The sequence below is a fragment of the Moschus berezovskii genome, chromosome 22 (assembly GCF_049115385.1).
Source record: "Moschus berezovskii isolate FMDL1 chromosome 22, NW_MosBer_1.0, whole genome shotgun sequence".
NCBI classification, from domain to species: domain Eukaryota; kingdom Metazoa; phylum Chordata; class Mammalia; order Artiodactyla; family Moschidae; genus Moschus; species Moschus berezovskii.
The window spans coordinates 10,595,967-10,734,532 of NC_142481.1; the positions used below are offsets into that span (position 1 = coordinate 10,595,967).

The window sequence follows — 138,566 nt, forward strand, 5'->3', positions numbered from 1 at the left end:
CAAGCCCGAGGAGAGCTGTCACTTTCCCCCACACACACACACTGTGCCAGGTCTTAGTTGTTGAGTATGGGATCTAGTTCCCTGACCAGAGATCGAACCCAGGCTCCCTTCATTGGGAGCTCAGCGTCTTAGCCACTGGACCACCAAGGAAGTCCTAGCTGTCACTTTTTCTAAAAAAATTTTATTTTATTTTTTATTAGTTGTCACTTTTGAGTGTTACATCCCAGGTCTGTCCAAAGTGCTTTGCCTAAGAATGGATCAGTGTATGAAGGACATGATGATAACATAAAAATCAGCAAATATTTTTGCAGCACTTAACATTCATGTATTTACTCCTTGAAAACAATGTGTATTGCACATGTATCGTGTAGTAAAGTAACCAAACAGAAAAATGACACTCCTCCTAGTGGAAAGGCAGATATTTAGAAAAACAACCCAAAAAAGTGGAATACACAGACTGTTAGGACACTTTCTATGGGGAAAAGCAAATAAAGCAGGGAGAAAGGAGATTGTGGGTGGGGGGATCATGTTTTACAGACTTTATAGTATGACATCCTCATGATAAAAGGACTATGAGAGACCACACGATCAGAAGAGGAACCAGAGGCACACAGAGGTCACCAGCCTAAGTCTGGCCAAGAGGCAGGTCTGGAGCTGGAAACCCCAAGAGACATTCCTTCCAGGGGTGGCTCTGACCATAGGCATGGGGAACTAACAGACCCCTCATTCTCTCCCTTGGGGAAGTGGGAGTGCAATGGCCAAAAATGACCTGGGTCTGGGGTCTCCCTAAACCCCCGTCCCCCACCTCCCCATAACCTAAGGCTTGATCTAGTTGGAGTGCGGAGTTGGAGGTAGGGTAAGCAGAGGAACTTATGAGATGGAGGCTTCCAGGCTGGGGACGTTGAAGGACTCGAGGGTGTTTCACCAGCAGGTGAGGTTTCTCCAGAGCTGGAAGGCGTTAGTGGGGTGAAGGGGTTAAGGGGGAGCGACAATGGAGGGGTTAACGGGGGCGGGCCCGGTCGGGGCGGGGCGGGGCCTCGGCTGGTGGCTCTGGCCCGGGGCCGGGAGGAGTCGCCGCCGGGTCCCTGCGCCGCCGCGGAGCCCGGATCCCCCAGCCGCAGGGAGAGGCGCCTCCCGCCCCGTCCAGCCGCCACGCGCAGGTAGGCGCCGGTTCCTCCCCGGTCCGCGCAGGCCCCCGCGCCCCTCGCGGGCTTTGCGTCCCCGCGTCCGTCCGCTGCCTCGGTCTCCCGCGTGGCCTCGGTCCCCGCCCCTCTCTGGGGCTGGCTCTCCCTGCGTCTCCGCGACTGACTTTGTCTCTGGGTCTGTCTCCACCTCTCCGCCGGTCTCCGATGTCTCTGGGTCTGCGGTCCCCCTCCCTCTGCTCGTGTCCCTCCTTCGCCGTCTCGATGTCTCTGTGTGATATCTTCTATCTCTGCTTCTCCGTCTCTCTCTCACTCCGTTTGCCTGTACCCCTGGGTCTTGATGAACTTTCAGTCCATACAGATCTCTCTGCCTCCGTCTCCCCGTTTCAGGGCATCTCTTTGCCTTTTTTCTTCCTGTCTCTCTTTCTGTATGCCTCTGTCTCTGTCTCCACGTATCTTAGACCCGGTTCTGGCAACTTCACTCCGTCGTCATCCTTCTCCAACTTTCTCCTGGGCTGAGGGTCTTCTTGGGAGTCGGGTAGGGGGCAATAGGATTACCACCTGGGGCAGGTGGACTTTGAGTACCCCTGTGACCTGAGCTCCCCCTTAACAGAGTCACCCCACTGCTCTGGAGGTCGCACCCACCCCACCCTCCAATTTCAGGAATTCCTGCCTGGGGGAAGGGGTGAACTTCCTCCCCAACTTCCTCCAGTCCAGGATTTGGCTGGGTCACCCATTAACTCCTTCCTGCCTCGGCTTCATCCCCGCCCCCCACCGCCACCCGCCTTCAACCACCCTGAAGGACAGCTCTGGAATTTCTGAGGCATCGATTGAAGATGATGGGGGCCACACCCCTCCTCACCCCCCACCAGGGCCCTCCACCAGCCACTCTTCTCCTGAACTCACCAATGTGTCCCTGCCTGCTCAGTTGTGTCCAACTCTGCGACCCCATGGACTGTCGCCCGCCAGGCTCCACTGTTCATGGGATTTTCCAAGCAAGAATACTGGAGTGGGTTGCCATTTTCTTCTCCAGGAGATCCTCCCCTCCAGGGATCAAATCCACACCTCTTGCTTCTCCTGTACGCAGGCAGATTCTTTACCACTAAACCACTGGGGAAGAATTCACCAAGGGCCCCCCAACTCCGTCTCTGTGGATGAGCTTGACTTCAGGTTTGGGGTGAGATGGGGAGGTTGTCTTCTCTGGGCGGGGTTTCAGTAGGAGAAAATGAGAGAGATTGATGGGTTTTTTTTGTGGGGGGAGAGCTGCAAAATGGAATCATAGCATCAAGAAGTTTTGAATGTGAACTCTCTTTTTTTTAATTAATTTTTTAATTAGAGTATTGTCAGTTTTGAATGTGAAGTCTTTGCATGAAAGGATCCAAGTATGTGAGAATGATCCGAAAGGAGGATTGGGAGAGCTCAAACCTTCAAGTTAGAGGTCTTGGGGTATTTGAATCCTTCAGTCCAAAAAGATGGGCTTTGGAATATTGGTAGTTTTCAGTGGTCGCAGTCGAGAGCTCAAAAGTGCTGTCACAGTCAGCTAGACCAAATCCCCCATTTCAGAGATGGGGAAACTGAGGCCCAAGTGTAGAAGTCCCCAAGGTGAGTCAGTTTCAGGCTGGGTTGGGACTCCGGTTCCACTGAAGCCCAAATCCAAAGTACTGGCTTCTTTTGCTGCCACTACCTCAGACTAATGTGGGGAAGGAGGTCTTCACAGGGAAGAGGGAAGAATGCCAGGGTGAGTGTGAATGGCTGGAACCCAGGAGGGAGCATTTTTAGAAGCAGAGGAGAGAAAATATTTCTAAAGCCACGGTGGTGGAGAGGGAGAGGGGAGAAGAGTTGGTTGGAGTGGAAGGGGTGGAATTTCAGAGAGGGAGGGAAGAGAAGAGGGGAAGTGGGAGAGGGGCTGAGATTAACTCCCGCCTGACTCTGTCTCCTGACCCTCCCCGTGAAGCCCACTGCTCCTGCAGGACAGGGCCTATAATTTGGTTTGTGTCTAGACAAATAATAACTCAGCCTCAGCCAGTATGTGATCCAGTGGGGTGGGATGAGACAAAGTTTCTGGGCCAGGTATAGAGAGACAGCCTGGGCTCTTAGTGTTCCCACCAGGAGGAGAGAATTTAGGGGCCAGGTAAATGTGGTGACTACCCACCCCCCGCCAAAATTGAATTCTTAGTATTTTACAATTCTGCACAATTTTAGAACTTCAGGCTGCTGGAATGTTAAAAAAAAAACACCACACAAACCCAGAAGAGATAAAGGGAGAAAAAAGAAGTGGGGTTCACCATATCTGTAAAAAAGAAAGGGGAAATACAGATTCGTGTTTCCTGGGCAAAGATAATGATCACCGAGAGTTGAATAATGGATTATGAAAGTTGTACAATTTTTTTTAAAAATCATAGAGCGTTCTAACAATAGAACTTGAGAATTCTGGAATGTGAATTTCCTGGGATATTGGAAACCTAGAAGGGTAGGGGTGTGGAAAGCCGCCATAATAATAATAATAGAATGGAAGGAAGGTAAAGCTCTAAAAGGTTATAATAATAGAACAGTAAACCATGGCCTGGACTAACAATAGAATCTGAGGATCTGAGAGCCTTGGGAATCTAGAACATCAGAGGAGTAGAGTCAAGGACCCTCCCTGGTGTCCCTTCTGGGTGGTGTGGAGGACATGTGGGGGGGATGGGGATCCCTTCGGTAGGAATGGGGAAACTGAGGCCAGTGGAGTGGTCACGGTGGCCTGACTGTCCCCGGTTTCCGCCGGCCAGCCGCCAAGGCGCCAGGTGGGGAGCGAGGCTCTGTGATCACATTTCGTTCCCCTAATGAGCAGACCGACCGGAGCTGACTGGTCCCCAGGGGGCTGACAGGGGAGCAGGAGCCTTCAGAGGAGGGAAGTGGGGAATGAGAGAGGTGACCTGGAGGCTTCTAGGACAAGGCTGGTGAGTGACGGGGGTGTGGGGGCTGTATTACCTCTCCCTCCTGCCCTTTCCACCCCCCACCCCCAAGCCTTCAGCCTTGCTGGACTGAGAAGTCGCTCCTGGGGCCTGGCTTGGGCAGCTGAGACTGCACAAAGTGGGGTCAGGGGTCTGACAGTCCTTTCTGTCACCCCACTATCGCTCCACATTCCCAACTTATCTCTCTTCCCTGGACCTCTGGGAGGGACCGGCAGGGACCAGGAGGGAGCGGGGGTGTGGGGTTGGGGGAGAGAGTGCTGGGCAAAGAAGTCAGGTGATGGAGGGGCACGCAAGACCCCCGAGGTCACTTGCCTTCTGGTGGTGAGAGAGTCTGTGGGTTTTTCAGCAGAGTCTCAAAGAGGGCTGAGAACCCCAGAAAGACTTGAGAAAAAATTACAAGAGTGCAGGGAGGGAAGAGAGAAAACATTCTTTTTCGTTAAGAGCGACTGATCTAGGCAGCCTTGACACATCATGTGACTTAGACAGCTAACTGACTTGTGGCCCTGGGCCTCAGTTTCCCCGTCTGTATCAGGTAGGAGTCAAATAATCTTGTGCCCCCAGTTGTGGCATATAGGCTTATTGCATTGTGGAGTTCTAAGAGTCTGCCATTCCACGCCATCTTTGTATGTGGCTGTATGTGGCGGGGTTGATGTTGGGCATATCTCAGGTCGGGGAGAAGAGAGGGCTGAGTGCCCCTCCCCCCAGGCCTAGCACCCCGCCAAGAAGCAGGTGGGTTGTTGAAGAAGACTGGCCAGAGGAGGGAGGGGCGAGTGTCCTACTGGTTCCCCCTGGAGGAAATTAGCAATGGGAAGTGCATTTCCTTTGTCTGCAGGAAATCAGTCTCAGGCCTGGGTACCCACCCCAGCCTCAGCAGAATGGGGGGTTCTTGAGAGGGTGGGACAAAGGGGATTTCTCCGCTCTCAGTGCCTCCTTCCATTATGAACTGCTTCATCTCTCGTGTCAGCTCCCCAGAGCCTGTGGAATAGTAATAATTGTTCAAACACTGCACAGTTTATAGATGATATCACCTCTTCCAAGGATTTTGTTTCTTTCTTTAAAATTAATTTTATTTTTTAAATTGAAGTATAGTTGATATGGGCGCTGTTAGACAGCATCACTGACTCAATGGCCATGAATGTGAGCAAACTCCAGGAGATGGTAGAGGACAGAGGAGCCTGGCCTGCTGCAGTCCACGGGGTCACAAAGGGCCAGACACGACTTAGCAACTGAACAACAACAGTAGTTGATTGACAGGGTTGTGCCAATCTCTGCTGTATGGCAGAGTGACTCGGTTGTACACATTCTTGTTTTTTAAATATTCTTTCCATTATGGTGTGTCACGGATGTGGAGTTAAGAAAATATTCACACACAAAAAATTATTCATAACCTAAAAGTTGAGAGTTACATTTTATTGGGTGGGAATTTTTAGGACTTCAAGCCTGGGAGATGGCATCTCAAGTCACCCTGAGAAAACATGCTCCAAGGAGCCAGGTTATATAGATGTTTTGCAACAAAGGGCAGGTAGTCTGAACATCAGAAGATTATTGTCAATTAAAGAAAACCAGATATCCCAAGTTGAGGGATTTAGCGCTTTTCTATGTATTATGGGAAGATGCAAGAGTCTGGGCTCAGTGAAGTCATTCCTTTGATAGGCACCTCAGCTATCTGGGGCCAGTATCCTGTGTTTTCACATCCTGAGCTTCCAGGGGGTGGGGGGGACTCACCACGGGGAGTGGTTGCAGTCTGATGGCTGCTAGATGGCAGGTATTCTTTCCTTCCTGAGTTCCCTCAAGGCTCACCAGCTCACCATCCATTGTGGCCGCAGTTGCTGGTGACTGTGACATCCTTGTTTACTGATACGGCAGGAAATATTTCATTTCTCACAGGATATTGAATATAGTTCCCTGTGAATAAGTTGGGAGATGTTTCATCCTCTTCCATTTTCTGTAAGAGTTTGTATGGAATTGATATTTTCTTCTATTTTTTTTGGGTGGGAGAGGGGCCATGCCATGCAGCATGCAGGATCCTAGTTCCCCAGATCAGGAATCAAACCCACACCCCCTGCAGTGGAAGCCAGGAGCCTTAACCACTGGACAACCAGGAAGTCCCAAAGATTTTTGTATCTGTGACATGACTGATATGAATGTGCCCCACCTTCCCTTCGTGCAGAAGGGGAAACTGAGGCTCCTGAAGGAGAAGTAATTCCCTTGGTCTTACAGGCTGAAGGAGAGACCCAGGGCAGAGAGAGAGAGGTGTTTTGAGTGATTTGTTCTGGGCTGGAGGAGGGGTGGTTCAGTTCAAAGGGAGGGAATGGATTGCACTGTTCCAGTCAGGAGCAAGCCCCCTCCCTCCCATCTCCACAGGATCCAGGAGTGTCTGTGAGTCTGAGGTGGGGGCAGCCCTTCCTTCACGAAGGACCCCACAGGGGGTAGGACTCACTGAGCCGGACTCAGCCCTGACCTTTCAAAGTCAATTATGCAGCAGAGAGAGCCTGCCCTTTTCACTTTTTCCTTCCTCATCTCTTTATCTCTGGGACCCTGCAGGGACTCGCTGGAGCTTGAAGTGGGGGGTGGTGCTGCCTCAAGGGAGAGAGGGAGCCTGTATTGGAGCAGGGGCTGACCAAATGCCTGTTCCCTCAGTCCAGAGGCATTTATTGAGTGCCTGCCTGCCGTATGCTGGGCCTGTCCTGGGTGCTGGTGATAGCTACAGCAGTCAATATCCCGTCCCTGCTCTCCCGAAATGTCCATTCAAGACAGACAGGCAGACACAAACAAGACGCAAGGTGATGTGAAGAGAGTTGTTTAGTCTCTCAGTCATGTCTGACTCTTTTGTGACTGTAGCCCGCCAGGCTCCTCTGTCCATGGGTTTTCCCCTGGGCAAGAATAGTGGAGTGGGTTGCTATTTCCTTTCCCAGGGGATCTTCCCAACCCAGGGATGGAACCCGTGTCTCCTATGTTGGCAGGCAGATTTTTTTTTTTTTAACCACTGAGCCACCAAAGAAGCCCTGGGACAATGTATTTTCATTTTGGATTTATGCATTTTCTAACTTTCCTTCAATAATGACAGATTTCCCTCACTTCTTGAACTTCCAAGTACCCAATCTATTCAGTCTGTCCCTTTAATGTCAACTTCATAGCCATTGACTCTGTCCTGACTCAGTCCTCTTTCTTGCCTTGACTTTTACAACAACCTTTTCTAGCTGTGAATAAACTAACAAAAAGCACCTCACAGGCATGTGTACCTCTCTCCCACCAGCCATCTACGATGGCAGAAATCATGTCTTATTTATATTTATCTCCAGTGTCCAGTCCCATGCAGGGCACAGAGGAGGCACTCAGATGTTGGATGAACTGAAGTTCTCCTCAAATAGGATGTAACCTCCTGGAAAAGAAGAGCCCTATCTTAAGGTTCTGTGATTCCTGTAATTCCACCATACAGAGTGTGTGGGTGTGGGTGGGCAGGACTGTGGGTACAGAGGGCCTCCCTGAGGAATTGATGGAGGTATGGGAGCTAGTCCTAAGTAGATCCGAAGGAAGGACAGAGGTGGTGAGGCCAGAAGGAAGGTCCAGCCTTGAGCCTGCTGAGGTGGGGGAGGGAGAGGTGGGCACAAAAGTCAGGTCGGCTGCGAAGGCTGGACAGGCAGTGCCTTGTCACCTAGGGGGAAGACTTGGGATTTTGTCCCAAGTCCATGGGGAAGTTATTGGAGGATTTCAAGCAGAGAAGGATTAATAACAAGAGCAGACTGACATGTTAGAGAGACCTGTCTGGCCACCACGTGGGGAGTGAGTGGAGGGAAGCCAGAGTGGCAGGCAGGAAAGCCTTGGGGAGGCTCAACAGCAAGGTCCAAGCCAGCGGTCATGGTGAAGCAGAACAGGCAGTGGCCAGGGTTTTAGAGACATGCGCGGGCTCAGAATTTAGTTTGGAGGTTAGGGAGAGTCCAGAGCACTCTCCCATGGGAAGATGCTGCCCAGGCACCTGGGAGGTTCCCATGGGCCTGCTGGATGCCTTGGTTCTCATCCCTTCCCCTCTATGGCCCCTCGGTTTCCTCATCTGTCCTACTGACTCAACCAGTGGTTTTCAAAATGTGTCCCGGGGACTCTTCAGAGGTGAACTTCCTCCCACCCCCTTCTTTTATCTAGAGCACAAAGTAGCTTCCCCTTTTCACTGTCTTAGATAAGGTTTCCTGTTGAGATATGTTTTTTTGTAAAGTGGTTCCACAGCCTACAAACTGATGCAAACCGCTGGATGGAATGGCCTCGAAAGATGCCTCTACTTCAGCACTTCACTCCCCTCCCTCGGGGGCTGACAGTGGTCCAGTGCTTGGTCCAGCACTGTCTTTTGCCCTGTGCTTAAAGATCTCCCCAGGACCAGGGGATGACAGGCCCAAGACTCTCACTCGGGGAAGTCGGAGGGAAGCGGAAAGAGACAATGAAGGGGGTGGTCTCTGAGGGAGGGGACTCCTGGCACTGCCTCCAGGGCTCCCCCTTGGTCTGTTGAGTTCTCATAACTTCCCTGCCCCAGCCTCCTGCAGCTATACGTCCATGGGCTGTCAGCCCAGGGCCCCTTTCTGTCCGATTATTCTTGGGTGAAAACTGACGTTCTGGCTGGAGAAAGGAGGTGAGAGCCAAGATTTTCCCCATTCCCGTTATCAGGACCTTGGACAGGTCTCTGAACCTCTCTGTGCCTCAGTTTGTCAAATAGGGGGAATAACAGTACTTTCCTCATTAGGTTCTTGAAAATTTAAAATTCACATCCATAAAGTGCTAAAGACAAGGCCTGCTATGTAATAGGACTCAAAAAAACTTTAGTTGTTATTATCACCACCATCATCATCATTGTCAAGAATTCAGTGCCCTGGGTTAAGAGTAGGAAGCTGGTGCTAGCCTGGTTCCATCACTGCCTTGCTGTATACGTCCTTGAGGGGAGTGACCCAGCCTCTCTGGGCCCTGTCTCTATGCCTATAATATGATAGGTGAGACTAGTTCAGCATTTCCCAAAGCATGATGTGAGACTTGTGCCAGTTTTATACAGTTTCTGGAAGAAAGTTTTAAAGAAACGATTAGGGGAAAGAATATAATTGACATCTCAAATCTGTGTTTTCAGTGATCTGTTGCTTAGATTAAGCATCATTAAGGTGCCCACCCTCTGTAGCTCACTAGAGTCAATGACTAAAGGGTGTGGGGAGCAGAGGGAAGTCCCTGACACCTCTCACGGCAGTTCTCTTCCCCACAGGTACTGCAGAGTCAGCTTTGAACTGTGAAGCAGGGCCACCTCATCCAGGACCAAGCTGGAGCCCCGCCCGTGTCCCCTTTAAATTTCCTATATTGGTAACCCTGTGCTGATAGAGCCCTTACTCACCACCTTCCTATTTCTGTAAAACCCTTCCCACATTCCCCAGACTGAGTCTTCCCTCTCTTTCATCCCTCATAGGACACCCCCCTTTTTTTGTAGTCTTTTCCTCTTTGGTTACCTCCCTTATTTCCTTATTTCTTATTGTGGTCCTAGGAGGTGTCAGCACCCCCATCCATCTGGCCTGGTCTTCTCCACTCCCAAAGTGTGAACTGCCCTATCTCAACACTGTCCCGTACATTTCCTGCGTCTTCTAGTACATTTCACCTCACTGTTACTTCAGTATAGCCACGCGTACTTTCTACATCCTCCATAAATCTCTGTCTCTCACCACTGCCCACTGATGCCTTTATCTCCCGTAATCGTGTGTTACCCCAGTACTCTCCCATTTATGCTCTGGTTGGGTCTGTAAAACCTCTTTGACAAAGCTCTTTGTTAATCCTGCCACCCCCCCGACACACACACATCTCCCTCCTGTTGTAATTCTAACCCTTCTCCAACTTTTCTCTCTGAAGCCTCTGTCCTTCTCTGCCCAGTCTGGCCCACAATTCGCAGTCCACCTCATTCTCTAACCCTGTGAACTGCCTCCCACCATGTTCCCCTGAGCCTCCAAGGAGGGGGCTCGGGGGGCCTGATGGCCTCCCGCCCTCTGTGGCCCCATAGCCCCCGTGGGCCAGGGGAAGCACCCCTGAAGACCCAGTGCCAAGGATGGGCAACCGCACGTTGGAGGGCTGCCACGTGGACTCCCGCGTGGACCACCTCTTCCCGCCCTCCCTCTACATCTTCGTCATCGGCGTGGGGCTGCCCACCAACTGCCTGGCCCTGTGGGCCGCCTATCGCCAGGTGAGGCAACGCAACGAGTTGGGCGTGTACCTGATGAACCTCAGCATCGCTGACCTGCTGTACATCTGCACGCTGCCGCTGTGGGTGGACTACTTCCTGCACCATGACAACTGGATCCATGGCCCTGGCTCTTGCAAGCTCTTCGGGTTCATCTTTTACACCAACATCTACATCAGCATCGCCTTCCTGTGCTGCATCTCGGTGGACCGGTACCTGGCCGTGGCCCACCCGCTGCGGTTCACCCGCCTGCGCCGTGTCAAGACGGCCGTGGCCGTGAGCTCCGTGGTCTGGGCCACGGAGCTGGGCGCCAACTCGGCACCCCTGTTCCATGACGAGCTCTTCCGCGACCGTTATAACCACACCTTCTGCTTCGAGAAGTTCCCCATGGAGGGCTGGGTGGCCTGGATGAACCTCTACCGAGTCTTCGTGGGCTTCCTCTTCCCCTGGGCCCTCATGCTGCTGTCATACCGCGGCATCCTGCGGGCTGTGAGGGGCAGCGTGTCCACCGAGCGCCAGGAGAAGGTCAAGATCAAGAGGCTGGCCCTCAGCCTCATTGCCATCGTGCTGGTCTGCTTTGCGCCCTACCACGTGCTCCTGCTATCGCGGAGCGCGGTCTACCTGCGCCGCCCCCGGGACTGTGGCTTCGAGGAGCGTGTCTTCTCAGCATATCACAGCTCGCTGGCCTTCACCAGCCTCAACTGCGTGGCTGATCCCATCCTCTACTGCCTCGTCAATGAGGGTACCCGCAGTGACGTGGCCAAGGCCCTACACCACCTGCTCCGCTTTCTGGCCAGTGACAAGCCCCAGGAGATGGCCAATGCCTCGCTCACCCTGGAGACCCCGCTCACTTCCAAGAGGAACAGCATGGCCAAGGCCATGGCAGCTGGCTGGGTGGCAGCTCCGCCCACCCAGGGGGACCAGGTGCAGCTGAAGATGCTGCCACCGGCACAGTGAACCTCGAATCCTGCAGAGCCCCCACTCCTCCGGTCTAATCCCCCACTCCCTTCCCTTCTGGCCCAGTGTATGCAAATTGTATGTAAATGAGGCCCTGTTACTATTCATAAAACGTAAGCAAATAGGAAAATAGTGAGGCTGATGTGTCACTGATCAGCCATCATCCTCTTCCATGACCCCCTGATAACTCAGTAAAACTGTGCCAAGCCCTCTGCTGGGTGGTGCTAGCGACCTGGCAGTGACGGCAGTCCTGGCCCTGTCCTCATGGCTCCCATTTCAATGGAAGAGACAGATCTATCCTGGGAGGGTGATGATCCAGAGTGGGCAGGGCTCAGACAGGGGAGACCAGGGGCTGGGGGAACCCAAAAGGGCCTCTGTCGCAGTCTGGGGGATGGAAAGGGCTTCCCAGAGGAGGGGACCAATAGATTAAGTTTCTGGAAGATAAAGACAAAGAAGTTAGGATTATTTCCAATAAGGGAGTAAAAGTCTGTGAATCAAAGGGAAAGTGGAAGGAGAAATTCATTGAGTATTGAACAATCACTTGTGTCTTTGGGAAGACCCTGGTCATATAGAGCAGAGAGAGAGCAGGACAGAACATTTCAGAGTTTGGAGATAGATTTCTCCAAGTCAGGCCTGAGGAAGAGAAGGGAGCGTGTCAGAACCCAAATAAAGGGCCATTGGTCAAGTGTCTGGAGGAGCAGGGAGCAGGATAGGCTTGGGAATGGGGCTCAGGACAAGAGAAGGGTATTCATTCATTCAAGAGAGATTTATTTATACCTATGCTGGCCGGTATAAACAAACAGTGACCAAGACAGTCCAGGCCCCGCCATCATGGAGCTCACAATAAATGAGTAAATAAAGATAAATATTAAATTTGGAATTGAAGGACTTCCTTGACAGTCCAGTGGTTAAGACTCCACACTTCCACTGCAAGGAGCACAGGTTCAATCCCTGGTTGGTGAACTAAGATCCCATATGCTGTGTGGTGCAGCCAAAAAAAAAAAAAAGGAATTGGTAAGGGTAATGGAGCAAGATAAAGCCAATTGAGAGGACAGAGAATGATATGGAGTCTGATCTAGATCAGGAGAGTGGGGAGGGCTCACTGAGAAGGGGGCATTTGAGAAAAGATTGAAGGAGGTGAGGGGTCAGATGGGAGAGCACTGCAGGCAGAGGGAACAACAGGTGGAAAGCCCTGGAATAAGACAGTGCCTGAATTTTGAGGGCCAGCAAGTACACACAGCAGTGTGGTGGGAGCAGAGGTGTGGGAGGACATTAAAATGGAGATGAGATAGGTAGGGACAGGGGCTGATGTCCCAGAGCATTGTGAATCCATGTGAGGACCTTTCCTTTTATTCCAAGATAGATGGGAACCACAGAGGGGCTCTTAGCAAAGAACGTTTGGGATTGGCTTAAATGTTAACAGGAGTCACAGGCTGCTGAGTAGGGAACAGAATATGGGAAGTAAAGGCAGAAGCCAGAAGCCCAGGCAGGAGATGCTGACAGCTGGATCAGGGTCAGGGTGGAGCAAGCAAGGATCAGTGTCAGCTTTGGGAATTCTCTTGAAGGAATCCAATGATGGAAGAAATACAAGGCCCTGTGGGATTGTGTAACCCTAGTCCCTTGCCCATCCTGGGAAAAGGGTGACCAGAGGACCTGAATTAGAAGAACTCTGGGAATGATCCCAGACACTATTCACCAGAGAGGCCAAGTGATTAGCCCAAGGTCACACAGCCGGTGAGTCAGTGCTGAGACCATCCTGGGTTCCCTTTCCCCTCCCCGCCTCTGCCTCTGTTCCCACGCCCCAGAGTGGCCAGGGCTGCTGCCCTGGCTAATGGCGTTCCCCTCCCTCCCCTGGCCCTCAGGGGTCAACCAGGAATGGCTGTCCTTCCAGAACCAGACTGGAGAGCAGGAGGAGGAAACACCCAGCTCTGGACAGGTCTTGACTCCTCTGGGTGTATAAGAGGCTCCAGGCTAAGGAGATGTGATACCTACACACACACACACCCCTACACACACATACACACACACACACAGCCTTGCCCCGAAAGTTCCCAGAAGAGGTTCCTGAGAGAAAAAAAGAGGAGGGAGGAGGGGAATGAGGGGAAAAAAAAGAACGTAATGAGGACAACTTTTTTGCAGAAGGACAGTTGGGTCACTGAGATGCAGGAAGTTGGGGCTCTGGTGTTGTGGGAGAAAGAAAAGAGGGAAGCCTGGGATCTGGCGGTGGAGGGGGGGTATAATTTTCCCACCCTGTCTCATTGCAGCACAGCTACGAGGATGGACATGTAGGGAGCCAGAAACTTTCTGAACAGGGGTCCCTTGGGGGAATCGGATGAAAGCCTGAACACTACCCCTCCACCAAATGCTCATTCCCATTCATTCAATAAGTATTGAGCACCTACTGTATGCCAGAAATTGTTCTAGGAGCTGAGGAAACAGTAGAGAAATGCAAAAAAATCATGTACAAGTTTAAAAGTTTCCTAAATGCATCAAGTGGAACCTCAGCCCCACTCCCAAGTAGGTTCTCGGACCCCAGGCTAACACCCCCAGGGATCAGGAGAAGACTCTAGGCTGGGACTCAAGAAACCCAAGAGGTTTCTCTCCTGCTTACCCATGGAACTCTGGATAAATCCTTGTCAATTCTCTGGCCTCAGTTGGTCAGTCTGTAAAATAGAGGAGTGGTTGGTTTTGAGTGAGTGGGTGATGGATCTGGAATAGGTCCCAAGCTCCTTCACACCTTCAGTCCAACAGGGATCGTGGAGAGGAGTTGTTTTTATGGAGTCTTGGCATTCTTAGTAATTTAGAATATCAGGATTCATACATGTCAGTATCACCATTATCACAGATGGAGAAATGGGAGTCCATCAGGGCCAGGGAAGTCACAGAAGACACACAGGGAATCCGAGTGGTTGCTGAGGAAAGCCCTGATTCCGCCGACTCAGCGACCTGAACGTTTGTTTCCTCCTGTACACAACTCTGCTCCGTGGACTTTCCCTCGCCCCCTGCCTCTTCGAGAATCTCTCAATTACCCATTAGCACTCCACCACCCAGGCATTTCTCTCAGACGACCTTGTTTACATGATTTTGCTCCCCGCTGGGTAAGGGATGACAGTCTGGGACATGTTCTTTAAACTCCTTCCTGGGCCAGCTCCCTAGGGACCCTCCTCCCCAACGGAGGAAGTGGGCCTGCTTGAGAACGGGTAAGTTTATTAGCCAAGAGGTTGGGTTATCAACCTCTCCTGGCTGAGGGACCTCGTGCCACTCCCCTGGCCCCTTTTTAGGCCTATCTGTCATTTACTTGGGAAAGGGTTGAAACAGCTGTTTCTGGAGATGAAATGAACCCTCACGCTCAAGTTAGCAATAACAATGCTAATACCTGTGCAGTTATAAGGGCTGTTTGTTGGGTGATTCCCATCATTCCAAGCACTTAACATAGTTCACTCATTATGTATTTATATTCAAGATTCTCATGCAGACCTCATAACAATCTAATAAGGAATGTGCCTTCTTATGATTCCCATTCTGTAGATGGGAATGCTGATACTCAAAGAGGTTAAGTCACTCGCCATACACAGCAAGTAAACCGCGGAGCTGGGCTTTCACTACAGGTTACCTGGCTAGTTTCTTATGACCAGCGACAGCTCTAAACTGAGGGAGAAGGTGCACTTGGGACTCCTGAGCCCTAACTAGGACTAATTAAGACTGCTCCTTTGGAGCAGCCGCGCAGGTACGCGACGTCAGGAGGAAGGCGATGACGTCAACCGAAGCGGGCGTGGGAACCCATATAGGCTGCAGCGAGCCGTTTAACGGTACCACCCTCTGATAGCCTCACTTCCGCCGTATATTTGCATATTCATCGGAACGGACGCCGGAGCGTCAGCGTCGACGCCGTGACGTCATGGACCGCCCCAGCGGTTCCCCCGAGGCGTACGCACGTACGTACGGACGCACGGCGACGAGAGGGCGGGGGAGGAGGGAGCGATCTGAGGCGCCCCTCCCAGTCAGCAAGGTTGCGTGTGCCCCTTGCGACCGCCAAGATGGTGGTGGGCGCGTTCCCTATGGCGAAGCTGCTATACTTGGGCATCCGGCAAGTCAGCAAGCCGCTTGCCAACCGCATTAAGGAGGCCGCCCGCCGAAGCGAGTTCTTCAAGACCTATATCTGCCTCCCGCCGGCTCAGCGTGAGTCTGACCCCACGTCCCTCCAACCTTTCCATTCTCTAACCCTTCTCAGGTGGTTGCTCAGGAGATGGGCTTCTGTTCACAACCAATCACAGCCCGAACCGGCTAAGTCTTGAAGCCAATAGGGAGGGTTCCTTGAAGAGGGGCATACGAGTAGCCCAATAGTAAGAACGGGCATGGGGTGAAGGGCGGTACAAAGTGCCCACGCTTGATTTGGGAATATTAGCCAATAGAGGAAAAGAGCGCGAGAAGACTGGCGTCTAGACGAGCCAATAGTGTGGGCAACAGGAGTGATTTGGGCGGGGCATTCCTGGACTGAGAGGAACTGGGGAGAGCTGAGGAAAAACTTGACGGGGTCATTTGCCATGCCATCCTTGGGTGGCTTCATTTCTCAAGCTCCACCTCGCGCCTCAGTTTCCCTCCCGTCCTGGGAAGTGAGGAGTGCTTTTTTCATCTGTTTAGGTCTTTCGTTTGTCTCAGTTGTACTCCGGGGAATAGGCCTAGGTTAGGGGCTTGGCTCCGGGCAAAGTCTGGAGGCGTGACGGGAATCTGGCTAAAGGAGTCATTTTAACTGAAGTGGACATTCATCCGTCTATTTATTAATCCACACATACACCATATTTGCTCTTCCATTCATTCAGTAGACAGGCCTTGCTGGCTTTTTGCTGGGAGACACATTTATGATCCATCATTGTCACCCCAGAGCGGACAGGATGGTGCCAACTCCAGAGCTGAGACCTCCTGACCCAGGGGCGTGGGGTCGGGGAAGCTGTCTAGACTCTGGAGGAAGGCTGCCTGAGCTGAGATCCGAAGGGCATAGTAAACATTTAAAATACGGGCTACTGTGAGAAGATGATCTATGTGCTAGGGGCCTGTGGGAGCAAAGAATAAGAAAATTTAAGCTAATTTGCTGGGTCAGGGAACCACCATTAATCCAGCTGGTACTTCATTTAGTTGGTGTTTTCTGAGTGTCTGCCTTGTGGTTGGCCTTGTGCTGGGCAGTGCTGGTGAAACAGCAAGAATCAAGCCAGCCCTAGTCTGTGCCCTCAAGGAACTCACAGTTGAGTGAGGACAGGCCCATCTGTCAAGGTGATGACCCAGAGTGGGCAGAGCTTGGATAAGGGGGCCCACTGGCCACTTGACCTGATGTAGCATTCAGGGAGAGCTTCCTGGCAGAGGAGACCTCTGGGCTGGGAACTGAAGGGTGAGAAAAATGTCACCAGACAGCATGCGGACAGGGATAATGTTGAGGGAGAGGGAGGAGTGTGTTCTAAGGCCAAATGGTTAAGGGAAGCACACTTCTTTTCTTTACAAGTGTGGATGCCTACAATTTGTTTTGCAGGGCCTGGAATTCTTGATCTTTTGGTGTTTGGTCGGTTGTCTGCCAGAGTTGCAGATCTTAGAATGGAAAAGTGTTGGATTTCAGTTACCGAAGTGCTTTCCTATAAGCTTTCTCATTTGACTCTCAACACTGTTTTGTCCCCATGTCAGGGAGGGGAAATGACTTCCTGCAGTTTATCAAAGAGAAAACTAAAGTCTTGAGAGCAGAAGATAATTACTGAGGTCACACGTGGAGTCTGAGCCAGACTTAAACCCTGGCCCTTTAAGGCAGGGCTTAAACCCTGCATTCTGGATTCCCAGAGCTGGTTTCTGTTTCCTGTCACTGCCTTTCTCCCAAACACCGTGGGATATCTTAGTATTGTGGTTTAAAAAGCAGCAACTTGAGTCGCACTGATATGGGTTCCAAACTGGGTACCCCCTTCTCAGCCAGGTGGTTTTGGGCAGGTCACTAACCCCTCTGAGGTTCAGTTTCCTCCTCTGTACAGCGGGTATTATATAATAGCGACATTTAATGGGCACTCACTTTGTGCCAGGCAGTGTGCTAAGCACTTCACAGCATTAAAGCCTCACCAATTATTCTGAGTTAGACACTGTTATTATTCCTATTTTGTGTATATGCTGCATATGCATTTATGCTGTAAATAATACTTATCTCATCCTGTTGTTGTGAGGGGTAAGTGGATGTAAAATGGTAGGTCAGTGCATGGCTCTGAGTTGTGGCTGTCGTGTAGATGTTATGGATACAGCAGAGAAGAAAAAGCAAAACATTTTGTCTTCTGGAGCCCTTACATTCTCAGCTTTGGTGGGAAGCCAGACAATAAAGAAAACAGTGAAATGTGAAGTATATTCAATAGCATAAAACTTCTCTGGAGAAAACATCAGGGATGCAGAAGGAGGAGTATTGGGGGGCGGTTGTGAAGTTTAGATAGGATTATCAGGGTGGCCTCATCGACAGTATGAGGAGAGGAGGGAGCAAGCCATGCGGGTGTCTGGGGGAAGAGCTTTGTCACCCAGAGTCTCCACACCTGCCAAGGCCTTGAGGTGAGCACGTGCCTGGCATGTTTGGCGAACATCGAGGAACCCAGTGTGGCTGAACAGAGGGACGGAGTAGAGGCTGAGGGCCGAGTGGGTGGTGGGAAGGGGGCAGATTGTGCAGGGCCTGTGGGCCTCTGCAAATGCCTTGGCTTTACTTTGAATGGCTGGGACTCACTGGAGGGTCTGAGCAGAGGAGGGACGGGGTCTGAGTGCAATTTCCATGTGATCCTTTTGGCAATCATGGGGTGAGAGTGGTTGTAGGGAGGAGGTGACTACAGGAGGCCAGGTGAGTGGGGAAGTCACTGCCTCACACTCTTTCCCCAGCCACTTCTTTCTAAAATTTCACACGCCCCGAAAAGTTGAAAGAAAGACATGGTCATCGGTTATATGCCCTTCAACCCCTAGTTTGCTCTTATTAGCTTTCAGCAGATTTGTTTGGTCTTCGCCATTATACATGAATGTGTGTGTGAATGTATACACACGATCTTTTTTCTTTTTCCCTGAAAAATTCGTAAATAAGTCTTGGACATGGTTCTAAACTCCTAAATATTTCAGGCTGTATTTTCTTTTTTTTTCTGATTGATGATTTCTTTTGTGTTTAACAACTTATGTTTACTTGGGCCAGTGAGGAGTTCTGTGGTTAAGAAAACCATTATTTTGATAATTCATTTCCTTGGAATTGTTTGTTAACTGTAACTAAGCACTAGAGTCTTTGAGGATACAAAAGAAATACGATGTGTGACTCCTGCCTCAATAGTTGTGGTTTGTTAATGTCAACTGTGTGTGAAGCCAGGCTGTATTTTCTAAGAACAAAGACCTTCTATATAACACAGAACCAGTATCACACCTGAGAAATTTAGCATTGATAACAATAATAGTGGTGAAAATATTGCTTAATATACAGCTTCTATTTAATATATAGCTCATATTCTGGTCCCCAAAATGTCCTTTTTAAGCTGTTTATTATTTTTATTTTTAATCTAGAGTCAGCTCAACAACCATGCATGGCATTTGGTGATCATGCCTCTTTAGTATCCTTTAATCTACAGCAGGTTTGGCAGTCTGGCCCAGTGCCTGTCTTTGTAAATAAAGTTTTATTGGAACACGACCATGTCCATTTGTTATACATTGTCTGTGGACACAGAGATGGATTTCTATGGCCCACAAATGTAAAATGGTTACTCTGTGGCCCTTCACAGAATAAGTTTGCTGGCCCTCTTCTATAATAGTATCCCTGTCCTTGTGACGTTGACTTTGGGGTAGTTGTTCCATAGTGTCCTGCAATCTGAAGTTTTCTGATCATTTCCTCTGATTTGATTCACGTTGAGCATATTTGGCAGGAACACTACAGAACACCTAAGGACATCACCTCAGGGGGCTCCTGATGTCTGTTTGTTCCGTCATTTGTGGTGGTGACTTGGATCCCTTGGTTAAGGTGGCGACCACTAAAAGAACCTTTCTTTTTCCCCTTAGTAATGAATAAGCAGTAGATTTATTTGAAAGGTAGCTCCAGCAGGATTTCCTGTGGATGGGGTGTGACAGGCAGTCTGGTGGAGGGGCAGGCTGAACAGAAAGCACCAGGAGCTCAGTGGGGGGACAGGTTTGGTTGGAGATGCTGTTTGATGTTGGAATGCACTGACTTATCAGATTTACGCTTTTTGAATTATATTGTTGTACTGTCTTCATGATGCTAACTGCTGTTCACCATGGCCCCCGTCCCAGGCAACTGGAGTTTTCCAGAGCTATGGCTACTGTGTGTTCTCCCGGGTCAGGCCTCCCGAGGTGACCCACACATCCAGCACCTGTATCTTTGTCTAAGATTCTTTAGACACAGAGGGTGGGCCTGGCCATGTGTCTCCTCACAGTAGAAGCTGGAGGAGTAGGTGTGTCTGCCTGAGAAAGAACAGTAAATGCACGAAGCATAAATCATTGGTGACGCACTGTGTTGGGGAGGCAACACTTGGTTGAAATCTTTTCAACCAAGATTTCTTGGGGAGAGAAAATAAAAGAGGGCAGTGATGCCAGGCAGGTTGGGGCCATGCCTGGAAAGTGCACCGTGGGAAGAGCTGAGGGAGGTCTCTGGGCAGTGGGAAAATTCCAGTGTGTTTCCACTTAGGCGTTTGGAGAACACTGGTTATTCTTCCAGTTTGCTACCCTGGTGGGCAGAGTAATGAGCCCTCCCCTGCCCTGACATGCCCGCATCTTAATTCCAGGAACCTGTTGAATGTGTTACCTTACACGACAGAGGAACATTATTACGTGTATGATTGAATCAGGTATTTGGGGAACGAGAGAGCAGCCTGAATTGTTCAGGTGGGCCCAGTGTAATCATCGAGGTCCTTATAGGTGAAAGAAGGAGACAGGAAAGGCATCCATTTGAAGACGGAGGAGGGACCGTGAGCCCAGGAATGCAGGTGGCCTCTGGAAGGTGGAAAAGGCAGGAAAACAAATTCTTCCCTACAGCCTCCGGAAAGGAGCTCTCACTTACTGACACACAGTGTAGCCTAGTGAGAACCATTTCAGTCTCCTGACCTTTGAAACCGTGGATAGCAAATGCGAGTTGTTTTAAGCCACTGCTTTTGTGGTCATTTCTTACAGAAGCAATAGGAAACTAAAACGCCATGTAATTCTCTCAGGCGACTGGGAGAATTTTTTCAGAAGAGCTCAGCTCTGTGGTCATTCTTACAAGTTTTGGCTTTGGAGTTGGTTTCTGTTTTCTTTTGCTTACAAAGCAATGTGACCTACTGTTTAAGGGCTTTACACAGCGACCGTTTTATTTTTCTCTCACAGTTTTGTGCCTTGACTGGGCTCAGCTGGCTAGTTCCTCTGCCCGTCTGGCCTGGTGACCTCTCAGGGGGTTTCAGTCAGAGGGCGGCCAGGCCTGGAGTCACCCGGAGGCTCGACTGGGGTGTTGGAGTATCCTATTCCCTCTCTCCGTCTCAGTGCTGTCTACAGACCTCTCTTTTCCACATCGTCTTTCCCCTCATGGTCTCTCATTGCTTGCTGGAGCCAGATTTCCATGGGAGAGGGAGCAGAAGCTGCAGGCCCTTTAAGGGCAGGACCTGGACCCACACAGCATCACTTCCAGCACGTTCTGTTGATCCCAGCAGCTCTGGCACAGACTAGAGGGAGTGTGGGAGGGGACTATATAGGGCACATTACAGACAGTCAGTTTGCCGCAGGGGAGACACTCCTGGCTTGGCATCTTGGCGCAACTTTGGGCAAGTATCTTGACCTCTGCGAGACTCCTAAATCCATGTTTGTCAGATGAGGGTGACAATGGAACTCATCTTCCAGGATTCTCGTGCGGATCCAAGAGCTAGTGGATATCAGGGCCTAGCCCAGAACTTGTGGATCTGGTCGTTAGTGCTGGCTGTGATAATCTGTTCTTATCCTACATGGGCATTACTGTCCAGAGGCTGAACACTCTGCCTCCAGATAAAGGCTTCCCGCACTCAGCTTTCTGCTCTGCCATTCAGTGTGTGTCCTGGGCAAGTCCCTCTGCCTTTCTGTTCCTCGGTTTCCTCCTCCGCACAGTGCAGCACTCACCTCATAGGTCTGATGGGAGGATCTGTCAAGTACGCGAATACCCTCAGCACAGGCCTGGCACATTCTAAGTTCAGTGACTTAGAGTGAACTCAGTAACTTGGTTGGGTGGAATGGGCAAAAACTAACCTCTGGAGCTGAGCTGTCTGGCTGCATGTGAATCCCAGTTCTGCCATTTTCTGTGTGGCCCCAAGACAAGTTATTTTGCTTCTCTGGGTCGTACTTTTGTTGTCTATAAATTGTATCATAATTCATATTCCATGAGTTCATATATCCAGAAAGCATTAAACAATGCCTGGCTCTTAAGCACTGCATAATTCTTTGTTGAATATATGGAGATGTCAGGCACCATACTATTTTGATCATTATCATCGTCTTTGGGGGGGCTTGCAGCTATCCATTTATCATCCTAGAGCATTTTAAAAAAAATTATTTGTGTGTTTAGTCATTATTTTTGGCTGCATTGGGTCTTCATTGCCGTGCTCAGGCTTTCTCTAGTTGCAGTGCATGGGCTTCTCATTGTGGTGGCTTCTCTTGTTGCAGAGCACGGGCTCTGGGCATTCTCAGTAGTTGTGGCACAGGGATTTAGTTGCCCCAAGGCATGTGGGATCTTCCCAGACCAGGGATCACATCCATGCCCCCGGCACTGGCAGGCAGATTCTTAACCACTCTACCACCAGGGCAGTTCCATCATTCTCTCACTACTAAACTGTCTGGTGCATTCCTTCCCAGGGTACACCCCCTGGTGGCCTCTTGTCGCTGGGCAGTCAGTGCCTCGGGCCTCTAGGTGGCGCTGGCGTCTCTTCCTTAATCGCTCCTCAGCCTCGCCGCAGGCAGAGGAGCTGGGCCCTCCCCGTGAATATTTCTCCCTGGCGCAGGGCAGCTATGTTGATCTGATGGGACTGGAGGTATATCTCTGAGCAAAGAACAGTGAGAAGGTCAGAGAGAGAGCAGTCAGCGTGGCTGAGTAGAGAACCTCCTGTGACCCGATGCTCCCTAGAATACTTGAGGCACCCTTTGGAGTGAATGGTTTGTGCCTGCAAGGAAGAAGAGGGTAATGCAGCAATGAAGACCCAATGCAGCCAAAAATAATGACAAAATACACAAATAACTCCGCAGAGCAAGGAGAAGTCAAGAGCAAAGAGCCAAGGAGGGGAGCGAGCACGGAGGCTACCTGATAGTCTGGGGACATCGACAGGTTCCCATGGCCTCAGGGACAGAGGCTGTGTTGTGGGAAAGCTGGCCAGGGGACCACCTTGTGCACAACCAGCTCCCAGGGAAGGTACCCCTCAGGGGAAGAGTGGACTGAAAAGAATCCACCCTGCAAAGACACACACCCTTAGATCTAGGCGGAAATTGAAAACATCTTCCTCTGTGAATTGGCAGCCACTGACTGTCCCTGTGTGGGTTCGAGGCTTAGTTTATACTCGTTGAAAGGTCCTGGAAACAGCAGGCTGAAAATGAACCTGGGTCTCTGTGCCCCTAAGTACCTAGTCAGGACAAACATAAACCCTCCCTGGAAGAGATCTCTCCACTCTGTCTGGGTCTTGGAGAATTCCTTCAGGTAGAGTTCCTGCAAATATGAGCTCATGAGAAAAACTTGTGTGCAGTACAGAGAAGCAGGCACCATGATCAAGAGTCAGCAGATACACTGGATACAGGAATGGTCAGATGTGGATATAAAAGAGCTCTGCTTATGTATGGAAAGGGTAAAATAGGAGGGATACAAAAATACAAATGAGTACAATAAAAAATCACCAGGGAGTTGGGAAAAAAGCCAAATAGAACTGCAAGAAGTGACAGATACAATTGACATTCAGAGCTCAATAGGATTACACAAACCCCAGACTAAATACAGCTGCTGTGAAGACTGATGAGCTGAAAGTAGATGCCCTGAAGGGGAAAAAAGTGAGGTTTGTGAGGTGCTTCCTTTAGGAGCACCCAGGATCCTGACTGGGTCCATCTGGGGAAGGAAGAGCTGGGCATTTTTATTAATATTCTTCAGAAAGGATCCTCGTGTGCATGAGTGTCTGAAACTACTTCCCTGAAATCTGTTTATAATCTCCAGAGCACCGTATCAGTTGTGTTACACAGCAGCAGGCTGGTGTTGGGGACTTCCAAACAGTTTCATCATGCTCTTCTGTTAAGGAAACATTATGAGCATTCTCCCCTAGTATGAATGTATGTATGTGTGTATATGTATATATATGTGTGCGTGTGTGTGAAGTGAAAAGAAAGTGAAAGTCGCTCAGTCGCGTCCAACTCTTTTCGACCCCATGGACTACACAGTCCATGGAATTCTCTGGGCCAGAATACTGGAGTGGGTAGCCTTTCCCTTCTCCAGGGGATCGTCGCAACCCGGGGATTGAACCCAGGTCTCTCACACTTCAGGAGGATTCTTTACCAGCTGAGCCACAAGGGAAGCCCATGTGTGTATATATATTACAATATGAAGATATATATTTATATAACTATATATGTAGTTAATTAGGAGTCATGTATAGTGCTGACGTATTACTATGAATATATTATGTGCATTTAAAAACATTTAAAAATTAGGAGGGATGAAACTAATATTTAAATAAAAATTTTTTATTTTAATGTATTCCTAGCCTGCCAAATATTTTTGCTCTCACTAAAAATACTTTCCTATAGAGACATTGTTAATGCAGTTGGGAACTCTCCATGAGACCCTCTTTGAGGGTTGTGACATTCTTTGTGCACAGCTGTCAGAGCTGGCAAAGACCTCACTAAGACACAGAGATCCAAAGGAGAAGAGTGTGCCGTCAGCTGCTTTTAATCCCCCTGCTCAGTTTTCATCCCCACCCTTCATATGCAGAGGCATTTGTTGGAATTTCCTCTTGCTGGTCTTGTTAGACGTTCAGTCCTTGGTTTCTGGGCAGGAGTCTTTAAGCAGCCCCTGTGTGAGAACTTGATTTGCAACCTGAGAATGTCCCTGAGACTCGATTTGCCCAGCTGCAATGCGCTGAGTGGACAGGAGAGGGCGCCCGTGTCAGTCCTTTTGCTTTTAGGTCTGGCACCTGGGGATGCTGGCACCTGCGGTGGAGGGGCCCCAGAGGCCTTTTCTGGGTGTATCTCTATATGCCTGTGGTGGTGGTTGTTGAGTCGTTTAGTTTTGTGTCCGACCCTTTGCAACCCCATGGACTGAAGCACACCAGGCTTCCCTGTCCCTCACTGTCTCCTGGAGTTTGCTTAAATTCATGTCCATTGAGTCGGTGATGCCATCCAACCATCTCATTCTCTGCTGCCCCCTTCTCCTTTTGCCTTCAGTCTTTCCCAACATCAGGGTCTTTTCCAGTGAGTTGGCTTTTTGCATCAAGTGGCCAAAGTATTGGGGTTTCAGCTTCAGTCCTTGCAATGAATATTCAGGGTTGATTTATTATATGCCTAGTAAAGCTCCTTCACTTCTTCTTCTCTCTTTTCTTACCTTCCTTCTTCCTTTTTCAAACAAACATAACTGTGAGTTCTGACATTTTCTCCCTCTGCACCAGAGAAACTCCTTGTCTACCCCTCCTTGTTCACCTGTCCTTGAGACTCCTTGGTCAGTTCCTTAGAAACATATCCTGATAGCTTGGCCTTCCAGGGTGTGCTCCTGTCTCTAGGCTGGGGTTTTAACCCTCATTTCTAGCTAATTGGTTCCTTCTCTGTTTCTGCTGCCCTGGCTCCAGCTGACCCCACATCAGACCCCTAAGCCACTGTATTTCTTCAGATTTCTTCAGATCCCCCTACTCCCTCTCTTTCCTCAGTGATCTTCCGGCTTCCAGACCCACCTGGGTCCTGCCTTTGATGAGCACACAGCCACAGTAGCTTCCTTCTGCTGAAGGCCTAGTGTGTGCAGAATTCTATGCTGTGTTTTATCTCTTTTCCTTTTAAAATTGAATCACATTTTATTTTAAATCACATTTTATTTTATTTTGGAGTTTTAGGGTTTTTTGGGAGAAGGCAATGGCAAGCCATTCCAGTACTCTTGCCTAGAAAATCCCATGGATGGAGAAGCCTGGTAGGCTGCAGTCCGTGGGGTCGCTAAGGGTCAGACATGACTGAGCGACTTCACTTTCACTTTTCACTTTCATGCATTGGAGAAGGAAATGGCAACCCACTCCAGTGTTCTTGCCTGGAGAATCCCAGGGACGGGGGAGCCTGGTGGGCTTCCGTCTATGGGGTTGCACAGAGTCGGACACGACTGAAGTGACTTAGCAGCAGGGTTTTTTTCCCTCCGAAGTTTTTTGGGAGGACTTACTAAATCTGCGAAAGTAATATATGCTTATTGTGAAAGAAAGAACAAGACACAAATTAGTTTGTGCCCACCTGCGATGAATTGGAAACCCAGCCAATAAATCAACCAAACTTTAAGTCTAAGGGATGTTTATTGTTGATGGTAGAAGGTGGCTTGTGGTTGTTTTGGTGGCTTGGTGATGTCATTAGGGACCTGAGGACTCTTTCTATCTTTACCGTCTTGGTGTTCAGGCAGTAACTCCCCTCAAGGCCTCAAAGGAACTGCTGGAGCGCAAGGCATCACGCCTTTATACTGCTGTGTCCAAAGGGAGGAGGTGTGTGTGTATGTTCATGCGTGTGTTTATATGTGGGATGGGGGTTCTAGGGAAATGAGAGAAGGCCCTGAAAGGAGAAAAATATTTTCCGAGAAGCCCCCAGGGGACTCCCCTCACTGCTGATTGACCAGAATTGAGTCATAGTCTCTAGCTATCTGGGAAGGTCATGGTGGTCAATGGATATAGCTTCTGGACTCTAATGGCAGGAGTGTGCTTGGTTGCTCCATTGTGTCTGACTCTGCGACTCCGTGGACTGCAGCATGCCAGGCTTACCTGTCCTTCACCATCTTCTGGAGCTTGCCAGGCTCATCTGTCCTGGGGATTCTCCAGGCAAGAATACTGGAGTGGGTTTCCATGCCCTCTTCCAGGGGATCTTCCCCACCCAGGGATTGAACCCAGATCTTCTGCATTCCAGGCTCTTTACCAGCTGATCTACCAGGGAAGCCCATTGGCAGGAGAGAATGGAGTTAATAAGACAGTAAAGAATGATACAAAGTGAACACTAAAGTTGTCGTCGTCCTTCTGCATGTTAATTTATTTCACCACTCCCCATGAAGTAGATTGCCATCACTGACATACCTAAACAGATGAAGAAACTGAGCAGAGCAGTTATGTAACCTGCCCAAGGGCACATGGTGCTGAATGGTAGAGCTGGGACTGGATTGTCTGGTTCCAGTTTGCACCCAGTGTGTTCCGCCTCATTCCTAGTCCCACTGGACAGTTCATTCATGCACAAGCCTTGACTGTGCCAACATCCCCACAAGCCAGGGTTTATGATCCCCATTTTGAAAAAGAGGAAATGGACAAAGTCAAGAAGCATTAGTTCCTCCTCAAGGGCTATAGATGGTATTCTTTGCGATGTCCTGTGAGCTGTTTTGCAGGTACTGAAACCCCCACCAGGTGGGAGACGTTAACTGTATGCTGCCCACAAGCCTGCAGACCCCAGACTGGCTGGAACCAGAAGACTGATGATGTTGGCCCCAGATTACCTCACCACCAACCAATCAGAGGAAGGTCAACCAGCTGATCATGCGCCCCACCTTCCCTCTGCCTCTTTCTGTCTTTAAAAACCTTTCCTTGAAAGCCATCAGGGAGTCTGTGCCTGGACTGCTTGCTTGGTGCCCTGCAATAAACACTACGCTTTCCTTAAGGACAAAAAAAAAGAGGAAATGGAGGTGTCGAGAGGTTGAGAAATGTCCGCAAGCTCACACAGCATGCAAGTAGCAGATCCAGAACTTGAATCCGGGAACTTAGAGCCCACTAAACTCTTAGCCTCTGTTAGCTGCTTCCCTTCTGCTTCTTACATCCCCAGATGCCTTCTGTACTAAGTTAAGTTGTACCGACTCTCCAAATCTGGGCAGGGAGTAGAAGTTGAATTTAATTCTGGGACAAGGACTTGCCTCAGTCCACCAGGCATCCTTATACTTGACTCATTCCGTCTTTATCTAGTGCCAGCTGTGTGCCAGGAGCTATTCTAGGAGGTGAGACAAACAACAGAACAGACAAAAGACGCTCCTCTCACGGAGCTCACATTTGAAGTACTAGTTACCTGCCTAGTGACTCCAGGGCACAGGGAGGTCGTTCTTCCCAGGGTGAGCCTCAGTGGTGCAGCTTGGGTCACGTCTCCAGCCCTGAGCCAGTCCCTGTGGCCTGGGAATGCCGTGCTCCCATTGGTCAGCCTGAGGGCAGGGTTAACCCCTAAGAAATCTTCTAGACACAGAGTGTGGGACATGAGATTTGCCAAGGTAGCTAGAAAGCAGAACCAGTCGTGTTTCCTGTGGTGACTGGTGCATCACTGCTGTCTCCAGAGGCAGTAAAGGGGGACGGGACCAGGTTGGCCAGACGAGGTTCCCGCTTGTGGCCGCACGAGTCTGTGAACACCTGGAGTACTGTGGGGGTGCGCCTTCAACTGGCCGGGAGGCAGCCGGCGCAAGGACAGGCTCAAAGCTGAGTTTACTCTGAATAGTAATTTCTTAATGATGATAATAGTTCTCATTTGTTATGCTTTCTGTGATCTCAGCACATGATATTAACCGCCTTATTAGGGAGTTTATGTGATTGTCCTGGTTGTATGAATGATGAAATAGCCCAGAGACCGTTACGTTCCCCAAGGCAACCCTGAATAAGAAGTCAAGCCTCACGGGCTCCCAAACTCCTCCTCTCACATTTAGTTACTAATATTTGATTGTCTGTATATTACTTACTGAAGTACAACACAGTATACTGTGCAGTACGGATCTGAAGGTTAGTGAAGATGTATAGTGTAATGAGCGCTAACAAATGCACATGCCCATATAATCAGCATTCAAGGTGTAAAACATTTCCAGCATCTGGGAGAAATTCCTTTCTTTCCGGCTCTGTTGCCCTGTATGACTCCTCTCACTGTAGGTTAACTTTGTTGTAGTTTTATTAGCTAGATTGCGTCCAGCTCCTTGGACTGTAGTCTACCAGGGTCCTCTGTCTGTGGGATTTTCCAGGCAAGAATACTGGAGAGGGTTACCATTTCCTTCTCCAGGGATCTTCCTGACCCAGGGCTTAAACCCATGTCTCCTACATTGGCAGGTGGATTCTTTACCACTGAGCCATGAGGGAAACCCATAGATTAACTTTCAGTTCAGTTCAGTTCAGTTCAGTCGCTCAGTCCGACTCTCCGCGACCCCATGAATCACAGCACTCCAGGCCTCCCTGTCCATCACCAACTCCCGGAGTACACTCAAACTCATGTCCACAGAGTCGGTGATGCCATCCAGCCATCTCATTCTCCATCGTCCCCTTCTCCTCCCGCCCCCAACCTTTCCCAGCATCAGAGTCTTTTCCAGTGAGTCAACTCGTCGCATGAGGTGGCCAAAGTATTGCAGTTTCAGCTTTAGCATCAGTCCCTCCAATGAACATCCAGGATTGATCTCCCTTAGAATGGACTGGTTGGATCTCCTTGCAGTCCAAGGGACTCTCAAGAGTCTTCTCCAACACCACAGTTCAAAAGCATCGATTCTTCGGCAATCAGCTTTCTTCACAGTCCAACTCTCACATCCATACATGACCACGGGAAAAACCATTGCCTTGACTAGACGGACCTTGGTTGGCAAAGTAATGTCTCTGCTTTTTAATATACTATCAAGGTTGGTCATAACTTTCCTTCCAAGGAGCAAGCATCTTTTAATTTCATGGCTGCAATCAGCATCTGCAGTGATTTTGGAGCCCCAAAAAATAAAGTCTGACACTGTTTCCACTGTTTTTCCATCTATCTCCCATGAAGTGATGGGACCAGATGCCATGATCTTTGTTTTCTGAATGTTGAGCTTCAAGCCAACCTTTTCACTCTCCTCTTTCACTTTCATCAAGAGGCTTTTGAGTTCCTCTTCACTTTCTGCCATAAGGGTAGTGTCATCTGCATATCTGAGGTTATTGATATTTCTCCCAGCAATCTTGATTCCAGCTTGTGCTTCTTCCAGCCCAGCGTTCCTCATGATGTACTCTGCATATAAGTTAAATAAGCAAGGTGACAATATACAACCTTGACGTACACCTTTTCCTATTTGGAACCAGTCTGTTGTTCCATGTACAGTTCTAACTGTTGCTTCCTGACCTGCATACAGGTTTCTCAAGAGGCAGGTCAGGTGGTATGGGATTCCATCTCTTTCAGAATGTTCCACAGTTTATTGTGATCGACACAGTCAAAGGCTTTGGCATAGTCAGTGAAGCAGAAATAGATGTTTTTCTGAAACTCTCTTGCTTTCTCCATGATCCAGCAGATGTTGGCAATTTGATCTCTGGTGCCTCTGCCTTTTCTAAAACCTGCTTGAACATCTGGGAGTTCACGGTTTACATACTGCTGAAGCCTGGCTTGGAGAATTTTGAGCATGACTTTACTAGCATGTGAGATTAACTTTATGTATTGTTAAATGTCATGTAAATGGAATCACACAGGATGAAGCTCATGTCTAGCTTTTGTTCACAAGATGCTTTTGAGATATTTCCTGTTGCTGTATGTATTGGTTCATTTTTTAAAATTGCTTTTAGTGTATATTCTTTTATTCTAATACTTATATGAATAGCCTATGTTTTGTTTATCCACTCTCTTAGTCATTTGGGTTTCCATTGATTGATGAGAGACTTGAGTAAGGTGAGGAGATATTGATGTTTGGAGAGGAGTGTTTCAGGCATAAGGTACAGTAAGTGCAAAGGCCCTGAGGCTCAAGCATGCCTATCAAGTTCTAGAAACAGTGGCTTGTGTGGCTGGGGCAGAGGTTGATGGGAAGAGTAGGCAATCAGAGGTCAGAACCTCCAAAGGTCACTCCCCAGGCACCTTCCAGAGGTGTTCTGGGTGTGATCAGGTGTATTGTATGTATAAACTTAACTCACATAACAGATTGTGTACTATTCACATTGTTCAGTGACCTGTTTTTTTCCCTCTTAACTGCGTACCTTGAACGTTTATCCCATGTTCTTTTTCACAGCACTTGGTACTTGGTATGGTTGTACTAGGCCCCTGTTGGTGAACATTAGGTGATTTCTGGACTAGGCTCGCCCAGAGAATGCTGCCATCAGCATTGCAGTCTGTGTGGCACATGGCAGGTGGCCTTCAGGCTGCAGATATGGATTCACCCCACGCCCCGCACTCGTGCAGGGTAGTATTAAGGGAATCCTTTCCAGAGCTCCAGTTTCACCCGACTTGCCTGAGGAATCTGCTGGGCTCCCTCCCTTCCTCCCTCCCTCTTTTCCTTCCTTCCCTCCCTTTTCAATGGCTCTGCTCCCAGGAAAAGAAATTCTGGGGGAAGTATGAAAAGAGAGGCGCATCTCCTCTCCCTTCCCACTGATGCATTACCCCATATGGAAAACCAACCAGCATAACAGAGGAACAATTTAGAAGATTGATGGAAGGAGCGCTTCCCCAGTCCACCTTATTAAGACGTGCGTCTGTGGTCAGAATTTACTTTTTATCCTCAATAGCTATTAATATGTATCAAATTGTGTCATATATGATATCTTGATCAGCTGATATACTAGTAATATGGAGAGGGAAATGGCAGCCTACTCCAATATTCTTGCCTGGAGAATCCCATGGACAGAGGAGCCTGGGGGGCTATAGTTCGCAGGGTCTCAAAGAGTCGGACACGACTGAAGCGAGTTAGCGCACACACGTACTAATAATTGTAAGGGTGACTCAGTCTTAGAGAAAAATTTACCTAAGATCACAAGAAATGAAAATTTTGATCTTAATTCATAGGCACTTTTTTTTGTTCGTTTTAGAGAAATATAATAGGACATTGCGCATAAAAATATGTCATGTTAGGATAAGATTTTGTGGAGAAAGTAGAATATAGATTGAACATCAAGAGAGTAAGGAACAGTGCAAACACTGTTCGGGAGGAGCTGCTTGGTGTTTATCTTTAAAATGAATCATGCTAGAGCTTCCCTGGTGGCTCATTGGTAAAGAATCTGCCTGCCAATGCAGGAGACATGGGTTCGATCCCTAGTCTGGGAATATCCCACATGCCTCGGGACAGCTTAGCCCATATGCCACAACTACTGAGTCTGTGCTCTAGAGTCTTGAGAGCTGCAAGTGCTGAAGCCTGCAAACTCTAGAACAAGAGAAGCCTCTGCAGTGAGAAGCCTGCGCACCCCAACTAAAGAGTAGCCCCCAGTCGCCACAACTAAAGCCCATGCAACAACAAAGACCCGACACAGCCAGAAATATAATAGATAAAATACATTTAAAAAATCAGAGTAAGAAACAATGCAAAGCGCTGTTGAAGAGCTGCCTGGTGTGTATCTTTAAAATGAACCTGGAAGGTATTGCATTTCTATGGCTCTTTAGCCCTTTGCCTATGCTTAAAAGAGTGATGCAGTGGGTTTCTTTTAAAATTCATTATGTTCTTTGCAATAATTTAAACTTAGGATGGAAAAAATGGATCTGACAACTTCAAAGTGTATAAAGAGGGTACACAGTTCTTCCAGAATTTGTTGAGAATACACAGGAGCAATGTGATGCTTATTTGGCTCCCACACAAGGGTGTCTCCCTGTAATTATTCCTGAGTGCCTGTCTGTGGGTCTGGGTCTGGGTCTGCGTCTGTGGGAATGTGGGCTGTGGTTTGGGGACACCGTCCAGCAGCTTTCAGCCTCCTCCCTCTAGCATCAGGGTCCCCTCCCTCTTGGCACTGGCAGGACATGTGTCCTTCAGCCATTCCTGGAAGAGTTCTTCATCTTTCTTTAGCAGCAGAAACTGGCCAAGCACCACATGCTGCTGCTGCTGCTGCTAAGTCACTTCAGTCGTGTCCGACTCTGTGTGACCCCATAGACTGCAGCCCACCAGGTTCCCCCGTCCCTGGGATTTGCCAGGCAAGAACACTGGAGTGGTGCTCGCTTCGGCAGCACATATACTAAAATTGGAATGATACAGAGAAGATTAGCATGGCCCCTGCGCAAGGATGACACGCAAATTCGTGAAGCGTTCCATATTTTTAAGTGACCCAATCAAAAAATGGGCCAAAGAACTAAACAGACATTTCTCCAAAGAAGACATTAAGATGGCTAACAAACACATGAAAAAATGCTCAACATCCCTCATAATCAGAGAAATGCAAATCAAAACCACAATGAGATACCATTTCACACCAGTCAGAATGGCTGCTATCCAAAAGTCTACATGCAATAAATGCTGGAGAGGGTGTGGAGAGAAAGGAACCCTCTTACACTGTTGGTGGGAATGCAAACTAGTACAGCCACTTTGGAGAACAGTGTGGAGATTCCTCAAAAAACTGGAAATAGAACTGCCATATGATCCAGCAATTGCACTCCTGGGCATACACACCGAGGAAACCAGAATTGAAAGAGACACATGTACGCCAATGTTCATTGCAGCACTGTTTATAATAGCCAGGGCATGGAAGCAACCTAGATGTCCATCTGCAGATGAATGGATAAGAAAGCTTTGGTACATATACACAATGGAGTATTTTTCAGCCATCAAGAAAAATGCATTTGAATCAGTTTTAATGAGGTGGATGAAATTGGAGCCAATTATACAGAGTGAAGTAAGCCAGAAAGAAAAACATCAATATAGTATACTGACGCATATATATGGAATTTAGAAAGATGGAAACCTGAAACCTGTGTACGAGACTGCAAAAGAGACATAGACATATAGAACAGTCTTTGGGACTCTGTGGGAGAGGGTGAAGGTGGGATGATTGGGGAGAATGGCATTGTAGCATGTATATTAGCATATGTGACCAGTCCAGGTTCGACGCATGATGCAGGATGCCTGGGGCTGGTGCACAGGAATGACATGGGGGGAGGATATGGGGAGGAGGGAGGTGGGAGGGGGGTTCGGGAGGGAGAGCACATGTACACCCGGGGCGGATTCATGTCAATGTATCGCAAAACCAACCAATATATTAATGAAAGGTAATTTGCCTCCAATAAAATAAATTAAAATTTAAAAAAAAAATAAATAAATAAATAAATATACTTCCTTGTAAAAAAAAAAAAAAGAACACTGGAGTGGGTTGCCATTTCCTTCTCCAATGTGTGAAAGTGAAAGTGAAGTCGCTCAGTCATGTCTGACTCGTAGCGACCCCATGGACTGCAGCTTACTAGGCTCCTCTGTCCATGGGATTCTCTAGGCAAGAGTACTGGAGTGGCTTGCCATTGCCTTTTCTGAAGCACCACATAGGCCTTGTCAAAACCCCTTTCCTCCAGCTTGTTGCCCAGGTCTTTGCCAGCCCGGGCTAGGCTTCCCACTGACTTTTCCCCCATGGGTTCTCTCCTGAAGTCTCAGTCCTTTGGGGAGGTTGTCCTCTTCTTAATCAGGCTTTATCCCCGACTCTGGTTCCCATATCAGCTTCTCTCACCACCCAACTCCTCCCAGCAATAGTTCAGCCCACTTGGGATCCATCACTTTCTTCCCTAGTTGGCTCTCCAGTTGTCCCAACAGCATTGATTGAACGAAGCATCTTTTTCTCACCACTCTGATATGTCTTCCCACTCCAGTATTCTTGGGCTTCCTTTGTGGCTCAGCTGGTAAAGAATCTGCCCGCAATGTGGGAGACCTGGGTTCAATCCCTGGGTTGGGAAGATCCCCTGGAGAAGGGAAAGGCTACCCACTCCAGTATTCTGGCATGGAGAACCCCATGGACTGTATAAAGTCCATGGGTCGCAAACAGTTGGACACGACTGAGCAGCTCTCACTTTGCTATGTCTTCACGCCTCAGACTTTTCACTTTTGGTCGCATTCTTTTAACATATCTCCCGTTGAGCATCTTCTCCGTCCCATGGCCTGTGCTGCGTGCTGGGGACACAGGGGTGAGACAAACTCTGTCCCTGCCTGTGGTATTCACCCTTGTCTCATCCACCCAGTAACACTGCCCAGCAGCCTCTCTGTGCTGGGGACTGTGCTGAGCAGTGGTGGGGACACAGCCCTGCCTTGATGAGTCTCCAGTGCAGAGCGGCGCGCAGGCCCAGCCCTCCATGATGAGGGGTAGTTGGTGGGTCAGTGCTGGGCTGGGCAAGCCTGGAGGGGACCTTAGCCTGTCTGTGGGTTTGGGGGAGGGCTTTGGAGAGAAGGGGATGACTCAGAACTCAAGGAGGAGTGAGCCACAGAGGAAAGATGGAGGCACAGGTGCAAGGGTCAAGGTGTGAACGAGAGGAATAAGAGGCTGGGGTGGCTGACGCATAGAAAGGGTACCGGATGGCCATCCAAAGACAGATCACACAGGGCCATGTTAATACATTTGGACCTGGTCCGGGAGGTCATGGTGACAAAAGAAATGAAGGACAGCAAGGAGTCAATTAATTTGCTTTATTATTTTTCAAAGAAGTTGATTTCTGCTAATGAAAGTAACACTTGCTCAGGGCAGAAGACCTGTCTGGCCTCTTGTCTGTGATGCCAGCGTCCTGTTGTATGCTGGCACACACTTCTAGGCATGTCCCCCTCAGTGCTCCCTGAGACTCCTATCTCTCAGTATTTGCCAAGAAGGGGTGATGACCTCACTTTGAACTCCTCTCTCAACTCCTGTTTACAAGTGACGGAATCCTAAGCTAATGGGCAGGGGCATAAAAGCTCCGGAAGTGTACCACTTCAAGCTCAGGAACCCAGACAATTCCTGGAAGGCGCAGTCCCGTCCCCGGGCCCTGTGTTTCTCTGTGCTGTCTTCTTTCTCAGGCAGTCTCTTTCTTTGGGGACAAGATGGCCTCAGTTACTCTAGTTTCACATCCCACTCACCAGGCAACCCCAGAGGAAGGAGGAGGCCTCTTTCCTGAAATTCCAGGAAAAGTCCCAGGGCTGAATGCCAGCATCCGAAGATGAGGGTAGGGTCAGGTTTACCTGAACAGCATGCGGGAACAGTGGGGGAGCGGCTTCCTCACAGGAGGGTCAGGGAAAGTTTCCAGAAACAGAGGAGTGGCTGCTGGGCTGGCAAACCCAACAGATACCCACTTCAGTGGGGCTTTAGAGGGAGAGCGGGGAGGGGACTCTGGATTCCTGAAGAGAGGGGCCTGGGAGCTACTGTTATGTCACTGGCCTAGATCTTTCCTGTGGCCCTGACGGCCAAGGTCACAGCTCAGCAGAATCCCTTTCTAAAAAAAAGTGCCTCAGTGAACGATGTGGCCTCACTCCCAGCAACTCCCGCCTGGGCCGCTGGCCTTCACGCTTGACCTCTGGGTGTTGACCACCAGTCCCAGGCCAGAGGGGCAGGCCTGTAAAATTTCAGCATGGAGCCCGCTCCCTCAGCGGTTCCTGGAGTCCCCCGGTTCACCGTCTGCAGCTTCCTGTCAGCTGGGGAAGGGGTTCTGAGGGTCCTCAGCTTATCCCCACTCTCAGGGGCACCTGCCATCCTGGCCTGCTGCCCCACCTCACCCACGGGTACCCCCACTCCCTCCCTCCAGGCCACTCCGCCCTCTCCCCTCTGTTCTTGTGGCTTCTGGCTACTTTCTACCCGATCACCATCTTACTGGGACTTGAGGGAAGAGCAGAGTATTTCATCTAAACAGACTTGACCCCAAATTCTGGGTCCAGGGTGGCTTGTTTGTTGATTTTTTGGGGAAAAATTTTTAGTTATCTGTTTTGTCTTCAGTTTTTGGTTTCAAGTTCACAGAGTTTAAGGTTCAAAAGAGTTAAGTTGGGGAAAATCTCCCGCCACTTCTGTTCCCCAGGCACCCTGTTCTCCACAGAGGAAACCACGGTTATCTTGAGTATTTTCTAGAAAAAAAAAAACAAAAAACTGTGCATTTCCAAGCAGATGCTGATATGCACCCCCGCCACCCCACTTTCTTTTTCCGTGAATATTGCAAACAGTAGACACTGTGCTGGTCCTCACTGCTTTTCACTGACCGTGTTCCATGTTATCCTGGAGAGAATTATCTATCTGCAACATAAAAAACTTCCTTACTCTCAGCTACTGACAGATTCTTGTAATTTCTAAGACTGTAGATAGTCTCGTAGGGTTTTCCCTGCTTTGTTTTTTATTGTTATATCATAAACGATGCTGCAGAACTCATGTGCCAGGCAAGCCTTTCACACCTGCAGGGTGAATCTGGCCAGAAGCGGAATTACTGACTCAAAGGTGTGCAACAGGTTTACCCTGGCAGCTGTGAATGTTCCCAAGGGTTCATTTCCTCCCAGTCTCGCCACCTGGAGGCTATTTCTTTTTAAAAAAATTTATTTATTTGGCTGCACCAGGTCTTGGTTACAGCATGTGGGATCTAGTTTCCCGATCAGGGATCGAACCCAGGTCCCCTGTGTTGGGAGCATGGAGACGGCCTCTGGACCACCAGGGAAGTTCCTTCTTTTTTTTTTTAAATCCTGTTCCTTTGAGCTCAGGATAGATTTAAAGAAAAGTTGTGAAATGGTGCAGAGTTCTTGCAGACCTTTCCCTCAACTTCCCCCCATGATAGCATCTTCTCTAAACATGGTACAGGAAGCAAACCCAGGGAAGGAACACAAGTGCAGTGCTGGTAACACAACCACCCATGGCATTCCCATTTCACCAGTTTTTCCACCGAAGTCCTTATTCTGTCTCCAGATCTCATCGGGCATCCCGAATTAGTTGTCCCGTCTCTGTAGTTCCCTTTAATCTGTGCAGTTTTCCGGTTTGTCTTTGTCTTCCTCGACCCTTTCGAAGAATGCTGGCTAGTTAATTCTGTAGACTGTCCTTTGATCCGAGTTTGTGTGATGCTTTCCCATGACTGGAAAGAAGTTCCACGTTTTTGGCAAACATAACACAAAACCACCGTGTGCTTCTCAGTGCACTGTTTCAGGGAATTCAGTGTATCAGCCGGATTTCTGGTCATACTGACCTTGGTCACATGGTCGAGGTGGTGTCTGCTAGGTTTGTCCAGTGTGAAGTTAGCATTTTTCCATTTGTAGTTAATCTAGTTTTGCAGTATATACAAGTACCAGGTCATTAAGTCATTGAAATTAATGTAATACTGTGTCAGTTATACCTCAATAAATAAAATGAGGGACTTCCCAGTGGTCCAGTGGCTAAAACTCTGTGCTTCCAATGCAGGGGGCCCAGGCTCAATCTCTGGTCCAGGAACTGGATGCCCCGTGCTGCAGCTGAGACCCAGCACAGCCAAATAAATAAATAAATAAAATTTTAAAAATGAAATAAATCTCTTGGGGAGGACACTCTGAGACTATACAGATATCCTGCTTCTCCTTAGACTTCTGCCCACTAATTTTAGCGTTGTCTGTGGATCTTATCTGCGGCAGTTATTATTGTGGTATTTATCCAGTGTTGATTGTCTGTTTCCTTCTTTTCTTCTCCATATATTATTTGGAAGTCTAATGTAGGAAGAACTGTTCCTCCCTCTTGGGGGCTGTTTTACCAGTCACTGCGGTGAGGGAAAGGGGGTTCACCGAGGACATGGAGATTGGATCCAGGCCCAGCCTGCCTCCAGCCTGTGGTCTTGGCATTTGTAGGAGCAAAGAGGACCCGCTGGGTATTGCTAACAGTGACCTTGTCTCCCAAGCCTGGAGAAGCACACCCCCGAGTATTTTCTGTTATCTCCCTGCACCACACCCAGTGAAAACTTTTCAATTTTGAGATTCAGGGGCCTCAGCCCAGGCCTGGTTATAACAATGACAATAGCTGCCCAGTATGGAAACCTTCAGCTGGCGCCACAGTCTTGATGGATCTCTCACACCCTATGGGTAAGGATTATTACTAAACCCTTTTTATAAAGCAAGAGACTGAGGCTTGGACAGGGAGCATTGCTGGGCCTCCAGCCTTGGAGCTGCTGAATCCAAGGCTGGCTCTTAAAATAGCAGGTTCCCCTGCAGGAGGGAGCAGAGGGACAGTGTCCCACCTTCATCTCAGGCCAGCAGAGGGAGACGGAGACCCAGTGTCCCCTGAGGTCCCTGTTCCTGGAGAGGAGATTTCTCCGTGCTGGGCACCCGGCCAAGAACAAGACAGCTGCTCAGTTCACCTGTTATATTCAGAGCCCCTTTCCACATTGGCCGTAGACAGCTTTCATCATTTCTAAGACCATGGCATCTTTGGGGTTCACCTGCAGTAAAGAGAAGACACTCCAGCTCTTATAGAAAAAAGGATGGTTCTCAACATTTTATTATTAATATAAACATTTCCAAACATACAGCAACATTGAAAGAAGTTTACATTGAGTACTCGTATACCCACCACAAAGATTCTCTCAGTAACATCTTACTGTACTTCCTTTACCACGTTTTGACCGATTAGTCCATCCCTCTATCCATCGATTAATCTTATTTTTGACGCATTTCCAAATAAATTAGGCAGAAAGCAATTTAATACAAAGGATGAGATTTGCAGAGTCATTAGAAGAGCTAGAAGAAGTGCCTCTTGGCTGGGCTTCCAGGAACGCCACCACAGAACTGACCCACCAGGGGAGATGCTGCCTCTGACGCTGTCTGCTTGACTTTTGTATTGAAGAACATACTGATTTAATGCCATCCAGGGGCCAAGAAGCCATCACACCCCTGAAGTTGGTAATAGGACACTGGACATTTACCTTGGAAAACCTTGAGGTCCCTAACCTACCTTCACCAGCAGAACCCATGCGAAGCTGCAATTGGGGGACCTTATCTCAGTAATGTCTCCTTGCAAATCCTGGATGATGCGTCTCGTTGGCGGACTCTAACTCATATCCTGATCTCACATGGCCAGGCAGCTGGGGAAGTACCCTTCAGAGCTCTGCAGCCTGTTGGTAGAGGAAGGCCAGTCACCAGGGACTGTTGCAGCACAAACGAAATCATCTGCTTCTGGCAGCTGAGTTATTTCCCACTTTTTACCCCTCTAAACCTCACTGCCAGGAACATCCTTGAGCCACAACTAGAGAAAACCCTTGCAAAGCAATGAAGAGCCAGTGCAGCCAAAAAAAGAACATCCTGAATGCCTGTCTTTACCCCTTCTAGATCTCTTGCCTCTCTGGTGCTAGGAGGAAGATCAGCAGACTGGCCTGCAGCTCAGGAGAATTGTGAGGAAGGAGAAAGTACAGAGAGAAGTTTCTGCACCATCTTGTGGTTTGTGAACTCAGCAAACTGGGACTTTCGGCTCAGCATGTTCACTTGCTTACAGAAAGAAATCTCCCTTGCCGCCACATGCTTCATCTACCCTAGCCGTCATCCTTCACCTGCCAGCTAGAGCTGGAAACTTCTCTAATTTGGTCTGTTTTGCAGACAAGGAGCCCCAGACAAGGAATCTGTGGTCTGTAACTTAGAATCTTAGAGAGAAGAGACCACTGGTGACTCCGGGCCATGTCCTCAAAGCGAAGGTTCAGGAAGGAAGGGGAGGAGTACGGGGAGGGGACGATGCCTTCTTAGGGCTGGATGTTCTTCCTGTAGTATTTCCTGCAGTTGTCCTATTCTGACTTGGTATTGTCTTCGGAGATGACCAGGAACTCCATCTCAACTGAGCAGCTCTGATGGAAGGAGCAGCGGAGCCCACAGCCCTCTCCGTGCGCTCCCTGGGATCCAGGGCCACACTGCCTCCACCGAGTCCCCTGCATGTCGCCTGAGGGCCAGAAACAGCTTGGCCTGGGCCTGGGCAGAGCTGGGAGGCAGGGCTTCCTGCCTGGGGGCGTCGTGGGCCTCCCCTCGTCACTCTAGTTCAGCTTTCATCATCCTTTCTGGGGACTGCCCTCATCTCCTGTGGTATTTGTCGACTTCACCCAGCTAACATCCGCTCCTCTTCCTTCCTGGCTGGCTTAGTCTGTTCTATTCTATTTTGTTCTCTTCTGTTTCTGTTAGTGGTTTTCTTTTTTTTGCCACACCATGTGGCATGTGGGATCATAGTTCCCCAACCAGGGATTGAACCCACATTCCCTGCATTGGAAGGTAGATTCTTAACCACTGGACCGCCAGGGAGGTTCCCTCTTTCAATTTTTAATGACTTTATTGAGGTATAATTAACACACCATAAACTGCACGTATTTAAAATATATAACTTGATAAGTTCTGACAAATGTGTACGCCCGTGAAACCATCACCACAGCCTAGAGAGTGAACATAGCCATCACCCCAGGGTATCCCTGTGCCCCTCCCAGCCCCTGCCTGTGACTCCCCGATCCCTAGGCAACCACTGATCTGTTGGAGAGCAGCTTGCATTTTCTAGAATTTTATGTAATTACACAATGTGAATTAAAATGTTTTTACTTTAAAGAGACATTGGTTACCACATACCACATTGATTTTGCAGCTTATGGTCATAGATGTGCAGTTTACAACTCCTGCTTGGAAGGCTGTCGTACCCACAGCCCACCTCACGTTTACCGCCCTTCAGAAGATCCTGGCCTTCACACCTCCTCTCCCTGTACTCACTCCAGGTTCTTGGCTCAGGGAGGGCACCCTGTTAAGAGAATGGCCACAGCAGGAGGCAGAGGAGAGAAGAGTGAGGACTGACTGGGTCCAGGGGGTCCCCAGCAAGGTAGTTACTGGAGAAGGTGAGGTGTCAGGCCCTCCTGCTCGAGTGGACCCTTGGCCCCGTTACACTGGCTGCTGGCAGGGCCCGCCACCTTCTGGGGTTCTTCTGGCTGGTGCACTGACTCTGCAGCAACAAAGCTTCCCGAGAAAGAGCCAAAGTCTCCTCAGATACTTCATGATTAACTTCCCAAGAACCTGTCTTCCCCATGAAGGTTATTCAAGTGATCTTATCACATGGCCATAAAACTTTAGGTCATCAAACGGTGTCATGCACCACTCACGTACCTCTGGCCCTAATAGTCACTGATAAAGTCCCCTCCTGGTGAGTCCCAGTGGTCCTGCAGATCAGCCCCTCAGGAATGGCTGGTGCTCAGGGTGCACCCCTGGATAACTGAATGCAGAGCAGGTCCCTGGCCTAGCAGTTGAAAGAAGCTCCCTGCTAAATGGTCCCAGCATGTGGGGGTTAGCATGCATTCCTCTGGACTCCAAATCTTTCTATAAACCCATACATACTTTTTTTCTTGGAGAAGAAAGTGATAAATTCCTAGAATCAGAACTGTGAGTCAGTTTTTCATTTTCTTCAGATAAATACCCAGGAGTGGGTTTGCTGGATCATATGGTAGTTCTATTTTTAATGTTTTGAGGAACCTTCATACTGTTCTCCATAGTGGCTGCACCAACTTATGATCCCACCAATGATGTCCACGAGTTCCCTTTTCTCCAAGTCCTCACCATTGCTTGTTATTTCCTGTCTTTTTGATAATAACCATTCTCATAGGTGTGATAGCTCCTTGTGGTTTTGATTTGCAATTCTCTGATGATTAGTGACGTTGAACATCTTTTATCTTCTGCCAGTTGAATTGTTTGGTTTTTCTGTTGTTGAATTAAATGAGTTCTTTGTATATTTTGGATATTAACCCTTTATCAGATAGATATATGATTTGCAGATATTTTCTCCCATCCCATACGTTACCTTTTCTTTTTGTTTATGGTTTTTCTTTACTGTGCAGAAGCTTTTTTAGTTTGACTTGTTTATTTTTGCTATTGGTGTTAAATCCAAAAATCATTGCCAAGACTTATGTTAAAGAGCTTACCACCTGTTTCTTCTAGGAGTTTGATGGTTTCAGGTCTTACAGTCAGGTATTTAATCCATTTTGAGTCAATTTTTGTGGTGTAAGATGTGTGCATGCTAAGTCGCTTCAGTTGTGTCCAACTCTTTGCGACCCTATGGACCAGAGCCTACGAGGCTCCTCTGTCCATGGAATTCTCCAGGCAAAAATACTGGAATGGTTTGCCATGTCTTTTTCCAAAGTATCGTCCCAACCCAGGGGTCAAACCTGTGTCTCTTATGTCTACTGCATTGGCGAGCAGGTTCTTTACCACTAGTGCCACCTGGGATAGTTGTACAATTTCATTCTTTTACATATGGTTGTCTAGTTTTTTCAGTGTCTTTTTTTGAAGATAAATATATTATTGAAGATAGTATTTCTTCATGATTCAGTCTTGGAAGATCATTGTATGTTTCTAGGCATTTATTCATTTCTTTTAGCTTGTCCAATTTGTTGGCATATAATTGTCTGTAGTACTCTTTCGATCCTTTGTATTTCTGTTGAATCAGTAGTAACGTCTTCATTTCTGATTTTATTTGATTCCTCTTCCTTTTTTTGTTGGTCAGTCTAGCTAAAGATTTATCAGTTTTCTTTATATTTCAAAGAACTGGCTCTTGGTTTCATTGACCTTTTATATTGTCTTTTTAGTTTCTATTTCATTTATTTCTGCTCTGATCTTTGTTATCTCCTTCCTTCTATTAACTTTAGGCTTCATTTGTCCTTCTTCTGTTTCCTTGAGGTATAAAATTAGGTTGTATATTTGAGATTTTTCTTGTTTCTTGAGGTAGGTATGTATCACAATGAAATTCTGTCTTAGAAGTGCTTTGCTGAATCCCATGAGTTTCGGTATGGTGTATTTCATTTTCATTCATTTCAAAGTATTTTTTATTTCTCCATTGACCCATTGGTTGCGCAATATATATTGTTAAATCTCCACATATCTGTGAATTTTCCAGTTTTCTTGTAATTGATTTCTAGCTTCACACCAGTGTGGTCAGAAAAGATACTTGATATGATTTCAGTCTTCTTGTTAAGGCTTGTTTTGCGGCCTAACACATGATCTATAATTGGAGAACATTCCGTGTATACTTGAGACTTGAGAAGAATGTGTTTTCTGTGACTTTTGGATAGAATATTTGGCTTAGACAAGTCTTTTAAATGTATTTGTGTTTTCAGAATTACATTAATTACTAATGTTGTCAAAGGAACATGAGTACCTAAAGAGTCAAATACATCTGTGATTTATGAGAAAAAGAAGAAAACTCAACCGTCTTCTTTTCTACCTCAGTTCCTGTTCCCCAGGAACTATTTTATCTGTTTTACCACCGTATTGTATTTGTATTTACCACCGTATTTTCAAAAATTGTTTTCCCTCTTAGAACTACTTTTGCTGATTCCCATGAGTTTTGATATGTTGTATTTCATTTTCATTCATCTCAAAGTATTTTTTTAAATTTCTCTTTCAATTTCTTCATTGATCCATTTGTTGTGCAATATATGTTGCTTAATTTCCTTTAAAATTTAAAAATAGAACTATATATGATCCAGTAATTCCACTCCTAGGCATATATCTGGAAAAAACAGAAACACTAATTTGAAAAGATACATGCACCCCAGTGTACATCGCAGCACTTTACAATAGCCATGACACAGGAACAACCCAAGTGCCCATCAATAGATGACTGTGATTTTGCTGGGAAGAAGGGGGACCTCAGTCCTTGTCTTCTTTGAAGGAAAAATTTAGCAGGGAGACTAAGACTGTGAAACAAAAATAAAGCATTTATTAGAAGCAAAGTATGTGTAGAAGAAAACACAGGGGAACTCAGAGTGAGTTGTGCGTCAATAGAAGAGATTTAAGTCGCTTATATCCAGGCAGTCTTTGGGTTGCCTCTGACACCATCTGTCAGCCAAGATCAGTTCCAACATGAAGGTTTCTGGGAGATTGGCAAGACAAATTATGGGCTGATGTCTCCTCCCTCCCTTTTTCTCTCCCCTCGACTGAGGACCTTCTCTGCCAGTGTGTCAGGCAGGGAAATCCCTTTAACCACAAGAATTAGAAGAATGTGGTTGCTTTGGCTTTTACCCAATCAAGGCCCAGTAGTCCTGATGGTACCTTATATGTCCAAGTATCAGCCAGGAAACCAGTTGGAGCTGTTTAACCTGGGGCCCCATCTATCTCCTGCCTCAGCTGGATTAAAAGGATGTGAGATATATATCTAATATGATGTGTGTGTGTGTGTACATACATATATATAGAGAGAGGTGTGTGTGTGTGTAATGAAATATTACTTGGCCATAAAAAGTAAATAGTGCCATTTACAGCACCATGGATGAAACTAGAGAGTGTTATGCTTAGTGAAATAAGTCAGACAGAAAAAAAGGAAAACACTATTTGATATCACCTATATGTGGAATCTAAAAAATAATACAAATGAACGTATATGTAGAACATAAACAGACACACAGATACAGAAAACAAATTTGTGGTTATCAAAGAGGAAAGGGAATGGGAAGGGACCAATTAGGGGCATGGGATTAACAGATACAAACTATATATGAAGTAGATAAGCAACAAGGATTCACTGTATCGCACAGGGAATTGTACACATTATCTTGTAATAATCTGTAATAGAGTATAATTTGTGAAAAGAGTATCACTATGCTGTACACCTGAAACTCTTATTCACAATACATAATATATTCACGATATTGTAAATCAACATACCTCAGTTCAAAAGGAGAAGAAGTGAAGGTGGCAGTGTGCCACCCTGGTATGATGTTAAAAGTTCCAGCAGAGTGACTAAGGGCAGATGAGCAGGTTAGGCCAATCCCGCCTTTCTCTTGGCTAAAGCGACCTGTGAAATTCTCTCCCCCTTGGGAAGGGCAGCATTCTTGACTCCTGAGAGATAGGATAAACATCAAGCTTTATTTAAGATATAAACTTCAAAACAGACAAGAATGTTTGGACAAAATTTGGATGCTTATAGTGACATTAAATACAGTAAATTTGAGGACACCCAAAGGAAAGATGAGCCGTTCATCCACTCATTAAACGTTGCCTGAGTGCCTTCTCGATGCCAGGTGCTGGGCTGGGCATTTCTGGGAACCTGCCCTTCAGTCAAGCCTCCAGGCAGTGACAAAGGAGTTCCCCATGAAGCAGGGAGAATTTGCCAGAGGCCTCAAGAAACTTGAAAACAGTGAAACCAGTATTTTTGGTGAAAGGTCAAACAAGCCTGGGTGAAACTGATTTCTGTATCCATTTTAGAAGCAAGGAGTTCTACGTCCATATTTAAAGGAAAAAAAAATTCAACCTAGAATAAACAGTGTCATGATAAGGGAAGCCTGGGGGAGCTTCGGGAGCCTAGAGGATGTGTTTGATGCAGCCTAGCTATGAGAGGTGTCTTCCTCTAGGAAGAGAAGACTCCAGCTGAGACCTAAAAAATGAACTAGGCACAGTGGGAAAAGAGGAGTGGGGGGCTGGTATCCCAGGCAGAGGTGAACTCAGGTGTGAGACGGAAGGGCTAGCAGAATGGGCCTGCGCCCAGCCCTTGCGGAGCTCGTGACCCAGTGGGGGAGACAGATCTGTCACCAGTGACACCCAGGATTGATCAGGGCTGGCATGTAGGAGCCCAGGGAGCTGAGGATGCCCAGAGGGGTCTTAGTCCTGAAGAAGGAAGCACCTGACACACACCTTGCAGAACAACTAGGAGTTAGCAGGCATTTCATAGAGAAAAATCAACAAAGTCGAAAGATGTTTCTTTGAAAAGGTTAATACTACTCAAGGGGAAAGACACAGATTTCCATTAAAAGAGATGAAAGATGAATTCAGATCCTAACTCTAGGATGATAAGAGTATATCATGATCAACTATAGCCCCAAAATTTGGCAATGTAGAGGAAATGGACCATTTCCTTGAAAAACACAATTAATAATATTGACATAAGAAAAAATAGAAACTCTGAATAGCCCTATATCTGTTAGAGACATTGAATCTATAATTTAAAACCTTCCCCTTCAAGAAAATCGCAGGCCCAGATGGCTTCAGTGATAAATTCTTCCAAACATTTAAGAAAGAAAACGAGGTCATTACCCAAACTCTTCTAAATAATAGAGAAAGTGGAACACCTCCTTATTCACTGTATGAGCTGAATGAGATACTGATACCACAACCTAACAAGGTCATTATAAGAAAGAAAAATTTGAGGCCAAGATCCTTCTAAACATGGATTCAGATATCCTGAACAAAAACATTAGCAAGTAGAATCCAGCACTGTATAAGAAAGGTAATACATTATAACCTAGTGGGATTTAGTCCAAGACTACAGGGTTGGTCTAGCATTTTGAAAAGCAGTCAAATATGTGGGGGCCTAGTTTTGGACAATCTGTTCTTTCCCAGCCCTCTATTTGTCTTTCCTTGTACCAGTACTGTCTTGTCTTAATTACTTTAGCTTTGTAGTTAGTCTTGAAATCTGATTATGTAAATCTTCAAACTTTGATCTTCTTTAAAATTTTCTATTCTTAGGACCTCTACATTTCCTGTGAATTTTAGGGTCAGCTTGTCCCTAACAACAAAATACTTCATTAGGATGTGTGTTGGGATTGTCTGGGTTATGCAATGCCCTGTGATTCAGCACTTTCATTCCTGGGAAAGCTTCCTACTGTAGGCTCCCTGAGTGTCCATCCGTGAGGTGTGGGTGAATGAACTGTTCAGTCAACACAGTGGATGAACTGAACACATGGCAACACCATGGATCTCACATACTGTTGAGCAAAAGAAGTCAGAACAGAAGGAGTGATAGAGTGATCTATCACGAGGAAGACAGAATAGGATTTAAGGGAACGTATCATCTATCATAAGAGGTCAGAACGGTGATTTTAGGAGTACCGACTGGAAGAGGGCTTGAGGGTGGGAACCATTTGGAGAGTGGGAATGTCCCAGATCTTGATCTCGGAGATGATTACATATGACAAAATCATCCAGCTCCTGGGGCAGAATAGGTACCTGCATATGTGTGGCTGAGTCCCTTCACTGTTCACCTGAAACTATCACAACACTGTTTGTTAATCAGCTACACTCCAATACAAAATAAATTTTTTAAAAAAATTATCCAGCTCTACAGTTAATATTTGTGTACTTTGTGTAAGTTATATTTCACTAAAAAGGGAAAAAAAGAATGGATGGTGGGGGTCACTGGAGAGAAAGTTATTTACATAACTTAGCTGTATCATCACTGTGTACCAGCCCCAGCCAAATGGAAAATGGAGTTTAAAATACCACGAATAATAATGGAAAAACTATTAGTACCTAGGAATAAATAAAATTAGAGAAATGCAAGGCTGGCAGAAAGAATGCAAGGCTAAGTGGAGAGAGAGACCACACTCATGGATTGACAGACTCAGTGTTGGGGAGATGTCACTGCCCTAAACACGATCTGTAGATTTGGGGATTCCAACCAAAGTGTAGGACAGTGGCTTTCAGCCTTTTGCCCATGTTCCAGTCGCACACAGTCACATAGTCCCACACAAAACAAGAATAAAAGTTTTGTGAAACAGTCCTTGCCCTGAGTACATAAAATTTGCTTGGACGTTTTATAGTCTTTTTTTGTTGTTGTTATATCGATGAGCTTGGGGGTTTTTTTGTTGTTTTAGTTCCACATGTAAATGAGATCATAGGGTATCTGTCTTTCTCTGACCAACTAGAGTAATGCCTCCAAATCCATCTAATATTTTCTATTATGTTGCAGGAAGGGTACCCCTTCCAGGGCCCGAGAGTGTGCTCTTTTCTAACACCTGGAAATGCATTGTCTGAGGAGACACACGTGCTGACAAAGCAAAAGACTTCGTTGGGAAGGGGCACCTGGGTGGAGAGCAGAAGGGTAAGGGAACCCAGGAGTACTGCTCTGCCACGTGGCTCGCCATCTCAGGTTTTACGGTGATGGGGTTAGTTTCCCGGTTGCCTCTGACCAATCATTCTGACTCAGGGTCCTTCCTGGTAGTTTGTGCATCACTTAGCCAAGAGGGATTCCAGCGTGAGGGTTTCTGGGAGGTTGGCAGGATATACCATCTCCTCCCTCCTCCATTGGCTTCCCGAAAGGTGGCGCTAGTGGTAAAGAACCCGCCTGCTAATGCAGGAGGCATAAGCAACTTGGATTCAGTCCCTGGGTTGGGAAGATTCCCTGGAGGAGGGCACGGCAACTCCCTGTAGCATTCTTGCCTGGAGAATCCCATGGACAGAGGAGTCTGGCGGGCTACAGTCCATAGGGTCGCAAAGGGTCAGACACGACTGAAGTGACTTAGCACTCACCCTCCTCCTCGGGCTCCTTCTGAATTCTGGGCTCATTTACAGGCCGTGCTGTGGGCGGGCGTACCCTCTCTCCTTTGGTCCCTTCTGAATTCGCTGGGTTAGTATTTGTCGGCAGTATGTCATTCTTTATCAGGGCCTCCTATTGCAACACAGGCATGCAAGTGGTTATCATCATACCTGAGCAAGGTCAGTCACCAGTTCCCTCAAAATTACATTCTTGCTTATATTTTTAATGATAGTTTGTGCAACCACACTGACCTCATGACCCACTTATGGGATGAGATATGCAGTTTGAGAACTGTCATGCAAGAGAAGATCAAGTCATCCCTGAAAATCATTGTCCAGCCAACTGACATGTGCTCCATGGAGTAAGACTAGAGAAGCTGGCTGACCCTGATCCTGAGGACACATCAAGGCATCCAGTCCCCTCTGCCAGGCGGCCCCCACCCTCACACAGCCAGCCCATCACAGGGACTCCTTTCTAGCATAGTCCCGTCACACCGAACAGTGTCTCCATGATTGTTGCCTTGTATGGGCCATTTATTTTCATTTTTCTGACTTGTCTGATGCACAGAGTGCTAGAGGCTATACTATAGCCCCTGACCAGCCAGTGTGTTAAACCTTGATCTTGAGAAAAAATGGTCTGGCCTAGGGAGATTGGGGGGTTCGAAGTGGAGAGGGGAAGAGGGGCTGCTGGCTTCCTCCTCAGCCATGTTGAGAGCCAAGGGAGATGGTGAGAAGAGTGTAAATATAAGAATAAAATATATATTACAGATCACTTGTAGGAATGGGGAGCAGAGAGGCCAGGGAAAGACAAGGTGCTCATCTCTTATGGTATGGCTGAGGGACCAATAGGAGATACAAAAGATATCATTTCTGTTGTGTTAGGAATACGACATTTTCAAACACCTGGAGCATCCTTTCTTTGAAGTATTACCGAAATCCACATACTCTTGTGATTTGGTGCCTGCCATTGCACAGTTTATAAGAAAAAAAAAAAAGAGCAAGTTCTTCTTTTACACTCAAATTTTATATTGTCCCTTTTTGTCCTTGAAATTATACTTAGAGTTTCGTTCCCCAAAGAATTCTGTGTAATGAATGATGTATCAGCCACCAAAATATGTACAGAAATTCAAATTTGAATCTGTTTAATTTCCTGTGTAAGGTTCTAAATGTTAAAATATTTTCTTCTGATTTGAATTGCCTTTAAAATTATTGGTCCAAAAAATAAAATTATTAGTCCACAATCAAAACATTTTATGTGTTCTACATTTTCTGGATAATTATTAAACATTAAAAGTAAAATGAGAGGTAGAAAAATGAATCTCCAGATGAGCCAGAAAACAGGGCATCAACTCCAATAATCCCGAGTATCTTTGGATGAATGTTGACTGTCATATGAGCGAGTCAGGGCTCAGCATCCATTATGCCTAGGTTTCTAAGACTCAAATGCTAAGAATCTTCCTTCACAAAGAAACAGCTAGGCAAGGAAGTTTTTTGTTCCAGCAGCATCAGTCAGCTCTGAGCTTCTTCCAGGATATGTGCCCAGAACCTCACCATGAGGAGCTCCATCTTCAGAGTCGATGAAGATCTAGGCTGGGAGCCAGACTTGCAGAGGCTTGGGCACCCTGTGCTCACAGTCGCTTAGCACCCATTCCCACATTTCAGCTGCCCTTACTTTGGATCCAGGAGGCGCCCCCCTCCCCAGCCCCACCGTCTTGCCGCTGCATTTGGGGATGATCTGGAAAGAAAGGGTTCTGCCTTTCTCAAGTGGGTGGGGTGATGGTACCCAGGGAGGTGGCTTGAGAGACAAGCAGAAGGAGCTAAGCTTTCAGCAGTTGACCCTTTCTTTACACCTCCTGGGACTTTGAGCCCTAGGAGCTCCTAGTGACCTTCCAGGAGCTTGGTCCCTAGACTCAGAACCTCCCCTCTGGGGCACAATTTCTCATTCCTGGCCCCTTGCCAGAATCTTCTGGGAGATTTAAAGGATGCCCTCAGGGTCACCCCAAGAGGGGTGACTTGGCGTTCCTCAGACCAGGCCAGGGGCAGGGTCTTCTTTAAAGCACCCCCCTGGTGATTTTGGCTGCTGTGTCCCCAGTTCTCTGACCTGGACACCAAGGCGTGGAAGGGCGGGGGTGGCAGGGGGCCCTGAGCGCACGACCTGACCCCTCTCTTCCCCCGCAGTGTACCACTGGGTGGAGATGCGGACCAAGATGCGCATCATGGGCTTCAGGGGCACGGTCATCAAGCCGCTGAACGAGGAGGCGGCCGCCGAGCTGGGCGCCGAGCTGCTGGGCGAGGCCACCATCTTCATCGTGGGCGGCAGCTGCCTGGTGCTGGAGTACTGGCGCCACCAGGCGCAGCAGCGGCGCAAGGAGGAGGAGCAGCGCGCCGCCTGGGACGCGATGCGGGACGAGGTGGGCCACCTGGCGCTGGCGCTCGAGGCCCTGCAGGCGCAGGTGCAGGCGGCGCCGCCAAAGGGCGCCCTGGAGGAGCTGCAGGCGCAGATGCGAGAGGTGCGCGCCCAGCTGAGCGCCGGGGACCCGCCGTCCACCCCCGGGGCCGCATCCACCTCCCAGGCAGCGTCCTCACCCAAGAAGTAGGAGCTTGCTGAAGCCTGAACTGGGACGTGGCCGTGTGTGCCCTGATGTGGCCTTCTCCCTGCGTTACCCTTGCCTGTGCTGGCCCAGGGGAAACCACCAGGATGTGGATGGATGGAACTTGGCTTAGGTCACCCTGCTGCTGACCGGTGATACTTTCCTACTGTGACCAGTGGCCGGCAGGCGAAGCATTACAACGTGGCCCCTCCAGCCTCTGACTCAGGTGGTGCAGTCCGCAGTGCTCACCTCTCCCTCCTCCTCCAAACCGGGCAGACCCAGGGCCCGGCCAGCAGGACAGCAGGCTCACTCCTCTGGCAGAAGACCTGGAACCGTACTTGAGCCAGATCAACCTGTCAGCCCCCCATTTACGGTGATCAGTGTTACGTTCCCTGGGACGCTCATCCTTGACACCAGAATACCTCCTTCCCTTTGTCAGGTGGCGCCGGCCACTGTGAGGAAATGCAGTGTCTTTCAAAGCGCTTCTGCCTCCCTCACCTTCTAAGGTGGGCTCTCTGGGTATCACTCCTCTCTTTGAGGGGAAAAAACGGCGATCTTGGCTTACAGTTGATCCGTCAAATATTATATATTTCCCCTTAACCTGATCCATGGTCTCTTCCCCCGAGACACTCAAATAGAATTTTCCAACAGAACCAACCGCCACCCCCTTCCTTCAGTCTAGGGCACAACCCACTGGAATGGCTGTGCAGGGTCTTCTAGCAGTGCCCTACCACTCCCACTTCTGGTGGAAAATTCGGTCCTGCCAATGGCTAGTCTGGCCTGTCTTGCAGCCTGTCCTCAGAGTCCCAGGCCTTTCCTGACGTGGCCTTTCCTGCCTTCCCTCTGTCTTCTTCAGTGGCGTCGCTCAGGGGACTGGGTGCCATGGATTAGATGACTGCATCCCCATGTTCCATCAGATCTGTAGATCTGTGTCCTCTTGCCCTCCTCTCATTGGGCTCTGGTCCAGCAGCCCCTCTTCACACAGTGTTACCCTCCCGCCTCCAATCCCTAAGTCCCACCTCCATCCCACTGGGCTTAGCTACCAGTTGGTCTTACCTTTGTTATTAGTTTCCAGGACTGCCATAACAAATTACCCCAGACTCAGTAGCTTAAAGCAATAGGAGTTTAGGGACTTCCCTAGCAGTCCAGGGATTAAGGCTCTGTGCTTCTAGTGCAGGGGGTGCAGGTTCGGTCCCTGGTTGGGGAACTAAGATCCTACATGCTGCAGGGTGGCCAAAACAACTAAACCAGAAAAAAAAAAAAACCCACAACTAGAGGAGTTGTGGAGGTCAGAGATTTGAAACCAGGGTGTTCACAGATCTCCCTCCCTCCATGGGCTCTAGTGGAGGACGCTTTCTTGCCTCTTCAGCTTCTGTGCCTCAGGCATCCCTTGGCTTGTGGCCACATGTCCCCAGCCTCTGCCTCCATCTTCCCATGGCCTTCTCTTCCTCCCTGTCTCTTGTGAAGACTCCTGTCTTTGGATTTAAGGCTCACCCTAAATCAAGGATGATTTCACGTCAAGATCCTTGACTTAATTACATCAAAGACTCTCTGCAAATAAGCTCCCATAATTTCCTGGGTGAGGCAGCCCAGGAGTACGTTGGGACTCCTGCCAACCCCGTGGGACCTTTGGGGAAGCACAAGGGTGAGAGGAGCAGACCAGGAACCGTCCTTCACAACGTGGCTTCTCTTCCAAGACTCACCTCTGAAGCAGGAGGGTCCGGGCCCCGCCAGCCAGCATTCTGTCTTTCAGGCTGTTGCTGTGGTTTAGTCGCTCAGTCGTGTCGGACTCATGCGACCCCATGGACCATAGCCCACCAGGCTCCTCTGTCATGGGCTTTTCCAGGCAAGAATACTGGACTGGGTTGCCATTTCCTTCTCCAGGGGATCTTCTTGACCCAGGGATCAAACCTGTGTCTCCTGCATTAGCAGGCGGATTCTTTACCACTGAGCCACCTGGGAAGCCCCTTTCAGGCTGTAGATGTTGCTTACTTAAAGGAGCCCTGGAGTGAGGAAGTCATCTGAAGGATGTGTGTGAGAATCATGAGCTGATCTCCAGAACAGGTACAAGGCTTATTAAAGTTAGGAGAGAAGCAAGAAGAAAGATGAGAGGGAGGTGGACTACTCGGGGAGGGGCTGCGAAAGGAGGGGGTGCAATTCTCTATCAGAACAGCCCCCTGTTACACTCAGGATCTTAGCATTTGACGAATGAGGTGAGACCCATCCCACCTGTTTCCCAGCAGTTGTAGGTGGAGTGGGAGGGGCCAGCTTTCTCTTCCTTCCTCCCTCACCTTCCTTCCCCAGGGGAGTAAAACCATATGGACACAAGACCTACCCAGATAGAAAACCAAGAAACTGGGGTTCTGAGACAGCATCTTAATTCCTTCTAGAAAAGCCTCCACTGACGTAGAGGGAGCTGAGGAGGTGGGCCCAGGTGACTTGGTAGGTTAAATGATGAAGGGAAGAGAGAGCTGCCACAGGATGATGGAGTGGTTGGTGGAGCCAGGTGAGCCGGCTCAGTGCCTGTTTCCATGGTTACCTCTGGTGGGGGTGGGTCCCCTCTGGCACTGACACATCTCTGGATCAGGGTTTCTGGAGGCCAGGGACTGTAACTGCCCCCCACATCACGTCAGTGTCAATGACATCAATGTCCATGACCTCTCTTGTCAGTTAGATGTGGTCATTATCAGAGTGGTGGTGGTGGTGGTGGTGGTTTAGTTGCTAAGTCACGTCCGACTCTTGCAACCCCATGGGCTGTAGCCTGCTGGCTCCTTTCTTCATGGGATTCTCTAGGCAAGAATTCTGGAGTGGGTTGCTGTTTCCTTCTCCAGATCTTCCTGACCCAGGAATCAAACCCGAGTCTCCTGCACTGCAGGCAGAATCTTTACCAACTGAGCTACAAGGGAAGCCTCTGGTGGAGTTAATTACTGAGTTCCAGTTAGGCCCGGGGCACTGTTCTGAGTGCGTCACATAGTCAGCATAAGGTTATTTTCTTTGTTTCCTTGGTGAGGAAACCGAGGCACAGAGAGGGAAGGTCACCTACCCAGGGTCACACAGGAGGGGAAGAAGCAGAGGTGGGATGAGAAGACGGGCAGTCTGGGTTGGAGCGCCTACTCCCTGCGCCACCCTGACCCTGGTATAGTGCTGCTCTCGCACCTCGGACTCAGAACTCAGCCCTGACGCATACTCACGTGTGGCAAGACTTTGTGGGATGCAGCTGCTTCACCCACTGCGTGCGGGTGGGGTCAGCGCATGTGAGGGGAAAGAATCCCCCCAAAACGCACAAGACCATTACTCTGGTTTCCTGCTAGCTAAAATTTTGTATATCTATTTGTGACTTGGGAAAAGGGGTTAGAATAAATTTGAAATTCAAATTGGCTGTCTTCAAGTTGGTGTATTTTTTCCCCCACATTTAAAAATCCCTGTTAACCGTAGAAAAACTGTCCTTTGTTTATTCTTTCATTCAAAGAACTGTCACCGAGGGAATTGCCTGACTCTGTGCTTCCACTGCCTGGGGCAGGAGCTTGATCCCTGGGCTGGGAACTAAGATTCTGTGTGCCGCGCCTGACCAACAAACAAAGAAGCAACTGTCACCAAGGTGCCCACCATGTTCCTCATGTTCTGTGCAGAGCTGGTGACGCAGCTGTGAAGGAGACAGCCCCAACCCTACCCCCAGGGGGCTTACACTCCAGTGTTTCTCTTCCAATGTTATCTGCCCTGTGGTTATTTGGGAAGGAGGGACTCCTCCCCTCCTGAGGAGGGCTGTAAGCCATAAGAAGCAAATTCTTCAAGAGTGGCTCACAAAAGCCTCATCCGGTGTCCCGAGGACTCTGCCTCTCCCATCTTCTGGCAGGCCCTGTTGCCCTCCATGTTGGCTTCCCCGTTGGGCAGGCCCTTGCCTGGGGAGAGCCACCCCAGGAGAAAATGCACTTCCTCAAGCCCCCACCTGACCCACTGGCCCATCGCTGAGCTGGCCACTGTGGTGCTGTGGGGCCAGGCTGGGGTCCCCCAGCCCCCATAGGCAGAGAGGAGAAGCATGTTCAGAGGAGGGTGGAGAGGGCACCATCTACCTGCTTACTGGACACATGTTGACTGCGCTCCTGGCCCCATTCTACCTAGTAGCTGGGAGTCAGCCAGGAGCAACTGACAAGGCTGCCGTTACCACGGAGCCTTCAGCCAGTGCAGGGGCGTGGACAGTACAGGAAAAAAATAGGGTCTTCCCTGGTGGCTCAGTGGCGAAGAATCCACCTTCCAGTGCGGGGGCTGTGGGTTCGCTCCCTGGGGGTAGGTGGGGACTGAGAGCCCACATGTCTTGGGGCAGTTAAGCCCTCGGGCCACGACTACTGAGCCCACGTGCCACAGCTAGAGAGCTGTGCGCCGCATCGAAGACCCAGCACAGCCAGAAACAGGAAGGAAGGAAGAAGAAAAACGCATCCGTGTCTGGGTGATGAGGGCGGAGAAGAAAGAGTTCGGGGGTAATGGAGGTGGGGATGCAGACCAGCTGGTCAGGGAGGAGATGCCAGGAGCCCTGTTGGCAGCCGCCAGAGTGAGAAAGGGTTAATAGGCCCTGCACCGGTGCGGGGGTCTGCCTCTTCCTGGACCTGCAAGAGGCTCTGCTATGAGAATGGAGCTGGGGTCAGCGGACTAAGGGCCTGGCGCTGCCTGACTTTGGGAATAAAGATTTATTGGAATCCAGCCACGCTCATTTGTTTGTCTTTTTATGGCTCCTTTTGCACGGCAATGGCAGAGTTGAGTCATTTGTGAAAAATACCATTTTGCCTTCAAGGATGCAAATATTTACTATTTGGCCCTTTACATAAAAAGAGTTTACTGACCCCGGAACAGAATAAGCAAGGGAAGAAGGATTTGCAAAGAGCTCAAGAGGACAAAGGCTGGCCCCCTTGCCTCAGCTGGCACAACTCTGGAGGGGCCAACCAGCTTCGACACCCCTATCAGGTCAGCTCTTACACCCCCCTGCCTGGTCCTGCTTCCATCACTCCTCCAGTCCCCACCCACGGGAGCTACTCTCTGGAAATGCCACAGTAACCCTGCCGTTCTCAGATTGCAGAGTCTCCATCTCAATCTACAGCAGCAAGGTGAAATAAGACCTATATTTAATATAATCCACCATATATATGTATAATAATTCACAACTCACCCTCTATGTTGGATATACATAGTGTAATTCCTGCATTATGTGACATAGTATATAATGGAATATAAAAACATTTTATGTAATATGTCACATAACATTATATATGTTGTGTGTGTGTAAAATTTATCATTGCAATGAACATTTCAGTAATTTACCCTTAATATGTGCTGTGTAGTCTGATATCTCCTGTTTTATTGTGTTGCATTTAGAAAAACTACAGATAAATATGTATCATATACCTAATATGTATCATAAACATAAAATCCATCGTATCATAAAACACACGTATGTTAATATCATGTGTTATATAAGGTGGAGCGCTGAAGAATTGATGCTTTTGAACTGTGGTGCTGGAGAAGACTCCTGAGAGTTCCTTGGACAGCAAGGAGATCAAACCAGTCAATCTCAAGGGAAATCAACCCTGAATATTCATTGAAAGGACTGACACTTAAGCTGAAACTCCAATATTTTGGTCACCTGATGGGAACAGCTGATTCATTGGAAAAGTCCCTGATGCTGGGAAAGATTGAGGGCAGAAAGAGAAGAGGGCATCAGAGGATGAGGTGGCTGGATGGCATCTCCGAAGCAATGGACATGAAGCTTGAGCAAACTTTGGGAGATGGTGATGGACAGGGAGGCCTGGCACATTGCAGTCCATGGGGTCACAAAGAGTTGGACATGACTGGGTGATGGAATAACAGCAATGTTAATACCATACATACCTTGTTAGAACAAAATTTCGCTAAACAGTAATTGCCCTTATTGGTGTGTGATGAACTCTGTTACTTTCTATTCACTTTTTTTTTTTTTTTCAAGGAAAGCATACACATAGGTATGGATTACACTAACCTCCATAAAGCAGGCTGCCTTGGGCCATAGTGAAGACTTTGGCTTTTACTGTGGGGTGAGCAGGAGCCAAAGGAGGGCTCTGAGTGGAGGAGGATGTGAGCTGGCTTAGTTTTATCGGGAGCCCGGTACACACTGTGAGCGCAGGGCAAAACGAAGCTGCCAGCCCAGTGAAGAGGTGATTGTGATTGTCCAGGCAGTGGAGACAGTGAGGGTAGGGAGAAGTGGGATTCTGGGCACATTAATATTTCAAAAGTAGAGCAGACAGAATTTGCTCAGGGATGGGAGATGGGGAGTCACTGATGGCTTCAAGGTTTTTGCTCTGTGTATCGAGAAGGGACATGTTGGTGCCGAGGGGCTGAGGGTGCAGGAGAACCAGTGTGAGGAGATGTGGATAGCCTTCCCCTTCCCCACCCCACGGTCGTCTCAGATCTGGGTGCCCTCTGGCAGGCCTCGGTTATTCTGAATTGTAGCCGGCGGTGGCTGGTCCTGGGCACTCTCCTCACACTGTGTAACTGACATTGTTTATCTCCAGCGTGCCTCCATCAGGGGATGCTCCTGGGGTCCATTTGGGACACCCTGGAGGAAGGAGGCGACTGGAGGTGGCGGGCTTGGACTTGGGACTTTGGTCTTAAGGCTCTCCTCACCCTTGGAACAGCAGTGCTCAGGCCAGGCTCCCCAGAGGTGCCTCCACCACGTCAGGGCTCATATGGACCTGGTTTGGGGGGTATGTGAGCGCAGTGGGCTCTGTCTCACTCAGGGGTCACATCCCTGTACCTCAATATTTATATTTGAAAAGTGCACCGTCTCTTCCTAAAGTTCAGCCACTTCAGAGAGACCAAAGTTCCCTCCCTAAAAGGAATCTTGTTTCTGGTAGTGGCGGGGTGGGGGAACACGTTGGCAAGAACCCTTTTGGGAGTGGTCTGGCCGCGACACGCCTACTACAGATCTCCCTTTGTGGGCATGGGTGCCGTCCCTCTCTTCCCTCGTGACAGTCAGGGATCTGCCCACTCCTCGTTGGCCAGCATGAGTGTTTCCTCAGGGAGATGCCCAGAGCTGAAAGAAACAAATATATTAAAGACATTTATGCTGGGCTGTGTGCTCAGTCACTCAGCTGTGTCTGACTCTTTGCGACCCCATGGACTGTAGCCCGCCAGGCTCCTCTCTCCATGGAATTCCCTAGGCAAGAATACTGGAGTGGGTTGCCATGCCCTCCGCCAGGGGATCTTCCCAACCCAGGGATTGAACCCAGGTCTCCTGCATTGCTGGTGGATTCTTTACCGACTGAGCCACCAGGGAAGCCAAAGACATTTATAGTTAATATAAAAATACCTCATAGGGACTTCCCTGGTGGTCCAGTAGTTCGCACTCTGCGCTTCCACTGGAGGGGGCATGGGTTCGATCCCTGTTTGGGAAGCTTAAGATCCTGCAAGCTGCGTGGCATGGCCAAAAAAGGAATGCCCCTTAAAATCTCAGTGAAGTGTCAGAGGAACTGTCAACACTTGCACGGATCAAACTTAAAAAAAAATTTTCAGCCCATGCAAGTGCACGATGGAATTTCATTATTCTTTTAGTTTGCACTTTCTTGTTTTAACCCGTAGGATGAACATCTTTTCCGCTGCTTATTGGACATTCGTACTGCTTTTGAAAGATGCCTCTTTTCACTGTCTGTGAATTAATGTTCATTTCTGCCGGAGAAGGCAATGGCAAGCCACTCCAGTGCTCTTGCTTGGAGGGTCCCATGGATGGAGGAGCCTGAGGGTCGGACACGACTGAGCGACTTCACTTTCACTTTTCACTTTCACACATTGGAGAAGGAAATGGCAACCCACTCCAGTGTTCTTGCCTGGAGAATCCCAGGGATGGGGGAGCCTGGTGGGCTTCCATCTATGGGGTCACACAGAGTCAGACATGACTGAAGTGACTTAGCAGCAGCTGGTGTGTTTTGTCCTGCTGAAGTTTTTTCATTTTAAAGTAACCAAATCTGTGAGTCTTTTTCCTTTCAGGCACTTGTTTTGTTTGTTCGTTTCTGTGTTTATTTGAGAAGGGCTTCTCTACCCTAAGAATTTATATCTTCAATGTCTCCCTTCTCATATTTGTGTTAATGTTTCCTTTGTGCTTGCCATTCACTGAACTTGGGTTACGTTGCGTTTTGGTTTCTGATGAGTGTAAGGTTGGGTGCAATCTGCGATCTTCAGTTTCCAGATGTATGAGGGACTGGCGTCTCGAAGTGCGTGGAACGGTACACCCTTTCCATCCTCATCTGAGACTGGACAGCAGCGTCCGCCACGTGCCCCAGACACAAGTACCTCTTTCTTGATCCTGTTCTGTCAACCGTTTGTCCGTCCTGCACCAGCACCAGGTCTTTTGAATGCCAAGAGATTGAAAATATTTTTTGGTCTCTTCCAGGCAAACTGGTAGCCTCATCCTTGTTTTCAGACTTATCTGAGTACCTTTGTTCCTTGATATACATTTTCCAAAATTAATAGACTTTATTTTTTGAGAAGTTTTAGGCTTACAGAAGGGCTTCCCAGGTGGCTCAGTGGTAAAGAATCCGCCTGCCAATTCAGGAAACAAGGGTTCAATTCCTGGGTTGGGAAGATCCCCTGGAGAAGGGCATGGCAACCCACTCTAGTATTCTTGCCTGGAGAATCCCATGGACAGAGGAGGCTGATGGGCTATAGCTTATGGAGGTCACAAAAGAGTCAGACATGGCCTGGTGACTAAACAACAAGAAGGCTTACAGGAAAATTGAGCAGAAAGTATGGACAGGGCTTCGCTGGTGGCCCAGTGGTTAAGAATCTGGGTTGTAACTCAGGATGCAGGGTCAAGGATCTGACTTGCCTGGTGGCAATACGCCCCTACACAACTAGAGAGAAGCCTTCTCACCATGATGAAGAGCCCACATGACGTAACTGAGACCCTTCACAGCCAAATACATAAATAAAAGGTATTTTTTTTAAATATGGAGAATTCCCACATACCCTCCCCCCCCATGCACACATGTAATTGCCCCTACTATCAACGTCTTGCTTTAGCGTATTTGTTACCATTGAGGGGTCAGTATCAATGTATCACCAAAGCCCATAGTTTACATTAGGATTCACTCTTGGTTTTGTATCTTCTATGGGTTTGGACATATTTATAATGACACCCACTATTAGAAAATACAGAATGGTTTCACTGCCCTAAAATTCCCCCCTGTGCTCCACTTATTCATTGGTCCCTCTCTTACCCTGACCCTCTGCAGCACTGATCTTTTTACTGTCTTCTCCTTTCCCCGCCCCCTTTTTTTTTTATTTTAAAGCTATTTTGATGTGGACCATTTTTAAAATTTTGTTACAGTATTGCTTCTATTTTATGTTTTGATTTTTCGGCCCAAGGCACGTGAGTCCATCTTAGCTCCCCGGCCAGGGATTGAACCCACCCCGCCCCTGCACTAGAAGGCAAAGTCTTAGCCACTGGACTAAGGGAGTGAATAAGGGAGGTCCCTATCCCCTCCTCTCTTGAGGGCACTGCCCAAAGTCAGTGCCCACCAGAAACAGAGGAGAGGCACTGAGCTTCCCAGGAGCAGAGAAGGGCAGCCCAAATTGGAGAGAGGGGGTCTGGGGGTGGAGGGAAGTATCATGGCCCCAGCATTCCCCAACTTTCCAGGTGAGCATGAGACCAAGACCACTGATATCAACAGCTCATTTAAGCTGTCCACACTCAGGGGCAGAGCCTCACCCGTCACATTCTTGCTGTATATTTAAGCCCGGCCTCTGTGCCATTAGTTACCTGGGGTGATCTTTCAGAGTGAGACCTAAGATCCTGGGCGTGGTGAGTCACACTCGAAGAAGCATCGAGTTGGTTCCAAGGTTTTTGCCTCCCTCCCCAAGTGTGACTCAGAAGGCAGGTGGACGGGCTGCCCTGCAACACAGAATACTACATGTGACTGCGGGTTAGTGCCCGATTCCCAGGAGACCTCTTCTCACAGGGCCGGTGGGGCTCATGTCCCTGGGAGAAGTTCACTTGGATCCACAGAGGTTCCAATCCCAAGAAGGGAGATTGCTCTTGTCATTCCTGTTCTGTAACACCTGTTTGTGAAATGTAATCAGCCAGAAGGAAAAGAAGAATGTCCTGCATTTCTTGCCAGTTAACACGATGATTTGCTTTTCATCAAAACCAGATCAGAATGTGTGCCCATCAATATCAGGCTTGTTTTGTCAAGGACATGTTTGCTTGAGAATGCACACAGATCTAATCATCAGTCTTTGTTTTATTCTGTAATACACAGTGAAGAGAAAAACAAACACTCAGGTCACCACCAGCCCAGTTCAGAGACACGGCTGCCTGTTACCTTGGAAGTGTCTGTGGGATCCTCGAGGGAGGCAGCAGGCCCCACTGCAGTGTAGTGGCCCTCAGGTGATTTCCACCTGGTGGTGACTTCCAAAAACCAGGAGCCCCCACCCCTGCCTATGTTTGGACTCAGCCATTCTTGTGAGACACCCAGGGGACTTCCCATCACACACACACACACACACACACGGGGATCTGGGACCAGGGGACTTCCCATCACACACACACACACACACACACACACACACACGGGGATCTGGGACCTGGGACGGGGAGGGGCTCAGAGGAGGACAGAACACAAGAGGGACTGCCCCTCATGTCACTTGGAACGACTTTGAAAGGCCCCGCCCCCAACTCTGTTTGGAAGAGTTCTTGTGCATGCCCTTACCCTGATGACTGGTAGACTGGGCCCAGAGAGGGCAGAACACTTGTCTGAGGTCACACAGTAGGGAACTGGAATGCAACTAACTTCTTGGCACATATCCCTTGTCTGGTAGCAGACAAGCCCCTCAGAGGAGGACAGAGCTCCCGGGAAGGAAGGAGAGAGAAAAGGGTCTCTGTGACCCCCAGGGCAGACAGAGAGGCTACCAGCGGGGTCAGGACCTACCTAGAGCTTTCTGGGTGTACATACTGCAGTCTTCAGCCTCTGACTTTTCCGGGTCCATGGGGCTGACCATGAACTTCCCCCAGGTTTGGCAGCACCTCTGCATGGCGGGTGGAAAGGGTAGAAGCCTCTGCAGCAGCTCCACTTCCGGTCCTTGGGGTCCAGCGCCAGGCTGCCGCAGAGCCGCCAGCGCTCCTTTCTCACGACCAGCACCTCGCCTGCGGGCCAGACTCGGCTCAGTGGGAGGGCCTGGGCGGAGGGGCCCTGACCTCACATCCATTTGTGTGGTTTTTTGGCTTGCTCTCCAGATGTTGGCAGTAAAAGCAGGGAGTCCTAACTACTGGACCACCAAGGAGTTCCCTCTTCCCTTGTGTTTTTTTCTCGAATACCTTTATTAAGATAGAATCCAGCGGACTTCACTAGTGGTCCAGTGGCTAGAACTCCGAGGTCCCAGTGTAGGCAACCCTGGTTTGATCCCTGGTCAGGGGACTATCGGGCCTTCCCTGGTGGCTCAGCGGTAAAAGAACCTGCCTGTGATGCAGGAGACGTGGAGACGCAGGTTCGATCCCTGGGTTGGGAGGATCCCTTGGAGAAGGAAATGGCAACCCTCTGTAACAATCTAGCCTGGAAAATCCCATGGACAGAGGAGCCTGGCGGGCTACAGTCCGTGGGGTCACAAAAAGTTGGACACAACTGAGGGACTAAACAACCATAGGGAACTAGATCCCACATGCCACAACTAAACCATTCTGCACGCTGCAGCAGCAGATCAAAGATCCCATGTGCCACAGCTAGGGCCCGGCACAGCCAAATACATTCAGTTCAGTTCAGTTCAATTCAGTCGCTCAGTCGTGTCCAACTCTTTGCGACCCCATGAATCACAGCACACCAGGCCTCCCTGTCCATCACCAACTCCCGGAGTTCACTCAAACTCATGTCCATCGAATCGGTGATGCCATCCAGCCATCAAAATAGAGAGAAACTGACAACAGCAACAACAAAGAGATAGAATTCAGGGACTTCTCTGGTGGTTCAGTGGCTGAGACTCCAAGCTCCAAGTGCAGGATCCCTGATCAGGGAACTAAGTCCCACAGGCTGCAACTGAGTTTAAGTGGCCATAACTAAAAAAGATCCCGCATACCCAAACTAAAAGATCCCCCATGCACAACATTTGACAGTGAAGATCCCACCTATAGCAACTAAAAACCAGCAGAGCCAAACAGATAAATTTTTTTAAAAAATTATTTTAAAAAGGTAGAATTCACATATCATACGATTCACCCATTTCAAGCATACATGGTTTTTAGTATATTTTCAGAGTTGTGGAATCACTGCTACAATTGATTTCAGAAGGTGTTCAATCACCCTAAAAAGAAACCCTGTGTCCATCAGCAGTCGCTCCTCTCTTCCTCCCACTTCCCCACACGCCCCAGCCTCGGGCAACCACCACCAGTCTACTTGCTGTCTATTCTGGACACTGCCCCATTTTCCATTTCCACCAGCAGTATATGAGTGCTGATTTCCCCACATCCTCGCCAGTCCATGATGTCCGAGTCTCTGATTACAGCCATTCCTTTGTGGGTGGGAAGTGGTATCTCCTTGTGGTTTTGATCTGTATTTCCCTGCACCCATGTATCCCTTAGCCAGCACTGAGGTCCAGTGTCCAGTTCACCTCTGTCCCCAGAGCACACGTGCCCTCTTTCCTCTCGCTACCTCCTCATCTGCCTTCCTCCCGGCCCAGGGGTGTGGCTTCTGTGCTGAGTTCTCTGGCCCTCAGTGGGCAGAGTTACAGCCACTCACCTTGGGTGCCCCGTCACAGCAAAAGAAGTGCATACAGCCAGTGGTCATTAAAAAAAACGTACTGATCGGCCTCCCTCACGTTCCAGAAAGAGAATGGGACAGTAAGGAGAACTTCCCTGGCAGTCCAGTGACTAAGACTCCGTGCTCACAATGCAGGGGGCCAGGGTGGGTTTGATCCCTGGTCAGGGAACTAGATCCCACGTGCAGTGACTAAGACCCAGCGAAAATGAAAAAATAAGTTGTTTTTTTTTTTTAAGTAGAGGAAAGACAACTTGCCAGGTCAAGGTTTAAGCCCCGTTTTTTCCCCTCACCTCAGGCAATTAACTTCACCCCTCTGAGCCACACTTTCCCCATCCCTAAAATGGGATTGTCTGCTTCGTGGGGGTGTCACCAGAGTGAAAGTGGCTGTCGGGCAGTGATGATAGAGAAGCTTCCCCAGCTGAGCTTCTTGTAGAAAGGGACTCTTGACCATGACTCATCTGGGCTTCCCGTGTGGGAAATCAGTAAAGAACCTGCCCGCCAGTGCAGGAGATGCAAGAGAGAAGAGTTCCATCCCTGGGTTGGGAAGATACCCTGGAGGCGGGCATGGCAACCTGGTCCAGTATTCTTGCCTGGAGAATCCCATGGACAGAGGAGCCTGGCAGGCTACAGTCCAGGGGGTTGCAAAGAGTCGGACACAACTGAGCACAGCACGGTTACAATTACTTGACTCAGCTGACCCCTCCCCATCTCCTTCCAAGCCCCATTTCTTCTCCCTCCTGGGAAGCGCCCCCCCTACCCCGCAGCACAGGGGGCTGGCAGAGGGGATCCTCCCAGAGGCAACCCCAGAACCCGAGGGTGGAAAGTGGGTCAGAATTCTGCTCTCAGGCTGGCATTTCAGCTGAGCAGGAGCACAGAGGTGGAAGCTGGGCCCCCCCGCACTGCCCGGCCACCCCAGAGGAGCTGGGCTTCCCTGCCCCACAACAGCCCTGCTCACCTTTGGAGGCGTGAGGCCAGCCTTGCAGGCATGGGAACAGCAGGAGGAGAGCTGCAGGAGAGAGAGGCATGAGGGTCTGCCAGGGAGCTGGGCCGGAGGAGGGGGCGGGGAGAGGCCTGTACCTGAGCAGATGAGGAGTCGGGACCCTCTGCTGACTCTGACCCTGGGCCCCGGCCTGCCTCTGGCTGCTTCCGGCTGCCACATGTCATGGAGGCACCCCGGGAAGACAGCTTCTGCCTCCAGCTGTCTGCCCTGCAAAGTCAGTCAACAGTGTGCTCCAGATGACAATGTATCTTTAGTGTTAATAATAAAGAATATATGCAGATGTTTTCACAACTGCTAATAGCATTTCAGAATCATCCATAAATTCCTAAAGGATGGGTGTGTATTTGTTATGCTAATGAGATTACTCAAACCAGGCCAGTCACCAGAAAGCCCTATGAATAAGGTATAGATAGAAGATTTACAGCGTTGTGATTTTATTTTATCAGAGTATGTAGTTAATTTACCATGTTGTGTTAAATTATACATATATATTCAATTATACATTGTATTTTTTTCAGATTGTTTTCCATTATAGGTACCGAGTAGAGTTCTCTGCGCTGTAAAGTAGGCCCTTCTTATTTACCTGTTTTATATATAGTAATGTGTTTGTGTGAATCCCAAACTCCTAATTTATCTCTCCCCACCTCAGACCCCCAGAGGGTTGTGACTTTAAACTAGCCATATTGAGACCACCAAGTTCAATCACTTGGCGGAAAATTTCATCACACCTGATGGAACAGTGCTTCCTGGGTGGCACCCTGATTCCTGTTCTGATTCTCAGGGAGAGAGCCAGGAAGCTCTCCTAAATCTCACCCTCTGTGCATCTTTTATAATGAAACTGTAATTGCAAGTATGTTTATAATGTTTTTAGGGCATCTATGAGTTATTCTAGACAGTTTTGAACCTGAGAGAATTGTGGCACCCCGAATTTGTAACCAGTCAGTCAGAAGTGCACATGGCTGGGGAACCCCACTTGTGGTTGAGGTCTGGAGTCGGGGCAGTCTCCTGGGATGGCCCATCCAGTATGGGGTCTGCACTAACTCTGGGTGATCATCATCCGGGTTATATTGCAGTGCACCCAGTTGGTGTTGACCAGTTGGCTGTGAAATGGAGCAGTACCTAAACCAATTTCTCATTACCAGGTTACCTTTTCTTTTTAAATTGTGGCAAAATACACACGATTTTCCCCTGGTGGCTCAGCAGTAAAGAATCCACCTGCCAATGCAGGAGATGCAAGAAAAATGCATCTTTACCTCTTCAGAAAGTAATTATGGGAATAATAAAGAAAGAAAGAAAGTGAAGTCGCTCAGTCATGTCCAACTCTTTGCAACCCCATGAACTGTAGCATGCCAGGCTCCTCTGTCCATGGGATTCTCCAGGCAAGAATATTAGAGTGGGTTGCTATTTCCTTCTCCAGGGGATCTTCTGGACCCAGGGGTCGAACCCAGGTCTCCCGCATTGCAGGCAGATGCTTTAACCTCTGAGCCACCAGGGCAGACCCCGAATAATAAATGAGAATAATAATAAATGGGATAATAATGGGAATAATAAATGACTACTATTCTTTGAGTCTTAGAAGGGTAGATACAAGGGGTGCCTGGAGAGGGAGGTGAGACAGAAAAGGAAGGAAGTCTTTATAGGATATGTTAGTGAGCAGGTTACTCCTGTACCTGGGGCTCAGTCTTGCAGGGAGCCCCCCAAGAGACAGCGTATAAGGTACCCCAGAGTTTGCTGCTCTGTTCTTCTGAGTTTCCCATGAGCTTTGAGTTTTAAGCTTAGAAGATGGACATGTCACACACCAAACAGCGGCTCCACTTCTACTTGATCTGAAAGGCAGCATCAGGACACCTTGGTTACTGGAAGGGAAGGACCTTCCCAAACAGCCACGCTAGGCAGAAAGGTGTCCACAAGGACCTTGGACTAAATCTTTGTGCATGCCAGTGAACCCACCTGCCAATACAGAAGATGGGTTCGGTCCCTGGGTAGAGAGGATCCCCTGGAGAAGGAAATGGCAACCCACGTCAGTATTCTTGCCTGGGAAATCCCACGAACAGAGGAGCCTGGCAGTCTACAGTCCATGGTGTTGCAGAGTCTTACAGGACTTAGTGATTAAACAAGAAGATTCTTCTTAAGAATAATACCTGGGTGAAAAAAAGAGAAAGAACTTCCCGGACAATCCCGTGGTTAAGACTCTGTGCTCCCAGAGCAGGGTTTGATCCCTGGTTGGAGAACTGAGATCTCACAAGCTTCTTGGTGCTGCCAGAATTTTTTAAATAATTAAAAATAGAAAATAAATTTTTAAAAATCCTATTGAGCCTTGTGGCCATTTTAAGGAGTCAGGACATTTTCTGTGAGCAAGTAGAGACCACTGCAGTAGGGTTTTCTTCAGGAGAGGGCTGTGGCTTAACATTGTATTTTTATTTTCTGGGATGATCACTTCTTGGTGGGGAGTTGCAGGGGGCGCCAAGGGGCAGAGACTGCAATACATCAGACCCGGTGACCTATCAGAGCAGGGGGTGAGGACAGGAGCTGCAGAGCTCAGGTCCCATGAATATTGTGTCTGTGCCAACGCGTGTGTGTAGTTACACAGTTCAGTCACTCAGTAGTGTAGTTACATTAAATGTTTATTTCTTAATTCTCAGTTTAAAGAATAAACATTCCTGGGGCTTCCCTGGTGGTCCAGTGGTTAAGAATCTGCCTGCCGATGCAGGGGACATGGTTCAATCCCTGCTCTGGGAAGATCCCACATGCCCAGGAGCAACCAAGCGGGTGCAGCAACTACTGAAGCTGGCGCCTCTAGAGCCTGTGCTCTACTACAAGAGCAGCCCCCTCAGTGAGAAGCCTGCATATCTCAACTAGAGAGCAGTCCCTGCTTGCTGCCGCTGGAGAAGGCCCGTGCACAGCAATGAAAAACCCAGGACAGCCAAAAAATAATCAATTAAATCTTTAAAAAAGTGAATAAGCATTCTGTAAGGCTCCTCATAAAAAGCAGCAATTCTCAGCCACACACCACCTACTCTGTACCCCTTCTCCTGCCACAAACTCTTTTAGTCCTTTTTCTCTGTTTCTAAGCAAGTTCTTCTTTTTTTTTGGTAATTAATTTATTTTTTATTGGAGGCAAATTATTTTACAATATTATATTGGTTGGTTTTGCCATACATTGACATGAATTCGCCCCGGGTTTACATAAGTTCCCCCTCCTGAACCCCCCTCCCACCTCCCTCCTCCCTTTATCCTCCCTCTGGGTCATCCCCGCATGCCAGCCCTGAGCATCCTATAACATGCATTGACCCTGAACTAGTGATTCATTTCACATATGACAACATACGTGTTTCAATGCCATTCTCCCAAATCATCCCACCCTCACCCTCTCCCACAGAGTCCCAAAGACTGTTCTATACATCTGTGTCTCTTTTGCTGTCTCGTATACAGGGTTATCATTTGCATCTTTCTAAATTCCATATATATGCGTTAGTATCTAAGCAAGTTCTTATCCTGCCTTTCCTTGAATATTTTTGTCAAAGCGGCTTTATTGAGGTTTAAGTGACACACAATACAATGCATGTATATAAAGTATAAACCTTGACGGTTTAAATTTGTTAAATTGTATTGAAGTATAGTTGACTTACAGTATTTTTTCTCTATATATAAAATATCTCTACTTATAGTGTGTATAAATTTGATGAGTTTTGTAAAAATGTATTTATTTTTGGCTGTGCAGGGTCTTCATTGCTGTGTGCGGCCTTTCTCTAGTTGCTGAGAGCAGGGGCTACTCTTCTTGGCGGTGCGTGAGCTTCTCACTGCGATGGCTTCTCTTGTTGCAAAGCACCGGCTCTAGGTGCCAGACTTCAGTAGTTGCAGCAAGTGGGCTCAGTAGTTGTGGTGAGCAGACTTAGTTGTCCCAAAGCATGTGGGGTCTTTGAATCCATTTACTGAACTGAAGTGCCCTGCATGGGCAGGCAGATTTTTCTTGCACTCAGGGAGTGGGAGGGGCAGAAGCAGTAGCTGAGGGTGACAGTCATAGAACAGGGCTGGGGCTGGCCTGCCCTGACTCCAGAGCATCCCCCCTCCCCTCCAATTCCATATGAGACCATTGTACAGTCTTTTTTTTTTTTGGCTGAGTCAGGTTTTAGTTTCAGCACCAGAGATCAAATTGCCAACATCCAAATTGGCATCATAGAGAAAGCAATGGAATTCCAGAAAAGTATCTAATTCTGCTTCATTGACTATGCTAAAGCCTTTGACTGAGGATCACAACAAACTGTGGAAAATTCTTAAAGAGATGGGAATAACAGACCACCCTACCTGCCTGTATATTATCACCCTGCTTATTTAACTTATATGCAGAGTGCATCATGCAAAATGCCGGGCTGGATGAAGCACAAACTTGAATCAAGATTGCCAGGAGAAATATCAATAACCTCAGACATGCAGATGACACCACCCTTATGGCAGAAAGCGAAGAGGAACTGAAGTACCTCTTGATGAAGGTGAAAGAGGATAGTGAAAAAGCTGGCTTAAAACTCAATATTCAGAAAACTAAGATCATGGCATCCTGTACCATCACTTCATGACAAGTAGATGGGGAAACAATGGAAACAGTGACAGACTTTACTTTCTTGGGCTCCAAAATCACTTCGGACAGTGACTGCAGCCACAAAATTAAAAGATGCTTGCTCCTTGGAAGAAAAGCTATGACGAACCTAGACAGCATATTAAAAAGCAGAGACGTCATTTTGCCAACAAATTTCCGTGTAGTCAAAGCTATGATTTTTCCAGTAGTCATGTATGGATGTGAGAATTGGACCATAAAGAATGCTGAACGCCGAAGAATTGATGCTTTCAAATTGTAGTGCTAGAGAAGACTCTTGAGAATCCCTTGGACAGCAAAGAGATCCAACCAGTCAATCCTAAAAGAAATCAGTCCTGAATATTCACTGGAAGGACTGATGCTGAAGCTGAAACTCCAATACTTTGGCCACCTGATGTGAAGAACTGACTCATTGGAAAAGACCCTGACGCTGAGAAAGATTGAAGGCGGGAGGAGAAAGGGGTGACAGAGGAGAGATGGTGGGATGCCATCATCAACTCAACGGATATAAGTTTGAGCAAACTCCTGGAGATGGTGAAGGACAGGGAAGCCTGGCGTGCTGCAGTCCACAGAGTCGCGAAGAGTCAGACACGACTAAGTGACTGAACAACAGCAAAGTGTGTGTGAAATGGAATCTCCTGTGGGTTTGATTTGTATGCTCTGCTGACTGATGTATTGAGCATCTTTGCACTTGCTTATTAACAGTTTGCATATCATGTTTGGTGAAGTGTCTGTTCAAATCTTTCCCCCATTTTAACTGGATTATTTATCTTCCTGTTGCTGAGTTTTAAGAGCTCGTTATGTATTCTGGAACAAGTCCTTCATCAAATACATGATTTGCAAATATTTTCTCCCAGTCTATGGCTTGCCTTTTCACTTTCATAATCGTATACAATGTAAAATTCCTTTTTTATTTAACAACACTTTTGAGGTATAACTTACATGCAATAAACTGTGCTTATTTTAAGTGTTCACTGTGATGGGTTTTATCATGGGTATTTGCCATGAAATCACTACTGTTAAAAATATTTCCATCATCCTCCAGATTTCCTTGTGTTTTTTTTCAGTCCATCCCTCTGGCCACCCCTGCCCTCAGGGAACCAGTGACCTGATTTCTATCACTGTGCATTCATAAAAATCTTTTCCCCTGCCCCCAAATGGCAATATATATATATATATATATATATATATATATATATATATAAAATTGTTATTTTTTTGAAATAATCTTTTACTTTTCAGTTCAGTTCAGTTCAGTTCAGTCGCTCAGTCATGTACGACTCTTTGCGACCCCATGAATCGCAGCACGCCAGGCCTCCCTGTCCATCACCAACTCCCGGAGTTCACTCAAACTCATGTCCATCGAGTCAGTGATGCCATCCAGCCATCTCATTCTCTGTTGTCCCCTTCTCCTCCACCCCCAATCCCTCCCAGCATCAGACTCTTCTCCAGTGAGTCAACTCATCGCATGAGGTGGCCAAAGTATTGGAGTTTCAGCTTTATCAGTCCTTCCAATGACCACCCAGGATTGATCTCCTTTAGAATGGAGTGGGTGGATCTCCTTGCAGTCCAATTTTAATATATTTTTATTTATTTATTTGGCCACAGCATGCGGGATCTAGTTCCCTGACCAGGGATCAAATCCTAGCCCTTGCACTGGGAGCTCAGAGTCTTATCCACTGGACCATCAGGGAAGTCAGTAATCTTTTACTTTTAATCATTACATATTGCAGATATAGAGAAAATAGTGTAACAAACACCCATGTACCTACCACTTAGAATTAACAGAGGTGAACATTTTGCCCTACTTGCTTTGGGTTTTTCCCTTTTTTAGGAGATAAAGTTAAAAAGCCTCTTTTCTCCCTCCTTCCTCCCTCATCTGTCCTGAAGTTGCTGAGTATTATTCCATGGGAGAGAGTACTTTTCCTAAACGTATGTGTGTCCACAGTCAGTGCACATTCTTGTTTTTAATCACACTGTTTGTATCTATTGGAACTCGCGTTGCTTCTCTCCGTGTTATGTTTGGGAGATTCTTGTGTGTTGAAATATATAAAGCTCCTTTGCAAATCATTAGATTTATTTATTGGTAGTGAAATAACTCTGAAGTGTTGGTAAGTTGGCAAAAATTTGCTTGGGAATATAAGACTCTGCTAGGGAAGCAAACGTGAGTGATTTCACCATTTTTTGTTTTGTTTTAACTACTGTGCTTGATAACCATAGCTGCATTTATAGATGGTGACATAAAATCCTCCTCAATTTCAGGCTGAGATTCCCTTTGGAGCCTTTACCTTTAAGGAACTGTCTAGATTTGTGGAGGTAATTGACGTGTGGAATTTGAAATTTTTTTAAACTTGTGGTTCAAAAATATAATAAAAGTATATTATAAAGACTCTCTTGGGGACTTCCCAGGTGACTCAGTAGTTAAGACTCTGTTTCCAATGCAGGGGACACATTTTAGATCCCTGGTCGGGGAACTAAGATCCCACATGCTGCTTGGCCAAAAAAAATTGTCTTAACTGCTCAATAAATTTTGTTTTTTAAACAAGAAAGGAATGTGTCTTCTGCTAAATTAAAAATGGATAACAAACACAGACCTACTGCATAGCACAGGGAACTCTACTCAATGTTTTGTGCCAGCCTGGATAGAGGGGGGTAGGGGGAGAATGGATACATGTGTATCCATGGATGGCTGAGTCCCTTCTCTGTTCACCTGAAACTATCACACCATTGTTAATCAGCTATGCCCCAATACAAAATAAAAAGTTTAAAGTTAAAAAAAAAAAAAGCAATTACAAATGTTAAAAAAAGAGAGAGAGAAAGGAATGTGTCTTTGAGTCCCTTTAACACAAGCCATAGTCATGCCCCTTCCCCTCCCATTTTGAGTGGGGGACTGGAATTTCTCAGGCCTGGGTTCTGAATCCATTTTGCCTTCTAACAGACCTCAGGGAGAGTAGAGAATTCATGGTTCCATCACAACCCTTCTCCCTGCTCCCTGCACGCAGGCAGAAGCCTGGAGGACATCATAAGACTGGGATTTCTCTTGGGAGGGGCCCATGCAATTTCCCAACTGGAAGAGGATTAAATAGGCAGTCGGGGCACCTTGAACTTAGATGTCTCAGGCTCATCTGACAGGTGACCAAGGCCAAGGCTGATCGCCCACAGGCAACAGGGAGGAACAGACTGATGAAGGGCAGGGCACTGGACAGTGGCATTTCTCTGGGCCTCTCCAGATGTTGCAAGTGAAACTCACTTGGGAGAGACCAGGAAGGTGGCTGGACAACACCGATTCATTTGGGTTATGAAAAATTTTAACTGGATTATAATGTACCTAAAGCAAAGTGTACAAATCCTAAGTGTCCAGTTTGATAAACTCACAGAAAGAATAGGAAACTGAACATAACCAGCCCCCTAGAAAGCCGACCATGTCCCCTTTCCAGTCACTAAGCCCGCCAAGGGTAACCACTATCCTGACTTGTGACTCTGTGGGTTGAGGTTGCCTCTTGGGGGAGGTTACATAAATGAAATCACACAGCAATGTACGCTTGTGTGGTGGCCTCTTTCACTAGACACTATTCAGTTCACTGTATGTTGTTATGGTTCACTTGTTCTCACTGCTGTTGAGTGTTTCATTGTGTACATTTTTTTTTTTTTAACCAATCCTGCTTTTATGGGTGGGCATTCAAGTTGTCTCGGGTCCTTTATTCATAGCACTGAGATGAACATGCAGGGACATGTCTTTCGGAGAACATGTGACAAGTTTTGGTGGGTGTCCACCCAGGAGCGGAATTGCTGGTTTATCAGGATTCGGTGCTAAATTTAGTAGTCACTGCCAACCAGCTGCAGGAGTGAGTGGGTGTTCTCAATGACCTCCTCCTAGTCTGACTGCAGTTTGTCTTTGGCAGCACTTAGAATGTGTGGAGACAGGCTTCCCTCATAGCTCAGCTGGGAAAGAATCCGCCTGCAATGCAGGAGACCTGGGTTCGATCCCTGGGTTGGGAAGATCCCCTGGAGAAGGGAAATGTTACCCATTCCAGTATTCTGGCCTGCAGAATTCCATGGGCAGTATAGTCCATGGGGTCCCAAAGAGTTGGACATGACTGAGTGACTTTCACTTTAGGATGTGTGGTGTTTTCATTTCAGCTATTCTGATGGGTGTATAGTGCTTTCTCTTTGTGATTTTAATTAGTATTTTCCTGATGTGTAATAGAGGTCAGCAATTTTTTTTTTTTAACATGTCTAGTGGGCTTCCCTAGTGGCTCATATGGTAAAAAATCTGCCTGCAATGCAAGAGACTGGGGTTCGATCCCTGGATCAGGAAGATTTCCTGAAGGGAATGGCAACCCACTCCAGTATTCTGCCTGGGAAATCCCAGGGACAGAGGAGCCTGGCAGAGTACAGTCCGTGAGGTCTCAGAGTCAGATATGGCTGAGAGACTAACACACACACACATACACACACAGTGTGTGGCTATTTAGTTCTTCTCCTCTTAGGTGATTCAAGTCTTTTTCTATTGACTGGTCTGACATCCTCTTATTGATCCCCAGGAGGTCTTTGCATATCCTGAATCTGAGTTATTTGTCAGATAGGTGTGGTGCAAATGGCTTCTCCCAGTCTGGAACTTGCCTTTTCTTTCTCTTGCTTGTGTCTTTTTCCCCCCTTTTTTTCTTTTTTGGTCACACTGGGTCAGCGTGTGGAAACTTAGTTCCCCCAGCAGGGATCAGACCAGGACCCGAGGCATTGGATGCGTGGAGTCTTAACTACTAGATTGCCAGGAATTGCCCTCTGGGGCATCAAACAGGAATGAAAGTTTGTAATTTCAGAGCATTCCAGTGTGTCAAACATTTTCTTTATAGCTAGTCCTTATCATGTTTTGCTTAACAAATGTTAACAGAAAAAGATCAAAAGCGGTCAACCTTTGGAGTTCTCTGGTGGTCAGATGATTAGGATTCCATGCTTTCGTTGATGTGGCCTGGGTTCAATGCCTGGTCAGGAAACTGAGATCCCACAAGTCACAGAGTGTGACCAAAAAAAAAAAAAAAGGTGGTTAACCTTTGAGGACTAGGAGGACCAAAACTGGAGATGGAAAGATGGTCTTTTGTCTTGCAGTTTACTCACTTCTGTGTAATCTAAATGATCCCCCCCAACCATGTGCACGTTATTCTTCTAACTTAAAGGGAAAAAAAACAACAAAAAACGTATTAGGTCAGCCTGATCGCTGTGAAAGATGGTTGGAAAGGGTCAAGTATAAATGTTTTCAGAAATTCATGCCATAATGAGCCCAAGGAACCTTATTTTTCCCATGAGTTCTTGTATCAATGGATGAATATTAATTATTACTGCAGGGATTCAGGTTTAAATATCAACTCTAGGCCGCTCTTGCATTGACAAACGAGGACAATGGTGAACCCTTGTTCATACAAGTGATCAGATAAGGAAGAAGTTGGCATTAGAGCAGGAGCCAGTCCTGCTCGGTACAAAGCCCCAAATCCCACAGTGAACTCACTTCAGGAGGGAGTGCATCACCATCAGCTCCACCTTTGGGGAGAGGGAAGGAGCCTGCTGGGGGGTTGGGGAGTGGGGCAGGAGCAAGGTTTACACCTACCCTGGACTTGTGACCACTCACCTCCCCCTAGAGATGCTGCCCCACACCCTGGACCTCCCCTCCAGGGCAGCAATTCTCATCTGCAGTAGTTCACCAGAACCTTCTGGACGTTTTCAAAATAATGCCCTCAAGGCTACTTCTGGCCAGGTAACTGCAAGCCCCGGCGCCGGTCTTGGTTAAGGCGCCCATTTCCCACTAACGCTCTTGAGTCTGGCCACTGCGTCCCCATTGCTCCGACAGGGACACCGAGCGTCGAGGGGCAGGGCTTGCGGTCCCAGCCAAGATCCCCGACCCTTCTCTTCCCCTGCAGTGTACCACTGGGTCGAGATGCGGGCCAAGATGCGCCTCATGGGCTTCAATGCGGAAACCATCAAGCCTCTGAACGAGGAGGCGGCCGCGGAGCTGGGCGCCGAGCTGCTGGGCGAGGCCACCATCTTCGTGGTGGCCTGCGGCTGCCTGGTGCTGGAGTACTCGCGACAAAAGACGCAGCAGCGGCGCAAGGAGGGGGAGCAGCTGGCCGCCTGGGACGCGATGCGGGACGAGGTGGACCACCTGGCGCTGGCGCTGGAGGCCCTGCAGGCGCAGGTGCAGGCGGCACCGCCGCCGGGCGCCCTGGAGGAGCTGCAGGCGCAGATGCGAGAGGTGCGCGCCCAGCTCTTCGTCCGAGACCTGCCGCCGGCGCCCCAGGCAGAGCCCACACTAGAGGATGAGGGGCCGCCAGACCCATGTCTCGGACAAGACTGAAGTCTGTGCTGCCATGTCTGTCTGCAATATTCCCCCCTGAACCGGCCCAGCTAATACCACCAGCCCCCTTTAGGGGCAGTCGGGATCCTGGACAGGGGTTGATCCAACTAGGTTTTTGGTAACCTCCCTACTAACCTGCCCGGTGAGGGGTACCTTCTACTGGGACTCCCCCATCCACTGGTGAAACGTTCCAGCCCAACCCTCCACCCCCTACTCCACTGGTTTAGCACTTTGGAATGGAGACTCAGTGTCTTCCACTGGATCCCACCCACCCACCACTACACCATCTCTCATTTTATCACTCACATTTTCAACCTACCTGAGGAGTGGTCCTCTTCCTGGGACCCCCATCTACCTTTTCCCCCTTCTTCACTGGTACAGAACATTGTAGTGGAAATACAGAAACCTAAGATGGACTTCCTGACCCCATGACCTTCCATCTACCTCACTCTTTTAGGTGGTTAGGAATAGGATGGATCTTGGCATGCATTAGCTCTTCTGAGTCACTCGGAGTCTCCTGTATTTAGTCTACCATTGGTATTCTGACTGGGGTCCTCCCCTATTTAAGTGGATCTCCCCACCCCAACTCTTTCCTCCATCCAAATCTGCTCTTCAGAGTACTCAGGGATTCCCCTTTACTTCCTGCCTTTTGAACTGGACACTCAATCACCACCCCCAACCTTCATGCAAAGTCTTCTGCCAGTGAAGTCTGCCCCTCAGCCCTGAAGTTCCCTACCTCCAACAGAATGGAATAATTCCACCAGGCAGTTACCTACCTCATCTACCCCCTGCCCCCACAATGAACCACTGAAGGGGGTGTGTATGACCTCTGAGTCCTGAATTCTACTTTCTTTTTAAAGACTGTAAATATTGTAATAATTAAAGGAGCTCTAGAGGGGGAAAAGTCATCTTAAGAAAGTGTCTTGAGAATCATGATGTACATCTGCCAAATGGGTATAAGGCTCACTAAAATTAGAAGCTGGAAGGGTTCCCCGTGGGAGGAGGCCTGAGTCATCCTTTGAGTCCTTTCCCAGACCGAGACACCGAGGTCGAGGAAAACCAAAGGGTCTGGCCCAAAGGCAAACGGTCAATGAGGGATGCCCTTGGCTTTCTCTAGGGCTGGGTGGAACGAAGTAAGGAAGCTATCTGTTGAGGGGCACCAGGGAAGCCGAGATGGGGCAGAGGAGCAGGTTCGGGTGGGAAGGAGGAAGGTGAGGGAAGGTGGATTACTGGGGGAGGGAGGGACATGCCCATCCTCATGAGAGCAGCCATTCAAATGACGCCAGAAATCTTAGCATTTATAAAAACTGGCAGATTTATTCCGCAGGGGCCCATTTCCAAGAAGTTAAAGGTGAAGGTAAGAGGAGAGGTTTCCTCCCCTATTCCTTTCCCCCTTGTCTTGTTTCTCCCCAGGGGGTAAAAATGGCCTGGACCCCAAAACCTACCCAAATAAAAAACCAAAAACTGAGGTTCCAAAAAGTTACAGCATCTTAATTCCTCATAGAAAAGGGGAAGGAGCCAGAGGGAAGGGAGGGAGGTCCCTGGGGTAGGGGGAGATACCCTCAGCCTGGTGGGACAACCCTCATTACACAGCTGTCCCAAATGGGACAAGCCAGGGGCACAGCATTTAAAAACTCCCACACCCCATTTTATCAAAACCAAAGAGAAAAAAAAATTTCCTCCCCCCCAAACCTAAATATATATATATATACTTTTTTTTCTTAAAAAACAAAACTTCAAAGGCATTAAGCATTAAAGTGAATCTACAAGGGAATGTGAAATTCCCTCCTTCCTTCCCCCTTACTGTGGGGTTACTTGGTACATCCCCAGCAAAGGAACCAGCCCCAAGGGGATGGCAGAGGGGAAGGACCAAAGGGAACAAAGGGTGGGGGCTTCCCCAGCCAATCAGCAGCCAATATGGGTGTGGGCGTGGTGCTGGGAAGCCACACCCCCTTGGAATTTTCCAAGTGACTTAGGGAGTGGGGAAGATGCATTCCTGTGTAGTCTTCAGCCAATTCCAAGTCAAGTCGAGGAAGGGAAAGCAGGGTGACTGGCGGAGGGGGTGTGCGGAAAGGAGAAACTGGATTTTCTGGGGCCCTGTGGTCAGGGGGCACCCCGCTTCCTCAGCTCCTGGACAAAGGCTGGAAGGAAACAGTGGGCAGAGGTCAGGGGCAGAGCCTCTTCCCCTTCTCCCTTCCAAAACAAGGGTTTTCCAAGGGACACCATGCCTCCAAAATAAATAAATGTTTAAAAAGAAAAAGAAACACCTCACCTTCAATTATTTCCTCTTTCACTTTCTGCAATTCCTTCCTCACCTCTTCCAGAAGCTCCTGAAAATAATGGGGGTACAACCAATGAGGAAGAGTACCTGGACTTGCAGAAGTGAATCCGTTTCTTAATGACTGAGGGGCCAGAGGAAGGAGGGTCAGGACCTGTATCGCACACACACCATGACATCACTGGCCAGGCCACAAAGTGACTGAGATTTCTAGAGGAGAATTTTGGATCCTCTGAGCCAGAGAGAAAAGTACTGGAGAACATCCAGTACCAGGGCTGGCAAATAAGACATTCCAGTCTCCTGCCAACTCCGGTTGGTGATAGATGTCTGCGGCCAGTGTGCTGAAAAGGATTCTGGATACTTATCAGGAATGAGTGCAGTGACAGATTAGTAAGGTCTGTCATGGGCATTGGACAAGGCGGTTATGGGGTCTGTCATCCCTGACATGATCTAATTTCTCCAGTTCTCAGACTGGGAAGCTGAGGGTTCCAAGGCCTTTTCTAGAATCACATAGCAGGTCAGTGGCAGAGTCTAGACCCAGATCTCCTTTCTATCCTCTAAGCCTCACCCCCAGTCCCCTCCCCTACCTGTTTCACCCTCTCCAGATCTGACTCGTCACTGGAGCTAGGTGTAGTGGGGTGGGCCTCGGAAGTGGTCGCTGAAGAAGACGACTTCATCCTGGGAGAGGTGGCGTGGTGTGGGGCAAAAACGAGGTTAGAGAGAGGGTCTGCCTCCCCTGCCTCCCATTCCAGGGGTCACACTGTGTTCCTCCCTACAAATTTGGCAAGTCTGACTCTTTCTGGGGGTGGGGCCCCAGGATTGATGGCCCACCTTGGCAAGGTTGTGCTGTTCTTCTCCCAGGGTCTCCGCACAGATTCTAGGGGACAGACAATAAGTCAAAAAGATCAGGAACAAGGAATGCCCTGCCTCAGTCTTTCTTCCGGAGACTCATCAGCCCCCATTCAAAGAACCATCTCAGGAGACTACAATCCCCAAAATTATCTGTACAGACTCTCCCATGAAGGTGTGTTATATATGAAAAGAGGGCATCCTGGGACTTGTAGTTCCTGTGACTAGACTGGGCTCTCACTCACCACTGTGGGCTGGGACTCTGGTGTCTGACTCCTCCTGCTGGTGGGAAATAAAACTGTCATGAGCCAGACATGGCCATTCTGCTCCTTTTCTTCCTCCACCTTCAAACATAGCCAATCCCTATCACAGCCCCCGCCCCAATATTCCTACTCTAATGGTACATCCTAAGGTGTACAAGGCAGGAAGGGTCCCTAACTCACATTGGCAGATTCATCCTTAGCGGGTTTCTCCCCAACTTGCGTGGCTTTCCTTCTGCGAGAGAGAAAGGCAAAAACAGATGGCTTCAGTCCTCTCTCAGCCACTCAACAGTTCCCTTCTCCAGAGTTCTGGAAAAGTGGGTCCTAGGGTACAGACTTCTGGAATTCATCAAAGCTAAGCACATTTTAATTTTAGAAGTTAAAGAGGGTGCTGTTCGCGAATGGAGGGTGGTGGCTTAGAATTCCTGCATTTGGGAATCACAAAATTCTCAGGGCAGAGTCCCCAGCTTCTGAGGCGGGGTCACCTAAGGTCCTAAAATTCTGGGTTCCAGAACATTCCAGAGGCTACCTAGGGGGTTGCAAACTTCAGCCATCTCAGGAGAATGCAGTCCCCATCATTATATCTCAAACCTGGCTATCAAAGGATGAACTTTCACCCAAAGAAACAAACTAACCAAGAATCTGAGCCCTCCCCACAACCTGGTCCTACTGAACCAGAATCTCCAGGTGATAACTGCTGGGCTGAGGGGTTTGTTTTGAGAGCTTTCTGCGACCATTGAGAGCTCTGGGCTCAGGCTTACCTCCGGGCCAGCATAGCGTTCATCTCTTCCATGAGGCCCCCACCCGTGCTTCGACTGCTCTCAGCTTTGGGGGCCACGGGCCCCACTGAAGCCTCCTCCTGCTTGAGAAATTACAGAGAAGAAGGGGCTTTACGGGCGGGCCTCCCAGCCCTCCTGTGAGGCTCCCAGGCAACTCTGGCCTCATTCCATTATTATATCAGACCCGTCACCCCACACCCACTGCGCCTGCCCCTCACCTTGCTAACTTTCCTGAGTTTGGCACCAGCAATGGCTGAGGCCAGGCTGGGGGCCCCGGTCCCTCCACCACTGGGGCCTTGTGCTGTGGGGAGAGGGGGTGCTGGGGGTGGGCCTCCCCCTGCTCCCTGTGTGGCGGCCGAGACCCCTGAGGAGGAGAGACCAGGGGGTGGGGGTGGACCCGGAGGAGGGGGAGGTCCCGGGGGCGGTGGTGGTCCCCCAGCTGGGGGAGCAGGCGGGCCTCCTGTAAGAAACACAAAAAGGAGGGTGCTAAGACAGAAGCTTCATTCTTTGTTGTCCGGCTGGCCCACCCCTCCTCTGGGGCGGTCCCTGACCCCCGAGGCCATTTGAGCAATCACCTGCGTTGGAGGCTCTGCGCTCCCGCTCCATGAGCTCTGACTGCTGCTGCCTGGGGAGGGAGGGCGAGTGGCTATCACTCAGGGCCCCCAGATGGCCAGCAACCTCCCGGATTGCCCCTCAGAAGTGTCTGGCAGGGCTGGTTCCTAAGCCCCACTCATGTCGTCTATCCCCCAGGGGCCCAGGAAAGGGCTGGGGGGTGGGGTGGTGAGGGCAGAGACAGGGCGAGACCAGGATGTGAGCGATCTAGTCATCAGACCATCAAGAATCACAACACACCCAAGATCCTTTAAACAACCCAGTTCTGGACTCTGGGAGTCCAAGGGACTGGGATTTGAAGGGTCAGAAGGTTCTGTAACTCTGGGCATCAGGAGTTTTTCAAACTCCCAAGTGGTGGGGGTGGGGGTGGTTCTTAACGATGTGGATTTCTAGTCCCCTGGGAGTTTGAACATTCTGAAAATTGAAAGTTGGAGAGATCTCAACTTTTGGAGAGTTGGAGAGGCATCAGGGGTTCTGGAACCACCTAGAACTCTGGCTGGGGGAAGTTTCCCCACCCAGGGACTGGCCCCACCTTTTCTGCTGCTCCATCTCCTCTGGAGAGGGGCCATTCTGGGCAGACCAGGTGGGAGGCGCTGTAGGTGGTGGCGGGGGCGGGGGCCCACCTCCTGGAAGTGAGAGTAAAGGCTAGTGAGTCACACGGAAGCCAGCCCCACCCCTTGGCATACTCCCGAGGGGCCTCCAGGTACCCTGTGAGGAGGGTTGGCACTCGCTTCCCCTGACTGAGCTGACAGGCGGTGGGCACTGGAAGGATATCCAGACCACAGGCAGGACAGCAAAGGCCCAGAGACGGGGGTCACCTACCCCAAGGCCTGCAGATGGGAACTGCCAGGGACAAGACTTGAATTCAGGCAGATTCCAGAATCCAGGCTCTTATCGCACAGTCACAGATGCTCAGACCCCCTACCTGAGAGCTCAGAAGAGGCTGACAGCCCCCTCCTCACCCAGCCTCAGGCCTCCGGCTCCCGTGTATTTCCTGTGCTTCAGACTGCCACTGAAGTTGCTCCTGGAAGCAAATGCCTCCACCATTTGACGATTGGTGAACCTAGACGCTCAGCCGTCACCTAAAACCGTTGCTCCTCAAAGCGCTCTTTATGGGCCAGTAAACTTTGGCATCATCAGGGAGCTTGTTGGAAGCACAGAGGCTCCGGCCTTGGCCCACCTACCTGATTCAGAATCTGCATTTTTTCCTAGATGACTCGCGGGCACATTCCCATTTAAGAAATACCAACTGGAAGTTTTTTCTTAAGATTGTGGCTTGAAAACTAACTGACGATGACGTCAGTCAGTCTAATGGTTACCTGGAGAAAGGGCACAGGAAACCTCCTGGAGGCCTGAAATATTTCTATCTTGATCTGGAGTCACACAGGAGTGTGCAAGTGTAAAAATTCATGGAGCAAAATGGGCTCTTAGGAACAATGCATGTGATATGTGGGTGCACTCAGGGCAAAGAAAAGCCCACAAAATTGGGTTGGCCAAAAAAATCCATTTGGGTTTCTCTGTAACATCGGAAAAACCTGAATGAGCTTTCTGGCCAGTCCAGTAACGCTCTGTAGCAGCAGTGAATGAGCCCTGTTTTCAGATGAGTAAACTGAGGCTGAGTGGTAAAGGGGTGGCCCCAGACCCCACGACAGGGCTCAATGGTCCCCTCTGCCCGCCGTCTCTAACCTTCCAAGGCCTCTAGGGCACTGGCCATGCCGTTGGCAAACTGCGTGGCATCCTCCTTGCTGCCAAAGTTGAGGCCCCAGACCTGCCGGGCGTCGCGCCACTGGTGGAAGTTGGGGGTGGCCTGGTTATACTTGACACCCCGGACGATGGCACAATTGATGACCACCTGGTGGGAGCAGAGGCGGGGGGGGGGGGGAGAAGTGGGTGAGGGGTGGTGAGGCCCCGCAGGCAGAGGGGGCGAGGAGGAAGGGAGCCTCACCTGCTGGTCTGGCTGCATCTTGCGGCCGACCACCCGGAAGGAGTTGGCGGTGGGGTTGTGATAGATCTGGACGCGGCTGAAGGCCTGCGGGCCCGTGCCGGCGGGCAGCCAGCGCTTGTTGCTGTCATCGTAGAGCATCACCGTGGCCCGGCTGGTGCACACAACCGTCTCGCTGCAGAGACGCGGTGGGGGAAAGGGAGAGAGGCCAGTTAGCTGCGGGGAGCCTGGCATCCTCCCCCCAGGGGCCGGTCACCTTCTCGTTCCCCTGGGAGATTCGGAGACGCAAAGACAGTGTGCCAGGAAGAGGGGCCCGTGGAGAGGAAGAGGAAGGCAGACCGAGAGACGAGGACAGGCCCTCAGAGAGACCCAGACAGGGAGACTGGAGGAGAAAAGACAGGTGCGACGGCGAAAGACACACAGACAAATAGCCAAACCGGGGGACGTGAGACCGACGAGGAAAGAGACAGACAGTCAAATGGGGAGCAAGAGACAGGAAGAGGAAGAGTCAGACCGGCTGGAAGAGACAAACAGACAGACTGATGAAGGGGAGAGAGACGTAAGAAAGGGGCTCAGATTGTTACAGGGGAGACGGCCTGAAAGGAGTAATGGAGAGAAGAGAGGCAAAGGCAGAGGGCAGAGAGGCCGATGAAGGACTGAGATGGACAGAGAGAGAGATGAGGAGTGAGAGCTGGACAGGGGGGCCCAGGAGAAGCGGATGCAAAGGACAGAGCAGGTGTCCTGGGCATCACTGGGAACGAGCCCCTGCCCAATGCCCTTGGAGCCTCGGTTTCCCTGTCTCTGCCAGGAGGCTTGGACCTTCCCGCCCCTACTCTCCACTGTGGAGGAGGAAGCTGAGGCTCAGGGAGGTGAAGGGTGAGGCTTACAGCAAGTTGGGGACCGATGCAAGATCCCAGGCTCTTCCCCTTCCTGCTGCCCACTCCATCCATCCGGTGCCACCCGCCCTCCCCCGACCCCTGGCGCCAACGGCCACCAGCAGACACTCCCTGCTGTGTCAGGCAGTGACCCAGACAGCCCCGGCCCCACCCTCCAGGGCAGGAGAGCATCGCAAGGGACTGTCCTGTCCGCACATGGTGATAATCCAAGACCAGGCCTGGGGTTGCCCAGAAGGAGGGCCTGCCCCAGCCTTTGGATCAGAGAAGACTTCCTGGAGGAGGTGACATCTGACTGAGCCCTGCGGGGAGGGGGCTCAGTAACACAGCTCAGGGTTCAGGATCTGATATCCACAGATGTAGGTTCCAATCCCCGCTGGGCCACCTACTCCGTGTGACTCAGGCGAGCAACCTTCCCACAGAAGTCATCTTCTTTGCCCGCAAACTGGGGAAAGGACAGACCCCACCTCCCAGGGCAGTGGGAGAAGTAAATGAGTCTGGGCATGCAGAGTGCTTGGCGTAGTGCCCGGCATGAGTGCTGAGTAACCGTCAGCATCCCTTCCCTGGGCACTCTGAACAGGCACCAAGGGGCCCTCCTCCACCCCTCACCAGTCCTTCTGGGAAGGTTCAATGCCCTCCTGCTTCAGTGGGGAAACTCAGGCTCCCAGACGGGAAGTGACTTGGCCAAGGTCACCCACAAACCAGGGGAAGCACTAGTCCCGGCCCGGCCCCACCCCCCACCGGACTTTTTCCTGAAAAGAGGAAGTTGGTGGTCAGAGGTTTCCGGGGAGAGAAATTATACCCCGCAATGGCTCTGTCTCTACCAGGGCCGGGGGCTGGAGCATGACAGTGATACGATGAAAGACAAGGCAGGGAAAGCCCCCTCAGCTGACCCAGATCCAAGTTCTTAGGCCAGGGAGGTAAGCCCCCAGGTTTACATAATTAGGGGGCCCCCCTCTTATCAGGCACTTCAACTCAGCCCTTTCTCCGGAGTCTCTCATTTTATTCTCGCTGCAGCTCTTCTAGGTGGGCTATTTCATCCTCATTCTGCAAGGACTGCAATCAGTGGCACAGAGAGGCTGCGTGACTCGCCCATGGTCACACAGCTAGTGGGTAGCAGAGTGAGGCTCTGGAAACAGGCCACCTGGCCCCCAACTCCACCGTCCTCACCGCCGGAGCTGTGTGGGTCCTACCCAAACACCAGGTGCTGGTTCCAGACAAGTGCAGCCTCAGGGGCTGTTTCTGGCTTCCACTGCCGCCGGCAGGGCAGGGTTAAGGCCTCGCCCACACCTGCCACCCACACCCAGGGCAGACTCTGGCCAGGTGCCCAGGGCCTTCGTTGCTACCCCACCCTGGCTGCACTTTGCTCTTTCCAAGAGCCCCTGCCCTGCTTAGTATCTGGACTAGCCTGAGCACTGGGTGTTTGCTGAGTGACCCCAGACTGGTCCTGTCCCTCTCCAAGCCATGGTGTCCCCATTCCAACAAAAGGATCCTGTTAAAACACAAGTCAGATCGTCTCTCTCCTCTTCTTGGAAGCTCCCCTGGCAGCTCCCAGCAGAATTTTTATTCTGGCCAAGTTCTCTCTGGGGCCTTCATGATCTCTGATTTCCCCTCAACTGGCCCCACCAGCTGTTCTAGCCCGCACTTCAACATGCCAGACACATTCCCACCTCAGGGCTGTGCTCTCGTTCTCCCTCAACCTGGATTTCCACCTCCTTCGGGCCTCTGCTTAGCCATCACCTCTTCCGAGAAGCCCTCCCTGACTACCCTACCTGGAAAAGCTCTCACTGCAAACACCGTTGCGTGTTTCATAACACCCAATCCCTGCCTGACAGGGCCCTATCTGTCTCCCCCACCAAAATGTCAGGACCACAAGAGCACGGATTTCTGTCCTTTCTGTTCACTACTGTGTTCTCAGAACCTAGACTCGTGCCTCGAACCTATTAGGTATCCAGGAGTTGTTAAATTAGCTGTCTATAAAAAAATGAAAGTTTTTTTTTTTTTTAAACAGCAGCTGACATGTATTGGTTAGTCTGTGTCCCAGACACCATTCCAGGTACTGAGCTCCAGCTGCCACAGCGAACCTTGCAGTGACCTCAGTGCAAACCCTTTCCCCAGACAAGGAACTGTGGCCACAGAGGGGTGAAGACAGTCATCCCAGGTCACACAGCAAACAAGTGTAGGGACTCATATTTGAACCCAAGTCCTGATCTTCCCCACCCCCAATGTTCTTAACCTCATTCAAAGATGAGGAAACAGCTAAGCTGATTTTTTTTTTTAAGGCAAGGTATAAAGTGGTGCGAGAGGTTTAAAAAAAAAAAAAAGCTGGGGAGGATATAAATACCTCTGCACCCAGAGTGGTGAAAAGCAGAGGTTGCTTCTCAGGGGACTAGCCTCCCCTGCTCGCCTCTGAGGCACTGGGGCACTGGGGGTCTGACAAGGGAGGCAGGAAATGGACAGTTCGCACTGTTTACCCACTTGAGTTGCTTGATTATGTCTTTTATTTTTGCTTTGTTTTACCATGGGCTGGTATTACCTATAAAAAATTAATTCATTACTTAAGTACAAAAAAAACACAAAACCACAAACCACCTATAAACCAGACAAAAAGCTAGATTGGAAAAATCTCACAGCCAGGAAGCTGGGAGTGAGATGCAAATAAGGTTGGCTTAATTCCAGTGGTCTGTGGGGGCTTCCCTGGTGGCTCAGATGGTAAAGACTCTGCCTGCAAAGCAGGAGACACGGGTTTGATCCCTGGGTTGGGAAGATCCCCTGGAGAAGGGCATGGCTACCCACTCCAGTATTCCTGCCTGGGAAATCCCATGACAGAGTAGCCTGGCGGGCTCCATGGGGTCGCAAAGAGTCAGACACGATTGAGCGACTAACACTTTCAACTCGACACTGGGGTCTCACAGCCTCAATCTGACATGAGACAGCCTGAATCCCCAGTCAGCCCAGAACTCTCCCACAAGCCCTCCCATTCTGGAAATCTCCAGTATGTGGTCGGTAAAGGAGGACTGAAGTCACCCCCTTGCTGCATGGCTTCACCTCTCTGAGCCTCACTTTCCAGTCCTGGAAACCATAACTCACTGGGGTTTGGTAAGGATTGAAAGGGATAAGAAAAGCCTTAAGTGCAGGACCTGGAATTTGGCACAGGACCAAAAGGGAGAGCTTCCCCAATGGCTCAGAGAGTAAAGAATCTGCCTGCAATGCAGGAGTCACAGGAGATGTGGGTTTGATCCCTGGGTTGGGAAGATCCCCTGGAGAAGGAAATGGCAACCCACTCCAATATTCTTGCCTGGAGAATCCCATGGACAGAGGAGCCTGGTGGGCTACAGTCCAAAGGGTCACAAAGAATCAGACTCGAGTGACTAAGCACACACACAACATATAAGGGAGCCGAGAAGCAATACAGGAAGGAGAGAGCGTCTCATCATGGGAGTGTGCATGGGAGTGTGCAATCAAGCACACTCTGGTTTACTGAAACTTTCCCGTTGAGAGGTTTGCCCTTCCTTCTACCCCTTCATCTGATAGCCCCTTAAATTGTAATCCACCCCACAAAAACCCAGGGATACACAGCCTTTCCAAACTACAAATCTTTGAAACAACCCAGGATAGAAACACAGGTTTAGGGTCTGTGGGGCTTGTATGGGTTCACTCTAGTCCCTCCTCCCTGATAGGCCTCAGTTCCCCATAAGTGAACAGGAAGGTAACTGGGTTCCTTCTTGCTTATCAGCATTATCTTCAGTGTTTGTACAGTAAAAGCAGGTTACTTGTTTTTCTCTAAGGCCACTAAAGTTTGATACTGCTTTTCTTTAAGAGTATAATAGTCTGGAAAGAGGCCTGGGTTCACATTCAGACTTGCCTACTTCCAAACTGACTTTAATAGGTAATCTGCTTAATTCCCCTGTGCCTCAATTTTCCCATCTGGGAAAGGGGGACGATCATAATAGTATCAATCTCTTAGAATTGCCGAGAGGATTAATTTGAATCAGGCACCTGGTACAGTGCCTGGCACAAAGGAGTTGCTTGATCAAATGGTCTCTCATTATTAAAAACAATGATAAATGAACCAAATTCTTCTAGAGTCTCCTCTGCCCTAAGAGTTTCAGACCTCTGCCCCACTTCCCAGAATTCCAGCACAGAGTCCCGGACACGCAGACACTCAACAAATATTTGTCAAACTGAGCAAAAAAAAAAGAACTGTAATTTTCCATCTTAACAGCCTCTCTTCCAACTGTCCCCAAGACTGTCTCCAGTCTAACCAGCCAGAAATCAGAGGATCCTAATGCCCTCCCATCCCTCAACACTGCTTAGAAATTTCTGAGGGATCTTGGGCTAGGCCTTTCTCTCTTTGAGCCTCCCTCAGTTTCCCCAGCAGCCCCTAGACAGGGCCGTGGGTCTTTTTGAATCCTAGCTGTCCTGGGAGAAGGGGCACAGCCCAAAAAGGCGAGTGTGGCCATCAGCAGGGAAGACCCTTCAGGAGATGGGAGTAACCCTCTGGCGGGACAGGCATCAGCTAACTTCTGCCCACCCTCCAGGAGATACAGGAGGTTGGGTCATGGCTCGCAGTAGCAGGGGGCCTTGTGGGAGGGCCAGGGCCTCTGGGACTGGGGGAGGCGGGGGCGGGAGGCTGGCCCAGACATTGCTCCTGCCCTTTTACGGTCTCAGTGAGTGAGGCAGCACTAACTCGGACATCCGCCATCCGCCTTCCACCGTGCCTGGGACCGGAAACGGGGCGGGGGGGGGCGCTCGCGCAAGGGGCGGGGCTGGGGGGCAGTGGGAGAGGAGAGTCCCCCGGGAAGAAGGTGAAGGAAGAGGGCCTGACTCCTCAAAACTGCCCTCTCTCCCGGGCAGACCTTTTAGAGATGTTGCTATAATGGGGGAAAGGGTAGGCAGGAAGTCTCGTGGGTGTCTGTGGGTGCCCCCATCGCTCCAAATTTTCCAACAATCCCTTTTCAGCAGAAGGAACAAATGTGGGAGGGGGGCATTCTCTAATGACCACCATAAGGAATCCCACCCAGAAGTCAAAGGGCAGGGAACGTGGCGGATGAGAGAGGATGTGGGCCCCAGGGGGTTAATCCCCAGCGGCCCCCCAGGGGCCTCCCCCTCAAGCTGGGGGCTTTGGAGCAGGAAGTCTCTGAGAGAGTAGAGGAAAGGAGATAGTATTGTCAGGCTCAGGCCTCAAGGGAGATATTATGGGGGGCCGAGGAGGATGGGAGAATGGGGGAGGGCCAGTCGGGTCCCCCAGTCCGCACCGGCCCCGCCCTCAGGTGAGCCCAGGAGTTTTGAGGGAGGCTCCGGGAAAAACAAAATCCCTGGTCCCTTGGGCCCCCCACCCAGGATTAAATTCCTGGGAAGATAGCTGGAACTCTCTGGGAAGCCTGAGTCCCAGGGGGAGAGGGCTATGACCTTGAGGCTTTCCAACGCCCCCTCCTCCAACCGCACAACTCCGGACGGCTGGGTAAGGGGGGGCGGTGTGGAGAGAACGGGGAGGCGCCGTGGTGGGGAAAGCAGCCGGCCCACTGCGCTCTCAGCCCGCCCCCCCACACACACACCAGCTGTCTCGACAGGTGAGTCAGTTAGACAAAGGCCCCCCTTCCCCCAGCTGCCGCGCCCCCTCCCTCTCCAGGGCCGCGCAGGTGGGGGAGAGGGGCCGCCCTTCGGGCCGGGGCCGGGGTGGCGCCCTCGGCACAGAGCGCTCGCTCCCTCCTAGGCACAGCCTGTTTTAAGCACATTGTGGGTGGGGAGCGGCGAGGAACGGGAGTCCCAACCAGACCCTCCAGGCTGCGTCTGGGTCCCTGGATCCGTCCACATCAACCTCCTTCACAGGGGGATGAACCGCCCAAGTTTAGGGGTTAAGTACCCCCGAAGTTAATGAGCAAAGTCCCTCGTGGGAAGAATTTCCAGCGCCATGTATAGGGGACCCCGAAAACCAAGCTCTACGTCTCAATCGCTCTTCCAGGTCCCAGGGGACTCCCAAACCGGCCCCCCATAATCTCTCTCAGGGCCAGGTTGAGATTTGGGGGCAGTCTGAGTCCTGCCTAACCCCTAGCTTCTCTCGGAGATTATTTGCCAACTTGGAGGTTCTCTGAAAAGTCTTAATAATTTCGGGAGTCCTCGGAGCGCCCCCAAACCTAAGGGCTCCCAGGAGAACCTCACGGCACCACCCAGAGCCTTGAGAGTCAAGGGGAAGTGGTCAGTGTTTGGAGCTAGTCCAAAGGGGCTCGGCCTCAAATCCGAGGCTCCCAGTGCCCAGTCCCCAAATTCCAACCGGGACCAAGCTGGGGGGAGGAGGGGACAAAGGCAGGGCGGCAGGAGCCCGCGCCGGCCAGGGAACGGTCTGGAGGCAGTTGGAGGCTCACCTCATGGCTGCTCGGCGGGCGGGCGGAGCGCCCACGGGCTAGGTGCTCCCGGGGCGCCCCTGGCTCGGGGTTCAGAGATTCAGCGCTGGCTCTAGGTTCTGTTCAGTCTCCCCCAGGGTCCCGCCCCATAGAGTCCGGCTTCCTGGGGGGGAACGTGGACAGGGCCGGGGCGGGTCCTCGGGCGCCTCTTTCCTCTGGGCTTCTGCTCGGGGGGTCCGTGCGGCAGAAAGAGGGCGCGGCGTCCCCTCCCCGGCGCGCCCCCTCGGCCGGCAGCAGCTACAATGTTACTCTTACTACTGTACTTCTCTTTGCTACATTTCGTTCCAAAATTCCACTCCCCGCACCCACAATGCCCTGCGCCTTAAAGGGGCCGCGGACACCTTAAGGCGGTGGGGTTGGGGGGGGTTGGTGGAGGGCGCTTAAAAGGGCAACGCGGAACCTTCGACTTCCGCTATTTCCCTCTTCCCCAGCATTTCTGCACAGCGATGCACTCTGGGGGTCACCCCCAAATTATAGGGGAACCTTGATAGAGAGGAAGGGATCCTTCCTTGATCCTGAGTTCTCTCCCACGATGGAAATTCTTAGGGAATATCAGGGGGGCACAATTTCTTCTCACCCTCCTCATCGACTTTTTTTCATTTCTTTACATTCTACTCAATTTGGGGGGGCGAGGAGGGCCCTCGGGTCAAGCATAGATTTTTTCCGATTTTTTTCCCTTAAATCCTACCTTCGGGACGCCCCCCCATCAAGGTCTCCCTCCTCCCCTAATTTATGAGGGGTCACTAAGGGGTGATCCACCTCCCTCGCCTAGGAGGGGGATGGGTGGGGAGGGGGCCCACCTCTCTCGTTGCCCCCCACCCCCGCCCGCCCGCCTAGGGAAGGTGAGGAGGAAGTGGACCGAGGGGGCGCGGCCGGCCGCTGACTCACAACCGCAGGGTGTGTGTGGGGGGCGGGGTGGGGGGGTGGTGCAGCGGTGGACTTGGGTGGGAATGGGACTCCGGATCCCTGTGTGAATAAGGCTCCTGGCCCCCTACCCACGCACGCCCCGCCGTGACTCAGTTTCATGTGCGGAGGATGGTGGGATCATGCAGCAATCCGAGGGCACGGAGTTGGGGGACCCTCCCTCTGCCGACTCCTGCAAGACCCCTCCCCCACGCGCCAGGTTCAGGCTGAGTCCCTATAGCCTCCCGGGCTTCCGCAAAGGGACCCGCAGACTCCACCCCCACGTGACGCCAGCAATGTGACCACGCCCCCCAGTAGAGCGCCACCTGGCCTTGGGGGCAGGAGTCTGGGAAATCAGTTGGAAGTTTAGAAATTGATAAACTGGTCTAGAGGCAGGGAATAAATCTGGGCTAGAGCCCTCTTGCCTGAGCCACCAGGACACCAGTGGTTAATGAGAGTAAAACGGTTCTCAGGGCCTAGCTGACTTGGTGAGGGAATCAAGCTTCCTACCTTTTTCCAAAAGGAGCCTGCTGCCTGGGTGATACCCTGATCTCCTTTACCTCATTCTTCTAGGCCAGTCTCTGATATTAATTCTTCTCTGAAGAACTGAGTAATCCTCTCCCCTTCTCTACCCCACACTGCTGCTGCTGCTGCTAAGTCGCTTTACTCATGTCCGACTCTGTGCGACCCCATAGACGGCAGCCCACCAGACCCCCGTCCCTGGGGTTCTCCAGGCAAGAACACTGGAGTGGGTTGCCATTGCCTTTTCCAACGCATGAAAGTGAAAAGTGAAAGTGAAGTCGCTCAGTCGTGTCCAACTCTTCACAACCCCATGGACTGCAGCCTACCAGGCTCCTCCGTCCATGGGACTTTCCAGGCAAGAGTGCCGGAGTGGGGCGCCATTGCCTTCTCCCCTACCCCACAGTGGAAAGCCTTAAGCCCTGATCCACTGTAGGTTATAATTGTTTCTCTGCGTGTCTCCTCAGGCTGTGAGTCGTTTGGGGACAGACTTGAGAACCCCAGTTCTTTGTGACCATGGGCAAGTCCTTTCTCCTCTCTGGGTCTCAGCTTTCCCATCTGTGAAATGGGAAAGTGGTGCTTCTGTGTGCCACTTGCACTATAGTCAGCAAATTTTTTGGTAAAGATCCAAATAGGGACTTCCCCAGTGGTCCAGTGGCTAAGACCACAGGTAGGGGGCCCAGGTTCCATCCCTGGTCAGGGAACTAGATCCCACGTGCTGCAAGTAAGACCCAGAGAAGCCAAATAAATAAAGTCCAAATAGTAAATATTTTAGGTATATTATACATAGGGCCTCTTTTATGTATTTTTTTAACAACCCTTTAAAAATGTAAAAATCATTCTTAGCTCAAGTGCTATACAAAACAGGTGGCAAGACCCCTGCACTAAAGAAACTCTTGCATGTGTACACAGGAGTCTGATCAAGAATCTTCATGGCAGCAGCAATGTAAGGGCAAGAAACTGGAAACAACCTAAATATCCATCAAGAGGATGATGGGTGTTGAAACCATTCCGTATCTCTTGTCTGAAGTGCTGAGAGGCAGCTAAAAAGAATGAGGTGTGTGCAAGTGGCATGAAAGAAGGTTCCAACACATTATTGAGTAAAAGGAAACAAATTACCAAATGATACATAGGGTATGAGTAAAAATCAAGGAAACACTTTAAGGTACCATATACATGTGTGTATTTGCCCAATAAAAGGTCTCGAAAAATCCACTCCAAACTCATTGCAGGGATTACCAATAGGACTGTGAATGGCATCATGGAAAGTCTGATGATCATAATCTCAAGCCTCATTTCGAAAATGCCAAGTTTGGGACTTCCCTGCTGGTCCAGTGGTTAAGAATCACCTGCCAATGCTGGAGACATGGTTAGAGAAGGTTTCCACATGCCCTCAGGGCAACTAAGCCCATGCGCCACAACTACTGAGCCCAGTGCTCTAGAGCCTCTGAGCTCAACTGCTGAACCGTTATGCCTCAACTACTGAAGCCCCCGTGCCCTAGATCCCAAGCTCCCGACAACAGAACCCCTTGCTCACTGCTGTCAACTAAAGGAAGCGCATGGGCAGCAATGAAGACCCAATGCTAACAAAATTTTAAAAAAGAAAGAAAAAAAGAATGTCAAGTTCAATCTTTCCTCTAGGCTTTCACACTAGCTGTTCCTTCTGCCCCAAGGGGTTTTTGCATGGCTGACTAGTTCTCTGTTAGGTTTCTACTCAGTTGTCCCCTCCTCAGAGGTCTTCACATACACCCCTGTCTAAAGCAACCATCCCTAGGTGGAAAATGGAGTGAATACAACTTGTCATTGTATACCATTTTGTGCCCTGTGAATTTCAAACCAAGTGAACTTATTACCCATAGATAGCAACGTAGAAAACCAACATAGCTCCCCTAGACGTTTTCTTAATCACATCCCCCATCTCTCTTTTTTTTAAGACCTTGTCAGTGTCTGAGATGACCTTGTTATGGGTCCCCTTGTTTGCTGTTCCCCCACCCCCCACACACCAGGAGGTTCCAGGGGGAGGAACTTCAGTGGGTCTGCCAGGTTGATGGCCATGAGCAGGGCCTTTTGCCCACAGCAGGTGCCCCATACATATTTGCCAAATGACTGAGCAAATAATGCATATGGGTTTTTTTTCCACAAGAAAAATATATTTTGAATTATGTAATTAAAATTTAATCATAAAAACTTTCCCCAACCTCCCTGCCAAATAGATGAAAAATAGGAAGTGAAGAGAAGGTTATTGAACTGGGTGTTTTTCAGGGTCCAATCAGCTCTAATTATTAGACATTTGGTTTTGGGGTTTGGATTTTTTTTTTTTTTTTCGGTCTAGCTGGTGGGTGGAATTTCCCCTCTCTCATAAGACGTCTTATGAGAGGGAAGTAGGAGAAAGGGAAATAAACATTCTGGGGTTCCTCCATCAGCTTCTCTTCCTTCCTCTGGTCTGCATAACTGGGGAAGAGGAGTTCTCTTCCTTAATTATGCTGAGGTCCCAGCTGGGCAGACGGTCCTCAAAGGATGACAACTGTTAAGCCTCCAAGGGCAAGGCAGAGCTTGAATGGGCGCCAGTGGGTTCCTCAGCCCCTTTCTGCCCCTTCTGTAAAAACAAAATGTGGAAGACAGTGAATAGGGACCCCTTCTTGCCTCTCAGTATTTACTCCCTGCTGTTCTGAATGCTCCGCTCCTATTTTTTCCTTTGAGGAACCAACATTCCTCATCTCTCCAACCCCTCTGTTTTAGGGCGAGGGGACTCCAAGCCCAGGCACTAAGGGATGGGCTTGTGACTCCAGCCTGGCCAATCAGAGACACGGAGACTGGTCGGGCACGTGACCCAGTTTGGCCAATGAGAAGCAGCTCTGGAACCGCGGCTGCCCCCTACTGGGAAATGCGTGCTCTCTCCACTGGGGATGTTAGGTTCCTGGGATGTAAGCCTGGAGCAGCAACTCTCTGCCACCTCATGTGGAGACCCTGCCAGGAAATGAAGCCAACACAGAGAAAATAAAACTAACCGCATGACATCATTTGACAACTGGATGCAGTCATGCCTTAAGTCCCTGAACGCTTCAATAACACGGACCAGAAAATTCTCTGCTTTGTCTTCGCAGTTTGAATGAGGTTTCTGTCACTCACAAATCAAAAGAATCCTTACGAAGTTCTCATTTCTGCTGCTAAGAAATTATCCATACCCCCCGCCAAAGAGTAATAAATAACCCAGCTCCCTTCTCTGTCTTGCAAAGGCCTTCCAGTTTCCATTCTCATTTTCACCCCTCCCAGATCTCCACCCCATACCTTAGTTTATATGGCTTCACCCACCACCTCCTTGGACATCTTCAAATAAGTTTTGTGATCCCATGGACTGTTGTCTACCAGGCTCCTCTGTCCATGGAATTTTCCAGGCAAGAGTACTAGAGTGGGTAGCCATTCCCTTCTCCAGGGGTTCTTCCCGACCCAGGGATCGAACCCAAGTCTCTTGCTTTGCAGGCAGATTCTTTACTGTCTGAACCACTAGGGAAGCCCCCCAAATAGGGTATCTGGGCCCAATCCACAACCTCTCCCCTCTAAGACCTAGACCACCCTCAGAGATGTCCTGGTGGTCTCCGCAGTGCAGTCAGATTGGTTCCGTGAATTTTTCTGCCTTATTCCTGGATGGAGGGGGTGGTTCTTAGGATGGTGGTGCTTCACGGAGCAAAGTTATTGTTGTTCAGTCGCTAAGTCATGTCGCATTCTTTGTGACCCCATGGGCTGCAGCAGGCAAGACTTTCACGCCCTTCACTATCTCCTGGAGTTTGCTCAAACTCATGTCCATTGAGTCGGTGATGCCATCCAACCATCTCATCTTCTGTTGCCCCCTTCTCCTCCTGCCCTCAATCTTTCCCAACATTAGGGTCTTTCCCAATGATGGAGCAAAGTCATAGGCATATTTCTTGGAGAAGAAGCACAATCTCTTCTCTGCTTCTGCTTCCGATCCCACCCCCACCCCCCCCCAACCCACATACCTATCACAATTCTTCAGGACCAGGTGTGAGAATTTATTAATATATTCGCCAAATCCACTCTGGCTGCAGTTTCCCCATCACTTAAAGGGGTGGGGGGGGGCCTGAATTACATGCTTCTATGAAAACGTTCAAGAATACAGGGTCCTTACCACCCAGCGCTGTCTTGAGGCCTGGCAGAACCGAGAATAAGCTTCAGCGATGACTGTGGCCCTAGAGAGCAAAGGAAGGCCTTCAGGAGGGCATCCTCCTCCTGCCAGCAACTCTCCCATTCCAACCTACTCCACCCCAACTCACTTGCAGTAGAGCCCTCCCCCAGGAGGTAAATCCGGGATGTCCTCAGAGGCCAGAGTCCTGAAAACTGTGTTCAAGCTGGGGGGCTCCGAGGCAGAGGCACACAGCTCTGAGAAAGAGACAAGAATTGTGGGGGTGCTCTGCTGACAGACAACCCTTTCTGCTGGACTCCCAACACCGCTCACCTGCAACTCTGCGTCCCAGGGCTGCATCAAGCAGTACCTCCTTCCTGATGGCCTCCTCACAAGGTCTGGGAGCCCCCGGGAAGCAGACCAGGAGGCAGGTCATGTTGTCCAGGCTGCCCTGGAGAAGGTGGAGAAAACAGAGCCTGGTGGAACACGTGTGAGAGCCCCAGCACAGGGCTCTATGCCCTGGCCAGCAGTTTCCCAACATTCCTCTTGTTCTAGTGCCCCCTTCCCAATCTGCTTATGTGCATTTCTCGAAAGTCCCATCCTACTGACACTCTAAAGCAAGCCTCTCACAAAGACCAGTTGCTTAGGCCACGCCCTCTCTCGCTGTCCTAGCCCCACCCTATCAAGGAGAACCACTTTGGCCACCTGATGCGAAGAGCCGACTCGTTGGAAAAGACCCTGATGCTGGGAAAGAGTGAGGGCAGGAGAAGAAGGCGGCGACAGAGGATGAGATGGTTGGATGGCATCACCGACTCAATGGACATGAGTTTGAGCAAACTCCAGGAGATAGCGAGGGACAGGGAAGCCTGGTGTGCTGCCGTTCATGGGGTCGCAAAGAGTTGGACATGACTGATCAACAGTAAAGACAACTTCTCTTTTCCAAAGCTCCTCGCACTTTGCTGTTTAGCTGCTCTTCCTTCTGCCACTAAGCACACCTCAGTACCCACCTCTAGGCCTAAGCGTTTGTGTTTAGTCGCTTCAGTCTTATCCGATTTTTTGCGACCCCATGGACCATTACCCACCAGGCTCCTCTGTCCGTGGAATTTTCCTGGCAAGAATACTGGAGTGGGTTGGCATTTCCTACGTCAGTGGATCTTCCCAACCCAGGAATCGAACCTGCGTCTCCTCCATCTCCTACTTTGCAGGTGGATTCTTAACCATGAACCACCTGGGACGCCCTAAGAACTGTCCCATTCCAAAAGACCACGCCCTTTCTCTCAAATCCTTCCCGCGTGTGTATCCATCCCATCTTGTCTCCAGTCTTCCCTCAGTCTCCGCCCTCTGCTTCTTTTGACCCTGCCCCGTTCCTGCAGGCCCCGCCCCCTAATGGAGCCCCACCCATCTTCTAGTTTTACTTTAGCCTCTCCATCAAAGCTCCTTTTCCCTAAGTCCTTAGGTTCTTCCCTCAAAGACCTCAAGCCCCGCCCCCAGGACCTTGCAAAGACACGTGTCCAACAGCTGCGCGCAGAGAAGCTCTGGGGCCAAGCCCAAACAGAGGCGTGATGCCACCAGTCCTGCTAGGGCAGACCCGGACATCGCGTCCCACACGCCATCAGAAGCCAAGAGCATGAACTCGTCCTCCGCTTGGCGTGCCAGGGCGGTCACCTCAGGCTCCGCGGAAACGAGTTGCTGTTCTGGGGGCCTTCCTGGAGCCTCTTTGTAGGCAAAGTCTCCTAGTGCTCTGGACACTGCCAAAGAGCCCTCGAGGCGCCGACGGCTGATGGTGCCGCCCGCGTCATGGATGCGTTCACGTTCTCGGGGATGGAGGGGCCGATGGTCCTCGGTGCTGAAGGCCACGGCGCCGGCGCGACTCAGCACCGCGCGGGAGTCACCACAGTGCGCCAGGTACAGAAAGCGCGGGGAAACCAGTAACGCCACAGCGGTGGAGCCCCCTGGCTCGCCGCGGGGCCAGAGCGCACGCAGGCGCGCGTCCGCGCTCAGAAAGGCGCGGCGCAGTGCTTCGCACACGCCCTGGGGCTCGCTGGGCTCCGGGCCCAGCGCCTCGAGCACTTGGCCCTTCAGGTGGCGCGCGCCGAAGAGCGCGGCTCTTGCCCCGCCGTGGCCGTCGAGGACTGCGAAGAAAGCCCAGCCCGGGGGCAGCCCTGGTAGCGCAAGCCAAGCGCAATGAGCGTCCTCCATGTGTGCGCGCCAACCCTGCACCGCGCTAGCCCCGAAGCGCAGACCCCACGCCGCCGCCGCACCCCCGTGCGGCCGCTGGGCGCAACGCGGCGCGTCTAGGAGGGACTGAGGCCGGTTGGGAGACCTGCATCCCTCTTCTTCTTCCTCCACCTCCTCTTCCTTGCGGGTTGGCCAAAGGAGACGTTCCAGCAGGCGGGCAAGGGCCGCCATCCTTCGGCTTGGGGATCAGGAAGGCTCCACCCTCTGCACCTGCTAACCATCCACCTCCCACCCGCTCACTAATCCCCTGTCTTGTGACATTTTAAACCACCTAATTCTCCTTCCTATGCCCTTGACTTGCACTCAAGTCACTAGAAAGGGTTGAACTATTAGGGCTTCCCCCTTCCGCATCTTCAAAGCGAGGCTTTGGGTTTGGATCAGAGAAAAATGACAATAGTGCCAATCTAGCACTGACCATAGCTACACATAATTTTACATCATCATCTCCAGTTTACCGAAGAGGAAACCTAGTCACAGAAGTAAATAGTGTTATTGGAAAACGATTTCTAGAATCTGTATTCTCAACACAACACTCGGCTTCGAGTACCCAGCCCTGCTCTGTCCAGTCTTCTATATCAGTGATCCCATCCCGGGTTTCAAAAGCTTTCAATTCTTAACTTTTTTATTTCTACCTCTCGCTCTCGGTCTAGTCTCCGGGTTTCAGGAGTTTCTCTTCCAGGTCCCGCCCATCCATTCATACAAACAGTGGCTCCAAATATTTGCTATCCCGACTGGACTCTAGCTCCGCCTCTTAGCTACAGGCCCAGCCCCCTCACTCCAGATTGCGCTCACCTTCTGAGCCACACCATCTCTCTTGTTTGTTCTGCCTTATGCCCCCTAGGCTACGCCTCTAGCTCCTCTGTCTCGGACTGACTCCGCCCAACTCTGAATAATTCTAAATTAGCTTAAGGCCCTTCAAGTCTGAGCTCCTCCCCTTGTCTCAAAAGTTTCCAAGCAGTTTCTTCCCGCCCCCTTTCCCACTCCCATTGAGATTCTAAGCTCATACCTTTACCTCCCAGCGGTAGAATTTTTGTACCCTCCCTTCATTGACACCTCTAGCTCCACCAGAACCGGGTCTGAGTTCCACGCCTCCATCCTCTCCGCCTAGGCTCCTGCATCCTTATCTCGCTGAGCCCCTCACCCCACCCTCGGCCCCACTTCGCTCCCACTAAAGGCCCCGCCCTCCTCTCTCTGGAGCCGTTCAGACCGCCTTCCACGACTTCTCGACCAGTAGCCTACCACCCTAGCTCCGCCCCTCTATTAGGAAGACCACACCCCTCCATCCTCCCGCGCTTTCCCCCGCCCCCTCGCCCTCCCTCAGGTTCCGCCCCTCGGTCTGTGGCCCCGCCCCTGCCCCCGCGCTGCAGTGCCCCCCCCCAGCGGCCCCGCCCGCCCCTGCCGAGCCGAACTGAGGGCGGCGGCGGCGGCGGCAGCGGCGGCGACTGCTGGAGCGGCCCGGCAGGAGGAGGCGGCGAGGATGGCGGCGGCGGCGTCGTCCTGGGCGCGGCGGAGATGAGCGCTCGCGGCCCCAGGCCCAAGGCGGCGTGGCCGGAGTGGGCGGGGGTCCCGATGCAGGCCCGAGGAGGGCCATGGGGCAGGTCCTGCCGGTCTTCGCCCACTGCAGTGAGTTGGGGGAGACTCAGGCCTGGTGTGGGGCCCAGAGGCCCGGGTGGGCTCCTCTTCGGTTTCCCCTCCGACCTGGGCCGCGGGAGAGCCAAGATAGGGGAGGAGGTGAAGAAGACAAAGGAAGATCTGCCCTCCCCCATGTTCTATCAGCGTTGGGGGCGACTTGACCCGGAGAATCTGAGTGAGACTGAGCAGAGGTTGGGGGAACTGAGATAGCCGACGGGGGGCGCGCTGGGCTTGGATGTGCCGCGGGGCTCCGCCCGGGCAAGAGGACGCTCTCCAGGAGCTGTCCCCTCGCCCTGGTGCTGGCCGCAGCCGGCAGGGAGGGGATTTCAAAGGAGGGGTAGAGTCAGGATGGAGAAGAAGGGTCTGACTCCCCCTCCCCCGCATCACCCATCTTCGCATCCCACCTCCGTTTTCTGCCCAGAATCAGAGGCAGCCCCGAAGTGTCCAATCCCCTATCCCCAGGAAACAACCAATCTCTGGGTTGGGGCTAGGACTCCTGGATCCTTAGCTGTTTTTACCACTCCAGGTCTTTCATTCCTGGTCTCCTATTCCCCATCTGAGGAAATGAGGTGGGGGCGGGGGGCATGCGATTTCAATTTCCAAAAGGTATTGAGCATCTCCTGTAGGCAAAGCCCCAAGCTAGCTCTGAGAGGCTGAATTCCATAATTGAAATTGCCTTGTCTAAGCCTCATGATTTCTGAGCCCAGAGCTCTAACGGTCCTTGTCTAACATTCTCTGTCTCACACCCCCGAGGTCCTGAGAACTGGGGATTTCAACACTGACCTAGCCACTTGCATGTCTTGGGAGTCCAGATGCCAAGATTCTAAGAATTTGTTATTTCAACGTTTTAGCGTATCATCCCTACATTCTAAGATCTTGTCCCTACCTGGGCTTACAAAGGAAGGCCCTTCGTCTTCTCCCCACCCCACCCCCACCTTACCTCTCTGCTCTCATCTACCATCATCTTCCCATCAGTCACCCTGTTCCAGTCATATCTGCACACTTCTCCGTTCCTCAAATATGCAAAACTTAGTGCTTGCCTCAGGGCCTTTGCACTGGCTTTTCCCTCTGCCTGGAAGACTCTTCCCTAGATATTCTCATGGGTTCATCACATCATTGAGATTTCTGCTCAAATGTCATCCAAGGAGTCTTCCTCACCAACCTGTCTGAAATAGCAGCCCCTTATTTTATCTTCCCTTACTTTGATTTTTCTCCATACACTTAGCACCCAACACCATAAGTTTAATTGTTTGTGTCTATCTCTCCTACAGGGTATACTCTATAAGACTAGGGGTTTTGTTTACAGTTGTATCTTCAGGATCTAAAATAGTGACTGGCATTTATTAAGCACTCAAATAATGGTTGTTGAAAGAATTAATGAATTGAAACCTAAAAGCCTCCTAAAATACCCAAGGGCTTCCCAGGTGGCGCTATTGGTAAAGGACCCGCTTGCCAATGCAGGAAACGTAAGAGAAGAGGGTTTGATTCCTGGGTTGGGAAGATCCACTGGAGGAGGGCACAGCAACCCACTTCAGTATTCTTGTCTGGAGAATCCCATGGACAAAGGAGCCTGGCGGGCTACAGTCCATGGGGTCGCAAAGAGCCAGACATGAGTGAAGCAATACTTAAAGACTCTAAGATCAAGATTCCCGGATTTGAACTTCCAAGACTGAACTTCAGATAGCAGGGATAGAAAGGTTTTACAGTCTGTATGCAGACTGTTCTAAAGGTCCTGTGATGAAAATTCTAAGATTCCTTAATTCAGACAAGTTTCTAGGACTGGCTCACTACTGTAAGTCAGGCAGTCTAAACTTTTAAGAGTCCTCGATATTTTCCTCTTGCAGAAGAAGCTCCGTCTACAGCTTCATCTACCCCTGACTCCACAGAAGGTAAACAAAGAGGGAGGATGTGAGAGTGGAACTTGAAGGGGGCTCACAGCTGGGCCAAGGGGTTAAGGGGAGTGGGTTAGGGTCTTCGTCAGAGGAGCTCATGCCCTCCTTTGCTCGTGGCAGGAGGGAACGACGATTCGGATTTTCGGGAGCTGCATACAGCCCGGGAATTCTCGGAGGACGACGAGGAGGAGACCACGTCGCAGGACTGGGGCACTCCCCGGGAGCTGACCTTCTCCTACATTGCCTTCGACGGTGTGGTGGGCTCTGGGGCTCGCAGGGATTCAGCCGCTCGCCGCCCACGGCCCCAGGGCCGCTCAGTCTCGGAGCCTCGAGACCCGCCCCCTCAGCCCGGCCTGGGCGACAGCTTGGAAAGCATCCCCAGCCTGAGCCAATCCCCAGAGCCAGGGCGTCGAGGTGACCCCAGTTCTGCCCCTCCAGCTGAGCGCCCCGCGGAGGACCTGGGGCTCCAGTTGGATCAACTGGGCTGGGCGACCCAGGGAGCAGGGACTGGGGAGGACTCTGCCACCAGTAGCTCCACTCCGCTGGAAGACGAGGAGCCCGAAGGATCAGTGGCTGGAGAGGCTGGGAAAGGTGAGATGTCTGAGGTGCTGAGACTGAAGCCACAAGGGGTGGGTGGTTTCTTTCCTTAGGGCACCTCCAAATCGAAAATTCACAGCCTTCTCTCTCTAACGCACCAGAATTGGACCTACCACTCGGATTCGTTCAGTCCTCGCCGCTGGAAGTCTTTACTCCACAGCCCAGCCCTGTCTCTGGGATCCCCCAGACCCCCACTCCATCCCCTCCTCTATCCCGGGATTCGAACTCTTGGCGGGATGAGCCCTTGCTGGACGAGAAGGAGGAAGAGCCGTGGGGGCAGCTGGAGCGGGAGCCAATCACGGGGCAGTGCCTCGATAGCACGGACCAATCAGGATTCACATTGGAATCACAAGTTTTAGGTAAACTCCGCGAGGGAACGTGCTACTTTGGATCACTGGGAGGGTGGGGGATTGATATTTAAAGGCACCAAACTCCCGAAGGAACGGAGGAGAGTGGAGAAACGGAGGAAGTATTGCCATTGGCAGGACATTATAAACTCTACCCTTAAAAAAAGCCCCGTTACCTAAGATTGCCATTGGCTCTTTTTATATAGTTGCCCCGCCCACTCGAGAAATTAGCCCTCCCATTGAGGGTTTAGGATTGGGATTGGCTAATTGCTAAAAAAAAAAAAAAAAAAAAACCCTCTTTTGTAGTGCTCCCTCTAGAGGCTGATTTTGGATAGGCCAAATTCCTGAAAAAGTAAGGCTCTCTTCTGAATGTGGCCACCAGCTCGTAAAAGTAAACTCGGCGCCTTTTAAAACCTTTCCTCTTCCCTGACCACCAGCATTGGCAAATTGTAAATAGACCCGCCTTGCTTTATATGCTCAGTCTCCACGAACGGTTCCTATGGGTTGGTTGTAGACACCCCTGCTTTCCGCTGTTTACAAAGAGAACCACACCGTTTTGGAACTGTTCCCACCTCTATGGAGAGCCATTGGCTGGGTACAAAGGGGGCCCCGCCTCCTATTCCCTCCCTCCGGGTTCCACTGAAGTGGGCAAAATCCTTGAGAAGCAGCGCTGTCTGTAGCCTCTCACTCGGAGGAGCCGAGATGGGGAGTAAAGGTGGGCTTTCGGGGCGGGCTGGGACTCGAGGGCTGGGGGACCATGGAAAGGGCCCCAGATTTGCTTCTGTCGCCCTCAACTCTGGGGGATATTTCCTCTTGGTCCCAGACTCCCCAGAAATGCAGGCTGGGGCTGAGGAGCTGTGGGGGTACCTAGGGAGGGCGTGGTGGGAGTGTGGGGTCCCCTCTCTCTCCAGCTGGAGCTTTGGGGCCCGAGAGCAGCGAGGACCCCTCCCCCAGCCTCTGGTCCAGGCGGCGCTGTCACTCCGTAGCCGGACAGGCCAGCACAGCTGCGGGAGAGGCTCCCTCCCCCCAGCGTGCCTAAACTTAGCCCCCGCCTAGGACGACCCGGCCCCTCCCCCACCCAGTGGCGCAGGCCTTGGGGAGCCTGCAGGGGAAGGGTTGAGGGGAGACCTACGCTAGTTACAGCAGATGGGAGGATGGGTATAGGGAGGATGCGGAAGAGAGGAGAGTCAGACTCTGAGGGGGACTGGTTGGGATGGGTCAGTCTGATTGCAGTAAGGGTGGTAGGATGGAAACTGTCCAGAAATAGATGGCAGGGTACCAGGCTCTCAGTTCAGGGCTCAAAGGGGAGCCAACTATAGGGAGAACTGTTAAAATTAAGATGTGTAAGATGAAACGTTGGGGTCCAAAGACCACTGATGAAAGCTTAGGCTGGGCTTAGGAGGTGAGTTAGAAATTTGTGTTAGAGCCTAGGAAGGAGAATGATGTCATTAATACATTTGGGACTTAGATGTATGTGTTGGTAGGGGTATCAGGGAGATGTTACTTTATACCCCTCAGGGTGCATAAAATAAAAACAATAACACCCATTGCTGGGCAGGATGCTGGGAAAAGGTCACTTTCATTTCACAGAGAAAAGGATTGTTAGACTCTTGTTTGTAAGCAATCTGATAAAATTTATGATACTTGAAAATACAAAATTAGTCCACCCAGCGATTTGGCCCCTGGGATTTGTACCTCAGAAACAACCTCCTAGAGGTAAGAATATTTACAGGAGGCTGTTGTTTGCAGTACTGTCTAGGAAGGGGATGGGGGAAGGAAACAAAATAAATGGCCCAGCAATAGATATGTGGTTGAATAAAATGAATAATGGTGTAGCTACACCATGGAATATTGTGTAGCCCTTATAAAGAATGAATTAAAAGCTGTTCCAGTTGACCAGAAGAGAATTCTAGGAGAAAAAGTAGAGTGAGATATGCATGATGCAGAAGAATGATTTTTTGCACCCAAACTTCTGTTCACACATAATCTGTGGGCAGGAGTAAGCTGTGGGGACTCGCTAGACAGTTAACTTGGGTTTTCCAGGAGGCATGCATGGAATGAAAGTGTTAGTAGCTCAGCCATGTCTGACTCTTTGTGACCCCATGGACTATAGCCCACCAGGCTCTTTTGTCCATGGGATTCTTCAGGCAAGAGTACTGGAGTGGGTAGCCTTTCCCTTCTCTGAGGGATCTTCCTGACCCAGGGATTGAATCCAGGTCTTCCGCATGGCAGGCAGATTCTTTACTGTCTGAGTCACCAGGAGAGCCCAAGCATGGAATAAAAGAAGACAAATAGAAATCTGGAAATTGGGTTAAGACTCCCACAGGTGTGTCAAGAGGTCATGGTTCAGCCTCGAGACAGGAAATACGAGGTCAAGAGGTCAGCCAGGGCAGCCCCAAGCCCCAGCCTGACTGCCGCCCCCTCCCTCCACAGTGGTGGACCTGCTGTACTGGAAGGATGCGAGGACGTCAGGCGTGGTCTTCACAGGCCTCATGGTCTCCCTGCTAAGCCTCCTGCATTTTAGCATCGTGTCTGTGGCCGCCCACGTGGCCCTGTTGCTGCTCTGCGGCACCATCTCTCTCAGGGTTTACCGAAAAGTGCTGCAGGCCGTGCACCGGGGGGACGGCGCCAACCCCTTCCAGTGAGAAGCCCCAGCCCGGCCCCCTACCCCTTATCTCTGTCCAGACCCCAGCGCTGACCCATGACCTCAGATCAGGCACTGACTTCTCACTCTGGCCCCGACCCATCCTCTTCCTGTTCCTAACTCCAACCTGATACCCTGACATGAAACCACCGGACTCTGACCCTTGGCTTCCAGCCCTGACCTCTGACCCTAACCTCTGATCCTTAATCCTTGATCCCATCTCCTGACCCTGACCTCCACTCTACCCCTCTACACCTGGCCTCCTCCCCAGCCCTCATTTCTTGTCCTTGTCTTGGGCATCCCCCTCAGCCTGGGCCCCCTCTACCTGCCGAGTTGCCTCACACATCTCTGTTCTCTCAGGGCCTACCTGGACGTGGACCTGACCCTGACTCGGGAGCAGACTGAACGTTTGTCCCAGCAGATCGCCTCCCGTGTGGTCTCTGCAGCCATACAGCTGCGGCATTTCTTTCTGGTAGAAGACCTCGTGGACTCCCTCAAGGTGCCCTGAAGCCCCCCCACCTCCCTCCTGGGTCCCCAGCACTCACCTCCTGCCCCTGGCGGGGCGGGGGGGGGAGGAGGGCCATTGCTGGGTGAGTTCCCGGCCTGGGGTGCACCCTGTAGGCTCTGCTGACCCTCACCCTCACCCTCAGCTGGCCCTTCTCTTCTACATCTTGACCTTCGTGGGTGCCGTCTTCAATGGTTTGACTCTTCTCATTCTGGGTGAGCTGGGAAGGCTGTGGAGGGCAGGGTCAGGAGGTGGGTGCTGGGGCTTGGTGGGGGACAGGGTTATGAATGGAACTCCTCTCCGGGGAGGACCCTGACCCCCATCTCTGTGCCTGCAGGAGTGATCGGTGTATTCACAGTCCCTCTGCTGTATCGACAGCACCAGGTGAGCATGACAGGCCTCCAGTTGGTAGCACCCCAACCAAACACAACTGGTCTCATCACCCCCTGTCCCCCAGCAGCTGGGGTCGAAGACAAATGTCCCAGCCAGAAACGAGAGGACCAGCTGGTGTTCCTACCCCGACAGAGTCAGGATCTGACTGACGCGTGCCAGGCACAGGTGGTCTGCCTGCTGTCCTTCCTCCATGCAGCTAGAGTCTACCCAATACATCTCAATAGTCAGAGACAGGTATTTTGATTTGTGTCCTATGACAGAGCCAGTGGCAGAGACAGGATCTGATGTATCCCACCCCAAGGCAAGCAGACTCACCAATGCTCCTCCCCAACAATGATGCGAGGCCTGCCTTGACATGTCCTAGCTCCGGAGAAAGAGCCTGACTGGTGTGTTCTCTCCCTGACACAGCAGGAGGCCAAACAACACTCATCCTAGCTAGAAACAGGCAGACAGATGAATGCCTCCTCCTGACAGCCTGATACCCTCTGTCCCTTGTGATACCACCAGGGACTAACAAACACATATTCCATTTGCAGACAGACAGACAAACAGACTGATGCCGTCTATCCCTACACATAGCCTGGGTCTGACTGGCACCCATCTCAGCCAATCAGGTGGACTGACTGATGCCCTCACTCCCTGAAACTGCGAGGGACTGACATTTCAGTTAAATCAGGTGGGATGTTTGTTACTCAGAACACTGACAGAACCAGGGCCAACTGACATGCATCCTATCCAGAGACAGACAGATGAACCACATTCCATTTTGACATTCTCCAGCACAGCTGAGAGCCCAGTGATGCCCATCCCTGCCAGGGATATAGTCCTAACTAACTCCCTCACATGCTGGAATCACCGAGACTCACAAAGTCAGCTAATGTTGTGAATTAAACTAGTATTTAAATCAATCCACTCAGGGGCTTGACAAGCAACACTAATGCCCTCTGCTCTTACGCTGTCCCTAAACACACATACATACACACATCTCCAAGATTAACAATAGTGCCCAGGACACAAACTCACTGGCAAATTCTTGTGTTTACCCATCATCCCTTCCTACACAGAGTAGGGTCCAATCAGCTTGACACTTCAACTTGGACTTCTGACTTCCAAGGGTATTTTATTAGGTTTAGAGTTGAAGGTGGCACGGTGGGCCGCTCCCCCGAACTCCTGACTTGAGTGGGGGAGGAAGCAGCCTCCTTAATGAATTAGGGAGAAGAGCCCCCTCCAATCTCTCCTTTCACCCCTTTTCTTCATCTCCCCAGGCCCAGATTGATCAGTATGTGGGATTGGTGACCAATCAGTTGAGCCACATCAAAGCTAAGTAAGTGCATGTGGTGGAGATGGATGGGATGGGGAATGGGGAAACTTGGGAACGTTCCCCTTGCCCGCTTTGCGCCCCCACGCCCCCATATTCCTTATCCCTAAATCTACTGGGGTTGAATATCTCCTTCCTAAAAGGTAAGAGACAGTTCCATCGCAGGCCAGTAGGTGGAGGGCTGGGGCTGGTTTGGGCCCTAAGTTCCTCCCCAGTTTTCCCGTTAGTTCTCAGCGTTATCGATACTGTGGCCCCACCCCTTGACTCCACCTGTTTCTCCCTCAGGATCCGAGCTAAGATCCCAGGGACCGGAGCCCTTGCCTCGGTAGCAGCTGCAGTCTCCGGACCCAAAGCCAAAGCCGAATGAAAGAGGTGTCTCTGCCTGCGGGACGCCTGCCCCCACCCCCTGTAGCCCTCTGCCCTCTTCCATCTCCCTTCCGTCCCTGCCCTCTCCCAGCCTCAGCCCGAGCCATTTCCCAGTGGGTGTCAGGATCACTCACACCAGGGAGTTTGCGCAAATTGCCTGAGCGGCCAGGACTACATTTCCCAAGAGGCTCTGCTCTAGGAGTCCAAGGAAAGCGAGGCACCTTGGCCGCGGGGCTTGCTGGGACTTGTAGTTGCCTAGATAGGGCACACGCCCTGCCCTTCTTGACCCCACCGCTGGAGGCGCCGTGAGGGCTTGGTGTCTTTTGACGCCACTAGCCCCAACGCTGGGGCTTTGCATGGGGCCCAGGGGAGGCCTGAGCTTGGATTTACACTGTAATAAAAGACTTCTGTGGAAAACCCAAGGCCTCCTGTGCTTCCAGCCCCCTCCAACTTTCATATTCTTGCCCTGAAAAGCGCGTAAGTGATTCTCAAAAAGGAACTTTCCCCATCTCTGCAGAAGAAGAAACAAGAGGCAGCGGATCCCAGGGTTAGTCAGGCCTTGACAGTCGCTTTCCACGCCTGTACTCCTGGCAGACATCACTAGGCGATCCCCACACTCTGCCTGCTGTGTCCCCATCTCACCTGAGTCCCAGACTCATGTATTCAGCTGCCTTCTGGAGGACTCCCCCCTCAAATCTATCCAAACCTCTTCCTGGTCCTACCTGATTTCCAAGTCCGGGAGCCCCCTCCTGTCCACGTGTTGCCCAGCCAGAGACCCAGATTTGGCCCTGGGCTCCTACTCCCTCACATCTATTCAGTAGTGAAGCCACACCTATTCACTCTCTCAAACGTCTCTCATCCACCCACTTTTCTCTATTCCGAATGCCTTGGGAATAAACACAGGGCCTCGTGGCCTCTGGGCCTCGGTTTCCAAAACTAAACCTGGGCAAAAGAAAGCAGGAAGCTCGAGTGTATAAAGATCCAGGAAACTTGGGACATCCTTGGCGGTCCAGCGGTTGAGACGCTGCGCTTCCCCGGAGGGGTCCGTGGGTTCGATCCCTCCTGGGGGAAATAAGATCCTGCACGCTGGGCAGAAGGGCCAAAAAATAGGAAAACAACAGCAACAACAAACCAATAGATTGGATTTGAATCAGCTTCTCTACTTTTTGACTACGTGACCTTGAGCAGGAAGCCCCCTTTCCTCAAATGAAAAGTTGTCACCCTAAGCTACTTACATCCCAACCAGTTCCTCGGACTTTGATGATCTATATACCAGCTGTTCTGCTAGTTAACTGTTTTGTCCTTTTTTTGTCATATCACATTGCTTGTAGAATTTAACCCCCCGACTAAGGATCAAGCAAGGGCCCTTGGCAGTGAGAGCACGGCGTCCTAACCACTGGACCACCAAGGAATTCCCTAACTTGGTTTATTAAAAAATAAACAAACGTCTTTTAAAATGAAATGTTACTCCACCACTAAGGACATCAGTATCTCTTGCCAGCAATAAAAGATAACAGTTAAACACAAAACTATCACCATTTAAAATGTTTACTTGTGCATCACTTAAAATCTTGCCTCTAGTGAGGCATGTCACATTTTACAAGATACTTAATAATGTTATAAGAGTGGTGGTTACAGTCTCAGATTTTGTATACAGGGGTTGCCTAGCAGCAGCTTGCTACTTAAAAGAAAGAGTACTTGAGGGGCTTCTCTTGAATCTGGATTTGGCAAGCAGGGGCAGTGTTTTGTTTTTGTTTTTTAGGGGCAATGTTTTAAACTTCCAAATAAAATAGCAACATTTCCTAAAGATATTTTTATTGATACTTTCCATAAGATGAAGTGTCCATTTGTCTTTATCAAAAACTGGAGGAAGAGGGACTGGTTGAGATTATGGATCCAAGAATGTCTAAAGCCCCCAAGCCCATCCTTGGCACCCCCACTGGAGGCAGGAAACAGGTTGATGATGGCAATAGTCTTAATTGAGTCACTCACAGTGCCATGTCTGGCTTTTATTTCCATCTGCTTGTTATGATTCCCCCTAGTTACACTAGTCTTGTTTTTCAGATGGGGAAACTGAGGCTCAGAAAAGGATGGTGGGTTTTTGTTTTTTTTTTGTCCCACAGCACGCAGATCTTATTTCCTAGGGATGGAACCTGTGCCTCCTTGTAGTGGGAACACAGAGCCTTAACCACTGGATCACCAGGGAAGTCCCCATATTCTTGCATTCATTGTACAAACGTTTAGTGAGCCTCTGGCAAGTGCTCAAGCACTCTTTAGTTATTAGGGACACAGAAATGAACCAAAACAAAGTCCATGGTTTCATGGAGTTGCTATTTTAGCAGGAGCAGCCAGACAATAAGCAAATGGACATAGACAAAGGTAGGTGGTGATCAGGGTGATGGAGAGAAGTCTAGCAGAAGAAGGGGACAGAGTGACAAGGCTTGCTATTTTAAACTGGGTGGTCAGGGAAGGCCTCATTAAGTGGTGATATTTAAGCAGAGGCCAGAGTGAAGGGAGGCAGTGAGTCATGGAAATATATGGAGGAAAGGAGATTCAGACACGGGGGTCAACAGATGCAATGGTCCTGGGAAGCGAGCATGGCTGGTGTCTGCAGCAAGCTATCTGTGTGCCAGAAACCAAGTATATGAGGACAGAGGAGTAGGAGGACATGGGGTCAGAGAAGTGGAAAGGGCTAATTGTCAGAATTGTAAAGCTGCGGTAAGAGATTTGACTTTTCCGCTGAGAAGGAAGACATGGGAAGATTCATGTCGGGGAATGACATTGTTGTCAAAGGATCACCGACTTGGATTATGAAAAGATCACTTTTTTTTTGGTTTGTTTTAAATAATAATTACGATGGCATAGTTTCTATTTTCCCACGTGGATGTGCTGTGCGGATAGGGTAGGGTACTATCCGTTTCTATGGCTCACTTTCCTCGGCCATAAAATGCAAACGCAAAAACTGATGCTCTCTAGTGTTTAAGCTCAAAGAGGACAGAAATTCTGTCATCACCAGTACCTAGGATTGTGTCTGGGACTCTGTAGGCGCTCATTGGAAAAGACCCTGATTCTGGGAAAGATTGAAAGCGGGAGGAGAAGGGGACGACAGAGGATGAGATGGTTGGATGGCATCACTGACTCGATGGACATGAGTTTGAGCAAGCTCCAGGAATTGGTGATGGACAGGGAAGCCTGGCGTGCTGCAGTCCATGGGGTCGCAAAGAGTCGGAGAGGACTGAGCGACTGAACTGAACCGAGGCGCTCATTAAACTTTTGAAAGGTTAGATCGCTGAAGTTCCACAAAAGAACAGCAAGTGTCGCGCCAGCCCTACAGCCGCCAGCGTGGAGTCTCCGCGGCTGGGCTAAATCAGACTCTTGACCGGAACGGACACACTCGAATTCAGATTTTTCAGGAAAGAAGCTTCTGAATCCCGAATTATGAATCTTTTTTTGTTTTTGAAAAATAAATGGACTTCTCTCTCGGATAAAAGGGGCTTCAGTCTCTTTAACAGCTAGACATGAGGGGGCCTCGTTCCGTAGCACCGTTTCCCAGAATGCGCGGCGCTATGCAAATGAGACAGTTTCCAAAGAGAGGTGATTCAATCCATAGAGGCAAACGCAGCATTTTGGGAGGATATCTGTCGTAATAAACTTGGGAGAATTTATAGATATTGAAATCAACAGTTTCACACTCTCGCAAGCTATGTCACCGTAACTGTAAAAAACTAAAAGTTTATACCTTTTATATAGCTGTGCGGGAGAGCGAGTTTCTCGCCCGGATGATCCTCAGTGGTCTGGGGTGCAGGCTTCAAACCTGTAGCTGTCTAGCGACAGAGTGGTTCAATTCCACCTTTCGGGCGAGGAGGGTTCCATTTTTCTTCTTCCAAACTGGATATTAGAATGCGAGTTGGCCCGAGGACCTCGGACCCGCGTCTGGAGATGTCGCTGCAGTCTTTATTTTTCGCCGCTCAAGTGTTTCCCCGTGAGTACATTCACACACCCCACCCCTGCCCGCCCCGGAGAAAACCAAACTCCAAAAGATGAAGAAAAACTCGTGTACACTCTCAGTTCTAGGAAATTTACAGTTAGAAAGTGATCCGAGATTCCTCCCCTTCACTTGCTTACTCACTTATTCGGTCATTTACCCACTCATGTATTTAATCACGCATGCACTTATAAAACACTCGAATATTTATTCCTTTGATCATTTATTCATTCACATATTCAACAAGCATCTGCTGGGTGACTGCTCCATGCCCAAGCCCTGCACTGAGCGGTCTTGGGGACACGCTGATGACTACAAAACCCTGACCCTGACTGCGTGGCCATTGGAGGAGACAAACTTTAAACATTAATTAATTCCCCATTGAATTAACAACTATCAAAATGTTCACTACTGGAAAGGCAGGTACAGAACCCATGAGGATATCTTATAAGGAGACCTGAGTTCAGGTAGGGTGTCAGGGTAACATTTGAACATATACCTGAAGGATGGGAGTGAATTAGTCAGCAGAAGGGGAGAGTATTCCAGAGAGGGAAACAGGATGGCTGTAATAACAGGGATGAGGATGGTGATAATTGCACGTTTATTCTGTGCTCAGCGCGGGCATTTATAAGGTCACTGATACCCTTCAGCCCATTCTGCAGCTGAGAAAACTGAGGTTCAGAAAGATGAAGCCTTTTATCCAGGATCACCTTTGGGAGGCCTCCAACCCCAGGGCTCTCAGACCTCTGGCCCATACTATTTACCATTGCCCCCTGCTGTCTTTCCTAAACCAGCTACTCACCAAACCCTGCCTGTTTTGCCTCCTCGAAGTCTTTTGAATACTTCCCCTCCTCTCCAGCCCACAGCCCTGGTGCTGCTCCAGGCACCCCCTCACACCTCAGTGTTCTCACCCTAGCCTCCTCCCTGGTCCTCTGCCTCATCCCCGCCTCTTTCCCAATTACCCTCAGCCTGGCAGCTAGAGGAGTCTCCCTAAAGCACAAAACTGTCCTTGAATTTCTTATGGCCAAAACCTGCCAGAGCTCCTCAATACTCTCAAGAGAAGATCTAAACTTAGTCTGGAATTTTAGCTTGCAGAATCTGGTCCCTGGTCAACCTCTCTCTTCACACGTTTTGCTCTAGCACCCGGGAACCTCTAGTTTCCTCAATGTACCAAGCCTTCCCCCAGCAACTCTTTGCACTATTTCATTTGACTCAGTTTTCTCTATTTCCTCTGTTTATCCTCTAAGACTCAGTTTAGGGATCCTTTCGTCCCAGAAGTCTTTCCTGACTCCCAGATTAGTTAGGTGCCCCCATGGGGCCCCCCAAGTCCCATGGACTCCCCCAACTCTGCCCAATTTAGATCATCCCTGATTGGGAACAGGTCTGTGTCCCCCACTTGACTGTGAACCGTGGGAGGGGGAGCTTGAGGCCGCCTCAGTCTCTGCAGTGTCCCCAACCCTAGGCACATAATATTGTGCTCAGTCGTGTCCGACTTTGTTTGAACTAATTAATAGTTCGAAATTAATAAGTTAGCAAATTTTTGAGCTAATTAATAAATTAAGGGATTCCATTATGACAAATCCCCCTGCTTAGTCATTTACTAAGACACCTAACCTCTGGACCAGTACTTCAATTCTCAAAGTGTTTTCTGCTATGCAAATAACAGTGGGCTTGGATCTTGCAATGGGGATGGCTCACTGTATCTGTGGACAAAGTGGAGATATCTTTGGTTTAGTCAATCTTGGGTTGTTCCCAATATGTTCCTCACTCAGAAGATGTGAGCATGTGAAAAAGCAAAAGGAAACTCATCTTCTCTGTAAAGTGATCCAAGTTTCATGATTCATGTAACCCTGAGGACTCCCAATGTACCTGAGTGGTCTTCAACAGTTCAAATTTTTTTTTCTACCTCTCACTTTTGCTCAGGCCAACCCTAGAGCATTACATGGTCAAGTATAAATTCTTCCCTCACCTGGAACCCTCCCTGAGCCTTTAGTATTTTGGTATCAGACACCTCATGGCTAATATTCTGCCTCATTACTTCTTCAAGGAGGAGGTACAGCCTGTGTGTGTGGGAAGTCCTCCTGACTGTCTAGCCTCCCTCCATCCTGCTGTTGACTGATTCACTAGTAAGAGTTCCAGCATATATGTGTGTGTGTGCAGTCCTGTAGCAATCTAACTTCACTCCCTCATGCTGAAAGGAAGGCAGATGATGGGTGCCAGGAGCAAAGAGACCCTGAAACTTGGTGGATACATTTTTAAGAGCTTTTTATTGGCGACAGTGCAGAACCACGAGGAGGAGGGTAGCGGCCCAGTGCCAGCCAGCCCCAGCCCCCGAGGGGTCAGGTGCAAAATACAAAAGGAACCACAAATACAGCTTGGGGGGACGGGTTGGGGATTCAATACATTGTGGTCTGCAGGGGCAGGCCCTGCTCACAGCCTCACACTCGCACCCAGAATTATCAAAGATACAGACTGCAAAAATCTATAATCCCTCAGGCTTACTCACAAAAATAAAATATCAGGTCCCCAACAAACCCAGAGTCAGAAGACAGCTGGAGAACCAGGGACAGTCACATGGAAAGGGTCAGGTAAAAGAGAACAGAGGCACGAGAGAGACTCAGGAAAGAGGTAGCCAGAGATGGCCAGAAAACAACCAGAGACAGTCAGGAAAGAGACAGCTAGAGACAGAGGCAGCCGGAGACAGGCAGCCTGGAAGTTTCCAGAAGCAGTGTTTCCAATTCAACGGCATGGCTTTGAGGGCCAACGTGACCTAGGCCAAGGATGCAGAAGCGCTCACACACTCACACGCGCGCACACGCACTCATATATAATATATTTATTTATACATAATAGATATAAGTGCCTTTCGGAAATCAAGAAAGGGATAAATAGCCACGGAAGTGGGTGGGGGGCGTCTGGGTTCAGGGTGGGAGCCGCAGGACGGGGCAGTGGAATGTTTTCCATGCAGCACAGAGGGCGGCGTGACCCACCCGATATTAAAAAACATCAATTGGCCTCATGATACAATCCTCATGAGGGGAAACACAGGGAAAGGCAGGGTTAGGGAACCTAAACCGAGAATTGGGGCTGGGGCTGGGGCTGGGTGAGGGGAAGCTGGGATCTCGGGAAACCCAGCCCCTTGGAGTTTGCCAGTCCAAAAATATTAGGGGGTGGGGGGTCAAAGCCTCAGCCTTTAAATCTTCTCCGGGAAAATGTCGGGGGACCCTGGCTATCTCCCCTTGCTCTCTTTCTAGAAAGGTTGTGGGAGGCCAAGGCAAGGGAGAAGTTGGCGTCCTAGGCTGGGATAGGGTGACAGGCCTTAAAGAGAAAGGCCAGGGCTTGGTCTGGGGCGCGGAGAGCGGCTTGGGGCGGGGGGTCCTGAGGAGAGAGGCCACGCGGATGGATAACTGTCATCCCCTCTCGATTCTGTCACCCCCTCGAGTCTAACTCACTTTCAGGGGAGAAAGGAGGCAGGTGACGGGAGCGGAGACCACGGAAAAGCTTTGGGGAGTGGGGGGCACAATCCCTCCGGAGGGGTTCTGTCCCACCCGGCTCCCCCCACAATCAGGCCAACTCGTTTCACAGTATAAAACACTCCAGCAGGACAGGCATCACAGCGCCCCCTGCTGCCTGAATCAGAGAGGCCCAACAAGGAAGGCCCGGAGGGGAGGCTGTGGGAGGTGGGTGGCGGGCAGGGGGGAAATAACACTGTAATCAGAAAGGAGGGCTGGGGGGTGAATGTGCGGGGAGGCTTAGGAGGCTGGAAATTCAAAATCGGAGCCAGTTTTGCCGGGACGGAGCAGCTGGACCGTCAAGGAGGGAGGTTCACATTTCAGACTAGGTCTGGGTGGAAGGAAGATTATCAAAGGGGGGAGCATCAACTTCCCTTTAAAGGGGGGCTCAATTCAGAGGAGGATCGAAGCACGTGGAAATGTTGGATAAATAAGCTAAGGTCATGGGGGGGCGGCAGGGAGAACCAGCCTAGTCACCCCTGGAAGGGTGGGCGTGGGAGAAACACTTTGGGGGTTCGGTGGCATTTCCTGGTTGGGCCTCTCTGGAGAAAACTTCAGCCCACCCCCACAGCCCACAGCCAACACCCCGTTCCCTCCAGCCCAAAGGTGGGCATTGCCCCCGCCCCCACCACCCATCCCCAAAGGTTGGGTCCAAGTGAAACGGCCCACAGACAGCCGTGGGCAGCCTGGGGGGTGTCCATCCCCTCCCCACCCCGTGCCCCCAAAGTCACCAGCTCTCTGGCCTCGCCGGGCCGGCAGAAACAAGAGGCGGCACAAAACACAAGGAAGTCCTCCTGTCCGATGGCAGCGGCAGCAGAGGGTCAAACAGGAGAGGCAGGGAAACCACACGCCTGCTTTGTCTCTTCCCCTGTCTCCTCCAGCTCCTCCTCGTCCAAATCTCCCTTGTGTTTGTTTGTTTTGTCTAAAGTTCACAGAGCAAGAAGGGAGGGCGAGTTCAGGGGGTCGGAAGGCTGGTCACTGCCGCTGGTGCGTTGGGCGCCGGCGAACGCGGAGACCTCCGGGCAGGTGAGGACAAACGAGGAAGTGTACGAAGGGTTAACAACGGGGAAGGGGTCGCCGAGGACTTGAACTTCACTGTGTGTAAAGAGAGAAGCTGTCAGGTTGGGGGGTGCGTCTTGGCTGGTCTGGAAGGGCAGGGGCGGTGGTGGCGGGGGCGGCAGCAGCCAGCTGAAACCATCTTCCTTAGTGGATGCTGACCCCGGCAAATCTCTCACCTCCGCCAGCGGGCCCGGCCCGGGCCCCCCGGGCCCCTCTTCGTAGGGGATCTTGCAGCCCGGTTTGTGGGCCACCAGCACAAACTCCAGACGTTCCTTCTCCTTTTGGAGCTCGGCGATCTCCGACTCCAGCTCCGCCTTTTCTTCCTCTAGCTGATCTGTCTCCTGAGGTCCCCGATGGCCACGGCGGAGCACGGAGGACAGCAAGGAAGGAGAAAAAGGCCGTGAGCGACTGGAGAAGGTGGGTCATGGCTGAAACCAGCTCTCCTACTCTGACGGCTAAGGCCCGTGGCTGGAAGGCGGCTCCCGATTGAAAGACCCCCTGAGGCGGAGGCCTGGTGTGCTAGGGGACTTGGGGGAGGGGTCTTGCCTTCTAGGACCCTCAGTCTCCCCATCTGTCCAGTGGTTGTTTGGGAAAGGGCCAGGTACACATGGGAAGTCTCTGGTTGCAAGAGGCACTCAGAGGTTTGTTGAATGAACCAACCATCCTTACATGTTTTTCATGCCCCCTATTCTCCTCATGACCCTTTCCCCTCTGCCTCCCAGGGAAGAGACCAGGTAGCTCAGGGAAGTAGACAATTTCCCTGATTTCCTCCAAGGTGAGCAGGTCACCCTACAAGCATAAAGTAGAAAACTCTCAGACTGAGGTGGGGCATGAAAATAGAGGGGCACCTTGGCACAGGCCACCAGCCCAAGATGGAACTACAGGTGGCGGGGGCAGATGGTGGGGGAATTGACATAGGATTAAAGGATTTAGTTTCTCAGACTCTCCAGAATGTTAAAGCTAGAAGGAACCTGGGAGATTCAATGAGGAGTTGAAGAGATGGAAAACTGAGGCAAAAAGGGTTATCACTTGCCCAAGACCAAAAAAGGGACATCACTGAAGCATCCCTCTATTAAAGGCCGCTCATAGGTCCCCCTCAGGAAAAAGTGAAGGCCAGGCAAGTGGTCAGGGGCGAGAGGGGCTCATCAACCAGGACAGGGACCGGCCAGGAGTATGTGAGCGTCGGTGTGTGTGAGATGGCTGACCCCATCTGTATCCAGTTCCACATGTGGAACCTCTTGCTCTCAGTTCAGAATAGAGGCACAGGTGGTGGTGGGCAGCAGAAGATAGGGAGACAGCCCCCGCTTCAGCCTTCCTTCTCCCCACCCCATCCCAGGGACCATCCTCACCGCCTGGAGTCGGTCAGTCAGCTCCCTTCGCCGGTTCCTACACTTTGCTGCTGCTAACTTGTTTCGTTCTCGGCGAACCCTTCTCTTCTCCTCTTCCTCTGGGGTGAGCTGAGTAGGAGAAATAGAGATGGTGAGATCTGGGGACACGGTGTACCTCCCCCTCCATCCTGAACCTCCTCTTCGTCAAGAACCCCCAGGAGTCAGAAAAGGACCAAGTCCTCACTGTGGGAAGGAGAACAGGGTTTCTGCAGCATTGAGGCTGCAGGTGGTCCCTCACCCCAAGAGTGGGAAAGTTCCTGCCTCTCTCGCTTCCTCCCCACCAGCCCCCAGAGCAAGCTCTGATGCCCCTTACTCACCGTCTCCTCTCGGGGTCTCCTAGGCCGGGCTCGAGCTGGGCGGGAAGGCCCAGGTCCACTGGTGGTTCCACTGGTGGAAGGCCCACCACTGCCACTCGCTCCGCCACTGCTGTAGCCACTCATGCCCGGTGTGGAGTAACTGGTTCCTGGCATGTCGTAGGGGTCGACGGCCGGGGGCTGGGAGGCCAGTGGCTGCCCCTGGGACTGGGCCATGGAAGAGATGAGGGTGGGTTGCACAAGCCACTGGAGGTCCTGGCTGGTTGTGATCGCGGTGACCGTGGGCACGAAGGAACCGGGCATTTCCCCAAGACCGGCGCACTCCTACGGGGTGACACATACACACACAGGCGTAGACACACAAACAGAGACACCGACACACACACACCCAACACACATACACACACCGACCCGGTGAGTGAGCACAGGGCCAGCGGGTGTGGATGTGTGTGTCACAGGCAAAAAGCCACAACACCCACCCTTCCACTACACCGTGACGCAGTGGTTAATGAGAGGATTTCTGTGCAACTGGCTTCTACCTCCTCCTTCTTCCTCGGGGAAAGGTTGCACGGTTCCAGCGGGTGGTGAATCACACCCCGGGTTGGTGACTCTTAGGTGTGGGGGGTGGGGAGGAGGCTGGACACAGCCGGGCGACAGAACCCCCGGGATGGAGTCACAGCCACACACACAGCCACAACACCCCACCCCCACCCCAGAGGCAAGGGGAGGGAGAGGGAGAGGCCTTAGGCTAAGCCTTCCTCCACACTCACACACACACACATACCCCTCTGAGCGCAGGGATAAGGGACTAGAGGGTCCATGAGACCCCCGTGCAGGGGCGGGGGTCCCAGTTAAAAGAGTGCTGGGGGACGGGCCTAGGAGTTTAGAACAACGTTTCAAGTAATTGTCTCTCCCCAGAGTGAGACTGACAAGCGATAGGTTACGGTGGGCAGACAAGGACAGCAAGTGAGCAGCGAGGCTCCCTCAGACTGTCGTGGAGGCGGGGTGGGGTAGGTCCTGAGACCCCAAGCCCAAGCAGCGCTCATGTCCCCCCCACCCCCAAAATGTAATCCAAGAACTGCTCGGAAGGCTCAACTACTCTCGCAGGGGGCGTGGTGAGGGATGGTCTGGTTCACTGGCCAATCAGCGCCCCGGAAACTCATAGGGGGCGGGGCTCCTGGAGACCACCTGGCTGGATCCCCCAGGGCTAGCGGCTTTAGTCCTATTTTCTGACACACCGGAGGCACCTGGCGTCCGGAGCAGAGGGAGTGAGAATGTGTCTGTGTGTGCCTGGAGAGGTGGGTGACGGTCACTACGTCTCCCAAAGGAACCCTGGCACACAGACACGCTCTGACCCTGAGAGCGGAGGGACAGGATCCCTGCCAGGTCCTTGCGGACTCATTGGGTCGCAGAAGATCGCTCCTGTGGCGACAGGAATCCCCTCGCTCTGCCTCTGGAGGCCCGTGAAAGAGACCCTAGCGCCGGAGAACCACAGGTTCCGGGGACGAACTGTGGGAAGGAAACTGCGCCCTACAAATAGGAAGCGAAAGTTGATTGGCCACAGCTCGTGCCGCGGCGGCCAATCGGAACGCCGAGCTGCCCCCTCCCTTAGCAACGTGGCCCGGCGTTCCAAAATAGAACGCTCCCGGGACGTCAGGGGCGGGGCGGACGAAGGGGGCGCCACGCGCCGTGCGTGCCCCGCGTCAGACGGAGGATTCCAGCGCGTCAGCCGTTACGCACGGGTCCCCCGTTACGTCTCCGCGCAGGAGGCGGAGGCAGCGCCACCGAGGGTTCGAGGCCCGCCTTCCCGCTGGGTCGAGGGTGACCCGGCGCCGGAGTAGGCGCTAGGATGGAGGAGGAAGAAGAGAGGAGGCTACTGGAAGCTTCTCCGGGATTTCCCCCACCTGCCTAACCGCTCTAGCTTCAGGTTGGTGACCTGAGTGGGGGGCAGTCCCCAAACCGGCTAAAAGTTCTCAGCCCTGCTACCTCACACACGTTGCACTGAACGGCGCGCTCTCCCCACCCCCAAAGCTCACCCCTCTGTGTTCCTTCCCTGCGCTCCACGCACACAACCAATTGCAAGCACGTCCGGACTCTGCAGTTTGCAAAGTGCGCCGTGAGCCTACTCCCTGTCAGATCGTAGATTTGGACGCGTTTTATTTGGGGTGAGGGGATTGCTCGCTCCACCCTTGAATTTTAAAAATTTATAAACCACAAAGCAGTACCCCAGCCCTTTAGAACTTACCTGGGAGGCGGCGGCGGTGGGTGGACTGCCGAAGGAGTCCACCGAGGACAGATACTGAGACTCGGCGGAGGGTGAGGAGCTGCACCGGGAGCCGGAGTCGTAGTCTCCGGGGAAAGCTTGAAACATTTCCCTGGGCACAGGGGGGCCCCTGTGACCACGCTGAGGTCGCCGGGAAGCCAAGGCTATGGCCGGGTGGGGGAAGAAAGGTGCGAGTCCGGGGTAGGCCGAGCGCGTCCCCAAAATGCGCTGTCCGGGGAAACTCAGGGTGGGGGCAGCGTCCCGCTCCAACAATGGCAAAGTTTCCGTGTAATTCCTTTGCGGTGCCCAGGCCCCCACAAGATGCCGCTGTGCCTCCTGATAGTCTAGGCTCCGTAGGACCCGGGGGCGAGAGGGGATCGCTCCCCCAGAGGCGGAGAGCTCTGTCCTGCTGTACAGAATCTGCTTCGGGTGCGGTCCCCTCCACGCGTCCGGCGGGTCCCACGGGGGAGGAGGGAGTAGTAAAGAAGACGAAAAAAAAAGTAAGTCGATCCTCCGAAAGAAAATGTAGAATTATCTAGAAGAAGCCTTCCAAAAACTTTCCGGAAGAAAATAAACCGAATTTCACAGCCCCCAAGAAGTAGAACCACAACAATCAAGTTCCAGCTCCGCGTGTCCCAGCCTTGACCGTAGATCCCAGTCTTATGAATGAAGCTCGGAGCCGCCAGCCTGTATTTATATGCCCAGGGCCCGGCCCCCTTGTTGACGTCACCCGTCCCTCACGCGGCAAACTTCTCGATATCTCCGGCCCTTGTGAACCCAGCCCCGCACCGTCCGGCAAGAGGTCTGTCTTAGCCTCGATCTGATCATCTGCATCACCCTCGTGGCCTTGGGGGTCTTGGGGGCTGCGTTCTGGAGCACTCGGCGGGAGGGGATCCCGGCCGGTCTCCCCGGAGTTCCTGTGACGCAATTAGCCATATAAGGAGCTCGGCCGGCGCGGCTGAGTGTTTGTTTGGTATCCTAGCAATTACGTCAGAGGGAATCCCTCGCTCGCTCGCGCGCTCACCCGGCGCGCCTGCGGAACCCGCCCGCGCCTGCGCAGTCCAGTGCCGCCCGAGGGAAGGTCGGGGGTCTGGTATTAATAGGTTATTAGACTGAACGGGCAAAGGATCCAGGCTGGGGAGACCCCAACTGGGGGGTCCATATCACTCTGGCCGGCCCTCCCATTTTCCCTGATGGAGCAGCGCCCTCTCTCGAGAGGAAGGTCAATCTCCAAAAGGAGACTCTGGCTCTGTGGTTGTAGTCACAAAGGCGGGGAAACTGAGTCCCGAGACGGGTGGGTGGGACTCTGATGCTCCCGGTGAAAGTGGAGGTGCGGGTGGAGTCCCTAGGCTCGTACGAGCTTCTGCCCTGACTAGTTGTGCAACCTTGAAAAAAAAATTTTTTTTTTCTCTCTGAACTTCAGCTTCACTTTTCCCGGATGGACAAAGAGTGTGTATCTTGGATCCTGCTGCCCACAGAGGTGCGGCGTTTGGGAGGTACGCGGGTTTGGGGGGGAAGGGGAGTGAAACTTGGGGTGAAGTGTCCTTTCTGCTGCTGGTGCTCCCCTTTCTGCTTTATAATCCTATCCGTAGTCAGAAATAATATGTGTTACGGCAGTGGGGGGTGGGGTGGGAAATAAATGATAGTAATAATAATGATATAATAATAATAGATGCCACGTATTTAGCATTTACCAAATACCGGTTCTTGTACTAAGCCTTTCAATACAAGATTTTCAATCCTTGTACAGCTTCAGAAGTTTAAGGGAGGAAAATCTTCATTTTATAAAAGAGGAAAAGGATAGATCGCGACTTGCCCAAGATCTCATCTCAATAAATTCAAACCCAGAATTCTCGTTCTCTTCCTGACTTCCGAGAGCTGCCCGTTTCAATGAAACTCCCCGACAAACCTGGGTGTTGGGATTATTTAAATAACAGCTTCCATTGGTGGGGAATGATACACCTTGCAAACCTGTCCCTGTCTGCTTGCTCACAGCATACACTATTATAACCCAGGTCGGGCTGGAGGGGCGATGGCGGGGGCGGGGGCGGTGGTGGGGGTGGGTGGGAACAAGCTGCTTACCTGGCTATCCAGTTAGGGAATGTGGTTCAAGAGTCTAATTAGGGTATTTCAGACTCCGAAGCCTCCAACTCTTTAGCACCCACTGGTAAGGATCTCACCAGCTGCTTCGTAAACCTGAGTTCCTGGCATTTCCCTCCCAGGTTGTAGCCTGGCTCAGCCAGGGCACAGAGGTAGAAGCACGTTAAAACTGTTGAATCCCACAGGCTCAGAGATGGAGAGGGCTGGCTCCTGGTCACACATTAGGTACGAAGCCAAGTTGGAGGGGTTAGGTCTTTCCGCATTCCCAGGAGACTTTTGATTCCCTGTCCCCAAAGTGGGGAGGGGGGAGGGAGATGGGGAAGGCTGAAGGGACATGGGCTCAATACAAGGAGGCTGAGAGAAAAGCCCAGCCTCAAAACACCTCGTTCCCCCACTCGCCCTCTGTCTGCCACCAGTCTGGGAGTAGGGAGGGGACTAGGAGATGACACAGCAACCACCAGCAGGCAGTGACTCGGCTCCAGCATCAGACAGGGAGTGACCCCTCATTCCTGTTCTGTCCAAGCCCCTCATCTCCTCTCCCACGGAATAAAGGAGACACATCAATGCCTACCTTCGCTGCCCAGAGACCTTCATACCCCAACGGAGGTGGCCAATATGACCACACAACTGCTGGTATATCCTCAAAGGGGCATATTTGTGCATTCAAGTTTCACACACACACACACACACACGCATATAGAAACACACCTTCACATGGTTACCAACACACGTGACAGGCACATTCTCACTATAGATACATGTGGTTGCTCTTTACACACAATGACGATTGTGTGTTAATTCTTCTGAGCACTTGTATTAATTTATTTAATTCTCACAACACTCCTGCTAGGTAGGAACTATCATTTTACAGGCAAGGAAATAGAATCCCAGAGAGGTGAAGTCACTTGCCTAGAGTCACACAGCAAATTAGTGGCAGAGCTAGGATAAGAATGTAGCCCCTGCTTTTAATTATTATTAAATGAGTTATGTATGTCTATATATTCACAGGCAGATGGTGACACTCGTGCAGGCACTGGGCATTTACCGCCCTCCTCCCCCCACCACCCTGCCCACAGGCAGACCCAGACACTAGGTGCCTTGGGCTTACTTCTGACCCCACCACTTCGTAGTTGGATGAACTTGAGCTGGTGATGTCTGGAGCCTGTTTTCTGTCCTTGGAAAAGAGGAGAAATAGTACCCAGCCTATGACGCTGGTGAGAGGATTATGTGAAGTGAATATCTTGGAACATGCCTGGCACAATGGAGGGGCTTGTTTTGTTTTTAAAACAAAGCCACCCCGAGACTTACCTGGCGGTCCAGTGGTTAAGACTCTGCACTTTCAAGGCAAGGTACATGGGTTCAGTCCCTGGTCAGGGAACTAAGATCCCACATGCTATGCTACCAAAAAAAAAAAATTAATTCATTTAAAAAATAAGTAATGATAAAAAATAAAACAAAGCCGCCAGACACACCAGATCACATTGCAGCTTTCATGAGTCCTGAGTACTTTTGCCTTTGTGGGCCTCTTTCTCCATAAAGACATCTTTAAAAGTATTTTTTCATGACTGCATTGGTATAAAGACAGATACTGAATATTAAAACATTTCACTTGACCTAGAAGTTCAGTTCTTGTTGGATTTTATTGGGTTGGCCAAAACGTTTGTTTGGGTTTTTCCAGAAGATGGTATGGAAAACCCCGAGTGAAGTTTTTGGCCAACCAAAGAAAAGAAATGAAACACTTATATGGGCCTCTAAAGTTGTCATAGGTCCTAGGATCATGCCCTCTGCACCTAAGGGAAAAATTGGCCCTGCAGACACACACCCCCCAACACACACATCCTCACATTCACACAGTCTCACTCCAGCATACACACAGACATGCACACCTTGCCCTTGCAGCATGGTGGGGGCAAGGCAAGTCTTCCTCCATGAGGCTCAATTCCAGGAGCTTCCAGGAGGAGGAGGACTTGAGTGTAGGGGGGAGGGCAGGACCCCTGCTCTGGCTCCCAAGGGCTTGGGCTCTGCAGGTGATGGGGAGCAGGGGGAGCCCTGAGCCTCCTGTTGGGGGCGGGGAAGCAGTGACAGCTGCGTTTGCTCAGAGCATCCTGTAAACAGCCCGGGAGACCCAATTCTGCCAAAGGGAGCCCTCATTCTTTCATTCTTCCTTTGGCAAAACCCTTGCTACTCTGTTCCTCAGTATCCCCACCCGTACGGCAAGAAGGTTGGATGGCCATGGGCTCTGAAAATCCTTTCCGGCTCTGAAATTTAATAATAAAAATGACAAGGAGAGGCTTCCTGGTGGCTCGGTGGTGAAGCATCTGCCTGTCAATGAAAGAGACATGGGTTCGATCCCTGGTCTGGGAAGATCCCACTTGCTGTGGAGCAACTAAGGCCCTGTGCCACAACTATTGAGCCTGTGCTCTAGAGCCGGGGAACTGCAACTGTTGAGCCCACGCACCTAGAGCCTGTGCTCTGCAACAAGAGAACCCACTGCAAATGAGAAGCCCAAGCACCGCAACAAAGAATAGCCCCCACTCCCACAGCTAGAGAAAGCCTGCACAGAAGATCCAGCGTGGCCCAAAATAAATAAATGAAATTATTTAAAAAAAAAAGAGGAAGATACGGGAAGTAAACACTTAGCTCTGCTTACATGAATTATCTCAGTTAATCCTTGCACTACATCAGCCCCATAAGTAGGTTCTGATATTATCCCCATTGTACAGAGAAGGAAACAGAGGCACAGGGAGGTTAAACCTGAGAACAGAGTTTTTCAACTATTTCTGTGAAATCAAGCCAGCTGGGGAATCTGGTTATGACGCATATCTGGTGTAGTCTTTTGTGCTTCCAGGCAGCCCCTGGGTGATTCCAAGGCTCTGGCTCCAAAAGACAGGTCTGTGAGAGTTTCTGAGGCATGAGAGGAGAGGGTGCACATGTGTGGGTGTATGTCCTGCTGTGGCGACTATGATCTCCAAGAGGGTATAGCTGAGCTGGTTAGTAACTGCTGGCTCCTCCAGGCCCAGGGTTAAGTAGTGAGTGTTACTGACTGGCTGGGCCCAGTCTCCATTGAGCAATCCTGGAGGCCTCCTGGAGGGGGTGTCTGTGGAGCTTCAGGGAAGCAGAGCAGTCCAGACTTGGGACTCTTAGGTTGCCCTTAGTACCCCTGCATGCTGCATTCAAACTCCTCACTCACCACAGCCCACAAGGTCTGGCATGACCTGGCTGGGGCTGACCACCCCAGTCTCAGCTCCCCCTCCTCTTCATGTGGTCTGTCACCCCATGCATGTGCTTTTCATTCTACCTGGAGCATGCCCCCTTTTCCTCCCTCTAGCTCCTGCTCTCTTCCTCCAGGTCTCAGCTCCTCTGTTCTCTCCTCCAGGAAGCCCTCCCTGGGTTAGCAGCCTTCCCTTAGAGAGTCCCCCTCCCCTCTATGCCTGTCTGGGTTCATCGCTCTCTGTGGACAATCTGCTCTTCTTCATTGGGGGTGTATTATTATTCAGACCTGAGTCGAGGTTGTCCAAGTCACAGCCACATCCCCAGCACAGTGCTGGGTACTCAGCAGGTGCTCAGTCAATATTTGTTGATTGAATGATTCTTCATCATCCACTCACTTACTCAGTTATCAACTCTGACAGACTGCCTTGGACAGAAACATATCTGTTCCTTTGCCACTTCATGGATTGAAGGGGGAAGATGCTATAGACTAATTGACAGGCCGGGCGGCTGTCCACGGGTGTTGGGACCTGGCTCTCAGTGTTGATAAACAGTCACCTGTCTGTCCTCACTGCCTTTTCACAGCTGAGCTGGTGACCCGGGGTCCTCCCAGGGTTGAGGTGGACACGTCCATCCGGGGTGGGAAGTAAGAGGCTTGGTTTACAGAATCCAAACCGTGGAGACAAAAAGATAGACACACAGGAAGACAACACAAATGTGCGTGCACACCTCTCACCTTTGCACAGACACACAAAGAACTAAACAAACACACAGTCACACGCAGAGCTTAACACACGCTCTCATGCACACACACTGCAGAAATGCACAGACACCAGACACTGACAGGCGCACAGCGCTACACACACAAACTGGCAGAGCTAGGCACCCCCACTGCACGGAGAGGCCCCCAGGGCTGTGGCCTGGCGGAATTTCTTAGCTACCCACATTTGTGTGGAGGTTCCCGCCTCCAAGGCACTCGGACACAAGGAAGCGTCACAGTCTTGCTCAGAGTTGCATACAACCTACAGAACAAGGCACATAGAGACACAGCATCACACACTCAGATCCCATTACTGTGCACCCTCTGTCCCACGCACACTCACAGCTACACACATGCAGTTTCACGTGTGAGGGCATGGAGACACTGCTAAGCAGAGGCTACTTTCAGATGATGACTTGTCTCAGGCCCTGGTCCAGAGGCCCTGTGAACCCCCTCACTGTGGGAGCCAGCCTCTCACCCATCCCAACTCAGACCCACACAGTGCGATGGTGTATGACTGGCTATAACTACTCCAGGCATTGGAGGGGTGGGAGTGCTTAGGGAGGCCTGAGCAAGTCAGGAGGACTTCCTGGTGGAGGTGGGTCTGGGCTGCTACTGTCAAATCCTGAAAAGATTTAGATAAGGAGGGAGTCCGTGAAAGCACTTTCTCCCTACTATAGACATCCAAGACCAAAGAAGAGGAAGCAGGAGAGTCTGCAAGAAGCTAAAAGGAAGGACCGGACCAAGGTGGTAAGGATAACAGTTTTAGACACCTTTCCAGCTGCACTTTGAATGAAAATAATAGTAGTATTAATAATATAGCTGGCAGTCACTTGAGAAAAATAACCATGTGCCAGTTGCTCCATACAGATCCACTGTATTTTCTTGTTTAAGTCTTCTGATACACTATAAGGAGGGCACTAGCTGTGTGACTCTGGGCAAGCAACTTCTCTGATCTCAGTTTCCTCATCTGTAAAGTGGAGATAATAACAGCACCTCCCTCCTAGCATTTTGAGGAATAAATGAGTTTGTATGCAAAAATGCCTAGAACAGTGCCTGGCAGAAAATACATTCCCTGTAAATGTAAGCTTCAGTGGCAATAATTATTATTATCCCCATTCAATGGATCAGGAAACTGAGGCCAGAAGCCCTTAGGGAACTTGCCCAACCTGCAGGTTTGTGAGAAGTGAAGACTGGTTCCGACCCTGGTAGTGAGGCTCTGGGGTTGTGGGTGGAGGGAGGCAGGGCCTCCCCACTTTGGGGTGTGTGTGTGTGCTTGCGTGCGTGTGTGCATGCATGCGTGAGCACACGTAGGGTGATTCCATTGTTCTCTGCGCAAACACCCAGACCCCATCCCACCCCCAGCAGGTCATCTAACTGCTAGCCACAACCCACAGCCTCCCAGACATACCCGCTGCGGCTTTCCTCTTTTCGGCCCAGGGGCCTCCCCACCGGCTGACCCCCTCCCCCGCCTCCCCTTCCTGCACCTTGAGGATGCCTGTGGCTGGACTGGGTGGTCTCAGGCAGGAGCTGCCCCGTCCCTGACTCAGGCCTGTGCCCCCTCACTGACCCGAATGCGGCCTGCCTGGCCCCCACAGCCAGACAGCCACGCGGGGGTGTCATGGAGGGGTGTCACAGCGGGCCACGTGCCCGCACCCGGGGTGGCTGAATTCCACCTGTGATTCAGTCGGCTTGTCTGGGTCGCCGGGGGTGCCCTGGTCTGTGATGTCAGCGGCCAGGTATGCGTCCGGGGTTTCTCCGAGTGTGACTCAGGCCCAGAGCTACCCTCTCCCTCCTGCAGACACTCTGGGCAGCTCTCCAGGGCTGGCGGTCGGCAGGCAGCCTGACGCTCCCTTCCCGGCCCCCTCCACGCCCTCCACACCCCTGAGCTGTGGGAACAGCGGACTGGCAGGAGGCAGATTCCAAAGGCTCAGACCCCAGGCCAGCCCCGGCAGCCCACCGGGACCTCCCCACTTCCCCTGGAGACCAGGACTCACAGATTGTTATGGAATGGAGTTCATTCATTAATTTATTCATTCAACCAGCCATTCAAACACATGTTCTCAGTACCTCTCCTGTGTCAGGCTCTCCAGACACTGGGGACAGAGCTGAGAATAAGACAGAAATTCCTCATGGTGCCCCATCAGAGCCTGCAAGTTGCATAATATTATTATTGCTATTGTTATTCCCCCCTCCCCAGATTCCACCAGGCTGCAAGACTCAGGCTAGCTTCTGTTCCTCCAGGCAGCTGTCCAAACAGTTCCAGTTACTTTTAATCCTTGGCTCCCAAACAGTCCCTGGGAGGAAGTCCTTTCAGGACTCTGACCTTCAGCCAGCCTACCGCAGCAGGTGCCTTTCCTTCCCTCTTGGACTTTCCTCATTCCCCGTCACAGTGAATGATTTAAGCCTCTGTTCTCCCCACCCCCAAACTCTTACCCCTCCACTGCCTTCCCCAGAACCTGAGCTTCACAGTGATGATCACGATCGGGCTTGCAGACACCGAGGGCTCCCTAGGTCCTTATACCAGGGTCAAGACTTAGAGACACACCTTCATCTGGTCACAGCCACCTGTGGAGGAGGCCTGTCGTCATGCCCATTTTATAGGAAAGGAACTGACGCTAAACCACACAACTAGTGCCTGAGCCTGTAACTCATGTTCTGGACACATGCTTACAGGGCACACACAGAGAGGAAGTAACAATACTGCTGACAGTCAAGTGTGGTCTTTCATAAAAGTTTATTCTGTGCTGAGCACTTTCTAAACGTTCTCTGTAGGAACTCATTTACTCCCCACAACAGTCCCATGAGTGTGGGCAATTATTATTCCCATTTTACAGATGGGAAAACTGAAGTCCATAGAGGTCTTAATGCTAATACGGTTCAGGTCCACAAATACTGCCTGAAGTCCAGCTATGGTTCCCAGTGTGGTGGTGCTGAAAATTAGAGCTATACAACTGGACACGTCTTACCAAGAGCCGCAAAGCTGGAAGGCACACATAGGAGACACAGAACCATTCACATAGTTACACAGACATGTGCACTCAGTGTGGACACATGAGTCACAGATTCACTTACTCAACAGTAATTACTGAGTACCTACTGTGTGCAGAGAAGTGCTGGGGATCCAGCGGTGACCACAACAGCCCTAGGCCCTGTCCTTATGGAGCACACAGCCCCATGGGGGAGACAGTAAACAGAGAAATACATAACTAAAGACTGATACATTCTGTGGAAAGAACTGAGAGATAACTGACTGACAAACACAACCACCTGCATAGTTGCACACAGATGACCATACACAGAGATCCAGAACTATACACACACACACAGACAGAAAGGCAAGCTAGAAACACAACTGTACACATCCATATGTATGTATCTGTGAGTACTGTATGTATAGGTACTTATATAGTCATATTTCACATGCGATCACACAAAAAGACTCAAGTACACACACCCAAACACATAGTCAGCAGGGTTCAGATAGCCATACATCCAGTTGTTGGTGGTGGTGTAGTCACTAAGTCATGTCCAACTCTCGCAACCCCATGAACTGTATAGCCCACGAAGCTCTTCCCAGGCAAGAATACTGAAGTGGATTGCCATTTCTTTCTCCAATACATCCAGTTACACAAGTGCAAACTGGGGAAACCACTCGCTGAGTCCGTCAGTTGCTCTCACACACACGAAGGAAGCCCTCATAAGCATGCTCTCACACAGGAAACCCCAGATAGACAGTCACGGACAGAATCACTCACCTACAGTCACAACCATTCACAGTCAAACACCCAGTTTTTTCTCTCTTCTTGGAGATCTGCCCCAGCCCTGGTCACATGAAGCTACTGGTTGGGGGTGTCGGGGGTATGTGTTGGGGATGAGTTATTAAAACCTCCCATCTGTGGACAGCTTCCCGGACACAGGATGGAAGGACTTTGGGCTGCCTGTCTGATGAAAGAGCTTCACGGAAGACAGGCAAGAAACCCCGAGGGAAGCAGGGAAAGGAACGGGAGGGAGCTCTCGCGCTGTGGCTCCGGGGGTGTGTGTGTGTGCCCTGCCTGTCTCTGCTGGTTGGGACCCCAAACTCAACAGCGCACCCAGAAACCCGGGAGTCTGAGGCAAAAGCAGAAGGCCAGGGACGTGTGCTTGGATCTATTTTAGTTGTTATTATTTGGGGGAATGTGAGACAGCCACCGCGCGGGAGATGCTGGACAGACAGACATGCCGGGGAGGAGGGGGCGCAGACGGACAGATACCCAGCGGAGGCGGTCCTAGGTCAGACAGGAGGAGCGGGTGACAAGCAGACGGCGGCTGTCTAAAGGGAAACCGGCAATTTGGGGGCCTGGTTCTCCCCCGCTCCATCACCGCAGCGCCCCCCCCACACCAGGCTCCCGGACGGCTCGTCTGTCCGCCCGGGCCGGTCCTGGTTGCACCCTGTGCGGCCGCGCGGCCAGGCCCGGGACAAACAGCCTTCACGTTGCTAAGCGACGGCGTTCCACAGCCCGTCGCGTCACCGCGTCTGCGCGGGCGGGGGGGCGGTGAGCGCGGAGACGGCGGCTGAGTCGTTTGTTGACGTTGCCTGGCGACCGCCGAGGCGCTGCCAGGCAACGACGGCCGACTGTTCATTCTCTTAAAGAGGCAGGAACATTTTACTGGATCCGGCTGGACCGAGCGGCGGGGACTGAGTCTCTGCAGGGAGTGGGGAGGGTCGCTGCCCAGGCGTTGGGGAGATTTAGGGAATCGGAGCCTGGCTTACACCCTCCTGGAGTAGAGAAAAGGATATAAGCTGGGGACTGTTGATATTTGAAGTTTTTAAGATGTTACTGCAAGATGTTAGATTGATTGCACACGTGCATAGCCGCACTTGTAGGCACGCACTTCTACAGGAGAGTGGGTGGCGAAGACAAACCGATAGAGAGACCTGGGTTCAAATACCTACTCTGTGACCTTGACCTGTAACTTCTTTTTTCTGAGCATCTTTACTTCCTGAAATGGGAATGATAGCATCACCCGCCTCCAGAGCTCTGACTGTATGAAATCCTGTTAAGTGCTTAGTACATAGTAAGTGCTCTGTACATAACAGGTAAAATTATATTCTTTAATAACTGAGTTCTTTCCCTACCTCACTGGGATTTGGAATGAGATGGTATTTGTAAAGTACTTACTGCAGCACAGAGTGCTAAATACACAGGGGCTGTCATATTATTGCTGATGTTTTAACTATTATTTCCTCTACTCTGTAAAATAACCACATCACAGGGCATTGTCAGTCATCGCCTTTCTTTGTGTCTTGGGGTGCAAAGGTGAGGGGAACTCAGGCAGATGTGATTGGAATTTTTGTTCTACTGGCCCCTGGCTGTGTGACCTCAGACAAATGCCTTGCCTTCTCTGACCCTCTGCTTTCTCCTCAGTGAAACCTGTGATTTCTCACTTCTCACATAGTCACTTCCAGGTAACGGTCCTGGGTGAGGGGTCCGCTCTCATTGGGTGTGTCAGGTCACTGCCCCATGTCTGCAGCATGACTCATGGGGCTACATTATGTAAAGCTCTTAGATTCTACACAGAGGGCAGGTTATATAAACGTGTTTAATGTGCATCCTACATGTCAAGCCTAGGGAGGGGACCTGGCTTGCTAAGCCTGCAATTGCCAAACTGTGGCACTGGCTGCTTCGAGGAAGTCAAGCCTGTCATGTATATTGCCTCATTCAAACTATTCCTCTGCTGGGGTCTCTCTACCCCTTAAACTCTGTGTCTCAGCCTCTGTCTCTTGATATGTCTTCAAGTTCCCTCCGCCTCTTTCTACTGTCTCTCTGTCTCTGTTCTGCCATCTCTGTGCTTTTCTGTCACTCTCTCTCTCACTCAGGGGCTCCCCTGAGTCCCTTTCTGGGTTTCTGCCTCCTTCCCACTCCCCGTTCTCTGGGTTTTTATCCATTTCTGGGTCTCCCTCTGTGTCTTTGTGACTCTCTTTAATTCTTCATTTAACTCCCAGATTTGTTCCCAGAGTCCACTGATTCTGAACAGCACCAATCCCCTCACAACTGAGTGCTGTGGGTGTCGGGATGGTTCCTCTGTTCCTTGGGCCTCTGCTAAATCAGATGGAGTACCAAGTGGCACTAAAGGTAAAGAACCTGCCTGCCAATGCAGGAGATACTAACGATGTGGTTCCATCACTGGGTCGGGAAGATCCCCTGGAGGAGTGCATTGGCAACTCACTCCACTATTCTTGCCTGGAGAATCCTATGGACAGAGGAGCCTGGCGGGCTACAGTCCATGGGGTTGCAAGGAGTCAGACATGACTGAAGCGACTTAGCATGCACACCTGGCAGTGTAGACTGACAGGGAGCCCCATCTCCTGGGCAACTTGATAAAGGTGGATTGTCTCAGTCCCACACCCAAAAGCTGTGGGTCAGAATCTCAGAGAAGGAGGTGGCAGAGACTATGATATGTGAGAGTCTGCCTGAGAGATTCTGAAAAACTGATCTGAGGCCTCCACATGTGTCCTGATGCCAGGTGTTGTTTTTTTAATGGTTTTTTAAATTGAAGTATAGTTAATTTACAATGTCGTGTTAGTTTCAGGTGAACAGTGAACTGATTCAATTATATGTATGTGTATATATATACATATATACATATTTATATACATATATATATACATATTTATATACTTTTTCACATTCTTTTCCCTTATAGATTATTACAAAATATTGGGTATAGTTCTCGGTGCTGTACATAGGTCCCTGTTGGCTGATGCCAAATAATAGGTGAAGTTCCGTGGAGACATGGCCAGGGACAAGAGTGATTTCCCCTGAAGGTAGAGGGTCCCGAGTGTGTACAGAGCAGGGGGTCAGGGTGCGGAGAGAGACAGAGAGCAAGACACAGACAGACAGACAAAAAGATACAGGCAGAGAGATACGGAAAGAGAGAGAGAAAGCCAGAAATTGCATTTTCTGCACACTGCCTGAAAATGCACCTTCACGGTGGAGGGCCACGTACCTACCTGCGTGCGAGTGTGTGACTGTATTCAACAGGTCGCTGCAGGCAGCACTGGGGTGTGCCTGGTCCAGTGCTGGGACTGAGTGTGGGAAGCGGATGCTGGGCTGGGAGGTTCTGGGTGGACCCTCTCTACATGTACCTGCCTGCCTTTAAGCCAGTGTCCCGGGCCAGCATGGGTGACTAGCTGACAACTGGAACACCAGTCAGGCAGCTTCCTTTGTCAGGCCACCACTTTCTACACCCACTGGGTGCGGCTAATGAGGATATAGCTCCAGGGGTCCTGGGGCCCACATGGATAAGTTTGGGTATAGCTCCAGATTCCGAAGGTGTTGTGGACTTGGGAAGAGCCAACCTAATAGAGGGGTACCATCTTTGGAGCCAGACTGAGCTGACTCCTTAGGCAAGCTGAGTGACCTCCGGGAGCCTTGATTTCTGCATCTGTAAAATGGGGAGGATAAGGACTTGTGTGAGGATTTTGTGACCTCTCTTTCACAAAATGGTAACTGCTGCCATCTATTGAGGGCTTGCCATGAATGTGCCTGTCAGCAAATTCTGCAGCTCTGCCTTCAAACATCTCCAGAATCTGATTCCTGTTGCCCCTTGTCCAAGTAGCCGTCATCTCTTGCCTGGACTATTGCCTGGGTCGCCTTGCTGGTCTGCCTGCCTCCACTCTGGCCTCCCAAAGCCCATTCCCCACATACAGCTGGAGGGATGCTGTTTAAATCAAAGTCAGTTCATGTCCCTCTTTTGCTCAACACCCTCCCCTGGTGTCTAACTCACCCAGAGTACAAGTCAAGGCCCTCACCATGGCCCATAGGCTCAGTGTCTCTGCCACTCTCCCTCGCCTCCCTTTCTCTGCTCCAGCCACACCAGCCTCCTCCTGTTCCTCCAACACACCAGGCATGTTCCCACCTTAAGGCCTTTGCATCTGCTGCTCTCTCTGACCTGGATGCTCTTGACCCAGATATCTCCACGGCTCCTTTCTCACCAACTTCCAGCCTTTGCTCAAAGAATCGCCATCTCATGCCGGCCTTCTCTGACCACCCTATTTGAACTGGCAACCTCAGGCCTCCCTTCCTCTCTACCTCCCCAGCACTGCTACTTTCCAATGTGCTATGTAAGGTCCATCATCTCCTTCCCCACTCCCAAAGCGTGAGCTTCGGGGAGGAAAGGGACCTTCACCTTGTTCACTGTTGAATTGCCAGCGCTTACTACAGTACCTGACACATAATGTGTGCTTGAGAAATAGGCTGAACGAATGAATGACGTGCCAGGAGTGTGCCAAGAGTTCTAGGTCGGTGAATTCATTGAATCCTTATGTTGAATCCCTATTGTCACAACAGCCCTCTATGCTAAGCGCTACCCATTTCACAAATACGGAAACTAAGAGTCAGAGAGGGAAGTCCCTAAGACAGAAGCTCAAAGACCCGGACGATCCGAGGTAGATTATTCTGCCTTCAGGGGCGTCCTTGCTGACCGGTGCGTTGTCTGTGTTTACTCTCATCATCCCCATGTTTATTTCAGGGCCCATTCCTTCTTTCCTTGGTTGCGCGGCCTCTATTACTGAGTCCCAGACAGCTCCCTTCAGACTACGAATTTCTCGGGGTTTCTGACTCTGGAGCCCAGAATCTCTACTTCCGCGTTGCCGTCTCCCCGGGTCCCTGCGCCCGGCGGACCTCCGGAGCGAAGGCCCCAGCCTGGTGCGCCCACCCTGCCTCCGCGCCCAGTCTCGGCCCCGGCGCGGCCGAGCTCGCAGCGGGCAGCCCTGGGGCGGGCGGGGCCTGTTGCCCGGAGACCAATGTTTTGCCGCTGCAAACTGGGTCTCTGGGCCACCGCGGGGGGGCAGCCTGGGAACCCGAGCCGGGCGTGGGAGCGGGCTGGGGAGGGCGCCGGTGGCCGGGGGTCTGGGGCCGAGAGAGCCCGGCAGATGTCTGGAGTCGGGAGGGAATCGGAGACCCGATTTGCGGGGAATGAAGTAGGGATATTAGGGCAGTTTCGGGAGACAAGGGAGTTGGGATGAGGGACGAGAAAGAGTATTAGGGGTCAGTTTGAGGGAGGTGGGGAGGGCTTTGGCGAAGACAGGTGATGGAGGAAGCTTGGAGAAGCCACGGGAAAAGACTGGGAGGGCGGGGGGCGGGTAGGAAGTTGGGGATAGTTTGAGGGACCCGGGACTGACTCCCCCCCGCCCCCGCAACTTCGACATGGGTGAGTGAAGGAGGGCGTGGGAAACTGGACGTTTAGGGGATTCGGAAATGACAAAGGACTGGTGTGAGGGCAGGGAGTTTGGGTAGAGGGCTGATACTTGCAGGCCGAGACAAATTCGCACGCCGGGACAGAGCTGAAACTTAGCGGGGACCGAGAAGTGAGGGTAGACAGCTTGAGGGAGAGACGGATCCCCGAGGAGGAGGAGGAGGCTTAAACGGGACGGAAACAAGGGTGAATCAGAGGAGAGGGTGCCCTTGCCACTTCCAGGTTCCTGGCGGGAGGGCCTCTCCCCGCCCATTGTCCCCGGCCTGGCCAGGACGTCCGGAGACATCCCTGGGGACGCGACGTCGGGGTTATGTAATACGGCTAGGCCCCGGGGAGGAGCGGAAGTTAGGACTCCCGGGTTCCTTTCCACGCCCGATCCCAAGGGAGGGACAGGGATCGGGATCCCCAAGCGGCTTGTGACATCACATGTGGGCGGAGTCCATCAGAGGCAAGAACTGGTTTTCTTGCTCACCTCCCTCAGCCCCCCACCCCCACTCGGGAAGCAGGGACTGAGATGAGACCCTGGGTGGGGAAGGGTATTCCTAGCAATGCCTCTGGCTGAGGCGGCCTGATGGCCTGGGCTGTGAGGCAAAAGATCCAAGGAGTGCTGATCCCTTTCATTCGATTCATTCAACAAACATGAGCCCCTACTGTTGTGCTAGTCACGTCCTGGGTGATGGAGAACCAGCCACAAACAAAACAGAAGTCCCTGATTCCAGCAGCCCCTGATTCTGTGCCCAGACCTACTCCATCCCAGTCAAAGGTGGCTGAAACTAGACCTTCACTAAACAGAGCCCCAAATCACGGATCCTCCCACCCAACCTTCCCTGGTGTAGGGGGCAGGACACACTGGCTCAGCTCCTGAGTCCCCTGGTCTCTGAATGACTGCATCCCTGTTGCCCCCACCCCCGTGGCCTGTCACTTCCTCCCATCCTCATGCCCCCCACAGGGCATGACTAGAGATGCTGGTTGTTGGCAAATCACTCCGACGTCATTACAGCTGGCTGTGCTGTCACCGTGTCCCTGAGCTGTCATCAAGAAACCTCAGTCTGTCCCTATCATCACCTCTGGGGAGTGAGGAGGGGGCACTGCCCTGCTGCCAGGGACGCCTCAGCCCCCCAAAGGCTGTGACTTGCTTCCATCCAAACCCCTCATCAGAAGGTTCTGGAAGGCACCTTCCTAGCTTTCCTCACTCCTCCTCCAGGCAGCCTCCTTGAACTCCTGGTCACTCCCCTCCAGGTCCTTAGGCTCTAGACGCTGGCCCTTTGGACTTGTTCCTCTGATCTCACCTGCTCCCATACATTCAAGTTTGAAGAGCCTTCACAGCCAGGCCCTTGAAAGGACACATTTCAACATCTCTCCAAAGCCTCAGTTTTCACTTCTCTTAAATGGGTATAGCAGTGGTGCCTGGCTTACACACTGGGTGATGAGTGATTTGGACAAGGTCACTTCTATGATGGGCTTAGCACAGGCTGAGACATTGTGAGAGCTCAATGAATTCTGTTGGCCAAGGCACAGGGGATGTAGGTAATGGTGAGAAGTGGGGATCAGAGGAAGGAGGCAAATTTACTTTTTCAAAGTATACTCTTTTGTATTTGCCACTGTGCGTGTGTGCCAAGTCACTTCGTTTCAGTCGTGTCTGACTCTTTGTGACCCCATGAACTGTGGCCCACCAAGCTCCTCTGCCCATGGGATTCTCCAGGCAAGAATACTGGGGTGGGTTGCCATTCCCTCCTCTGGGGATCTTCCCAAACCAGGGATGGAACCCACCTCGCTTATGTTTCCTGCTTTGGCAAGTGGATTCTTTAATAGTAGCGCCACCTGGGAAGCCCATTTACCAATATATGTTCCCTCATTTTTTTTAAATCCCTTTTTAAAAAAAAGTTTAAAAATGACCCTCTGTGGACTAACTTTGAAACTCACCAGGGCCTCCTCTACCCACACCTGCTCTTCCTCCCCTTGGGCCTCATGTCAGGGATGACCCCACCATCCCAGTCTCACCCGAGCACAGACGTGGGCCTCATCTTGGGTGCCTCTTTCCCCTCACAGTCTCTCAGCCACCAAGTCTGGCCCTTCTTGCCTTCTCACTGTCTTTCAAATCTGCTCTTTCCTCTCCTCTCACTCCTCCCCAGGTCCAGGCCCCTCCTCTCCCCCTCCTTTTCTCAGCCTACCTCCAGGAAGCAGTCAGAAAGGTCTTCAAACCTGCCTGTGTCCTTCCCCTCCTCAGAACCTACCATGGTGTTCCCAGTGGCCCTTGGGGAAATAGTCCAGGCTCCTCACCATGGTCCATGGGGCCCAGGGTTGTCTAGTCCTTGCTCACTTTTCTAGCCTAATTCTTCGATCCAGCTGCATGATTCTTCTTGCCTTAAAGGATCCTCCAGCCCAGTCCCTTTGCCTGCTGGTTGACGTCCCATCCAGACAACATAACCATCAAGACACCTGCTCAGTGTCCACTACGGACAGGGACAGCACTTGAGGGTGCCTTCCATCCACAGCTGAAGGGTTCTGCCTGAATTTTCATCGAGACATCATTCTACAGGGCAGTTTCTGTTCTGTGGTATTTCAAAGACTAGAAAGATGCAGACATTGAACCTCAGGTGAGCGTGGTATAAAATCTTTGAGACTGATTCTGAGAGTAGGCACTGAAAGAGTCACAGGATATCAGAATAGGCAGGTGCCTCCAAAGGATCCAAGTGCAAAAGGGAGACCCAGGGCCAGAGGGAGCAGGGTTTTCGGCTCTTCCCACTGCCTGGGGCTATCGTGTCCCTGACTTGCAAGGAAAGGAAGAATCATACTTGAACTGGATTTCGTGAGCCAAACAGTGGGGCGCCGGGCTGAGCCCTGACTGGTGACACAGAGACGCCAACTTTGGTGACAGCAGACCTGCCTCTTTCCCCAGTCTGAGCCCCAACCCTGGCCCAGGCTTGAATCCCTGGCCCTTGGCACAGTATGAGCCCTGAAACTGGCTAAGACCCAGAACTAAGCCCATCCGATCCACAACAGAAACTAGCCAAGAAGTCAGAGCCTCACTCCCAGCCCTCTGCCTGGCTGGTCCGGCATGACTTGCGGTGACCTCTGCATCGTACCCCCATAGAAGCGGAGCTGAGGGCTGGGGGTGGGGGGAGAGGGGGCGCGAATTGGGATTCAGAAAGGCGAGAGAGAACAGGGACAGGGCTTCGGGAAGGGTAGGCTAAGGGGTGGAGACGAACACCAGCGGGGGACTTGGGAAGGAGCGGCAGGGTTAAGAATGAAGGCTAGGATAGGGAAGGGGAAGCTGGATAACGGTCGGGGTGAAGAACAGAGGGGAAACTGAGGCGTGGGGGACCGGGAGACAGGGAACTGCGGGGGGTGGAGGGGCTAGGGGCGCTGCTCCGAGGCTGGTGACAGCTGGGGAGATGCGGGCTGGGGTCGCAGTTGCGGCAGCGCGGGGACGGCGGGGGCCGGTCGTCCGGCCGCAGCTTCGCGGAGAGGCCCGGCTGAGCCCGGCCCCACTCCCCTCGCCCCCCCGCTGCCTCCCCCTTCCGCTCCCCGGAAGCGCTGAGTTGTCCTGCCTTATCTGGGGGCCGCTATTTCGGGCTCCGCTCCGAGCGCGGGGACTATTTTTAGCGGCGCTCGGGTAAAAATGGACGCGGCGCCGCGCGAGTTCCCGAGGCCGCGCACGCTCCATCGCGAGAACTGGGGGCCGCGCGCCTGAGTC

General features: G+C 50.6%; 7 protein-coding genes, 1 long non-coding RNA gene and 2 other non-coding genes across 16 annotated transcripts; 6 read left to right on the forward strand and 4 right to left on the reverse strand.

Moving 5' to 3' along the window:
- The first annotated feature begins 1,005 nt into the window (after positions 1-1,005).
- On the forward strand, positions 1,006-12,123 carry GPR4 (G protein-coupled receptor 4). 3 transcript variants are annotated; one of them, XM_088830199.1, is made up of 3 exons: positions 1,043-1,160; positions 1,806-2,319; positions 9,330-12,123. In XM_088830199.1, exon 3 carries the CDS (start codon positions 10,155-10,157, stop codon positions 11,241-11,243), a length of 1,089 nt encoding a protein of 362 aa, XP_088686325.1. In that variant the 5' UTR covers positions 1,043-1,160; positions 1,806-2,319; positions 9,330-10,154; the 3' UTR covers positions 11,244-12,123. The 3 variants fall into 3 exon arrangements, with proteins under 3 accessions (XP_055267830.2, XP_088686325.1, XP_055267831.2); XM_055411856.2 differs by lacking the exon at positions 1,806-2,319 and adding an exon at positions 7,399-7,504 and having other exon boundaries at positions 1,104-1,160; XM_055411855.2 differs by lacking the exon at positions 1,806-2,319 and having other exon boundaries at positions 1,006-1,160.
- Positions 12,124-15,144: 3,021 nt separating this feature from the next.
- Positions 15,145-77,249, forward strand: OPA3 (outer mitochondrial membrane lipid metabolism regulator OPA3). Of its 2 annotated transcripts, none has more exons than XM_055411862.2 (2): positions 15,145-15,422; positions 75,096-77,249. In XM_055411862.2, the coding sequence occupies exons 1-2, from the start codon at positions 15,281-15,283 to the stop codon at positions 75,527-75,529; spliced, it is 576 nt and encodes a 191-aa protein (XP_055267837.2). In that variant the 5' UTR covers positions 15,145-15,280; the 3' UTR covers positions 75,530-77,249. The 2 variants fall into 2 exon arrangements, with proteins under 2 accessions (XP_055267837.2, XP_055267838.1); XM_055411863.2 differs by lacking the exon at positions 75,096-77,249 and adding an exon at positions 50,416-57,599 and having other exon boundaries at positions 15,162-15,422.
- On the forward strand, positions 32,273-32,379 carry LOC148774332 (U6 spliceosomal RNA). The gene has a single exon (XR_016035985.1). It is a non-coding gene; the product is annotated as a U6 spliceosomal RNA (small nuclear RNA).
- On the reverse strand, positions 57,757-64,777 carry LOC129546667 (uncharacterized). The gene is made up of 5 exons (XM_088830632.1): positions 64,670-64,777; positions 64,548-64,598; positions 61,775-61,989; positions 60,607-60,738; positions 57,757-57,885 (listed from the first exon to the last, which is right to left on the reverse strand). The coding sequence occupies exons 1-3, from the start codon at positions 64,749-64,751 to the stop codon at positions 61,775-61,777; spliced, it is 348 nt and encodes a 115-aa protein (XP_088686758.1). The 5' UTR covers positions 64,752-64,777; the 3' UTR covers positions 57,757-57,885; positions 60,607-60,738.
- On the reverse strand, positions 77,000-89,846 carry VASP (vasodilator stimulated phosphoprotein). 3 transcript variants are annotated; one of them, XM_055411859.2, is made up of 13 exons: positions 89,508-89,846; positions 82,253-82,424; positions 81,994-82,159; positions 80,840-80,933; positions 80,271-80,320; positions 79,914-80,155; positions 79,678-79,778; positions 79,100-79,151; positions 78,902-78,935; positions 78,639-78,684; positions 78,395-78,485; positions 77,802-77,859; positions 77,000-77,670 (listed from the first exon to the last, which is right to left on the reverse strand). In XM_055411859.2, exons 1-13 carry the CDS (start codon positions 89,510-89,512, stop codon positions 77,633-77,635), a joined length of 1,149 nt encoding a protein of 382 aa, XP_055267834.1. In that variant the 5' UTR covers positions 89,513-89,846; the 3' UTR covers positions 77,000-77,632. The 3 variants fall into 3 exon arrangements, with proteins under 3 accessions (XP_055267834.1, XP_055267836.1, XP_055267833.1); XM_055411861.2 differs by having other exon boundaries at positions 78,902-78,938; positions 79,678-79,775; positions 89,508-89,845; XM_055411858.2 differs by having other exon boundaries at positions 78,902-78,938; positions 89,508-89,845.
- Positions 89,847-92,145: 2,299 nt separating this feature from the next.
- On the reverse strand, positions 92,146-97,515 carry PPM1N (protein phosphatase, Mg2+/Mn2+ dependent 1N (putative)). The gene is made up of 5 exons (XM_055411064.2): positions 96,601-97,515; positions 95,440-95,557; positions 95,258-95,363; positions 95,113-95,173; positions 92,146-93,564 (listed from the first exon to the last, which is right to left on the reverse strand). Exons 1-5 carry the CDS (start codon positions 97,513-97,515, stop codon positions 93,496-93,498), a joined length of 1,269 nt encoding a protein of 422 aa, XP_055267039.2. The 3' UTR covers positions 92,146-93,495.
- A 1,236-nt stretch (positions 97,516-98,751) lies between these two features.
- Positions 98,752-107,453, forward strand: RTN2 (reticulon 2). Of its 2 annotated transcripts, XM_055411864.2 has the most exons (10): positions 98,752-98,967; positions 100,821-100,865; positions 100,989-101,459; positions 101,567-101,824; positions 104,246-104,453; positions 104,817-104,955; positions 105,107-105,176; positions 105,299-105,345; positions 106,620-106,678; positions 106,958-107,453. In XM_055411864.2, the coding sequence occupies exons 1-10, from the start codon at positions 98,934-98,936 to the stop codon at positions 107,037-107,039; spliced, it is 1,413 nt and encodes a 470-aa protein (XP_055267839.1). In that variant the 5' UTR covers positions 98,752-98,933; the 3' UTR covers positions 107,040-107,453. The 2 variants fall into 2 exon arrangements, with proteins under 2 accessions (XP_055267839.1, XP_088686757.1); XM_088830631.1 differs by lacking the exons at positions 98,752-98,967; positions 100,821-100,865; positions 100,989-101,459; positions 101,567-101,824 and adding an exon at positions 102,422-102,527.
- A 3,358-nt stretch (positions 107,454-110,811) lies between these two features.
- TRNASTOP-UCA (transfer RNA opal suppressor (anticodon UCA)) lies at positions 110,812-110,898 on the forward strand. The gene has a single exon. It is a non-coding gene; the product is annotated as a tRNA-Sec (tRNA).
- A 2,373-nt stretch (positions 110,899-113,271) lies between these two features.
- On the reverse strand, positions 113,272-120,240 carry FOSB (FosB proto-oncogene, AP-1 transcription factor subunit). Its single transcript, XM_055411865.2, has 4 exons — positions 119,542-120,240; positions 117,300-117,620; positions 116,944-117,051; positions 113,272-115,935 (listed from the first exon to the last, which is right to left on the reverse strand). Exons 1-4 carry the CDS (start codon positions 119,665-119,667, stop codon positions 115,465-115,467), a joined length of 1,026 nt encoding a protein of 341 aa, XP_055267840.1. The 5' UTR covers positions 119,668-120,240; the 3' UTR covers positions 113,272-115,464.
- LOC129546670 (uncharacterized) lies at positions 119,017-121,553 on the forward strand. Its single transcript, XR_008683922.1, has 3 exons — positions 119,017-119,223; positions 120,983-121,055; positions 121,310-121,553. It is a non-coding gene; the product is annotated as an uncharacterized LOC129546670 (long non-coding RNA).
- The last annotated feature ends 17,013 nt before the right edge of the window (positions 121,554-138,566 follow it).

Excerpts from the sequence above, each read along its gene's own strand:
- LOC129546667 (XM_088830632.1), bottom strand. The coding sequence starts at position 64,751 with ATGTGGCAGCCGGAAGCAGCCAGAGGCAGGCCGGGGCCCAGGGTCAGA. Across the intron at positions 64,599-64,669 it reads CCGACTCCTCATCTGCTCAG|CTCTCCTCCTGCTGTTCCCA; the intron begins GTACAGGCCTCT and ends TCTCTCCTGCAG. Across the intron at positions 61,990-64,547 it reads CTGGCCTCACGCCTCCAAAG|GCGAGGTGCTGGTCGTGAGA; the intron begins GTGAGCAGGGCT and ends TCTGGCCCGCAG.
- GPR4 (XM_055411855.2), top strand. The coding sequence starts at position 10,155 with ATGGGCAACCGCACGTTGGAGGGCTGCCACGTGGACTCCCGCGTGGAC.
- FOSB (XM_055411865.2), bottom strand. The coding sequence starts at position 119,667 with ATGTTTCAAGCTTTCCCCGGAGACTACGACTCCGGCTCCCGGTGCAGC. Across the intron at positions 117,621-119,541 it reads CCACCGCCGCCGCCTCCCAG|GAGTGCGCCGGTCTTGGGGA; the intron begins GTAAGTTCTAAA and ends GTCACCCCGTAG. Across the intron at positions 117,052-117,299 it reads GGAGACCCCGAGAGGAGACG|CTCACCCCAGAGGAAGAGGA; the intron begins GTGAGTAAGGGG and ends TCTCCTACTCAG.
- RTN2 (XM_055411864.2), top strand. The coding sequence starts at position 98,934 with ATGGGGCAGGTCCTGCCGGTCTTCGCCCACTGCA. Across the intron at positions 101,825-104,245 it reads ATTGGAATCACAAGTTTTAG|TGGTGGACCTGCTGTACTGG; the intron begins GTAAACTCCGCG and ends CTCCCTCCACAG. Across the intron at positions 106,679-106,957 it reads TTGAGCCACATCAAAGCTAA|GATCCGAGCTAAGATCCCAG; the intron begins GTAAGTGCATGT and ends TTTCTCCCTCAG.
- PPM1N (XM_055411064.2), bottom strand. The coding sequence starts at position 97,515 with ATGGCGGCCCTTGCCCGCCTGCTGGAACGTCTCCTTTGGCCAACCCGC. Across the intron at positions 95,558-96,600 it reads TGGACACGTGTCTTTGCAAG|GGCAGCCTGGACAACATGAC; the intron begins GTCCTGGGGGCG and ends CACCTTCTCCAG. Across the intron at positions 95,364-95,439 it reads CCTGGGACGCAGAGTTGCAG|AGCTGTGTGCCTCTGCCTCG; the intron begins GTGAGCGGTGTT and ends TCTCTTTCTCAG.
- VASP (XM_055411858.2), bottom strand. Across the intron at positions 80,156-80,270 it reads GCGCAGAGCCTCCAACGCAG|GAGGCCCGCCTGCTCCCCCA; the intron begins GTGATTGCTCAA and ends TGTTTCTTACAG. Across the intron at positions 77,671-77,801 it reads GAAAGAGGAAATAATTGAAG|CCTTTGTCCAGGAGCTGAGG; the intron begins GTGAGGTGTTTC and ends GTTTCCTTCCAG.
- OPA3 (XM_055411862.2), top strand. The coding sequence starts at position 15,281 with ATGGTGGTGGGCGCGTTCCCTATGGCGAAGCTGCTATACTTGGGCATC. Across the intron at positions 15,423-75,095 it reads CTGCCTCCCGCCGGCTCAGC|TGTACCACTGGGTCGAGATG; the intron begins GTGAGTCTGACC and ends CTTCCCCTGCAG.